Source organism: Lissotriton vulgaris, chromosome 3_1 (assembly GCF_964263255.1).
Source record: "Lissotriton vulgaris chromosome 3_1, aLisVul1.2, whole genome shotgun sequence".
NCBI classification, from domain to species: domain Eukaryota; kingdom Metazoa; phylum Chordata; class Amphibia; order Caudata; family Salamandridae; genus Lissotriton; species Lissotriton vulgaris.
Genome location: NC_141689.1, coordinates 1,556,295,027 through 1,556,439,205, shown reverse-complemented (window position 1 = coordinate 1,556,439,205; position 144,179 = coordinate 1,556,295,027).

The following is a 144,179-nucleotide window of genomic DNA, read 5'->3' as shown; positions in this document are numbered from 1 at the left end:
AAAAAACAGACAAGTATTGTCAGTGATAGATCATCCTTTGACAAAGCCCGTTTGTTCTTTAACAAACAATTGAGGGAGGTGAGATTCCAAATGAAGAGCTAACATTTTAGAGAAAATGTTGTCATCTTTATTAACTAAGAAAATGGGTCAGTACTTTTTACAATAATGGAGATCCTTGCCTTCCTTTGGGATAAGACAAATCAGGGGCTCCAGGAAAGTACCTGAGGAATTACCAGAAATATTAAATGAAGAGATTAAGGTATACAATTTAGGTAGAATTACTTGGGCAAAGTGCAGAAAAAATTCAACAGTAAAGCCATCTGAACCAGGGGCCTTACCTTTCTTGAGGGATTTAAGTCCATTGAGTAATTCAGTCTGAGACAGGTCAGAGTCAAGGAGATCCATATGTAAAGACGCGGTTGAGTGCTTTTGGATTGAGGAGAGGTAAAGAGAGATGTCCTCGTCTGTGGGAGTAATCTCAGAAGTATAAAGTTGCTCATAGATCCAAACAAATTCATGTAGAATATCGACGTCTTTGTATTTAGAAATATTAGTGTCCAATATTATCGATTCTATATGAAGTTTATTTTGTTTGGCCTTAAGATAGTTGGCTAACAATTTACCAGATGTATTCTGTCCTCCGTAGAATTTGGCACTAGTCTGTAATAGAAATAAGGAGGCACTGTCTGTTGTATCTTTATTGTATTGAATCTTAGCATTAATCAGATCCATTAGACACTCTTTAGATTTAGAGGTGTGATAGGTATGCTCTAAATTCTTAATTTTAGAAAGGAGTTCTGTGTTCAAAGACTGGGCTATTTGCTGTTTGCTAGAGGTGTACCTAATAATGAAGTCCCATGCAGAAGCCTTGAAGGCATCCCAAAATATATGAAAAGGCAAAGAGTCATTGCTATTCAAATGAAAGTATTCATTGGAAAAATAAATAAAGAACGTATTAAAGTGAGGGTCTAGGAGCAGGGAATTATTGAAGCGCCATCTCCTGGAATGGTCAGAGTGAGGTAAGATATCTAAATGGATGGAAACAGGGGCATGATCAGAAATAAGTATTGGACCTATATCAGCGGACAATAAAGATTGAGAAACATTGTGTGATGTAAAAATATAATCTATTCTTGACTGGGTCTGGTGAGGTCAAGAGTTGTTATGTTATGTTAAGTATGCTTATATAGGGCATGGCTACCCCAGCAATAGGGCGTCCCAGCGCTTGCAGACAGGCCAAACGACAGCACACAGCGGAGGACATAAAGTAACAGTGTGTCCGGCACCCGGAGTGCTGGGTATCCTTAAATGGAGGAAAACCGCCAGGTTTTAATTTGTTTCCGGAGGAGCTGATGGTCCTTTGTGGCGTGTACCTCTGGAGGGATGGAGTTCCAGAGTATCGGAGCCATGGACTTGAATGATCGTCCCCCTGCTCTACTCCTGCGAACCCTAATGGTGCGGGCGAGATGGAGGTCTGCGGAGCTAAGAGCACAAGTGGGGATGTAGAAGGCACAGAGTCCCTGCAGTATTTGAGGGTCATGGCCATGTAGAATTTTATGAGTCAGACAGAGGGTTTTAAATTGGATTCTTTGTTTTATGGGCATTCAGTGTAGACGTCGTAAAATGTGTGAGGTATGACACTGTTTCGGCAAGGCAAAGAGAGTGCGGGCAGCTGCGTTTTGAGCCCTTTGAAGTCTTTTAGTGACCGTCAGGTTTGTGCCAAGCATAAGGCCATTACAGTAGTCCAGATGGGATAGGACCAGGGACTGGACTACTACCTGGTGGGTAGGGGGCTCGAAGAAGCCCAGAATGGGTTTAAGGGAGCGAAGGCCGCTGTAGCAAGTGCCCACCACTTTTTTTGCGTGGGATTCAAAGGAGAGTGAGTTGTCCATGAGGACCCCCACATTTTTGACTTCCTTCTTCGGGATAGGGGATGAGCCCAACAGAGGGGGCCACCAATGGTCATCCCAATTCTGTAGGTCGCGGCCGACCAGTAGCACCTCTGTTTTAGAAGAGTTGAGTTGGAGACAGTACTCTGTCATCCAACCTGAGATGGCTAGGACATCTTCTTGAAATTTGGCTCGATCCACCTCGGCATTATTAGAGAAGATAAAGATAAGCTGCGTGTCGTCTGCGTACGAGATTCATTTTATCTTCCGTTCCCTGGCCAACAGGCCCCGGGGGCGGACGTACACATTAAACAGCATGGGGCTGAGAGCAGACCCCTGAGGGACACCGCAGCTAAGAGGTAACCTACTGGATGAGTAGGTGGGGCTTGGACCTGGAAGGAACGGTCAGATAGAAATGACACGAACCAATCCAGAGTTCCGCCACAGACCCCGATCTCCCCGAGTCGTTTGAGCGGGATCTTATAGGAGACCGTGTTGAAGGCTGCGCTCAAATCCAGTAGGATCAATACTGAGGTATTGCTCAGATCTTGTGAGGCACTCAGTTGTTCCGTGACTGCCAAGAGGGCAGACTCCGTGCTGTGTTTAGCCCGGAAGCCATTTTGAGATTCGTCCAGGATCCCATTGTTTTCCAGGTATCTAGTCAGGGTGAGGTTCACAAAAGCTTCCGTCACCTTGGCCAGATACGGCAGAAGGGAGATGAGACTGAATTTTTCTGGCAGAGAGGGATCTAGGGTGGGTATTTTCAACAGGAGGACGACCTTGGCGTGTTTCCAAGAGCTGGGGACTGTAGCTGACTGGAGCAATCTATTGATCGGCTCCCGTCCCTCAAGCAGGATGGAGTCCTGGAATAGTCTGAACGTTTCAGATTTTACCAGGTCATCTGGTGACCCAGACTTCACTTTTAAGGCCAGAAGTTCCAGATCAGTCTGGAAGAGGAGTGGAAGAGTTTGAAGAGAGCAGGGGAGGTTAGGTGGGCCTGTAACTTGGCTGAGGGTCATAGTTGGCCTACTGGTGTTTAACAAATTATAGATCCCTTCTACTTTGTTGATAAAAAAGCAGGCCAGATGTTCGCATTGCGAGTCGGAGACTATTGTGCTGTTCGTTCCCTCAGGTGCTTTGGTCATATCTTTTATCAGGGAGAAAATGGTTGTAGAGGGTTTGGGGCTAGAGTTAATCAAATTGGTGTAGTAGGCGGCTTTTGTTTTTTTATGAGTCTGTGGTAAGCTTTGGTGGCATATCTATAGCTGATCCTTGCAAGAGGGTCATAAGAACGTCTCAGGAACGCTCGAGAGTCATGCAGTGCTTTTTTTCTATTGCTAGTGTCTCGGAGTACCATAAATGCGACTGTTCGCGTTTTGGCCGGGACATTTTCTTAGGGATAAAATGATCTAATGACTTATTGATCCACCCCCTGTAGGCTTTATCTGCATCCTCAAGATTGCTAGGCCAGTCGGGGCGAGAGGTTTTAAGTCTGGACTCGAAACGGGGGCCGTCTAATTTATGCCATGGACACCTCCAAAGGGGGGTGGAGGGCTTCTTACGAGAAAGGGCAGATATACTAATGGAGATGTGAATAAGAAAGTGGTCTGTCCAGCTAAGGGGAGAGGGGGCATGAGCTATGATTCCCTCGATGTTGGAGAACACAGGGTCTACCAAATGGCCTGCTGAGTGAGAAGACCCTTTAACTAACTGAGTTAGCTGGCAGGCCTCCAGATCGCCCAAGGAAGTTCGATATGGCCGGGGAGTCAAGGCACTCCAGGTGAAGATTTAAGTCACCCAATTTGCTGAAGTTGGCTGACTGTAAGGCCAGGGCCGAGATGGTCAAGGCCAGAGATTCTTGAAAGGTGTTTGCTGGCCCAGGGGGGTGGTATAGCAGGAGCCCCGAGAGGGTGAAAGAGTCTGAAATCCTGATCTTAAACAAGGTACATTCACAGTCCGCCACAGTTGTGGGGAAAAGGGTGCAGGAGTAGATAGATTTAAAAATCACAGCCAATCCACCTCCCCTACCCTTTGGCCTATTCTGAGTACGTATTGAATAGCCTATTGGGAGGGCCAAGGCTGGGATTGCCGATGAACGGCTAACTAACCAAGTTTCAGTTAGAAATAGTAAGTCGGGGGACCGGTCCATAAGGAGCTCAAGAACATCTTCATGATGTTTAAATAGGGACCTGCAATTCAGACTTTGTACGTTAAGGTTCACAGGTTTTTTGGGCACAGGTGCTGTCACTAGTGGAGTCTGAGGGACCTCCGTAGCCCTGCAATGGTTACACCACAAACATTGGGCATCAGGGTGCCAGAGATGAGCCGCACAGGACGCCCGACTACGGAGAGCTAACAGCTCCTCTTGAGTGTAAGGGGCCATCCGCGGTGTCTGCCGACCAGGGGTCCTGGCGTCTGGCGTCGGACAAGCGCGGACGGGCGCAGATGGGCTCGCCCTTTGGCACGCCAGCGGCGCCCCCGCTGCGTGTGTCCGCTGCATGGGAGTGGGATTTGCTGGTTAGGAGGGCGCCGGTCCCGCCTCTGCCGGAAGTGTTACAACCTCGGGGGGCCGGGCAAAGGTCTAACAACGCCCTCAACGCAATCGGCACCAGCCGTGGTGGAATGAGGCGCAGACCAGGTGAGCGTAGGTAAGCAACAAAACACTTTTAAACAATACACATTTTCTCAAAACAATTCTGTCTTTAAAATCACACTGTTACCGCTGCTAGCGCCATGCACATCAAGCGCGTCTGCTGCTTGAGAGTGGGAGATGCTGGTTAAGAGGGCGCCCGTCCCGCCTCTGGCGGAAGTGTTACACCCTCGGGGGGCCGGGCACAGGTCTAACAACGCCCTCCACGCAACCGGCACCAGCCGTGGTGGAACGAGGCGCAGACCTGGGTGAGCGTAGGTAAGCAACAAAACACTTTTAAACAATACACGTTTTCTCAAAACAATTCTGTCTTTAAAATCACACTGTTACCGCCGCTAGCGCCATGCACATCAGGTGCGTCTGAGTAAAAAGTATACTCTTGCAGGGTCGTATTACACAGTCTCCAGGCGTCAGTTAGGTGAAGATGTTTTATAGTTTGTGTGAAAGATTTATGGGGTTTCGTTGGAATGAAAGAAACTTTGGAATTTCGGTCAAGAAATTGGTCAAATATTTGATTGCAATCCCCAGCAAGGATTACGTTATTAGCAATGTTGTGAGTAACTCGATGAACTTGGTTCTAAAAGGGGACATCACTAGAAGTAGGAGCATAAACATTAAAATTATCAATCATTATCAATCTCTTGTGGAAGGAGCGAGACGTGCAATGATTGGTGAATTAAAGTGATAACGCCAATTCTTTTGCCATCGCCAGGTGTAAAAAAGACTTCACCAACCCAGTTTTTCTTAAGCTTTAAGTATTCAGATTCTTTGAGATGGGTTTCTTGTAACTAAAAAATGTTAGCGGCCAGTTTAGATAGGTAAGATAATGCCCGTTTTTCTTAATAGGGGAATACAAGCGTTTAACATTCCATGTATTGATTTTTTAAGCCATACATTGAAAAAAGCATAGTGAATAATAAAATGAACCAACCACAGTGCATAGATCCTCTAGGTAAATATGACACAAATAGATATAGTATGACATTAAAACTTAAAAAAGTGAGAAAGGGGGAATGAAAAAGGAAGAAGAAGCATATCAAGTAAGATGCAAATAGAAAAAGAATGACGCTGAAAGACAAAAAAATGATAGGAAGGGGGAAGGAAAAGGAAAGAGGTAGCAATATGAATGAGTTTTGATGCAGTAGAAGGGAATATAAAAGTAGAAATGTAGAGGAGCAGAATAAGAAAGAGATAGAGTTGCAACGGAAAATGACACAAGGAAGAGGAAAAACATACCTACAAATATTTACGACAAATTAAGGTTGGGGGAGGATGAGGCCACATGGAACAATGACAGGTTCAGACTCCAAGGGGAAGGCGGGAATGGCCAAAGCAAAAACGACAAGGACAGCAGATAAAACTTATGAGAAAATGATGAAACCTGTAAGGAGAGAAAAAAGGTTAGTAATACATGGAGCATAACATCAAATCAGTTCAACCAGCAGTCAAACTAAGAGATTATCTTAAAGCAGGTCATAGGTGATAAAACAAAGTGCAACAAAACCAAACTATTTGCTTTGCGGTAATGAGATATCCAAAGTCTCTGCATAACAAGAATGAAGAAAACTTTTCAGTCTTATGGGATCTTCATAGGTCGTCGTCTTTTTGTTATCAGTCACCTTAAAAAGGCAAGGATGAAAAAGGCCAAAACGAGCGCCAATTAAATAAAGTTGCGATCTCAGTGCCAGGAATGCCTTACGTCTGTCAGAAGTAGTCTTTGAGAAATCTTGGGTAAAAAACAAAGAGTTTCCTGACCAAGAAATATGTTTAATGGCCCTGGCAGCCGCTAAAATCTTAAGCAGGTCAGTATATTCCAAGAAGTACATTATCATCCCTTTCGGTCTCCTACTGTTGGAGGAAGACACGGAAGAAGCAGGACCTAATCTGTGGGCACGCTGAATATTGAGGAGCGATCCTTCTGGAAAATTGAGATTTTCAGAAGAAAAGATTTGAAGAAGGCAATAGGAGACAAGCACTCTGAACCTTCTGGAAGACCATAAATTAGGAGGTTATTTTTTCTGTTCCTGTTTTCAAGGATTTCAACCTGTTTCTAAATTAATGTCACTTGAGACTGGAGTACGTCTACTTTGGTACTAAATGAGCTGAGAGATTGAATATTCTGTTCTGAGGTAGTGAGTCTTTTTTCATTCTTGACCAGTTATCCGCCAAAGTCTGCAGTTTGGAGTTTGTTTCCTCCACAAAAGAGCGAAGAGCTCTGATTTCCTCTAACAGAAGATCCATGGAAACTAATGAGGGTTGTTTAGGGGGAGAGGAAGGATCCTTTTTCAGTCTCTTCCTAGGCGCTTTATTAGGTCCAGAGGATGCATTAACAGCTGATGTCAAAGAACCCTTAGGCGGCGAATTCGTAGAGTCTTCCATATGAAGGCACACCAAGGTAATTTTGTGCACAAAAATATGCAAAGTACACCAGATGAGGACCAAAACCACTTATAAAAAGGTACTATATATCTCAGATGAGAACAATATATTGAATAAAGAAGTAAATATGTCCGCCAAAACTATATTGAAGTAATCATCCTCTACATAACCTCATGTAAGTCAAACCCAGGTGAGCGTAACCCCTGTCATATTAAGTACAAATTACAAAGTAGGACCCAAACATATTACCAATACCAATTGTTGAGTCTGCTGTGCGGAACCAATCGTGGTATAAGGCTGATAAATTAATATGAAGAGATTCCTGCGGTGCCTGAGGAGAAAATTCACATCACCACCAATGAAGAGATTCCTATGTTTGGCAATGACACAGCCTTGTTGGTTTGTGAAAAGTAAAAATCTTATTACCTCGGGTCACAAAGGGTTCATTTGTAATAACAGCAGCAGCGCAGAACAGACTTCTTTGAGACTGATTGAGGTTTGTATCATTCTAACAGAAAAGGATAGGCAAGCCTGTTATTTTAATGCATCCTTATTTAGAAAGAGCGTTTAATTTTTGTGCACAGTGCTGTTCCGGTATTAAATACTGTCTTTCTAATCAGCATGAGCCATAAGATACGCTAAACATAAAGGTATGAAACCCTTTCAATAAAGGTGGTCTGCCATGGAGTATTTAAAACATAGCCGGAATCAGTATTACCTTGTTTAGTGAAGTTAAAATTATGCCAGCAGCGTCAGAGCACTAAAATCCACATTTATTGCTTGTTTATGTCTCCATAGCGCCTGAGAAGAAATTTCACCGAATCCAAAATGGCAGGCGTTGTGCTAACGGAGCCGCTCAGGAGAATCCACACTGGAAGATGGAGTTAGCGGGAGACTGCTCATTCAAGTAATGTCACCATCAAGGTCACCACATGAAGCAGAACTGGTGCTGTCTTTTTTGGAGACTCACAGGCATCTGGTAAGCTGTTAGGTTTGCCGCCCAACGCGCCGTCCCGGGAGAATCAAGGGAGCGCCTCCATCTTCACCGGGTGCTAACCATGCCCCCATGCAATATCATTCTTTTAATTAACTTATAACAGTAATAGTTTAAACATAGCTTACAAAAGTAATAGCTCTTCTGATAAAAAAATCTTGCTACAGAGTGCATAAGTTTCTTTTATGTAGCTTTTGGAATGCCCCCTACACCCTAGAACTTTTAAGCAGAAATGCAAAAGCCATCTCTAATGAATTCCTTTATGTCGCTGGAATGACTTTAAGGTGCTATCGGTTAGAGCACATGGTTCGGTGATTAAAAGTAGCTTACCATACCAAGTATACAGTTAGTTCTAAATTTTAACATTGCTCATCCAGGAAGACACAGGCAAAAAAAATGTACTTTCTTTATTTTAATTTCTTAATTACTTACTTCCCTGTGGCATCGCTATTGGCCCCCAGCTGCTTGTCTAAATGACTATTCGGCCCCAAGGGGAAAGAACAATTGCATTGTAAATTCTTGTTTATATATCTTGGCGCTGTGGGTTCAAAACAGGAATGGTGAGTCAAGGCAACCCTGCCATCGGTTGAGTGTAAATCAGTTTGAATCATCCCACCTGGTAAAATGGAAATTAGATTAAATGTTTATTCATACAGTTAGTTCATGTACAACAATAAGGTAATTTACGTACCTATTATGAGTGCCTCCATTCACGCAAATATAAAATTCATGCATTTGTACGCTATGTGGAAATAGCAATACTTTTCAAGTAACAAGAAAATAATATGACATTGATCCATACCATTATACATTAATAATAAAAACACTAATCCACATGAAGGGCCTGATTCACAGAATTAACTTAAGACAAAATCCTAAACGTACTACTTTTGGTATTCACGGAATGCACTTACTACTTTTGGCATTCACAGAAGGGATTTACGGCTACTAACTTTAGGTGTGCACTCGGGCCGTAAATTCTGGCCTGGGGGCGGAGCTTCCGGCCCGGGGTGGAACTTCTGCCCCAGAGGCGGAGCTTTCAGCCCAGGGCGGAGCTTGTAGCCCGGGGCGGAGCTTGCGGCCCGGAGGCGGATCTTCTGGCTCGGAGGTGGGGATTTAGCCATGGTTGAAATCTCCACCTCTGGGCCAGAAGCTCCGCCTCCGGGCCGCAAGCTCCATCTCTGGCTCAGAAGCTCCGCCTCCGGGCCGGAAGCTCTGCCCCTGGGCCAGAAGCCCAGCCCCCTGGCCAGAAGCTCCGCCCCCTGGCCGGAATTCACGGCCCGAGTGCGGACGTAAAGTTAGTAGTCGTAAATCCATTCTTTGAATACCAAAAGTAGTAAGTGCATTCTGTGAATACCCAAAGTAGTACGTTTAGGATTTTGTCTTAAGTTAGTTCTGTGAATCAGGCCCGTAGAGTTTGAATAAACACATTTAATAAATATGTATGCCACTTTAATGAATACTGATTAAAACTATTAAGTAATACAATGTAATTTCTCAAATAAAAAATCTCAGTAAGCACAATATACATTATTCGAAGTTTGTAATGCCTAGCATAAATAAATAAATAAATATTTCAGTTCATAATAAATTATTTGAAGTTCAATTTCAGTTTTTCAATGAATATAATTGAAAAACAAGCCTTTCCCTGATGCATGCTTCTCTCAAGCCCTGCATGTTTACTTTGTGTACCTTTGGGAGCCCTGGTGAGGAGGGGCTCGATGATGAAGTATGCCACTTTGGTGGGTGAGGACCTTCATACCTTTAAGGAACACTCCCATTGATGTTCTGCTGGCTCAAGCAATCTTGAGATTAGCTTGAAGGCCCTGGGAGAATAATTCATTGGTACCAGTGAGAGAGAGGTGAGAGTTGCAGCTACTAGGAGCCGGGAAGATTCTGGATTTGCAAAAATACTGATAACTCCACGAGAACAACTGTCAGAGGGAAAGAAAATGATGTTGTGTAAACCAACTATAAGAATAGAAAAAAGAAGGGGTGCAGCTCATTCGAGGAAGCTCACAGATGGAGTCATGCAGATTTGCCATTGCCCACAGCCGATGTCCCTTTGCAGCGTTCGCATAGAGTGTCTGGAGCAGGCTTCCCTGTGCAAACTGCCAAAGACGAGTCATCCATGGGTGTAGGTAGGACATCTTCTCCTACTTTCTCTTGACTTGCAGACTTATTATTATGCTTTTGATTTATTATATTGTAATTGATTTGAAACTGTTTTGTTGTTGTTGAGCCAGCATTGCAATATACATATGTAGCTGTGTTGCAATGGTTTAGCCAGCATTGCCAATATGCATGATTGTTTTGCTATTGTTTTCATTATAGTTACACTGTATCAGCTATGTGTGTTGCTTCTTACTGAGTGTTCCTATTGATTTGTACCTGATAAATATAGCTTGTGGTGGTTGCAGGCACCCAGTCCAACACAGAAGGTATACCTATAAAGCTTTAAAAACATAATCTACTTCTCTCTCCTTTTTCATGGATTGATCTTATAATATGTGTGCCTTTAATTTGGACCATTAGGGCGATTTGCCTCTTTCTGGTCATTGCATGGCTGCCAACCTAGCAACCGTGAGGACACCGCCACAAGATAACCTCACCACTGGGGGATCCTCCAGCAATTCTGTTGAAATTGGGCTGATATATTTAGCTGAGAAGATGACTGAAATTCTGAATGCACCATATTTGTTAGGCGACATCAGTGTATAACACAAACTAAGCAACTTGATCACATGTACCTTGATTAATCTCAAAAGGAACCACATTAAGACAGCCTTATATGGGGCTGTGATGACGGAGTACCTAAGAGCAAAAGCTGCCTCTGCAGTCTTGTGACAAATTAACCACACTTCTTTTTTGACAAACCAAAATTCAGGCAATGCTGGTTCTTGACTGTGTGGAAATATATCAGAGATTGATTAGTCTTGATAAAAACATGGCCAATAAATAGTCTGACACTATGCTTATACAAACATGTGAAAATTACCAGTAAAGTGTACACTAAAAAACTGCCCAAAACTCTTTCCTTCTGTTTGAAACCCACCATGTGCTCTGGAGGAAAACCTAACTGTTGGACAGTTCATGCATATTCACAGGTACTTAGCAAACCTAAAGGCTTACTACAAGCAATTCGAGAACCTTACTAACAAACTACTAGCCAGAAACTACCTTTTAGAAATAGGGCAAAGATTCAGGAAAAGGGCTATTAACAATAGCAGCAATGCTGTTTGGAGACCCATGTTATAGAGAAAATGGTAGGAATTATTCTTGTAAACACTTACTGTAAAGCCATATTTCAAACCACTAGAAAATAATCATTGATCAGCACTGGAATATTTTTAGTGTGAGCTGCACAATGCAGTTCATTTCTTACCAAATGGATAACAGAATAAAGCATCATCTGATTTTTTCCAAGCGTAAACAAGTAAATAAAACTGCAATCCAACCAACCTTCTAGTCATTATATAGAATATATGGAGACCATCGGTGTGGTAACTATAGGGTATGTAGGTTCCCCTCAGCTGGCACTGAACTTGATCTTGGAATGAGCTACCCATGAAAACAGACTTCACACAAACATTGCAACACTTGGGGGCTGATTTAAAGTTTGGTACAGAGGGTACTGCTTTGCAACGGTGACAAAGTACCCTCACCATCAAACTCATGGCCCACCAACCCAGTTTAGAGATGGATAGACTGAAAGTATGCCGACGACGGACTCTACTCTGATTCCATCATTGACATACTCCTCTGATGGACCAATGGAACATGGGCCATCGAAATGTAGCTATTTCACTGTCCAACCAATATAGAAGGGCCATCGGATGGCGCTATTTTCTGTAAAACCTGGTAGTAAGGGACAGAAGATAATTTTTTGTATTGTTTTTTATTGCGGTGTCAACATTACATACAAACACAGTACATCTTGTACTACGTATCCCTGATGCCAGTTCCATTTCCCCATGAGTCTATCCAGCCGTTGAGCCCATATCCCGGAGGCCGGGCGGCATTAAACGATGGGACGACTTGGATCGTTTCTTCTTTGCAAAAACTGTGTTATCTGCTATCATTAACATATAAACCACCTTTATGCAAACCCAATGTTAGACTCCAACCAGCCCAAGCACTGCAGGAACGTAGCATGCACCAATCCCCTTTACTTGCCCCTTGGACCCTCACAGGTCAAACACTATGCGGGCACCAACGGACCTGAAAAGAGGGTGGTAATGTTTGAGGAGACACCAAGTCTTCCACCCTTGGCGACGAAAAAGAAACAGCTCCCTCCTGCTTTACGCTTCTGCACCACGCTGTATAAGGGGAGAAAAAACAATCCCTTCATATATCACTGTTGATAGTAACACCACCAACCCTCAATGATCATGCCTTGTAAAACATTCAACAACCCCTCTTACCGCTATAATGTGCAGGCTTTGCTTCGTAAAGATAAGGAGTTCAGTTAGTGACAATAGCACTCCAGTAACTGCAAAAAATGACACTGTAGCTTGCAGGAAAGGGAGGAAGCTTTCGTCGCAAAACCAAAAAAGTACAATAGCAACTAAGGGGAAAAAGGTCTTACAATGATAAAAGGTCACCGCCTAAAAAAAACCCTTCGATTCGTCTCCCAGGGACAGGGACAGAGAAAGGTTTTCCGAAACCCCAAACAAACCTAGCAAAGCCTACGCGGAGTGACCCGAAACGTCACTTCCGCTCAAAACGAAGCTAAGAGCAGTACCGGCAAAAGACGCGCTGGAACCGCCGAAGCTCCGTTCAACATCCGCGTTGCTTCTTTCCTCTAAACGTGAGGATGCATCTCAATACAACGCGAGTGTGAGCGGGGGCCCCCGAACACACTACAAAAAATATAAAGGCTGGAAAAAATAAAAATAAATAAAGCTAGAGGGAAGGGAAACCAGGATACCCCACGCACCTCACTAACTAAGCAGGGGACAAAAAGGAAGGGGAAAAGGGAAAACGACAAACTTTCTCACGAGCCCGTGAGAAAGGCAGATAATCAAAAAAAAAGGGGCTTCAAGGCAGCAGGGAAGTTCTCAATTCAGCAACAAAACGACAGCCAACAACCAGGGTAGGAATCCAAACACTGGCAGATATCAAGCATCGAGCTAAAGGTAGGACCACCTTTTATCTTACTTCCTTGTCATGTGATATCAAGGCATGATCATAAACGAGGGACTAACCCGATTCCTAACAGTACCCCCCCCCAATGATCCTCCCCACAGGTCTGGGTTTCGAGGGGTGCTGTCTGTGGAACAATCGAACCAATCGCGGAGCATGCACCCCCCCTGCTGGTTCCCATGTCCTGTCCTCTTTAGTGTACCCTTTCCAGTCCACTAAGTACAAAAGGCGCCCCCTGACCCGCTTCGAATCTAAGATAGCCCGCACTTTGAATTCCTCCTGCCCATCCACCATAACAGGAGGAGGTGGTGGCAACGCCTGTGCTGAGGGTATGTAGGGTTTAAGCAAAGATGTATGAAACACGGGGTGTACTCTATATTCTGATGGTAAACTGAGCTTCATAGCCACAGGGTTAACAATCTGTAGAATGGAAAAAGGGCCCACAAATCGGGGCTGCAGTTTACGAGATCCCTGCAACTTCAGGTTGCGTGAAGCCAGCCATACTAGATCCCCTATCTTATATGCCGGAGCATCAACACAATGCTTATCCGCCTGGACTTTCATCGCCTTTTTTGCTTCTAGGAGACTATCTGTGGCCAATTCCCATATGTCTCTCAAACGCTCGCACACGTCATCGATGGCTGGCACGCGACCCGTGGGCTGTATAGCTACTGCTCTAGGATGATACCCGAGGGAACAGTGTCATGCCCAAGGTGGAATGCACACTGTTGTTGTAAGCGAATTCCGCAATGGGCAGAGCTGTCACCCAATCACAGGACAAGGATGCAATCAGACACCGTAGATACTGCTCCATCGTCTGGTTAGTGCGCTCGGTCTGACCGTCGGACTGAGGGTGGTAAGCCGAAGACAAACGTATTTCGGTTTTAAGCACCTGACACAACTCAGTCCAAAAGTGTGAGACAAACTGCGCCCCCCGGTCCGATACGATCACCACTGGTAACCCATGTAACCGCACCACCGAAGACATAAACACCACCGCCATTTCCTTCGCAGAAGGGAGTTTAGGAAGCGGTATGAACTGGGCCATTTTGGTGAACAAATCCACCACTACCAATATGGCGGTGCAACCAGCAACTGAGGGAAGATCCGTTCCAAAATCCATACTCAAAGTATGCCATGGACTAGGTGGTACCTCCAAAGGCTGTAGGAGTCCCGAGGGTTTACAATGCGAGGGCTTGCTAATCGCACACACAGGGCAAGCACTCACATATCCCTGTACATCCTTTGTCATGGACTCCCACCAGAACCACCTCATACACATTTCCTTAGTCTTCCTTATTCCAGGATGGGCTGCTAAGGCAGAGGAATGACACCATTCCAGTACCTCAGCCCTCAGTACAGGGGGAATGAACAACCTGTTCTCATTATACAACAGTCCATCTGTCATAGAAATCTGAGGGATGGACAACCAAGGCGCCAGATCTATTTGGCTCAACCGTTCTTTCACGAGAGCAGGAAAGTCTTCCACAACCAAAGCCCCTATAATCCTATCCTCTGCTATCATCGCCCTGCTCTCCTTCACGGAGCCTTCTTCCTTTACCTCAACATGTATTCTGGAAAGAGCATCAGATTTCACCTGTTGGGCTGCAGGCCTGTATGTTATAATGAAGTCATATTCATTAAAGAATAAAACCCATCTCATCTGACGAGGAGTTAATGCCCTAGCAGAACGAAAGAATTCCAGGTTTTTATGGTCGGTGTAAATAGTAATGACATGCCTGGCACCCCATAAATAATGGCGCCATTCCTCAAACGCCAGTTTGACCGCCAACAGCTCGCGTTCAGCCACAGTATAATTGCGTTCAGCTGGCAATAAGGTTTTAGAAAAGACGCAATAGGATGCATATGGCCTGTGGCCTCATCTCGCTGTGATAATACCCCACCCACAGCACACAAAGATGCGTCCGTTTCTACAAAATACGGCAGGGCAGGATCAGGATGCACCAACACCGGTGCAGTCACGAACTGTCTCAGCAACGTACGAAAAGCATCCTGAGCCTCACTTGTCCAATCAAAAAGAACGCCCTTCCTCAAAAGGCGAGTCATTGGAGCCACAATATCAGAAAAATGCAGTATAAATCGCCGGTAGAAATTGGCGAAACCTAGAAGCACCTGTATTTGCTTCACATTTGTTGGTACTGGCCAGGTCTCTATAGCCTGAATCTTTTTCGGGTCCATTCGTATGCCTGCTGCTGATATCACAAACCCCAAAAACTCTACTTCGGGAGTACTAAACTGGCACTTCTCCAACTTAGCGTATAGGTGATGTTCCTTTAAAGACTGCAAGACCTGTATCACATGCTTGGTGTGATCGATCCCCTTCTCTGAATATATTAGTATATCATCCAAATATACTATGACGGTCTGATCCAGATACTGGCCTAGGACTTCGTTGATAAAAAACTGAAATGCCGCCGGCGCATTGCACAAACCAAACGGCATTACCGTATACTCAAACAGTCCGTACTTTGTTTTAAAAGCCGTCTTCCACTCATCTCCCGGTCGAACCCTTATGAGATGGTAAGCGCCCCGCAAGTCTAACTTGGTAAACACCGTCGCCTTGCGGAGCTGGTCCAGCAAGACGGAGATGAGTGGAAGAGGGTGCCGGTTCTTAACGGTGGCCGAGTTCAACGTTCTGTAGTCTACACATGCCCTCAAGGACCCCTCCTTCTTAGGGATGAAAAATATAGCCGATGACACTGGCGAGGAAGAAGGACGAATATAACCCAAGAGCAACATCTCGTCTATATAGGCTTTCAAATGGGCCTCCTCAGGCTCAGACAATGCGTAAACCCTACTGCACGGCAATGGTGCTCCTGGTAGTAAATCGATTTTGCAGTCATACGACCTATGCGGAGGAAGGGCTTGGGCACACACCTCATCAAAAACATCCTCATAAGCCAAGTACTGGGGGGGTATATCCAGCTCTTTTCAATCATAGCACAAGACAAGGGATTAATCTGTTCAGCTGCCACAACATAGCAATTCCTCAAACAATGTACTGAGTCCAGTGTTACCAATCTCTGTACCCAGTCAATCCTCGGGTTATGCTTTTGCAGGCAAGGGACCCCCAACACCAGTCCAAATGAAGGGGCGTCGATCAAATCAAAAACCACGCTTTCCACGTGTCCATTCTCACACAACAGCCCAAGTGGAGCAGTCTGTCTAGTAATACACCCCGATGTCAACTCTGTCCCATCTATAGCCCTTACTGGCTCAGGCTGTTCCTTCATGTGACAGGGAACCATCAACTTCTCAGCCATCGAGATGTCTATAAAGTTTCCCGTGGCCCCAGAATCTAATAATACTGACACCGGAATGCGTTCCTGCGCTGAAAGCAGCAAATGAGCGCTAATCACAAAATGTCTTGGAACTTGATCTACGGCCCCAACCACCTCATACTGCTCTATTCCATCTATACCTGAACCTTGATCTACGTGTATGCACGCCACCTTCTTACCAAACCCTGCCCCTGATGGTTTCACAGGGCAATCACGTGCAAAATGGCCCCCCTGTCCGCAATAAAGACACAGATTCAGCTCTCTCCTTCTTTTCTTTTCCTCCGAAGTCAGGGGTCCCCTTACTCCACCAATTTCCATCGGTTCCGGAGCTGATCGACTCTCCCCTGTTGACTTCGCTTCTGGTTTCACATAAATACTACGGGGAGACTGAAACCGGTTACGTTCTCCACGCCTTTCTGTCACCCGGTGGTTCAGTTTTACCACGAGATCGATAAATGCTGCACAATCCTCGGGCGGATCCACCACCTGTGACACTATGTCCTTCAATTCCTCACAAAGTCCCTGATAAAACAGAGACATCCTTTTCTCGGTTGGCCAATGCGTCTCGGCTACCAATCGATTGAAGTTGGCTATATAAGACAATAAGTCCTGCCTGCCCTGCCGTAGTTTCAACAGTTCAGCGTCACTGGCCTGCATAAACGCGTGCTTAGCAAACAGACTCCGCATTAAGTCCTTAAATGCCTGATAGTTATAAAGCACACGGTCATTGGTTTCTACCAAAGGAATCGCCCATTGCGCCGCGTTGCCAGCCAGGTATGACAATATAAAAGCGATCTTAGCAGAGTCATCGGGAAAGGCATTCGTCCTACACATAAAGTGCAGCTGGCACTGATTCATAAAGATGCCAAACTTCTCGCTATCTCCTGTAAATCTCTCTGGGGGGGCCAAAGGGACTGCCACGGGGGGTCGTCACTGTTACCGCTATGGGATTACTGCTACTCGTAGTACTTGCTCCTGCCCCTTCAGTATATTGAAATGTAGCAGGCTGTATAACAGGGCCCGTTCCCCTGCTAGATGCTTGTTCTCTAGCCCTAACAGCCACCAGTTCCTGTTTCAGTCCTACATTCTCCTGCTGCAGCTCCTGCACTTGTGCCTGGAGAGTATGTACGGCTCCCATAACATCCTGCATTGTAGGACCACCCGTTCCCCCACCTAAGGGATTACCATCCTCATCCATGCTAGTCCAGGCAGTGCTATTATATCGTGGGCTTGATATTCTGTTAGACTTCAACCAGCCCAAGCACTGCAGGAACGTAGCATGCACCAATCCCCTTTACTTGCCCCTTGGACCCCCACAGGTCAAACACTATGCGGGCACCAACGGACCCGAAAAGAGGGTGGTAATGTTTGAGGAGACACCAAGTCTTCCACCTTTGGTGACGAAAAAGAAACAGCTCCCTCCTGCTTTACGCTTCTGCACCATGCTGTATAAGGGGAGACAAAACAATCCCTTCATATATCACTGTTGATAGTAACACCACCAACCCTCAATGATCATGCCTTGTAAAACATTCAACAACCCCTCTTACCGCTATAATGTGCAGGCTTTGCTTCGTAAAGATAAGGAGTTCAGTTAGTGACAATAGCACTCCAGTAACTGCAAAAAATGACACTGTAGCTTGCAGGAAAGGGAGGAAGCTTTCGTCGCAAAACCAAAAAAGTACAATAGCAACTAAGGGGAAAAAGGTCTTACAATGATAAAAGGTCACCGCCTAAAAAAAACCCTTCGATTCGTCTCCCAGGGACAGAGAAAGGTTTTCCGAAACCCCAAACAAACCTAGCACAGCCTTCGCGGAGTGACCCGAAACGTCACTTCCGCTCAAAACGAAGCTAAGAGCAGTACCGGCAAAAGACGCGCTGGAACCGCCGAAGCTCCGTTCAACATCCGCGTTGCTTCTTTCCTCTAAACGTGAGGATGCATCTCAATACAACGCGAGTGTGAGCGGGGGCCCCCGAACACACTACAAAAAATGTAAAGGCTGGAAAAAATAAAAATAAATAAAGCTAGAGGGAAGGGAAACCAGGATACCCCACGCACCTCACTAACTAAGCAGGGGACAAAAAGGAAGGGGAAAAGGGAAAACGACAAACTTTCTCACGAGCCCGTGAGAAAGGCAGATAATCAAAAAAAAAGGGGGCTTCAAGGCAGCAGGGAAGTTCTCAATTCAGCAACAAAACGGCAGCCAACAACCAGGGTAGGAATCCAAACACTGGCAGATATCAAGCATCGAGCTAAAGGTAGGACCACCTTTTATCTTACTTCCTTGTCATGTGATATCAAGGCATGATCATAAACGAGGGACTAACCCGATTCCTAACACCCAACTCCAAACAAGAGGTAACTGCCTTTCATAGCTTCCCCAGTAAAACCTACGAGCCCTTACCAGTTGACACACCCTGTAAAGACCCGTTAACTTAGTGGTGATTTAAGGGACAGAAGATAATTACCCCCGCACCATAGGAGAAAACTGACATAGTGTGGGGGTCATTAGTTCTACATTTTTCAATAACTTACTCCTGATTTGGGCATTGGTTTTTCAAAAATTAAAAACTGTGTAAAAGTTTGACACAAGGTAATCCTGTTTGACTTAGCCATTCGTCAAACCTTTACAACATTGAGAGACATTGCTGTAAGTTAGGTTCCTGTCAATGTCAAGAGTTGTCAGTGAGTCTGGCGGACAGTTCTAGATTTGACGGGCAAAGGTCTCTTTGGATGGTGAGGGCAATGCCCTTCACCATCCCTACGGAGTACCCTCCTTCACCCACACTCTAAATCGGCCCCTGATTACGTTGTGCGTATGATTACATGCTCGTGTACGTTTTGGTCAATACCTTAATTAACAAACATTGGACTAACAGCCATCTTGGGAAATTTACAGTCAAGTTTGTAACTCAATGCAAAGACAAACAATTACAGTGGACACACCCAAACCATTTAACGATGTGAACAGTGATGGGTCTTTAGGGTAAAAACACACAAGTGGGGACTGAATGACAAGATTGAACAGATTCAGGTCTGACCCCATACTAAATGATCGATCCTTTGATGTAACTGTCATTTTAACCCTTGTACTGGATCTATAGGGCCTACAATGCAATTATAGGCACTGATGATGGCACAGGACAAAAATGTGTCTCCTGTTGTGGGATATGCCCTATGTAAGAAACAACCTTATTAATTCCTTTGTAAGATATTGTTTAAGAAAACCTAGGTAGCATTTTTATACGAAAAAAAATGGTTTAAGTAATCATTAACCACAGCATAGACCCGAAGTAAGAAGCTGTAAGACGAACCAGCCCGCGCAGTGAGAAGTTTCAGAAGCTGCTAAATGGTGGAAGCAGCATGCTACTTCAGTGTTACAACTATGATGATATCCAGTATTGAGAAATATTCTACATACATTTTTTGGTATTGGGTAATCTCACAGGGCCCTCTTTTACATGTTGCGATTACCTTTTGTGAGTGCCTTATTGACGTTTCTCGCTTTTATTAGTGAAAGAATGACTATGACCGTTCTTGACAACATGGCGAAAAATCCTCACAATTATTACTTTCAGTAATCTGTCATTCTCTCATTTGTCCACAACAGCATGGCCAAGTAACCAAAGTCATACACAACAGAGGCACATACCTGCACTGGCTCAATGAAGCTTGACACTGCAGCTGGTTCCTGACTTTAAAATACTGATAGTTGGAAGCAGGGCACTGTGCAGTAGACCAGTCTTGCTAATACTCAGTTCAAACGAGACTCAGGTAAGCGCATTATCTCATATACAATTTCAGTCCTGACTGCGGATGGCTTGATTAATCCAGCTTGTTTCTTTATTAGTGGTAGCTAACATCACCGATTTCAGCCAGGAGGTTGTAGTCTTATGCAGTGTTGGGCAATTACAGTATGACTGATGAGTACAGGCTCCATCACTTGGTGCTGGATTATGGAGTCTTGGTGGATGTTAGACATGACAGCCTTGGTGTGGCCTCCCCAGAACGCTTTGCCTTCTCCCCTCCTGTTTGCTGAAATGTGTTTTTTTTTGCTTTAACCAGGGCTAAATAGTTTGTGCTCACTCCCTAAAACATGCTAAAATTTGCCTTTACCCAATTGGCATCTTTAAATTACTTATATGTCCCTAGTAAAGTGATACTAAATGTACCTAGAGCATGTGCATTAAATGTTACTAAGGGGTTTGCAGAATGTTTTGTGCTATCTACTTAACAGCCATTTAAAACACTCATCAGTCCTAACAATGCAGGCTGTGTGATTTAAAAAAAAAATGCCAGTTCAAACTGGTTAAATAAACCTTTTGCTAGGCCCAAACCTCCCTTTTTATTAATACATGCAAGTCACCCCTAAGGTAGGCACTAAAATGCCTATAGTGTAGGATGCATTGTATTTAAAAGGTAGGACATGTGTTTTAAAGATGTACATGTCCTGGTAGTGAGAATCTCCTAAATCCCTGTTTCACTACTGTGAGGCCTACCTATCCCATAGTATAACATAGTGTTATCTTTTTACATTTAATAAGTGCCAACATTTGATTAGAATAGGAAGAAATGTCACGTTTGATCTCAAATGCTTTGTAATTTATAACCCTTTCAGTGTTAAAGATGGAGTTTAAGTCACAATTCTGAAAATATCAGTTTTAAATCATTGGTATCTTCTTGTCCTAATCATTTGGTGCCTGCAGCCTGTGTCCTCGGTCACATGACTGTGAATAGTTGGCAGTTGGCCTTTTTGTACTCCTCTGAGATAGTGGGACTGAGGCGTACTAGGTGTTGGCACTATGAGCCATCCTGTGAAGTTGGGTGATGCAGAGCTGTTCCCTGCCCCACTAACATTTAAAAGGGCAGCCTCCAGCACACTTTAAAAGAAACTTGACAGTAGCCTTTTCTCGCCCTATTCTACTTGCAGCCTGTGAGGGGACAAAAGGGCATTTCCAGAACCAGATGTGGGGATAGCCTTGAAGTTTCCCCCATTTTAAAGGCCGGCACCAGGTTTATAAATATTGGACCCTCAGACCAATTTTTCAGTATGATCCTGGACCTGTGGAGGACCCCTCAGAAGTATTGCCATGTACTCCAGAGGACTGTCCTGCTGTTAGACCTCTATTGTGTACCTCACAAGACTGTCCTGCGGCTACCAGAGGACTGCCCTGTGACTTAAAGCTTACCCTGTACCCTCAGAGGACTGCCCCGTTGCTTGAGGCCTGGTTTTTTGCTTGATCCCTGGACTACCAGAGTGACTCCAAGGGCTAGTTGACTGGTCTCCTATGTGATCTACAGGGATGTAACTCGGTCCAGAGACCTTGAATCCTGCACCTGCCCTCTGTCTAAAGTGAGTCTGACCCCTAAGAGGTGCCAAATCAGTCTTAGACCTTGGAAGAGATCCTAAAGTTAGCCCTCCAGCCAAAACCTGAAACTTGTAACTAAGAATTTCTTCATAAACAAATAGCCTGAGAACAAGAGGAGAACAGGACCTACTGATGCACCGGGATTACCAGCTTTGGTTACTTATAATTTATGATACTCACCTGGGCCCATAAACATTCACACATAAACCCTTAATCACCGTTGAAAATCATCAGGATTCTATATTTTCCTTCTTGATGAATTTACCTTTACACCAATTCTTACCCACCCTTAGCACCTTAGTTCTTGATTTCCTCTGGTTAATAGATCAGGTTGTTAGTAGAATAGGTAAAAATGACATTAACCTTTATATCTTTAAATGACCACAGACTCGAGAGATTTTTAAACTTTTATCTAGTAAATAATTTTGTGATTCAGATACCAATACATGTCATACACTGTTTTCTTAAAGAAAATGATCAAAGTAAAATACCAAGCCTTAGTTAAATTTCATGAAGTTGGTACCTAGATAGGGAGAAAACAGAGAGCGGTACAAGGACATACTACACGGAATTATATTTACCTAGAATGGTGTGAGGACCAACCCCTGGCCAAGGAGCTGGAAAGGGGACTCCCGAGTAGTCTGGAGCCCACAGTTCAGGACAGGTTCAGGACAGGATAGTGCACCTCTTCTAAGTGCAACGCCAGCATCACACCCCTCTCTGGTACTGCTCTCCTCTATTTTCCCCCTTCTAGATGGACAGGTTCGTCTTCTTCAGAAATTTCTCTGACTCTTCTCTCTCTCCATCTCTTCTCTCTCGATTCTTGTATCAGAGTGCCCGAACAACGTCTCTGACCACTGTGGCAATGCCTGCTTCAATGATGGGTGGGTGACAGGTCGGTGACAAGTTTGACATCTAACTGACTAAGCCTACCTTAGTTATACTATTCTATGTGTATGTACCCCCCCCAATGTTTCAATATTCATGAAAACCCCTAATTCTGATTGGACAATAGGATGGGGAGAGGTCATCACACCATACTAATGTAATGGTTTTCTTTTAGTTCTTTCTTGAATACTACTGCACCCTAATTTTACTCTCAAACTTTATTCCCACCCGTGTTTCACATTAGAAACATATACAATGTATGCAAATTTTGTCTTCTTTTCCTTCCCTTCTCCGGGTCGAGAGGTGAATTTCTCAAGCGCTTCTTTTGCTGGAGCGTCCTTGGCTGGGTTTCAATGATACATCATGCATCATGGAAGACTTTGATGTGCTTGCGCATAATCTTGCAGGATAGAGACTCCAGTCACCCTCCAGGACCAAAAACAAACTAATAATAAAGTTGAAGAAAAACATATTAGAACACCGAAATAAATGAATGCACTGTATACCACTTATTCCTACTCTAATCCCATTTAGTTATGTAATCTTATCGCATTAGCAATTTAATAGACACGCCAGGTTTCATTTAAGCATGGCATGCCCATTAACATGTGAGTTTCAAGCGGCCATCTTAATAGCTACTGCGCAGCTGCAAAGATTTCCCTCCAAAGCAAAGGACGTCATACTACGTAGATGCAGTAGACGCATGCGCAGAAGATTCACGCATTTTTGGCAGCCATTTTTAGACACTTGAGTTACTTATTAGTAAAACACATAGGCAAGCTTCTCACGGATATCAATGTAAAAGGTGTAATGCAAATTATTAGTATTTACAAACATGTTGGTTACATTATTACACGTTATTTGAGAGGATTGCATCCAAGCAAGGTTCTTTACGTACAAAACCTTGCTCCATCACTACCTCTTTGCTGAACCATCAGAGGTGTATCGCCGGTCTGTCTGACTCATGGTAGCTCCTTCTACATTCTTCTCTGCAGCAGCAAATCCTGTTCAGCTGGACCTCTTGGACAGGATTTCTGGCCCTGTGGCGCCCTCTTCGGCTACAGCCTGCAGCTTCATCCCACTGGAGATTTTCAACTTCCCAAAAAGTGACAAAGTATGTCCGTAGAAATCACTACCAGTTTGTCCAGCTGCTCCTTGACAAAGATGCCTCCACCTTGAAAACCACCGCCTGCCTTGCCCCACTGAACTTTACCTTCTCAGGAACTTTTCTGTGAAATGTCTTCCAAGTTCGAAGGTAAGACGAGACCAGGCCCAATCTTTTGACTTTGACGTGATTTTGCACAACTAGAGGCCCGCAGTTGGCGCTCTGAAATTTTAGGAGCTATGTTTCACTATTAAGATTCATAACTCCAGTTTAACAGATTGTATTTAATTAATTTGTGTATCATTTGATTTTTTAAATTTTACTCTATTTTTGTAAATTAGTGTGGGGCTTTTCTTCTGTTGAGTTTTCACTCTTCTACTGTCTCTTTCCTCCATAACCTCATAACACAGTTCCTCTAAATGACGCCTGATTGTCCCAAGCTCCCAGAGGGTTAAGCATAAGTTACTTGAGCGATTTCTGAGGTTCACCGTGGCAAGGATTGTGATTGCTGCTTGAGTAGGGTTTACACCCCCTCAAACAAAAACCTAATTTGTTACAGTGGAGCACTATAAGTTGAGTGCAATTTGCAGTGACTATGAATGATTTACACAATTTCACAAGCATGGCTTTCACATTGTGAAGTTGAATATTCATTGCAGAGTACTGGGGACACAAACATTAGTGCCCTTTTGTCATGTAGTTCCTATAAATCTATATAAGATCTGAGCGTTTGGACAACATAAAATAAGGGATTGGTGCCCAGGCTGATTCCAGACACCCCCAAAGGATATGGTAGCCTATAGACCAGCTAGCTCACAGTGCTACCACAAGCCCTCTAACTTTACCAAGGAGAAAATAGTTTCTGGCAACTATCGAACATGACATACCTTGATCCTTCAGGGATCGTGGAAATAGTGTGATACTTTTCGCTCAGTCAATCGTGCTCACTTGGTCTCAGAGAAATACACTGAATAAACAATGGGGACGTTTTCATTAAGGATTTCTTGAACCAGCATCATTCTAGTACAAAAAACCTGTGCTGTGACAAATATTAGACAGAAACATATATATACGATGGCATGCACCGAAAGAGAAAATACAAGGTGGAATTCTAGCATAGTGCTAAAACAGTGAATATATGCATGCAAATAGATACATAGCAATAATCAAGTGTACTCCTAGGATGTAAACCCTAGTTAGGTGTATCTAGCATGTATGTAGATATGAAGTCAAGAATCCCTCTAGGAGAGAGCCAAACCCCTTACCTCATGGGTAGGAACTAACGAGCCCATCTTCGTCCCGAGTTGGACACCCTGCAAGGGATGTCAGACCACTACGTGCTGGAGTTTCTGCGTGTAGGGACTCCAGCTTATTGTGTCAGCATGGAATCTTCTCCTCTGGTTTGCCCAGAGAAGGTGTGGTGCTTATATACCCAAAAGGTACCTTCAGGGTTTCTACCTAGATGTGTAATGATACAGTGGGCCTGTCGTTCAAGGATGACTATAGCGGTTACTTTTGTACAGAATTATTATACAGAAGATGGTAATCCTGCTATGTGATACTAAGAATCCTCATACATAATTCATGAGGCTAGTTTTCGAAGAAAGCCACACAACATTTATTCTGCACATAACTAGGGAAAAGGTCAGAGCCGTTATGCAGAGCAATGTAGGACACATTTAGGTAAAAGGTTGTGCAGCTACCTAGCCTTATATTGGGTTATGTTGGGGCCCGTACCACTTTGACAGAAGCGAAATGTTTTGACATTCCCTCTCAATGCCGCTAGTTAGATAACTAGCTCTTTTCACCGTTCCAACAAGGTGTAACACTGTATGTTTTGCTCCTTCTTCTTACATTCACAACTAGGCAAAACCTGATTGCTAACACCATGAGTCAGGTTTAAAAAAAGGAGGAATGGGGATCTAGTCCTCATGAATGCGTGACTGCTTAGGAACAAGAAATTTAGGAGCAGAAACATGTCAACACTAAATTGAGGATCCACATTGCACAGATTTTCAAGTACACTGTTTTTCTCCATGGTTCTGGAAATTACTAATACAATTACTTATACAATTTAACTTCCCTTATAGATTTTAACTAATTAGGTCCCACATACTTGACATATATAAATAGATACATATCAACTCATAAAAAGCTTCATGGGGAACTTACAGTGAGGACCCTCGGGAACCACACCGAAGGTTCGCCGGAGGAGGAATTATGCCAAGATGCCAGGCTGGTGGGCGAAGTCATTTTCCCTCTAAAGAGAACACTTTTTGGAGGGGCCAATTTTACATTCGGTACTAACTCTCTTTGGCAGACTATCCCTGTACTTTTTGCTATGATGTGACAGGTACTTGTATAATAAATGTATGTCTTTATTCCTTTGAATCGAGAATTAAATATAAAAGATTTTGCTATGCAATTAATCAATATCGGGTAAACATTCAAATCTAAGTTGGGAATTTAAAATTATTCTGTAGTGTTTGTACACACTTATTTAATAATGTCTAGACACAGAAATATTTGAGAGTGTTTTGTTCAATCAAATAAATCACCTCCTTTATAGAAATTCGAGAAAAAAGTATTTCTTAAATAAGGTTTTACTTTCTTTCTGACTTAGGGTTTCTTGATCAGCCTAAATGCTCTTCATCTATCAGCTTGTTTGTTAAAACAGCTCCAGCGCCAAACAAACAAATTCAATTTCAGCACTGGCAGTTGAGGATTGACATGGCACTGCTTTCCCACAGCCTGAGAAGGAAAACACTTTTCAATTAAAATAAACGTCAATGAACTATATATATATATATGCCTGTCATTGTCTTCTATCTGTCTCGCAATCTTTTCACTGAGAACAGAGTGTTCAACAGTTTTCTCGAGCGCTGTGCCTTTTCTCTGTTAGGGCCCAAACGGTGATTGCTTTGAACACTTGTCTTCTGATATCGATTTATTTGAAATGTCTATGTACATAACAAGTTTGGTCTTTCTCAAAGCCTAGATTGTAACGCTACTCCTTGAGGGTAATGGACACATGTCTAGCTAGAATGTCGATTGGTATTGTAAATACAAAATATTCAGAAAAGACTGAAATGCTTTAAATAAAAATCATCGTGTTTAGAATGAACTGAAGAGTCTTAAATATGTGTGAGAACCCTCCACAAATATAATATCCCAATCACATTTTAACATCTATACAATTGATGTACTAACTCAGAGGCACATACAAAACATGCGAAATTATCCTGATTAATTAAACCACATTTGAAATAAATGTGTACTTTATGAATGTATCAGAGTTAACACAATTCCTAATAGGAGCATAGAAAGTCAACAGAATATGGGAAATTTTTGTAATACCGATCCTGTGCCTCGGTACAACTATGAATCATGTGACAGAGTGTTCCTACAAGCTCCAGACTGATTAGAATCGCAAGGAATACTGACTATTACATGTGAACGCTCGCTGCTGACACATGCGGTCTCCTAGAAATCATGTGTTAACCTCCCATCAAAGCTGACTCAGCCCTGCACTCTTCCAAGTCTCAGGTTTGAACGCTTTAGCCTTCCAAATTTACTAAAGAAAGTACAGTTCTGTCGGGTTATTGTGCTACAGATCATGCTTACAGGACTAATAAATAGTAAATTCACAGTAGCAATCACTACATAAAAACAAGCATTGGCGGTGGCAACAGGCTTTGATATTTTGTGCCTTTTTGCCAATGTTGTTCAGAAACAGAAAACTCTAAAGGCCAGAAGGTGTCATGCTCTGGAGCCATCCCAAAATGATTGAGTTGGACTCTTTACTTCTATGTTTACTAAAAATACTTGCGTCGATATGACCATCTGTGTCAGTATTTCTAATAGAGTGGGAACAATCATGCCCTTTTCTGCTGGCAAATCACCACAGCATAACGGGTTAAAAAAACGCATTCCAGTGTATGTTCCTGCATCACCACATTGAAAGACAAGAAGAGATCTTCAGTGGCTGCTTTTATCATGCTGCTGTGATTAAAAAATATATATGTATATGTATATATATATATATATATATATATATGTATATATATATATATATATATATATATATATATCTATATATATATATATATATATATATATATATATGTGTGTGTGTGTGTGTGTGTGTGTGTATATTACCTACTGGCAGTCGCCAGTAGGTATATATAGTTAGGACCTAGTTACCATAGGAAATTCCGAACATTCTATTGAGAATAACTTTGGCGCCGATTGAGGGATCTGCCTGTAATTTTCCTTAGATTTGCCTCGCTGTGCTCCGTTCCTTCCCTGAAAGTTTCGGGGGGATTCGTCAAGTGGGGGCCGAGAAAAAAGGGGGGTCCCAAAACGTGTTTTCCCCATGTTAATTTCCATAGGGACATTCTGACAAGGCTACAGCTCGAACGGCTGAACGGAATTACACCAGATTTGGCAAAATAGTAGGGACTGGTATGCAGCAGTGCCTTTTGTATGTTTTGTGTATATCCCTCCAGTAGTTCTTGAGAAAATTGAATTTGAAATTTTTCAAATGGCATTTTCTATGGGACCTTTAGACACGGCTACAGCCCGAATGGCTGAACGGAATTACACCAAACTTGGCAAAATGGTAGGAACAGGTATGCAGTAGTGCCTTTTCTATATTTGGTGAAAATCCCTCCAGTAGTTGTTGAGAAAATGAATTTGAGCAAATGATAAATCTACATGCGCTCAACATTCTATTGGGAATAACTTTGGCGCCGATTGAGGAATCTGTGTGTAATTTTCCAGAATTTTGACCAGCTCCGCTCCGCTCCTTCCCTTAAAGTTTCGGGGGGATTAGTCAAGCAGGGGCTGAAAGGGGGGTCCCAAAACGTGTTTTCCCCATGTTAATTTCCATAGGGAGCTTTAGACACGGCTACAGCCCGAACGGCGGAATGGATTTACACCAAACTTGGCAAAATGGTAGGGCCTGCTATGCAGATGTGCCTTTGCTATGTTTGGTGAAAATCCCTGCAGTAGTTCTTGAGAAAATTGAATTTGAAAATTTTCAAATGGCATTTTTTATGGGACCTTTAGACAGGGCTACAGCCCGAACGGCTGAATGGAATTACACCAAACTTGGCAAAATGGTAGGGACAGGTATGCAGTAGTGCCTTTTCTATATTTGGTGAAAATCCCTCCAGTAGTTTTTGAGAAAATTGAATTTGATCAAATTATATATCTATAAGCGCTAACCATACGCGCACCGTACGCATACGGTATGCGCACCGTACGCGTACGTGCGCATACCCTTACGTGCGCGAGCGAGTTTCTGATTGGCTGGCAGTCGACTGTCAACATTCCAAACTGTCCAAACCAGGAAGTGTTGGCCACCATCTTGTTTTTCAGGAGAACTGAGGCACAAGAGAGCCCAAAACAAGAGTGGAAAACACGAAAAGGGGGCAGGGTAGAGACCCCCCAATCCTCTAGCCCTTCTGAGGGGGTCCCAAAAGGACCCCCAAGGGCAAAAAAAAATAAAAAATCGTGAGGTACCCGCACCGTATGCGTAGGGTACGCATACCGTGCGCGTACCATGCGATTTAAAAAAAAAAAAAATTTTGGTCCTTCTGGGACCCCCTGAGAAGGGCTATGGGGTCAGGGGGTTTCAACCCTACCCCCTTTTCACGTTTTCCACTCTTGTTTTGTGCTCTCTTGTGCCTCACTTCTCCTGAGAAACAAAATGGCTGCTCAGGTGGTCCCAGAAGGATAATAACATATATAAACGTTATCCGCTAATAGAATTAGCATTTACAAAACCTTTGACATTTATTGAAAAAAAATATAGGTTTCACGCTTGATATAGTTAGGAATTAGCATTTAAAAAACCTTGCAAATTCACTGAAAAAACCATAGTTTTCAAGCCTTATATAGTTAGGAATTAGAATTTAAAAAACCTTGCAAATTCACTTAAAAAACCATAGGTTTCAGGCCTTACATAGTTAGGAATTAGCATTTTAAAAACCATTGAAATTGCTCCTATATAGTTAGTTGTACTAACTATATTTCGCGCACCCCCCAATCCACTGCTGATGATGGCACATATTACATCATTCATGACATGGTCAGTAACATCACTGATGACATCTCAAATGACATCACTGATGACATCACTGATGACATCTCATTTGACATCACTGATCACATCACTGATGATATAATTCATGTGATAATACGATGCAACTCCTCACACTCTAATATAACCTTTGATACACCCAGTGTTAAATACAGACTACCATTCTTGAAACCATTGACACAACCATACCAGTTACTACATAGGCACTCACTGATTCCTGGGTCTACACACACATTCACTCATTCACCCATAGAATCACTCATACATACAGTCACTCATCAATACAACACTATCATATACACTCATACACCTATACAGACACTCACACACTGCCACTCATCCATGGAGTTACTCACACACCTAGTCAGTCATGCAAAGAATCAATTACACTTCCATTTCCTCAACTATACAGTTATACACACAACACCTTACTTATTCAAACATATACTAACACATACTTACTCTCTTATACAATCACTGATACAAGTACACAATGATCCATATAGCCACTTGCTCATTCACTGGCTCTCATATATAGTCATTTATATATGCCAACTCTCACATGCACTGTGTTTTACATATGTACTTACTTGCACATGTAGCACTGAGATATCCATTCACTCACCAACACACCCATGCACACAGTCAACCTCCCATTTAGCTGTTTCCACATGTACTCTTGAACTCATACACCTAGTGAATCAACTGCTCACACATCTATGCACAGAGTCACACACCTCCCAGCCACCCACACACACACTCAGTCTCCCATTCAAATACTTGGGCAACCAATCAATAACCCATATAGCCACTCATATAGCTACTGATCAACACATGCAGCAGCTTGCACAACAAAAGACATACTGATGCACACATTCAGACAGTTTAGTCACTAACCCATGCATTTAGTAAGACACATTTAATCACTCACTCATACAGTCAGTCACGCACTTACTAAATCCTTCATCCAGACACTTATACATCCACTCATTCTTCAATATGTAAAACATATTTAAACTTTACAGAAACACACAGTCACTGGAGGATGTCATCAGTGATGTCATCAGTGATGTCAAATGAGATGTCATCAGTGATGTCATCAGTGATGTCATTTGAGATGTCATCAGTGATGTCATCAGTGATGTCACTGACCATGTCATGAATGATGTAATATGTGACATCATCAGCAGTGGATTGCGGGTGCGCGAAATATAGTTAGTACAACTAACTATATAGGAGCAATTTCACTGGTTTTTTAAATGCTAATTCCTAACTATGTAAGGCCTGAAACCTATGTTTTTTTAAGCGAATTTGCAAGGTTTTAAAATACTAATTGCTAACTATATAAGGCCTGAAACCTATGGTTTTTTAAGTGTATAAATATATATATATATATATTTTTTTTTTTATAATCGCTGGAAGTTGTTGAGTCTTCCCTGTGTTGTAGTGAATCCAGTGAGCTGGGGATGTCATTGTGCTGAAGATAGATGTGAGCTGGGCTATGCTGCAGTAATGTGCTATAATGTATAGTATGATAATGTGCCTATTAGTGTCAAAGCCTCCATTTTAAAGAACAGTAGATATTTCAGCACCAAGGATAATGTGCTTCATGGCTAAATAATCATAAAGTCAAAAAGGTGAGATCGAATGCAATGCAAATGCTTGTTCTCATTCCTGTCCATAGGTCATGAACCTTTATTCACATGGATCATCCTTCAAAGGACCCTCCAACTCATGAACTAGGACTCTACGTGAACATTTTGTGGGCAAAATTATTCTTTCAATGGAAGTTTACAAATTGTAATATTAATTGACACCTTTGGCGGAAAATTTACCCACAGTGACATACCACTTGCTTCTGATGCAGGAGAAAATGCTGTTGGGTAATTTCATTAACATTTGGACCTTTGCACAAGAAATTCTGTTCATGCCTTTTGAGAAAAGTGCTTTATGTCTTGGGAGTCCTGAAAATCCTGAACCACAAAGTATTGAATACAGGTCTTTTTAGAGCAGCCCCAAAATGATACCCACCAAACTGAAACTTCCTCATCTCCCACAGGCAAGCTACCTCTCTCAACTCATTCAAATCTCAACCCAAACATTTCATGACAAAGAAATAGCTTAGCTAAGATATGCTCTTAATTGATTCTGTCATGCTAAAGTACAGTCTCATTTAGGCTTTGGTGGGTGATCTGCTGTCCGCAAGGGCTGGTGGGGTAATGACTTCTGCTGCCCAAGAAGGCAATCACCTGCCATATTTAGAGATCTCTGACTACTTACTGTAGAGCTCTATGCCTTCATTGGAGCAGCTTCCATGGCAACTCCTCTGAAGGCATTCAAAGTTTGCTGAGTGGCCGCCATGTTTCATGCAGCTGCTCAGCCAACCTTTTGTGTTTAAAAAAAAAAACAGACTCCCAGAGTGGGATATTGTTTCTGTAGAACAAAAAAGACCATGACACCCTGGGAGATTTCTCCCAACTTGTAGGGGTCAACTTTATTGTTTTTTTCCTTGGCCAACACCAGCTGCTTTCTGGTGGTCCTGAACAGAAAAAAGAACATCAGAACGTTTTCTTTAAATAGGGTGGTGGTCTAACGTACTAACAGTGATAGGGACAAATCTCTTGGGCCATTGGCATATGGTTTCTACTCGTGATTCCAGCAAGGGCACAACCAGTGGAAACATGATGATCTACTGATTCTACATTGAGCAGACACAGTGTCAGTTTGCAGGGTAGGGTACAAATCCACATATATGGCACATGCCCTGTCCAGAGTATGCTGTTCGCCAAACTATAAATTGGGCACATAGTCCTTGCATTTATGGTTTTTGATCCTTGTTCTTAACTCAATATACTCTGCAAATACCCACATGATATTTGAAATGTGTCTATTCTATGACTTTTGTATGCATAATTATGGCATATCTTCTATAGTAATAGCCTTAAGATCCTCTGTGCATATAACAAGCTGTTACTTACTTGTAGTTTTTTAAATCCACTGTCCAATGGGTGGGTCTCAGCTTATTCTATGTACAGTTGTTTCACTCAATCTCACTGTTTTCTGCTTCTTTTTATTTGACAGCAAACTTTAGAAAACAGAGTCTTACTCTTCCTCATTACCACCCTAGAGACCCTCCTTAGCTAGAAAACTCAAGAAATTTTGGGTGAAGACACCGGAAATATATATATTCTCCAGTGATGGCTTGTCAAGTTAAAAGGTAGTGAGGCTATCAAATGAAAGGTCATAAAACGGTAATTAGGACACTTACAAACTAACACACATACACATTGGTGTACACATGCAGACAGGCACATACATAACATAAGCATATTCTCACTCATACACACATCGTGGAAACTTACCTGGTGCAGTCCTCAGTGCACAGTTTCCTCTACACTTCGATTCTCCAACATTCAGACTGAACAAATAAGGTGCCAGAGCGAAGCTCAGAACCTTATGCCCAATCAGAAAGTCAGACAGGATGGAAGGCCGTCCTTTTTTTTTTATCAAGGCTTCTGATGGGGAATAAGGGTGCATGACTGACAGACCCCAATTGACCATAATCTGACATACTGCACTGCCCGATGCGAGTGCAGTATGCCAGATATGTATTGCATCTGTGAAAGGGCGGGCTGTAACAGCCCATGCCTCACTCATAACTAAAACAGCCTCAGGTAGCCCTCTTCTGGTGAAGGGTGATATTACAGCTGATACACGTAAGCAAAAAATCGTTTTGTTACATATAAAAACTGTAATCAGTGGCAGCTCCTCTATAGGGGCATTTGGGCGCCGTTCCCCTGCTTTCTCGCCGTGCGAGAAGGCAGAAACAAATGGTAGTTATTACCAGAAGTTCCTGGTTGGGGGTGGGCAGTCCTGCTCGAGGGAAGGGGGGAGTGGCTTGCCCACTGTTGTACATACTGACTGTTTGGGCAGCCTGAGGTCGCCCAAACAGTCAGTAGGAACAACAGTGGGCAAGCCACTCCCCCCTGCCCTCGAGAAACACCACCCACTCTCCCTGTTCTCTATGTATGCTGCAGCATACATAGAGAAAATGACCTGTGTGGGGCAGCGGCCTCACCAATCACAACGCTGCCTTTGCAGCGTTGTGATTGGTGGAGGGGAGGGAGGCTGCCTTCCTGTAGACGAGCGCTGCAGCCAGGAAGTCAACCCAGGACAGCGGGAGTCGGGAGTCTCGGGAATTCACAAGAAGTGGGACAGTAAGTTTTTTTTCCATTAAACCCCTCCCGCCTCCCCCCATGCCCTCCACGGCTCGATGACCCCATTTCCACCCCCACCCGTAATGCTTGCTGCGACTGAAGTTGCCTGGGAGGGAGGGACATTTTGCCAGTTACATGGCGGGACGTGGACAGTATCTGGGAAGGAGGGTCTGTGCGCCTGGTGGGGAGGAAGGGTGTTTGTCGGTTACAAGGAGGACCTGGACATTGTGTCTGTAATGGCGGGTGAAGTTAGGGGGGTGCGGGAATTTCTGCAGTGTTCCGCCCCACAACATTTACCATCTACCAGCCGTCACTGACTGTAATATTTTTAGAAATAAGAATAAAGTGCAAGGTGATTGTGGGGGAGGGGGGCCACCACCCTTTTGGCCTCTATAGAGAAGTCGCCCCTGATATTCTACCCTCTCAGATAATTTTTTATTTTCCTCTAAGGAAGGACTCTGTTTCATAAGGAGTTAGAGAGGGAAGAGTAGGGCTCAGTGATATGAATATCAAGAGTGAACATTTATAACAATAGTCAATAACTGTATAAATGAATATGCATTAGTCTTGGATCTGCTACATTATTTGTGTTTGCATTGCTGTTGAAAATGGAGCACAAATACCCACTTCTTTCCGAATCATTTTCAGTCTACTGAACTCGTAAACAAATACTCCAAGATCAATTGGTTGAAAATGTTCACAAATTAAATTGATTGATTTTTTTCATTTCATTTTGCAAAGTTATGATGAGTAAAAATAACCATAAAAACCCATCAACTGCAGGGTGCGGTGCTAAGAATCAGGAAGCATGATCATCTGTGACCTCTGTACACTGCATAATTATAGAGACACTTAACTACCTCTCCAACTATGAAACGCCAATTAACATTTAATCAGATTTTTGAAGAGGTGCTAAACACCGATTGAAAAGAACAAAAGGCATAGCACTTAGGTGACATTATCGTCTCCACAAGTGCTGAACTTAGAATCAGCTCGACACAAAAAGAAAGGCTCTAAAATATAATAAAAATCACTTTTTTTAATGATCCTTCATTGCAACCAGGGCAGGTTTCGGACATTTTTCAAGTGCTTAGAAATCAGTGCTCTTTCTTTCTTTGTAGCAAATAATGCAGGAACGCTGCCGGCTTTCCAACGGCTTTGTTCCCACTTTGGTGGATAGATTTAAAAACGTGTTTAGGTTAATAAGTTCAAAGAAACCCCATTGGTGTTATGTTCAGGACTATGTGCCGCTGATTCTGCCAACTCATGCACTGCTGTGGCTTAGGGAGTGGGACGTTGCTATGGGGCCATTGACACACAATAATGTTGGCCTCCCACCCCCTCCAAGTGACCCCAACACTGAGAGAATTGCTTTCGAAAAGAATGTATGTTTAAACATACTGAATTGGCCTTTGAATGCATATACATTACAGAAAAGAACACAAAAGACCTGCACTCAGATATTGCTTCTGTTATCTTTTTCTCAAGCAGCAGAGATCATTTTAAGCGCTCCACTAATGTCTGGTTAAGATTTCACCCATAACCAGGGAAAGAAAAGGATGAAGGGAAATATTGGCAGTGGCAGAAATTACGCAATTACACAAAAATTGGTCAGTCTTTTTTGTAATGATCAACTTGTTGTTGCAGTTGTCTTTTTAAAAAATCTCCATGCGGCAAAAATCAGTCTTGGTGGGGAACCCTTCCATAAGCCCCCACCCCCAATTGTTGGCATGGAACACGACTTATTCTTACCTTTAAAGTAACATTTCTCCAGTTCTTCCCATGAATTAATCTCTCACTGTTTGCAGAGTGGGAATACAATTGATAAAAACGTAAACAGTGAACATTTTTTCAGTTTAAAGCATTCCCGGGCATACCACCCTCACGTGCTCATTCCCTGCCCCGTCATATGATTAAATCACGAGCAGTATTATGACATTTTACAGTGATATGACATGGGTAAATAGACTTAAGTCTCTAACTTGCACAAATTGAGGACGCCATTTCACATGCAAGTTAATTTATTTGCACGACCAGCTTTGGGAGTGGGTCCCACCTAGCCAGGCTTGGATGAAGCGCTACATGTTAATTGAACATTTATATTATGTGTAAGTAGTGTCAAAGAGTCCAAGGATTATATGGTTAAGGCATCTCACCCTTGTTTCACACTCCTGAATATGAGTGATTATTACACTGAGGGCCAGAGGAGGAAGCTGACAGCATTTGTCGTTAAGGTTGCAGTACGTGAAATTACCAGTTCTTCCAAATTCGATTGTTATAACTGTGATTGCATCAGGAGTACTCTTTAAGTCTGACACCACTGTTTTGGTGTGTCTGCAAGGATAGTACCACCATTTATCAGCAATCCTCTTTCGGCGATGCAATGCCTTGAATAGCAATTATGAAAACCTGTTGTAGATGTAATGATACAGTACCAGTACTAGTAATAAATCACAGCTGAGAAGCAAAGAATTGAAAGGGCACATTCTGATTTCCCAGCTCTCCTATTAAATATGCATGACAAACAAAAGTTTACAATGAGAAAAGATTGCATAACTGTGTGTTACATCGAGTCGTGTTGTTCTTAAGGTAGCAGCTTTCATGACCTGTTACATGCCTGACACATGGCTAGGTGTCACAACTCGCATCCTTTCAGCCTTCCAGAAGCAATGTTCAGTCAGTGAATCTCCAGGTTCCATACATCACAGTCCTTTCATTAGCATATTTTGCTTGGGTATATTCTGTCATAAGTCAGGTACCACAGTTGAATATGTCACATTACAACGTGTGCTGTTACCACGCGGTAGGTAACAACGCGGCCGTTACAACGACTGCGTTGTTACCACACATGGGTTTACATTGCAAGTCGTTTCTACGACTTGCGCCAGATGGCACGCTGGATTTAGGAATAGTATAAATTACTATTCCTACTCCAGTTAACACAATAGCAGGGAATGTGTTGCATTTAAAATCCAACACATTCCCTGGTGTTGCACGCCACCTAGCGCAAGTTGTAAAAACAACTTGCGATGTAAAGCCACAAGTGGTAACAACGCAGTAGTTGTAATGACCACATTGTTACCCACCTGGGCGGTAACCACTGTTTCCCACCACAGTTGTACTATGGAATATCGGGGTACCAAAATATCGTGGACAGAAGATAGAGGGAAAAGATTTTGAAAGGTAAGTTCATATAGAGGAAGTATTGATTTGCTGTTCTTTACTCCACATCTCTAGTTACCCATCTTTGAAAATGTTGGCCTCAGTTTTTCATGCCATTAGTATTCCTATCTTGATATTCCAGGGGTACACTGGTACCACATACATCTGACTGACACTGCTCTAGCCTACAGGCTTTTAAAGGGCTCTGGCCTGTTTTGAAATACATCCTGTTGAGTTATTGTACCTGTCCAGAGATCTTTAATTTGTTTGCAGAAGCAGGTTCCAATCATGCTAATATAGGATGTAAAGTTCATGTGCCTGCTGCAGAGGTCTACAAATACCATAAATATCAGTGGATTTAATCTGAAGTGACCTGATATAACCTTCAGATTTGTGAACTACTGCTATGCAGTCTGTCTCTCTTTAATATATAGATACGTCTTTTAGAGTTACCATGCTGACAGTTCATCATTGAAGTCCTTTTCAGGGCATCGGAGCCTAAAAGTAAGAGAATTATAATTGACCTTTCAAGAAATATTTGTCCACCTCTTATAATTGTTTACACCAATCACTCCGAACTCTAGAGCCACAACTCTCTTTAGATACATGAAGGAAAAAGAGTGCATCGGCTACTTGTGGAGACATTTTGGTGGTGATGGGGACATGGGAAAAAAGGAGTTGGAAGGGAAGAGAAAAAGTGTGAAGTATGGAGAAGGTTGAAAGAAGATATTCTAGAAAAGAAGAGGGCTCAAGGGGGGGGAGAAGAAAATGAAGTAGGCAACACTGGGGAAATAGAAATAAAGAAGAGAATATTTACATAAAGGAAGTGCTACTGAGCAAGATGATAATGAGGGATTCTAAGGAATTAGAGAGAAAGAAGAGAGAGTAACTCTTGCACATGTGAGACAAAAGAGAGAAAATGAAGAGAGACAAACTGCAATGCAAAACAGAAGGGTAATGGACAAAGCATGAGTGAGGCAGACAGGATAGAGATTATGAGAGGAAGGTGAGATAAAATATAAATAAAGCGCAAAGAGGAGCAAAATAAGTGCTAGAACACTTGGAGAAAAGTTGATGAGAGATTCGAGTGGAATGTATATCTTATCATATTTGGGCAATGCCATTGGTCCAATGTGCTTTCAAATACCCAATATTTTTTTAACATACATTTTTATTGAAATCATTGCAGAGTCAAAATCAGTACAATCGACATGGTCAAGCAAAATCAAGGTACATTTACAACATAAGGAATCATTGCTCAAATACCCAATGTTGAGGTTATTGTTAAAAACTATCCTTAACCTAGTACTCAAAGATCACCCTTGATAGCGCTCTTTAAAGTCTTATTAAGGTCTTACCTATGTTACTTGCTCTACATTACTAGATACAGTATCACACGTTTGCACTGAAGATATCATATAACATTAATAAAATGTCCTAAGTATCACCCACAAAATAATGCCCCATTGGAAGGGGTATTAGAAAATCTACACCCAATTATAATTTTGATAACAATATTCAGGACACAATACTTATGCTAGATGATATTCTGATGTACAAAAATGCCTTGTCTAGATTTGCTGGTTTCATTTTTAGAAATGTACTGGATAATGTTGGAAAGTGCGGTTCTTTAATGGAATTGACTTGAATTTCTAGTGTGCATTTAAATCTGGCAGCCTCTTAACTGCTTCATACCATAACGTCTGAATTCTAGTTGTGTCTCTTGGAATGGCAAACAATCCCGCTGAACATAAATATTTTCCATTTCTAGTGCACAAGGCCAGTTCTCATGTTTTCTACATTCGCTGCTCAGAAAAGTGCATGCTTGTCTGATCAATGTTAGCCACCGAGAGGGTGACCTCATGAGGAATCTACTGCATGTAAAAAATAAGAGAATGTTTACAATTCAGGACAGTTGAGCCACCTCTTACGGGCAACCAGGAGAACCCTGCAAGCAGCACCAAAGAAAATGGTAATCAGAGAGCAGGATCCTATGATACAACAGTGAAATAACTCCCACTGGCAGAGCCTTAGGAGCAGGGCTGCTGACTGGCCAGGTACACATCTTGTGACTCAAAATGGAGCTGGCACTACAGGCTTCAAGCAGACCCATTACCCCCTCCCATGCCTGCCTGTCTTGCTCTTGGTTGGTTGTCTGAGGAATGTCTCCTTTTGTACAGGACCTCCAGCAAAACCTGCCTGTAACTGTGAGGGGCAGATGCCAATCGCTGTGCTAATTTAAAGACCATGCATTTTTTACTGATGATTTTAATCAAATGTAAATGAACTATCAACCAGTTGATGCACCTTCATTGTGAAATTGATTGGTGGAACTCCCACCACCGCTGCTGTAAAATTGCATAAAAATTCTATTTTGTTTCCACCTAGTTTCTCCAAAATGTAATTAATGGATGCACTCTAAGCTAATTGTACATGTGTTTTGAAATTGCAAGCAGTGAAGGTAAACCTCAGGCCACAAAGTTGGGTGGGATGGGAACCTTTACCCTTTGCAAGTACAGGTGAGGTTTCCAGACTTTGCCTGAGTTAAGGTTTCTTGTTTCAGGCCCTCAAGGTATAATGATTTCCTGACACAGAATGTTCTGGATAGAATATCCTCCAGCAGAACATTACTGATTGTACAGGCTTGGCATCCACCACCTTGAGTAAGTCGTTTGTGCAGAATAACTCCCAGGAAACGCAATGTTCTTTAAAAAAACGGAAAAAATAACTTTTAAATCTTTTCATTTCTGGAAGTCGAAAAGTTTAGAAAAAACGAAAACTGACTGAAATCTATGTTGCTACTCTCAATCCAATCTGACATATGAAGTATATGGTATTTAAAGTAGGGGTATAGAATAGGCATATTCTTTATAACAAATGTTCAACTACTCCTTTAAAGAAAATAACACCAGTTATGAAAAAAAGCTCAAAGGATTGTGTACTTTCAAGCTTTGCCTATTTTCCCCTACACATATTAAATAGAGCATGCAACCCCCCTCCGCTCCCTTCATGAATGTTGGCTATCTCTGGGGACCATAAACCCTGATCATATACTTCTGGCAATGGGTCAAGTGTGGCTGTGTCATAGTTTAACCAGTAATATAAAGTAGTGTGTAAAGGAGTGTGCAAAGGATGTCAGCATGCTTTTTCAGGAGCAGGCTGATGCCATAGATACTACTGAGTCCTGTGCATTTGGTTGTGTTGGTGACCGGCTATATATATGTCCTCCTGTGTGCCTCTCAAGATACCTAACTGGTGACAAATGATGGATGGACGAAGTCCAACAATGGCATCCACACCGTGACACTCAGCACATTTTCACGAGTCTAGATGTGCTGTCATGCCACTGTTGTCTACAGTCAATGAGGGTAGTGCTTACTGCCAGTTGCACTTCTGTTCTACCTGCCCATCTGCCTCAACCAATGGCCATGTCGCCTGCGATGCTTGGGACATGGGAGGGGTAGTGGGGTTTTGTCTTGCCCCGCCAGCCGCCCATGCCAACTGACGGTGTATTCCTTGACAGTATAGGCAGGATTTCTGTGCATACTCCTTGCTGATCACTCAGGTAGTTTTGGTGAGAAGAAAGCCTGCTCTGGCTGCTGAACTCTCACTGGTAGGTGCTAGACAAAACGAAATGCCAATAAATATTAACACTGTAAGTAATATGCCCTTCCACTGTGAGCATTCTTTACAGGGGAATGAGGAGAATAAGAAGGACATTATGACTGACAAGTACCTATATCACTCCTTCTGATACCTATCTGCCTCCATGTAGACATTATCCGAACACTCTACCTACTCAACGTCTTTGGTCCTGGCACTCGGTGTGAGAATTCTGGTTTCAACATTAAAATGTAGCCACTCCGTTATGCCTCCCTCTGACATGCACCAGGTTCATTTCACTGTGCTGTGAATGTCAAACTTGACCTCTTCCTTTTGTGATCACCAATAAAATATTAGTCATGGACTTTAATCATCGCAGTGAACACTTTCACACTTTGAGATAGTAGGTAGCCCCTCAGGTTGATACCGAGGTTTCAGAAATATTTTGATGTTGTACAGAAAACTGATATTGCATCAAAAATACCTACACTGCCGCACCTGGCAGGAGATGGTGTGCATACGCTTTTTGAGAAATGTCTGAAACCTATCCCCTTTTCAACATTTTATAACACACTGCTGATGGTACTACATATTCACTATGAGCCAGTGGTAAGGTCTGACTAAAGAGCACTTCCAACTCTGTCAAGTTAAACAGTAAGACTGTAAGTCCAGCAACACCTTCACTATGTACCTGAACACCTGGAAGATATGTGCACACTCAAATACATGGATGAGGTGGTGTGAGGTTCAATGTGTTCAGGCACCGTTTTCACAAATTTTATCTGACTCTTGTTTGCATTTCAAACTATTCTGATGAAACACCACTGCCACAAACGACCTGAGACACATGTAGGGCACAAATCTGTATTTGTCACATAACATTAGCCCTTTAATCCTCCTCCACTGTGAAATTAAACAACGCCCACATAAAGCTAGAGTAGTTGCACCTACCCACATGCAGCACAAATCCCTACTCAAGGTAAGCAGTGCTTGGTATTTAGGAATAATTGCATTTTTGCCAATGTGTCTAGACAGTCCATCTCAAGAATCCTGTTAGCGTCCCCTTAGACTTAAATTTAGACGAAGCTAAAGAAGCTGTCCAATTTGGTACAGGTTTGTTGACAGAGTGTTGCATCACAAGACCCAAAAAATGGTACCTTACTATTCTGTTGCACATGGTGATGGAATGAATACACACTGTTTCTTCTGTAAATTGTATGTTTCAAGACAATTCAGCTGCTTCAATCTGACATTTTCTTTGTGCTGTTTTTTCATTTGAATGTACACATATACTGATTCTGCTCTGAGGCATAGTCACAGGAGAAGCTGGACATAAAGTGCTGGCTTTCAAGATTAAACTATTTATGTGTCACAATGAAAAGCACCTGAAGAATCTAGCTCAGCTGTGACATTAATGAACAAATGTACACAAGGTAAGTGACCCTCTGAGCTTATTTAGTTGCTTGATGAGTTCCACAACATGTTCCAAGATGCTAGGTGCATGAAGGACAAACTAATTAGACCCCACATCAATGAAATGGTTGATTTAACCTGCAGCAACATTAGAGGCTGTAGTTTAACAGGAAAATAAAGTTTGGAGGAGGACTGATAAAAATACAATTAAGTAAATATGTTTATGGGGTCCAACTGTTGTTACTAACAACATATAAGCAGTTTAAGAAAATGAGACTGCAAACAATGTTATTCTCACAGAACAGCACCATACAACAATGTTGGATGATTTTGATGCTGAAGACAATAGTGCCCAATTTCCAAATACGGACAAATGCCTACTTATTTTTCCCCCATCAGAAGTGGTCTTTTTCCGAGCACATCCACTGAATGGAGTGCCTTCTCTATCAGAGGGTGGCTACAGGAAGGGATTGCCCATTCTTCGGGGTCAAGGATCAAGCCAATCTCAACACGACCCTTCATTGACAGATTGCGATGCCGGCAAGATTCAGCTTAATCTGCAATCATGGATCCAATTCCAGGTCTTCAAGAAACAATACAACCGCAAAATGCCCAATTAGAAGTACTATGTAACGAGAATTCAGCTTCGAGACAGTCGTTGACCACTCATTCCTCCTCCAATTCACCTGTGGTGTCTGTCAGTTTAATACCATTTGATGGATGTCGACAGAAAGTTCAAGGATTTATGGATGCAATGACATTTTACTTCACTTTTTGTCCCACACAGTTTATGCTAGACAAAACCAAGGTGGGTTACTTGATTCATTGCCTTTCTGGAGATGCTCTCTCTTGGGGAAAGATGTTTTGTAGATGTTATCAAGTATATTCAGCTGAAAAAGCTCAGTCTGATGTCTAGCAAGGGTTTCAAGAAGTAATGGCCTACATGACCCAATTCAGACGATAGGCCATAGAAACTCAATGGGCAGAATTAACTATTCTGACTCTGATTCGACGTAGATTAAAGGAAGAGAATAAATATGAGTGTATGCATTCTCCTTAATATAGCATATTAAATGAAGCTGCCCTACATATTGAGCTTCACTTAAAGGAACAAAAGAAGGAGAGACAAGTCAGACTGAGCAGTTTTCCAAGTACCACCTACAGGCCCCTGCCTGTTCCAAGATCTGGGAAGACCAAGATGGTGGGGCCCTCTGTGGGTCCTTTGGAGATAGGCATGATTGGAGTGCCTCTGTCAGAGAATGAGAAACAGAGGCGCCGTAGTAAGGGCCTATGTATGGTTTGTGGAGAAAAGGGTAATTTGATTAAGCATTGTCCAGTCTGTCCCTCCAAGCCAACAGGAAACACCTAAGTCCAACACTTGAGAGGAAGGAGAGATTGGATTACAAGTAGGCTTCCTCAAATATCTATGTTAAGATTTTCCCCAAAGTAGGAAATCATCTGTTCTTACTGCCTATCACCTTACATCTTGGGGCTGAGAGGCTGTGTTATTAATCTCAAACCAGGAGGCAAAATTCCTTACAGCCGGATGTATTCTTCTCATGAAGCAGAAAGGAAGGTCTTTGGAAAATATCTCGGTGAAAACTTACAGTCTGATATCACCCTCTTCCTTTCTTGCCCGAGTTCCTCTATTATTTGTTTCCAAAAAATAAAATTAATTGAGACTTTGGATCGAATTCCGAAGACAGAATTAAGTTACCATCAAGGATCACTATCTCCTTCCTTTGATTAAGGACATTCTAGATTCAATATGATGATTCTTAGTAATTACTAAACTTGATCTAAAGAGGGCGTATCATCTGTTACATATAGAGAAAGGGGGTGAATGAAAAATGGCCTTCGGTACCCATTCAGTCACAATGAATATAAGGTCATGCCCTTTAGGCTCTGCAATGCCCCATCAATCTTTCAAAGGTTTATGGATAGCATCTTTTCTAACATACTGAAACTGTTTGTTATCTACCTAGAAGACATCGTAATCTATTCAAAGATTCTGTCTGATTACCGCCATCATGTACTTGTGGGTCTAACATGTAAACCAGAAAATTGTGCCTTTAAAGCTCAGGAAGTGGAGTGTTAGGATTTATCCTAAATTCTGAGGGAATTGCTGTGGACCCTAAAAAGTTGACAGCTGTACTGGATTGACCAACTCCTACTACTATAAAGGACACCCAATGTGTTTGGTGAGTTCACAAGCTTTTACTGGCAATTCATGTTGTACTTATCCACAGATTCCTGCAAAATATTCTGAATCCTGCAGAAGGAACAATTGGTCAATGGGTGTTGCTGGGATTCTCGTGCTGAGTAAGTGTTAGAATCTTTGAAATCCGCTTTTACTAGTACCCCAATTCTGCGACATCTAGACCCTGGCAAGCCATTTATGATAGACACTGACACATCTGAAAATACCCTAGAGCAATTCTTTTGCAACAAACAGAAGACTATTTTTTAGAGCGCCCAGTCTGCCGAGGAGAACTACTCAGTTCTAGCACGTTCTCCCTATTCATTCCTACGGGCCTTTAGGCCCATAGGAATGAATGGGGAGTTATTCCTTATTTGCGATTAGCAATTTGCTAATCGCAAATAAGGAATGTGTAGGAATCGCAATTTATTTAGCGATTCCTACATGAATCCCGTTTTGCAAGTCCTTAATAGCGATTCCTTAATAATCGCTATTGAGGACTCGCAAATCGGGACATTGATGAATCTGGCCGTATGTATCTAAAAATAAGAAAGTCCTATCAAACACTATACCTCTTTTTTATCCTCTCATAAAGCCTTATAACAAACGAAAGCATTTCACATCAAAGTTGAATAACGATCGTCAAGATCTCCTTAATGCCAAGTTAAAATGTAATACTTTATCCACAAACGATGTATCTTCCATTTTGCTATGAAGAAATGCTCATTACTACGGTGGAACAAATAAAGTTGGAAAACTGTTAGCTAATTATTTGAAAGTGAATAAGCAAAGTGTCCAGATAGAATCAATATTAGGCTCACAGAAGCTTCATTGGTTAAACACAAAGATATACTAAATCAATGTATTATTTTATTAAAAAACCATATATACTCCCGAAATTATTGTTTAATATTCCCAGATTGAAATGTATTCAGTACAGACCCCGAAATCTGTTCCTTCTAATTCAGATTTAGCTTCTTTAGAATCGGGTTTAACCATTCAGTAGATTTACAAAGCCTTGAATCGCCCCAAAAAAAAGGAAAACACCTTGGGCCTCATTTATGAAAAGTGATGCATCGCTGCGTGAAAACAGCGATGCGTCACTTTTCACTGCTCCCTCCTTGCGACACCAATGATGCGTCATATTTACAGTATGACGCATCATGGCGCAAGGAGTTACAGATACGTCAGGATTTCTGACATATCTGTATGGCGCAAAAGTGAAGCATTGCTGGAGTGTGTCACAAAAGTGAGGCAACTCCAGCAATGTGTCCTTTCACATGGGGCAAGCCTCATGTGAAAGGGCCTGCGTCAGTCTTACGCCTGCTGTGATGCAGGCGTAAGAAATTGACGCATTTGAGTTCTAGAAGTGGCGCAGTGAAATCTTATAGATTTCATTGTGTCACTACCATGACCCTTTCTTACATCAAAACGCCCCCTTGCATACATTATACCTGGTGCAGGTATAATGTGGCGCAGGGGTTTACAAAGTGACGTATCTACTTAGATGCGTCACTTTGTAAATATGGCGCAACAATGCACATTTTTTACGCCACTGGTGATCATCAAAAAGTGACGCACAGCCTCATAAATGAGGCCCCTAGTCTGGATGTATTTGCTTTAGAATTTTACTTACATTTTTCCAACATTATACTTCCTTTGTTATCTAGTTTGTTCACTCACTTCATTAACTTTGAGTCCACTTCTGGCATCTTTCAAAAAGCCACAATTTGCTTGATACATATGGACAATAAGGATACAACTTAATGTAAAAATGATAGGCCCATTTCCTTGGTGAATGTGGATTACAATATTTTTGCAAAATTGTTAGCTTTTATTTAGAATCTTTTCTTCCACATCTTATAGGTAAGGAGGAATCTGGTTTCATAAAAGGCAGACTTGCATCAGACAATACTGGATTATTTCTTAATGTACTCAGTAGATCTCCTCTCCTAAAAGATCCTCTTGCAGCAATTACGATTTATGTGGAGAAAGCTTTTGATAGGATCAATTGGAATTATATGATAAGTGTCCCGGCGCGGAACCAAGAGGAGTCACTGAACCACACCTCCCTCATTTACGGAAAGAGGCGAGTTTTTAAAAGCTTCTTAAAGGCTAACGTGTCTTGGGTATTTTGCAATGAGATAGAAAGAGCATTTCAAGCCTGGGCAGCTTTGACAGCTAAGGAGCTACCGCCCAATTTTTTACGGAAAAAGCAGGGCACCCTAGCTAGAAGAAGAGCTTAAGAATGCAGTTGTCTCAGCTGGACATAAATTGAGAACCGCTTCTGTAGATAGGCAGGCCCACAACCATAGAGGGCTCAATAGGCAAGTACCAGGATTGAAATGTAACCCGATCCGCCACGGGCAGCCAGTGGAGTATGCAGAGATATTAGTGCACGCTACTCCTCTTAGCGATACCCAGGAGGAGCCTGGTGGCCGCATTCTGACTGACCTGAAGTCTATTCAGAGAGTATCCAGGGATGCCTATGTATAACCCAATAGCGTAGTCCAATTGGGAGAGGATCAGGGCCCGGATGACCATCTCTTTGGCCGGCCTAGGGAGGAGAGGTAAAAAACTCCTTAGGGTTTTGAGAAGGCCAAGGCAGCTACCTGAGAGCTTTTTCACCTGGGCAGAAAAGGAGAGATTATCCTCTAACCACATTTCTAGGTTTTTGGCGGCTTTGCCATTAGAGGTTGGTAGGGGGAAACCAGGATTGTGTCTCCGAACCCTAAAGGGAATTTCCCATAGAGTAGGATCTCTGACTTGTCTTCGTTGCATTTGAGTTGGGCTGCCGCAAGCCACTCAAAGACCGAAGACAAGCAGTGCTGAACAAAGGATACAGAGTCCTCATCCTTTTTTCAGGTAAAGAGAAGCTGGGTGTTGTCTGCGTAGGCTATCACCTTAGCCCCCAAGTCCTCAGCTAAATAGACCAGAGGAGGGATGTAAATATTTTTTAAAAAGGGGGCTAAGGGAAGACCCCTGTGGGACACTAGTGGTGACCGACTGCGGAGTTGAATCGGCCAGGGGCAGTCAAAACTCTTGAGCCCACCCTTCGAGGAAGGACCTCAGCCAGCCCCAGGCAGTGCCTGAGACACCAATCTCCTTGAGTCGGGCAGGCAGCAGGGAGTGTGGTACCGTGTCAAATGCCGCCAACAGGTCGAGCACTACCAGGGCTGCTCTTCCTCCGGCGTCTGAGCACTCGTGTAGGGCTTCGGAAATCTCCACCAGCGCTGACTCTGTGCTGTAGGAGGAGTGAAACCCAGACTGCGCTGGATTCAGAGCATCAGACCCTTCAACAAACTCCATAAGTTGTCTGGTCACCACCTTCTCGCAAACCTTCGCTATACTGGGCAGGAGGGAGATAGGACAATATTAATAATAACAATATTAAGCATGCATACATACAAACTGATTTCCAATGAGAACCATCTTCTGAAATTAAATATCTAGGTATTTGGTTTGCAAAGCCAGCACAGGAATCAATCTCAATTGATTTTAAAGAATCGTTTTTGAAAATTGATGGCATGCTTTCAGCCTTGGAATCTCTTATTTTTGTCTTGGTGGGGCCGCATAGATTCTATTAAAATTATGATTTCCTCTTTACTGTTCCATCTCATTTCTATGAAGCTGATTTCTACCCCTAAAACTAATTTTAAGACCTTAAACTCAAAACATTTCTGTGGAATAATAAAAAAGCAAGAGTCTCCTTATCTATTCTACAGAAATCAAAACTTGAAGGAGGAGTCAATCTTCCCAATTTTAATCATTATCATGATGCTTTTAGTCTGTGCCAGACCCCCTTTTGGATTACTGGCTCAATCGCACCTTTTTTTCCCTACTAGGTCGATGTGAAGAGTGCCCTTCTCCATCCCTTTATTCCAAAAGAAGTTCTTTCTTTCTCCTCTAAAACTTCTCCTATTAGAGCTCCTACCTTTTAAACATAACGTGTCCCTGATAAAATCCAAATATACGCTGGTTATGTTAAATCCTTCTATGTTTTTCAATTTATCCATATGGCATAACAAGCTTAATAAAATTAATAATAGACCGATGCACTGGTATACTTGGAGGTCTAGAGGTATTATGTAGGTTACACAATTATTTCAGAATGATGTACCCATTTATTTTACTAAATTTAAAAACACATTACAATGTCCCCAATCTCCACAACTGTTTTTCACTACTGATTAATTCTGTTCTAGATGCTCTTTTCTCCTTGTAAGAGACCCCCCTGTCTATATCACATCAATCACCTTCTTCTCAAGCCACGTCCAAAAATGAACTCCTTTGGGAAAAGGACTTTTGGGTGCCTGGCAAACTTCCATTTAGAACAGTATCTGGTTGCATATTTTTAAAATTTCTAGAACAGCTAGTATTACTACATCTTTATTTTTTCTTTATCACAGACTTTACTCCCATTCACTGTTCACAATTATCCCAAAATGCCTTGTCTCAATGCTCGTCTTATAAGTTTCCCAATTGTGATGTCATGCATATTTTATTTAGATGTCCCAATACACTGTCCTTCTGGCATATAGTGTGGGTACAAATCAAAATAAGCATCATTTTGACATTCTCCATCTTTTTTTAGGAATATTAACTACTGAGTTTTCTCCCATCTCCCCGAACTGTAAGCTCCCTGATATTAGCTTAGCAATTGATTTTCAACAAATTACTTTTAACTTAAAATGTTCTTCAAAACTATCATATAAGGCTTGGTGGAATTGTATTTGTTCACATCATAAATGAGATATTTTGTATATATCCCAATGCTCTACGTATCATAATGCTCACTTGTTATCGTTATTGTTATCTATTTGTCTCACCAATGCTGTGAATTATGAATAATCTACCTGTTCTACTTTATCTGAAAAAGTTCAACCGCCATGAATGTATTAACTCTCTGTCACTTCTGCTATTTTTCAAATGTATGCTTATTTAGTTGATGTTACCCAACTATTAGAATCTTTTTATTCGTTTGTTTTGGTTTTACAGTGTGTGAGGAAATATTTCTCCTTTATTGCAATGAATGAAAATTCCTTCTCTCATCTCTCTCCTTTCCCCTCCTACTTAAACTCTATATTTCTCCTTTCCCCTCCTACTTAAACTCATAAAGACTTTAGCTGTTTTTAGTATTCCCTAATGTGATGTAAATGTTATATTTCGTATTTATATTGTTAACTCTGTTTATCTTTGCTACTTAAATAAAGTCTTTTAAACTCTAAAAGGACCAATGGCAGAAGAAAGCATAGTGAGTCGTCTTCAGGAGAGGGAGAAGATGTTGCTACTGTAAGTACTGTCGACTCCTAGGGCTAGATGTATCAACATACCCTTTTGCGATTTCCAAATAGTGATTTTTGTAGGAATTGGTATTCGGGAATTGCAAAATGGCATGTATGTAGAAATTCACTATTTTTTAGCGATTACTTAAAATTCCGTATTTGCGATTAGCAAATTGCTAATCGCAAATAAGGAATAATTTCCCATTCATTTCTATGGGCCAGGAGGCCCATAGGAATGAATGTGAAATTATTCTCAATTTGCGATTATGTGTGTACCCACTCTACCAAACTGTCCACACAGCTGTATGAAATAAAATTATATATATGCTTTTTTAACCAAACTCTTGATAACAGCCTTTTTGTTGCATTGTAAAAATTGTGTTGGCCTTGCATAAACTCTTGTCCTTTAGTAATTTCATTATTACTTGCCTCTCCTGTAACTAGCATAATGATATTAGGTAGATATGCCTAAAATTCATGATACTTCTTCCTTAGAAGTATTGCGAGGCTGACCACATAGGATAGCTCATTTCTTGCACTGTGGGACATTCTCTGTTTTTCTTCTCATTTTCCCTGGTCCCAGACAAACCTAGAAAGGGGGCCTCTTTACCTTTTTTTCTATATCAGCAAGTCACCGTGCTGCACTGCCCTGCGTCACTGGGTAAGGACAGGAACGTGGTATATTTATCCAATACGGTGCATTACTCCCTTTTCCCTTGTGCTAGTGCCGTTTTGGCTGCTTAGCGACAATGCAGACACCTTGCATATTGGTGCAAGGTGCCTCCATTGTATGAAGGATTCTGTTTTGTGCAGGAAGGAGCACCTTCCTGCACAAAAACAACCATGAGAGGCTGGTTTCTCTTTTTACATGTGCTGCAGAATTCAGCATACGTAGAAAGACAAAAATCAAGGCGAAATAAAGATATTTCTCCTTGTAACACCTTATCTGGGTAGGCGAATGAATTTGGCATACTCCCAGATTTACAAGTCCTTGTGAATCTGGCAGTGCATCAAAAACCATCGGAGTTGATTGGGAACACCCACCGTTACGCCCATGGAACACCTCCCTTGCGCACAGTAAGGCAAATCAGATATTTGTGCTGCATTGCCTTACTCCAGATTTTTAAGCTATTCAAAGCCATGCAAAGTGGCTTTGTGTGGCTTAATAAATCTAACTCACAGCTGTATGATGGAACAACAAAATCCCTAACCCCATTCCTAAACAGCGCAGTCTAAGTAACAACTGGGTCTCAACCACGCATTTCTTTACCATGCATGCCTTAACCAAAGGCATGCATGGTAAAGGCGTATGTGTGGGTAAGGTCACAACCCCCTCCCCACTGCCCTAAGGCACAAACTCCCCCTCCCTAAACCGCCCAGAAGTGCAAATACCCCTAGCCCCTCCCAGTCCTGTGCTGTTGCGTCCCTCTGCCCTAATCCCTAAAACCCAAGTCTAACTCAGCCCTAACAACTGCCCTGCCATCCCCAACCCCTAAACACTACCCCAAATACCCATTCCCCTCCCCCTGCCTGAGGCCTAATACCCTAACCCCTAATTAAAAAAACTACCCCAACACTCCTCCAGCCTTAAAAACGTCTCCGAACCCCCAGCCCTGAAAACGACCCCTGGCCCCCAGCCCTGAAAACTTGCCCCAACTCCCAGCCTGGAAAACTAGCCCCAGCCCTGAAAACTAGCCCGAATGCCCCCAGCCCAGAAAAGTACCTGACCCCCAAGCCCAGAAAACTACCCCAACCCCCCACCCACAAGACTACCCGCGACCAGCATCAGCCCACAAAACAACCCTGACTCCGCAGCCCAAAAAAGTTCCCTGACCCACCCTCCCAGCCCCACTTACCTCACCGCTGATCTCTTCCTACTTCCCCGATCGTCTATTTGTTGGAACCTCCAGAAATGACAAATTGCAAACTGTATCTAACAATGAGTTCCAAGACACCAGATACCTTTTCTCAGAAAGCCTGTTGAAATGGATTTTCTGCTGTGGAGAAGCTCCAAGGGGGAGAACCCTGTTTCTTAGGACAATAGAGTCACACATTGGGCAGATTGGCTTGGATGGTTAGCCCCTGGTCTGGAACTTTAAACATTTTCTAAGTCTCAACTTTTCACAGTTGTTAGGAGAAGTCCAGTTAAACCAGGTCTAGAGAGTGTTCTGAAGAGGGTTCTTTGGGGTGCCAGATTTATGGTTCATACCAGCTAGTGCATGGGGGTGACTTCTGGCACCTCCATAACCAATGGTGTAAAAGTTCCCAGGGCAACTTTACCTAGTACTTTTGCAGCAGTTCCTGTTTGAGCTACTGTAAATAATCCTACAGTGCACCATACTACTCAAAATCCAAAATGGGGGAACACTACCTCTCTTGTGCTGAGCCCATGTGCCCACATGAAGATGTGGCCAGGTATGAGCAGTCCCCTTTTTTGTAGTCACTCAAACAAGGTTCTGGGATTAGCCCCCCTCCATCTGGGTTTGGCGCCAGGTTGGCTGAGGGAACAAAGGGTTGTCTTCCCCAGATCTGACCTTAGATTTACTTGTGAAAAGGCAGATCCCTTGACAAGTTAAAGACGTTTCTGGGTTCAATTGTAAATGGTCTCCCTGCAATGGGAAGAAAAGCACCTCCCCACACCCAGACCCATTGTTCCTGCTGCATGAGCAGTTCTCACACCTCATTAAGATCATGCACTGGCTGCGCAGCTGCTGGAGAGTAAATACAATTTAGCCACCAGCAGCTGCAGGCAGAGAAAATGTAACTTTCTAAAAGTTACTCCTAAATATGTATTTAAAAAGGGCCCTCATAATCTTTCGAATACTGACATAGACAGCGAATTTCCGTGTATCGTTGACAGTTATGACCCACAAATGGAAATCGATTGGTCAATCTACATCAGAAGCAAGTAAGAAAAAGGCATTACGAGCTTCAGAAACAGACGAGCAACGGGAAGCAAGATTAGAAGCTGTTCGAATACAAACTGCTCAACCCGTAATTCTCAAACGAACGAGCAACGAGAATGAAGATTGGAAGCCGATCGAGTACGCACTGCTCAAGCCCGCGTGAATGAAACAGGAGAGCAACGAGAATCAAGATTGGAAAACGATCAATTACGCACTGGTCAAGCCCGCTCGACTAAAATAGGAGAGCAACCAGAATCAAGATTGGAAGCCAATAGAGGACGCACTGCTCAAGCCACACTTAGAAATGTTTTCAAAAATAACATGAATAAGTTTCAATAACAATGGCACAATGTAAATTTAATGTTATCATAACGAGTTTCCTTGAATTTACTTTCTTCTGAGATCACAGCAACGCGCAACGGGTAAGCTAGTAAATAAATAAAATAAATAACATACTCCAGCGGCGTACCTGCAACTGCCCAGCTGACCTACTGCAACTGGTCCTGCCTAGACCTGTGATTGGACCTGTCTGAGCTCCACTGGCTTCTGATAGAGTGAATTCCTGAGCCCCAAGAGGTGCTTCCCAGGCCCTAGGCCCTTGGTGTGGCATCTCTTTAACCCGTACTTGAAAATAAGGAGAAATCCTGAGGTTTTGGGCACCTCATGACCACGAACAGGCCAGTTTATGGCAAAATCTTGCCACCTGCGCTGACCGCCAATGTGAACTCTGGTAAACCTAACTCTTTGAGCTACAGCAATGACCATCGGCAGTGCCTGCTCTTCGCTATACAGTGCCGACAATCTGTGAAGCTCTTCCTGCTCCCAGCAACCCCCTTCATCGCAAACGGAACTCTTTGTGCTGGATTTTAGAAATAGCTTTTTTCAGTAGGACTAACCTGGTCCCAGTATCCGGCCAGCACACAGCCTGTACTTATGACTTTCACCTGGTCTCTTACGACCGGATAACCGCGAGTGGCATTTGGTGCTTTTAGGTACTATACTTACCATAAGTCTTTGAAACTGCAAATCTCCGGTTTTACTGCTTAGAGTTTTGTCATTTTGGTGTGAAATCATTCATTTAAATATACTCTATTTTTCTAAGTTAGTGTGGGACTTTTCTTCTGTTGTGTTTTCACTTTATTGCTGTTTGTGTGCTGCATAAATACTTTATCCATTGTCTCTCAGTTAAGCCTGACTGCTTTTTTAGCCAAGCTATCAAATTGTAAAGCACGGGTTGATTTAGTGACTTTTTGTGGTTCACCTTGTCAAGAACTGTGCTTTTGCTTGAACAGGGTTTCATCCCCCCATCCTCGCCCCCCCTCTATGAGCAACCCAATTGTTCACGCCACTTTGTCTGTGATTGCTTCTAAATGAAGCAGTTTAATTTTTTGAAATACAGACAGTTTTCCTTAAATAATGCATAAAAAAAATGAAACATTTAACATTTATTTTTCAAGAGTGGTCAGTGGTTCGTGGGACGTCTGCCTGCTGTTCAAACATATTTTTATTACATTCTCAAAGGAGAAGGGGTTCCTTGGGGACTGCACCATGGTGCAGAGATTTCCATAAACTCCCATTTCTCAATGGGTGCTTGTGCTGCGGGTGGTGTCACCCAGCGCACAAGCTCCGATTGAGAAATAGGAGTTGGTGCGGTTGCATCATAATAGGGTTTGTGGAACCGCCGACCTATGGTGGGCCGGTTCACACAGAGAAACAGTGTTGTAATAGGGGCCATAATTGTGTAATGCAAAGTGAAATGAATAGTTTTATCAGGTTTCCAAATATACATATGTCCGTGTTCTGTTGTTATATTAATCATGCCATTATCATGGAACTTCAACTATGTCAATTATTGTAATGTTCTGACAGTTTAAGATCATGGGACATCTCTTCCCATGCAGATTCGAGGTCAAAAGTCCCATAATATCAGGTTCTGTGTTGTTATTAAAGTTAAACAATCTGTGATGTCATTTCTGCTCCTCCTGGTATATTGCTCTATCGACGTCCAAGGAGAAACCTATGAACTTTTCTTTTCAGCTACTGAATCAATTACTCAACGGAAAACATTATTATTAATTAATAAATATAGTATAAACTTACAACATTTAAACAAACATAATACAAGTTTTCTTTATTTGGAGTGTTCCTTGATTCCTTTGTAGCCATGATAATTAAATATATTAATTTTAACTAAGTAAATTGCCATTTTCAATCTAAAACGAAATGGAGACTTGCCAACATGAAACTATTCAATAGACGATTTAGTTGTTGTTCATCTGGGGAGGACCGTTTCTGTGACAGTGACAGCATCAACCCTCGAATGAATACTGAACGCTCTATTCATCAGCAGTAGCAAGGTCTGCTGAACAAAAAAATAAACGAAGACTTCTACGCAGAGCAAAGCATGTGTCTTCGTTGATCCTGGCAAGCTCCAGACATTAATTATTAGTGCTTGCGCCATTTTCACATTACCTTTCTCACATTACCTTTCTCGGCTTTCTTCTCTTGTACAAGCTAGCTTCAAAAACATGCTCCATTTTTTTTCTCATTTCACCCCAAAAAAAATCACTGTGATTGAATGCCAGATTTCATCAGTTTACCATGTCTGCCTTTTCCCAAAGGTAAGGGGGAGAGATCAGGCATCAAATCTAATTCCAGTTCCCATCACACAACACATGATCTTATGTTACAATGTTAAGAATAATGTGTGCACAAAAGGATGCGTTAATTCTCACCTGTACCTAATCTTTTAGCTACATTCAGTCGGTTAAAACGTTTCATTTCATAAATAATTTTCAGTTTCAGTGTGTTTAATTTGGTATAATTAATTATCACTTTAAAGAAGCAAGGCATTTTACATGTGTATGGTTATATAAATGAAATAGAATTCCCTGATAGGGTACATGTTGTTTGTCTGTCAGAACCCCTCTCAGAAGACCACAGGGGCACGCAGGGGCTACTGTCCCAACTGTGGTGGTCGGGCCCTTTTACTCCTGGTGTCCTCCAACCTGACCTACTATGGATCCTGAGCTACTGGGCCAAGTGCCCCTTCTTCCCTTGACTCTTAGTGGTAGCTGTGGACTAGCAGTCAGTGTCTCCCTTGTGGGCGGGGGTGGGGGGGATGTAGATACAGGTGAGTGAACATGACACATAACTCAAAGTGCACACAGTACTGTTAAGTATTGTATTTCTATCTCTACAAATTCAGAGGTATAATGACATTTGTATGCAATAACACAATCCCCTTGAGGCCAGGCAAATCCCTATCCCACCATCTTTCCTGCAATGTGGTCTGGCTTAGTCTCCATTTATCGATGGAAGTATCCAGAGAATGCAAACTAGTAGGCCGTTCTCAAGAATGACTCTTAATCAAATGTGTCTATGGTGCTACAGCACCTTCAGCAGCGAGCTACCCTGGTCCCAGAGACCCAATTCAAGCTTTACCTCCTTCAGCAGCACAGAAGCAGTGGGTGTTGCAGTGGGTGCCTGGAGCACATGCACCCGTGAGTTCTGATCCCGCCTAGAGAAGTCCAGCTGTTCGTGATACACGCAGCAGCACCCAGGAGGTGCAGGCTCACTCTCTCTAGCTCTGCTGCCAGCTCTCCCCAGTGACCAGAGCAGCTCCCAGCTCGGGAAGATGTGGTAAGTCAATCTCTACAAGTGGGGGTAGTGGGAGGGGGGATTCAGTCATCCAACTCCTGATTGGAGCCCAGTGCAGATTTCGTTGTGCATGCCTAACTCATTGGTCTCAACTTAACTCTAGTCCTGAAATCCTTGGTAATTTAGTCCAGCAGCCTTCAGTTTAATTGCCCACACCATGGTGGCCCTTCCTGGGAAACCGAGTATCCACTAAGGCGTACACAAGTACTGCCCACTGGCCACACAAATACTTCAAAGGTGGCTCCCTTTGGCATACGGGGTCCCAATAGCAAGGCAATATGGGCTTGGTGCTCCCCGCACAGCACGCAATTCATGTCTCAGTCCACGGCGGCCCTCTCCTGGCATTTGTGCTTTGTCGAACAAAATCCTACACATGGGAAACAACACAATCGATGCACAGCCGAATCCTCACACCTCACACAAAGAGTCTCCACTGAAGGTTTCCACAATAGACCTCGCTCCCTCCAAAGCTCTCTTCTTCCTCACTGGGTACAATGATCTTGGCAAGCAGGCAAGTGCCAGACACTCCAGGCTGGAGGGCAGGTGGTCTTGGTTTCACTGGGTGATGGGAGACTAGCAGGCCTTGGCCTTCAGTCCCAATTACAGGCAGACTGCCTGGCGGCTTTGCAGATGACAACGTTTGGAGTCTCAACCTCCCCCTTCTTATAGTCTTTTTCCAGATAGAAAACGTGGTTTACTGCCTGAGTCTTTGAATCCCACCCAGCTCACAGCAATGCAGCAATGCACACATCTGCGTGAGGGGATTCTTCAACTCCTCATGTCTTCATCATGCAAACCTGGGCTTCCCAAAATAGAACCCAGGGTCTTCAATGTAATGTAGCATTGAGGACACACTTCCTCTTAGTGAACTTTCATAGCACACGTGTCCTCCGGTACTGGCACCTCCATGCATTGTGCCACTACAGACACACGTACATTCAGCACATTCATTCAGTCTGAGGGCACTACTAAGTGATCTAGCTTTCTTGTCTTGTGCTAGGGTGTGCTATTTACAAACACACAAGCTGCCAGCACATACCCACACTCACTGTGTGGGAACAGCACAACCCTGCAACCTTCATGCATTGTACTTCCTCGAAGCGCATATATACCCAGCATATGTTTTTATTGTGTACTCTGCATAGCTTTATATCTCTCATGTGTTGTATTCCTCGAAAGCTTGTACATGCACTAACCACACATACTGCACATTACTGCTCTACGTTTTTACTGTACCCTCCCAGGCAGAATTACACCAAGCGTAGAGTCATTACACCTGATGTAGGCGAGGGGAGAGCTAAGCACACTCCAGTGACACTGGGTCAAAAGAGCCTATTCACTTGTACTGATCACTACACTCCTGTCGGCTTAACTCTTGATGAAGGAGGTAGCTTTCCACCACTATGAGGGTAGCGCTTTGGGTGCCCCTAGTGGTCCAATAAGACCACAATCCATGAGGCAGGCCTATGTCATGGCACCTGAGCATGAGACATGTTGGTCTATGACAAGAAAGTCAGCGTTAGGGACCCAGACATCAGTACAGTTGGGCACTCAGGGCAGGGGTATACATCTCTTACCATGCAGAGTACTTTCAGTCCCAACAACGTTGTTTTCAAATTACAAATGGATTCTAATGTCAGATAGGGTTGTAATAAGACAATGACATCACTGATTGCGTGCAATATTATATTAAGGGTCAGATGTAGGATGGATATTTGCATGTGCAAACAAGTCTTGGACCCATTTGCGCATGCAAAAATCCTTTTGACCATGTACAAACCCTATTTTGCGAGTTGCAAATTTTTGCGATTCGCAAAATAGTGCTTTGCGACTCGCTATTAGGAAGGGGCGTTCCCTTCCAAATAGCGACCTCAAATGTCATATATGACTGTTTTGCGACCGCAATTGCAGTCGCAAAACAGTCACAGTTTTTCACCCTTCACATAAGGGTAGTAAGCCACTCTCAAACCGGAAGGGGTCCCCAGTATTCATTAGATTCACTGTTTACACATTATGAAGCAGAGAGCAGCAATGCACACACGCAATACCGAGAGCAAAAATGTATATATCAGGCAAAGGTTTGGTACAAAAGTAAGTATGTTACAAAATGCAAATTCCCATACATTTCTATGTACGTATGTGCAAAGCCAGACTTTTTTAAAATGTCATCCTGAGAGGAGAAAAGGTTGCTGCCCTTGCTGATGCTAGTGAATCAAATTAATGATTCAGAAAAGGGGGTGGTGATGAACAGAGTGTCTGAATTAAGCAGACCACTCTTACCCAGTCCAAAGATCAGGGCTTGATCCATCACCGTTTTTTAGCTCACTGCACCATCCCAGCTCAGAACCTGGCTATATGCAAATTAGTCAGCTCCTGTCCCAGTGCATGATGGGAACAGGGCACCCCAAACTACCGAGCCAATTCTTATACTGGGAAGGAAACAAGCTACCGGGGACCGGTTTCTGGCATTTCAGCCGGTGTCGGCCCGGCTTGCTTGAATCCTGATGGTGCAATGAGCAAGGGACTCACATCTGAGTATACCCTTCCACGCTTATGGAGGAAGTTTGTCTCCTTTCTGGTGAAGAATTGGCTTGGTAGTTTGGTCTGCCCTGTTCCCATGATGCACTGGGCCAGGGACAGACTAATTTGCATATAGCCAGGTTCTGAGCTGGGATGGTGCAGTGAGCTAAATAACGGTGATGGATCAAGCCCTGATCTTTGGACTGGGTAAGAGTGGTCTGCTTAAATCAGACACTCTGTTCATCACCACCCCCTTTTCTGAATCGTTTTTGGCCACTATAGGTGTGGCAGGGTATACTCAGGCCTGAGTGCCTTGCTCACTGCACCATCAGGATTCAAGCAAGCCGGGCCGACGGTGGCTGAAATGCCAGAAACCGGTCCCCGGAAGCTTGTCTCCTTTCTGTGAAGAATTGGCTTGGTAGTTTGGTCTGCCCTGTTTCCATTATGCACTGAGCCAGGGACAGACTAATTTGCATATAGCCAGGTTCTGAGCTGGGATGGTGCAGTGAGCTAAATAACGGTGATGGATCAAGCCCTGATCTTTGGACTGGGTAAGAGTGGTCTGCTTAATTCAGACACTCTGTTCATCACCACCCCCTTTTCTGAATCGTTTTTGGCCACTATAGCTGTGGCTGGGTATACTTAGACATGAGTCCCTTGCTCACTGCACCATCAGGATTCAAGCAAGCCGGGCCGACGACGGCTGAAATGCCAGAAACCGGTCCCCGGAAGCTTGTCTCCTTTCTGGTGAAGAATTGGCTTGGTAGTTTGGTCTGCCCTGTTCCCATGATGCACTGGGCCAGGGACAGACTAATTTGCATATAGCCAGGTTCTGAGCTGGGATGGTGCTGTGAGCTAAATAACGGTGATGGATCAAGCCCTGATCTATGGACTGGGTAAGAGTGGTCTGCTTAATTCAGACACTCTGTTCATCACCACCCCCTTTTCTGAATCGTTTTTGGCCACTATAGGTGTGGCAGGGTATACTCAGACATGAGTCCCTTGCTCACTGCACCATCAGGATTCGAGCAAGCTTGGCCGACGCCGGTTGATATGCCAAAAACCGGTCCCCGGAAGCTTGTCTCCTTTCTGGTGAAGAATTGGCTTGGTAGTTTGGTCTGCCCTGTTCCCATGATGCACTGGGCCAGGGACAGACTAATTTGCATATAGCCAGGTTCTGAGCTGGGATGGATCAGTGAACTAAATAACGGTGATGGATCAAGCCCTGATCTTTGGACTGGGTAAGAGTGGTCTGCCTAATTCGGACACTCTGTTCATCACCACCCCCTTTTCTGAATATTGAATCAAATTAGGCAGCAGGGTGCCCTTGGACATAAACGTCTCCGGACCTCCCCCAGCACCCCTAAATCACTGATGGCTTAGCTGCCTCATGTTTATGAAGGTTTTGTTGGTGTGTCAGAAGGGGTGAGACGATGGAAGGACGGAAAAGAAACGGGCAATGGGGTGTTCTGAGCTGGGATGGTGCAGTGAGCTAAATAACGGTGATGGATCAAGCCCTGATCTTTGGACTGGGTAAGAGTGGTCTGCCTAATTCGGACACTCTGTTCATCACCACCCCCTTTTCTGAATATTGAATCAAATTAGGCAGCAGGGTGCCCTTGGACATAAACGTCTCCGGACCTCCCCCAGCACCCCTAAATCACTATTGGCTTAGCTGCCTCATGTTTATGAAGGTTTTGTTGGTGTGTCAGAAGGGGTGAGACGATGGAAGGACGGAAAAGAAACGGGCAATGGGGTGTTAAAAACATTGCCCACATTAAACTGGCAAATCAGACAGAAACAAGCATGCAGGGACCTGGACAAGGCATGAGCAAGATGTCGGGGTGCTTCTGTTGTCATAAACCTAATGCACACAGCTCTGTGCGCCCCTCAGAATATTGGCGCTCTGGGCCTGTGCCCAGCTCGCCCATGCCAAAGGCATGCGCATGGATAAAATGCAATGAGTATCATGAACAGGTGTGCCCATACAGGGCACAGCTGTGCAAGCACCTTCTTAAATGCATTTGCACTTAATAAAGCATGTCTAAAAACACCTACACAGACGATGTCTAAAAACACCTACACAGCTAGAAATAGAAGATCATCGTCCTGTTCCTTATCTGGCCTTAAACTCAGCTTTCCTGAACCTCGTGGACGCCCAGTGCACATTCACCCAAACAGTGTTGCTCCCCTCCCCACGGTACCTCCTGGCCCTGATGAAGGTGTGGCCCGACTTGGCCGCTGCACCGAAACGCGCGTAGGCGTCTAATGTTTTGAAGACCGTGATCACTAACCATCTGTTGGATCAGCCCTTTTTTCTATCTGGCTTTACAATGAATTTTACCTCTCTATAGCCAAAGTGCAATTCCATCTAACCTTCTATTCAGGCACTACGTACCATGATGTGGTTTTTAACTTGAGTCTTAAGTATGAATGAGATACTTTGATTGCGTTTTGAATGAGGATTGTCAAGGTCCGTGTGGTATTGTGTGGGACTACACAGTGAAGTATGAAATATTTATGAATTGTTATCCTGTTTGATCAAATTGTTTAATTTATACAACCAAGTTCATGTGAACTGCATCTTGTGTGAGCCAAAAATTATAAAAATTAAAAAATAAAGAGAAAAACAGACTCTATGTTGTAATTGTCTAAATTGACACTGCTTCTGGTCCTAAATAGGTATTAAATACACACGGGATCCTAATACTGGACCCTTGTATCAACGGCAGGGTCTTTTCTTTCTTTTTTTGTCTTTTTCCCCCCTACCTGCCCTGTATATTGTATCCCCTGGGGAACCCCCTTCTTTTCTGTAGTATCACAACAGAAAGCACATGCATACCATTGTTGTAAATGAATCTAGGACCCTAGTGTAATTTCCCTGATTCATGCCCTTATATAGGTATACTTTATCATATCCTTACATAGGCATAGAAATCACTACCATATTAGGCCTAAGCCATGCAGCCCAAATACGTCATGGCTACTTCCACTAAGTTCCGAGAATCAACAACAATTTCTTGGAAAAACCTGCCTTCAGCAGCTAGGGACTTCCCCCTGCTTGAATATTAAGTTCTCCAAGAACTTCTGCCATTTTCCAAGAATTTAGCCTTTGAGTGACGTTATTAAGTCCAAACATGCGTCAAACTCAGCACCTTCAAAGTATAAATATGCCTAGGTTTGCCCAGACAAACACACAGTGGTTTGGAGCAGATCGGCTATCTACTTGCCCGACGCCCTGCAGCAGCAAGTGCCGAAGGAAGCCGACCCTCCAACTGACTCACTGAGAGAGACGCTGTCTTTTCTCTTGCCGAGAAATCCAGCTCCAGTGTTTCCGGCTTACCCTTGCGGGTATCTGGGAAATCGGTTCCTGAGAGAGAGATAAAAGACCTCCTTCATTCTAAAGCCAAGGTACGGAGCTGATTAGACCTCTTAGAGAATTCTTGGAATAGATTCCTGGCAGAGAACTACTAAACTTAGGCTACATCTCACTTACTTCTTCCCTCGTACTAGACTTAGGTTAGGTACACTGGGGTAGGCGTATTTTAGAAGCACCGGTTGAGTACTTTTAGTCATTATTTTATTACTGTATATATTTTATACATTTTATGCACTTTATGGCTTAGAAACCATATCATGCTTTTACAGTACTACTTTATAATACTGTTCGTATTATATGCCTTATACTTTATAACCAGTATTACGATTGAAGCAGTTAATTTCCAATGCTTGAGAACGAAGACTGTTCAATAAAAACTTTTTATTGAAAACGCCTGACTCTCTATTTTCTCAGCACCTCTGGTGAAACTAAGCATGCACGATTGACTGAGTAAAATAGTTAGCTATTGTTTCCGCAACTCTAGAGATTTGATTTCTTGGTTGTCATAAACGAATCCCTTCTTGTGAATTAGAGAAAGTTTCTAGTGACGTCTGAGCGAGCTGGCACTCACTATTAAGTTTAATATATTCGGTAGAGACCTAGTCGACCTCAGTCCTACATCTAAACTAGTGTATATATTATTCCAATGCGCAGAGCATATTGGGAATATAGGAACTACATTACATGGCGCCCAACGTTTGGTAAGGCGATAATTTAACGCTAGATACTAGAGTAACTCAGTCGTGCTTTTCACACAGATCCCTTTTTCCCGTAAAATGCTCCAATAGACGTCTGGAGTGGGTAAAAGGTTAATATCCACCAGAACTGAGTAGAACGAAAATCCTATGTATTAGTTTTTGGTTTGTTCAACGTTGGAGGATACAGTGTTCCAAAACATTGTGCACCTAATCTTTGTTTCCATGAAAAGTGCTCTGCAAACTTTCGGTCAATAAAATGTCAGAGAGTGACGACGAAAGGGATAGAGCTGCAGCAGCAGCTCAGGCAGTCTTAGATGACACAAATCTCCAACAAAATGACCTGGATGCAATAATCATCCTGGTAAATGTAAGAAAAACTTATAGAAAATGGGGTATCATCAAGAGGTGGTAAAGTAGTCTTTGTTATAGAGGCACATGAATATCGGCAGACAGAGGTATTCTATTAATGGATTCTATTTCCTGCAGCAAATGCAGTAACACACGAGTTCCACTACTACAAATTAGAGGAACCTTCAGCGGAATACGTTCCTTTCGAGGACGTTGAAATTCTATTAACTTACCAGGAGCATCAGCTCTGGTTTAAAGGCGCACTAAAACATCAAAATCACATTACCAGGCTCGGTCCACTAGGTAGACCAGGAGCAACATAGCTGGTACTAGCCAGCTACACACCACATCCTGACATTAACGGAATGACAGGTCCAGAACTGTTAGCTCAGCTGAAACATTTAATTAAAATACACAGACAATTGGTTCAATATGTCATGCGGACTTTAACGGTCCAACCAGCTATAAAAATTCCTCAGCACACCCCTCACCAGGGGAACACAAATAAAATAACACCGCAGACTATACAATCAGTCATTGGTAAATTACCCGCAAAGAGGGAACAAATTCCATTCTGGTTAGCTCAAAAAATTACTCAAATAGAGGCAGTATTTCCTGATAGTACACCTCATGAGAAACACAGAATTCTGACAATCTGTTTACCAATTGGGACAGCATTACATGTGGAGGACTGTGACACTTGGGGTACAGTCTTTGCTTCAATCTACACAAAAACACTTGGTGTACCGTCCATGTCGGTGATACCAGATGTTATGAGGAAGATTCAAAATGAATACGGTCCAGAACCGGCCGTAAATCAAGGTATGAAATTACTAAAAGATTTCAAACAGGTCTCGGCTATACTATTAGCTAACATTATATGTGAAGCAGCATCCGTGGCAATCTGCCAAAAGTTAAAAGAAACAGATATAACAGACCAACCATATGAGCTTGCTAGAATTATTGAAAAATCTTATGAAGAATTAGGAAGAGATAGTTTGAGTGGGAAACCAGTAAAACCTGAATTAACAGAAAATCCTGAAAAGGTATTTATTAAAAAAAATCTCACTACTCCTAAAAAGAAGTGGGAAAAGACTAAACAGACTCTTCCTAGAGAGAAACGTTCTCAGTCCAGAGGAAGATCTCCCCAAAGGGGTGGTAGGTCTCCCCAACGGGAGCCCTCTGAAAAAAGGTATAACCTTAGGAATAGGGATTATTTAAAAAAAACTGACAGATATCAAGATAATGATACACGTCCCTCTCGATCTTTTCAGACTTCCTCACAGAAATCGGAAAGAAGAGGACGGTCAAAACACAAGGAAGAACGCTTCAAGTCCAAAGACAAAGAACCCGTTCACCAAAGTAAAAAAGCTAAATTTCCTAAAAAGAAGGTAGCAAGCATAAAAATCAGACATGCCGAGGATCTTGAGGACACAACTCAAGAACGGGGAGTGGGCTCAAACAATGCTAGACAGCGCAGCTGAAGTCACCATAGTTCGCAGGATCCTGAAGGATCATCTGGAGACAGTGGACTTGAATGAATCCATTCAAGTTGAAACTACAGACAGCAGGGTTAGTGTACCCCAAAAGTTATATGAGGTAACACTCCGGATGGAGGGGGACATAACTAGAAAAATAAGAGCACTCTTTTGGGAGAAGCTCTCTAAGGGCTATGACATTCTTCTAGCTGAACAAGACTGGCCGCCTGAATTTGTCAGGGAGTGCCCACATGGTGAAGATATAATTATGCCAGCATTACCAAATCATATTCCAATTCACAAAAATACACTTATGCCAGAAAATGGGAAGTTGCTCAAGCTCCAGCATTATATAAAAATCATGTAGGATGGGATGAGGATTCTCCTCAACATAAAATCCAGTTAAAAAATCTACCTGCTGCACAAAGGCAGTACCCAGTTAAGCAAAAAGCTAAAAAACAAGTCAGGAAGATTTTAAATCAACTTGAATACCAAGGGGTGATTGAAACATGCACCTCGTCAATGAGCAATCCTTTGTTTCCTTTGTCCAAACCAGACAATTCATATCGTCTGGTATTGGATTACAGACATTTGAACTCCTGTTACAAAACATTTGCAGTACAAAATGCACATAGTGCAGCACTGATGAATAACATTGTGCGCAAAAAATATAAAACCACATTAGATATTTCAAATGGGTATTGCTGTCAAAACATTGCACCTGAAAGCAGGCATCTGACCGCTTTCTCAATTATGGGGACACAGCGACAATTTTGCCATTTCCCCCAAGGATTCAAGAATAGTCCAGGGTTATTTTCAGCCAGGGTAACAGAGTTACTAGAAACGTACGATGATGAGGCATTGTCTTATGTCAATGACATCTATCTTACAGATGACGACTTGGACATACACTTGAAAAGAGTGAACACCATAATACTTGGGCTTGCATCTGAAGGGTATAAATTCAATTTCAAGAAATCACAAATTGCTTACCTCAACGTCCTATTTCTAGGATACGAGTTATCAAGTGAAGGTAAAAGCCTGGCACCAAACTTTCTAGAGAAATGTGGCTGCTCCAAGCTCCAAAAACGCTGAAAAACTTGCAGTCTATCCTAGGTTTCCTGAATTTTGGAAGAACGTACATTCTGAATTATGCAGAAAGGGCTAAACCTCTCTACGAACTAATCAAACCTGATTTCAAACCAAAAAATTTGACTCAAACACACACAGAAATTCTGCGTTCAGTCCAAACAGACATGTTAACAAAAAAACACAGTTACAGACACCAGAAAACGTGTGCAATCTTGTGATCCGAATCATCCCAGGGAGATGCGGATTTACCTGACCTTTAATGAAGGAGAAACAGTACCAATAGCATACAAATCACACTTGTACGCAAAAGCTGAAATGAAGTTCACTTCTACTGAAAAAATTCTGACAGCGGTTCAAACTGCAGTAGCAAAAGAGAGAGCTCTCGTGCAGGGTAAACACATAATGATCGTTACACCTGTACCTGCCTTAGAGGCAGTGACGAAAGCAAGCATCCTAAATGCTAAAGCTCTACATCTGAGATGGATACAATGGGTTAACTCTCTTGCTGCAACAGACGTTGAATACATTTTTGACCCCAGCTTGAAAACACAAGAATTTCTCCAATACGAACACGAATGTCCTCTGCTGACCGAAATTCTGCCTCTGGAACATTACGGCTGTGTAATATATACAGATGGATCAGCACAGCCCGCAATTGGTGGTAAACAAGCTTATAGTGCTGCGTGTGCGATTGTTAAAGGTCGCTGGTGCGAAGGCAAATTCAGACCTATGGTCACTAAAACTCAATCACTCAGAGACTGTATAGCTCAGCGGGCTGAACTACAGGCTTTCAAGATGGCGCTTGAAAATACCGATCGCGAATTCCCCACACTAATAGTGTGCGATTCGCATTTCTACGTTGAATCTTACAATGAAAATTTGCAGAATTGGGTTAAAAACGGGTTAAAAAATTCAAAAGGTGGCACGATTAGGCATAAAACGCTTTGGGAACAAGTACAAAAAGAACTACAAAAGACTCACGGGATTCACACACTGAGTCATCAGCGTGATGTTGTTCACATTGCAGGGAATTCATTGGCTGATGAATCCGCGAAGGCAGCTGTGCAAACGGCTTCCCGTGCTACAATCGCTCACTCAAAAAGAGTAATAGATGGTGAAACGCTATTAGCAGTAAAAGCTTCTATGGAAGGCAATCATGCAGCGTTACCTCTAAACTATCCACTCGGTAATACATACATAATTGATGCAAACTACGTTCCTTTTGCTCGATTCCCTGGAGTGGGGGACAGAATAATTCCAAACAGGAACCAGAGAGCTGCTTTGGTACACAAAGCACATATGGGAGAGGGTCTGAGACACCACGGGATCTTAGAATCTCTAATAGAATTAGAAGAGATGTACTGGTGGCCAGGAATGAGCGTCCAAGTTTACGAATTTGGAATAAATTGTGATACCTCTTACAGAGATCATAGCTTTGACAACCACCAGATACCTGACTACAGTGTAGCCAGCCCTGTACAGATACCTTTGTAAGACAGCATTTGGCTATCTACACGCAGACGTGCCTACAGACAAATGCGATCCCACAACTACTAGGACAAGATTTATTTGGTTATGGCCCCAGCGCTCGGCTGACGCCAGAACTGTTATAAAGGATTTGCAAGTCTTTATCGGCACATACGCAATCGGCACGCTACATTTTGACCAGGGTCCTGCGTTTAGCTCTCGAGCTTACAAGGAGGCTATGGTTAGTTTGGGTGTTGCATTGCGGTATTCAAGTCCCTTCCATCCTGAGGGTAATGCGGTAGTGGAAAGAAAAAAACGTGACATAAAGCAATTAAGTATGGGCGAATTTTGCGAATCTCGCGTTCGCGAATTTTGCGGATTTGCTAACTCGCAATTCGCAAAATCCGCGAATTCTCGCGAATTTGCGTTTTTTTTTGTGTGTGTTCGCGCGGGTTTCTGCCAGTTCTCGAGGGTTTTGTACAATTTCGCAAACGCGAACTTACCTGTCGGGTCGCAAGTTTCGCGAACTTGTTGTTTCTACGTGTCCAGCCTGTTTGGGACACTCTTCTTCATCACTGCCACTCTCTGTCACCACTGCCACTCTCTGACTACTCATGCCACCCTCTGGCCTACCCATGTCACCCTCTGTTTCATCACAGCACCCTCTGGTTGTCCAGTCAGTGTACATTATTGTGGCAAAGCAAGCACACCTTCCCTGCCTCAAGTGACCTGAATTAATTTGGGGCTGATTAATGTGTCACAGAATATTTTTTTAGCTGGCACCTGCTTCCTTAGTGCTTCCTGATTAGTGATCTTTTGCACTTGCTAAGTGCTTTCATTGTTGCAAAATTAGTTACAACACCTGCCCTGCCCCAACTGACAATAATGAATTAGGGGCTGATTAATGGATTTGAACTTCCAGCCTGGCTCCTGCTTGTCTCCCTTAGCTGTAATTCAGGACCTTTGTGGCATATGTGTAACTATTCTGAGGTTCAGAGCAGGGTCACATAATAGTTGCAACTAGCAACTGAACTCTGGAGGGGCCCCTCAGGAAGCACTACAGGAAATGGCTACTAATGATGAGCCTGAACTTTTGAACCTGGTAAGTAGTTTCAGTTTTGCTAAGATCGTATTTCTGCAATTTTGCGCTTATTCGCGGGGCGCGAAGTTGTACTGGGAAGCCGCGAACTCACGCAAACAGTGCGAGCAAGCCATAAAATCCGCTGCTCGCGGATTTGCAGATTTTGCGGGAGATTCGCGAATCTCGCGGATTGCGAATTTACCGAAAATCCGCAAAATCCGCGAGCGAAACGGATTTTCCGTCCATGCTTAAAAGCAATCCATAACAGCTAAGGTATTAGGTTCGGGTGATGGGTGGGTCAAACATTTAATAAGTGTCCAACATAGTCTTCACAATCTGCCAAGAAATTCTCTGGGGGGAATCACTCCTTATGAATTACTGTTTTGTACTAGAATGATAATCGAAGACCTCGATTGTCAAACTTCAGTGGTGTAATTGAAACAAGAAGTCTGAGTAACACAACACAAAATCCAACAGCCACTGAAGAAAAACCACATGTCCCAACAAGACCTGTCTGGATTCCAAAGATTGGGGATCTAGTCAGGGAAAATTTAGCGGTGAAGAAGGAATTTGGGCCTTCTTACAGAAAAGCAGTACCTATCTTAGCATTCCAAGGAACAAGATCAGTAGTATTACCGCCCCTTGCTGGTAAAAAGGAGAACCGAGTCGCGTCCATTGACCTGGTCAAACCACAACATGTGGCCAATACTAAGTAGGAGGCCCAGTGGACTCCCAAGATGTAGCAGAAGACCAAATCTTGCTACTATCCAAGAGGTTCAAACTGAAAGACTTATCACCTTTGATAAACCTGCAGTAATGAAAGAAGTACTATGCAACAAAGCCATGGAACTCGTGCCTCTTGAGACTCAAATAACAGTTCATCAAGAAACACCTGTCTACAATGATGTAGCCTCTGAATACACCAATATGACAAAGGAAGATGCAACTCCAAAGATTAATAACAATCCTGATGCAATTCCAACAATTGACAGAACTGCCTCTGGCTATTTTATCAACTTTGATACATTTACTGATGATCCCAGTGAACCAGAAGAAACGCCAGTATATAAAATTCTCCAAAATAAACAACAGAACTCTTTCATCAATTTGAGAAAATATATCTGGTTTTACCATGGATTGAATTTTGGATTGGTTTAGGTGTATTGTTTCTCCTGCTATGGCTGATTTTAGTTTTAAGCTTGGGACAAATGATAGATGGAAAGTACAGTACAATGGACACAGCAAGTCAGAAATTCAACTTGGTCCTAAAACCTCACAAATCATCCCATCGTAAAAAGAGAGACCTGTCATCAGTAAACATCACAGCCATTCCTCTACCTGGTGGTATAGCATGGGACAGAACTGATTATGACATCTATGGCCCGGTGGAGCTGCTGAAGATTCCACACCAGTTCGAGATTTCTTTAAGTGACTTTGTATCACCCAGCACATTTTCTGATGATTGGGACTTTGAGACTATTAATAACATGATGTCAGATTTAGAAATGTATGCAAAATTTACTGAACATGACTATTTAGAAGGGTAATCAGATTATGAACAAATGTATTGTTTTAATCATTATGGTCACCACTATTTACACAAATCTGCAAGTTCCTAGGAATGTTTTTACATATAATCAATGGGAACATTGTCCCATGCCACCAAAAGGCAGCTCAAAAACATTTCATGAAAAGTTTTCGTACTTCTCAGGGTTTAATGCTACAAATCAAGAAACGTTTTATTTCAAAAATGTAAATAAGACAGGAAGGAAAACAATGTTGACCAACACTAAACAAATGTATTCTGAAAACTTTTATGCTCAGCTGTCTACATTAGGTTACTAGTTTTGGAAAGACAACATTGAGACAAAAACTGTCTGGTGCACGTAAGACTGGCAGGTACAAGGTTTAGAAGCCTTGTTTAGAGCCTGTATTATAACAGAACAAATAATATTTTTAAATGACACTGTTCAACAGACTTCTTGTCTTGGCCTGGCTAAGATAAAAGATTTAAATAAACGTCTATACCCACTTCTGAGAGTAATGGTACTACAGAAAAGGAGGTAGACGTACCATATATTGTAACACAAAACAGAATTAATCCTGATTGGAAAAAATGGTTAAGCTAGCCCACAGACACCAATAACTGTCATGATAGATTCCTGAACAAAACACAGGGGTTCAAACGGAACAGACCAGATCCAAGATACTCCCAGAGACAACATCCAGGGATAGTAACAACATACAGTGTAGGAAAACTATGCCTTGAGTGGCTAAATACATCCACACTTCCGGAAATCAAACAACACTTATCTTTACTTAAAGAAAGCAATGAATTGCGAGATTTCTTAATGGGGCCTCGCAAACCATGGCAAAAATGTTTCATATACGCTGCGTACAACGAAGCTTGGAAAATTAATGCAAATGGAAACTGCAGAAAGAATACGAGAAATTGATCGTATTAATTTAGAGAAAACTCTCTCTGTAGTGGACAATGGGTTAACGACTCTGTCATCCAGAATATATTCATTGGACAGCATTGTATCCTCTGCAATTGATATAATGGAACAGGACTTGCTAATGTTACAACATGGCCAGTCTCAATTACGTTCTATAAGGCAGTTAGGCTGGCCTTTGCAAAATCTGCGTTCGGGCTACGTGCCATGGCGTCTAATCAACACAACATCATTGTCTGCTGTATTTAACCTTACAGATAAACAAATCTCTTTGGCACAAAGAGGAGCAGACTACAAGGTGCTGAGCATTGACAAACTGGAAAGATTACCATTGACAGTTTCTGAGAAGCCTGTCATTGAATGGATAATTCATGGCACCATCATGATACCAATTTCAGTATTGTCTACAACATATGCCAGCGGGCCTGTATGAAAGGTTGGGTAAAGAATACATTAAGTCAACATGGACTTTACCTTACACACACAAATGTTGGAACAAGGGAAAAGAGGTATTCCTTAGTGGAAAAAATTGTAAAAACTCACTAAGTGGTACACTTTTGTGCGAAGGTATTAATTTACACAGAGCCTGCGACGGTTCTGCAAATAACCTCTCTTGCCACCTGCACGGTACTCCCTCCACTGTGATAGAACCCATTTCAAGGCAGCTATCCAATGGCAGTTACGTTATGTTGAATGATCACAGCTGCTGTGGCATGATGCCAGGAAAACTTTATCTCGTAAGTGTGTCGTCCATGGTCACTTGTTGTATGCAAGTATTGTATCCAACGCACAAGACAGACAGTGGGACAGCATTATGGCCTTCTCTGAATATCTCTTCTATATGACTTGATACTTTAAGCAGAATAAAAGCCATTCTTTTGCAAAAATCCTTGCCCCTGACCTCGTCTAGAGAAACGTATGATCTGCAAGTTGCAAGGACATCTACAGAGATACATGCATTATTATCAACAAATTGCCCATTACATTTTGTAGAAATGTTAAGTCAAATCTTAAATATGTCTGATACCAGTGGCATCTCACATGTATTTAAGACGATTTTTTTGGGACTGTTAACACCATTTCAAGCAGTCCTCTGCATTTTTCCAAATTTCGTGCACTCTGTGTTCGGTGGCCTGCGTCTCATCTTGGGACTAGTAGCAGGAATTCTATTTTTATTACTTCTGCTCCGATATGGCAAGTCCGGTAACCGACGATACCCAGACCACTATGGAAGTGACCCTCCTTTCCATGAGGTATCGTGAGAGATTTACACAGATTCTTGGCTTGGCTCGTTTAAGAGATTTGAACACAACCTGGTTTCTTTGGTTCAGACCAATCTGGCAAGATTGCATCTTACCTGTTCTACGATGCCTGCTTTGCGGAGAGGAATGTGTGTTGGACATTTGTCTTACACTTCCATCAGTCCTGTCATCGGATGTCGACGCCTTGCTAGGTCCGGTAACGACTCATGCATTGTGTTGTCCCAACGGCTACCAATCCTAATGTGCAGGCAATAGTGGACCCCCCGGGACTCCTCAACAATGTCATGGCCAACTCCCCAGGCAGAGTGCATGATACTCCGATCTCCCGACAGTCCATCATGACCCAGCACTCCCAGGATGGCACACATGGAAATGCAGTGCCCCTTGGTAAGTTCAAAATAAACACCCCACACACCTCCAGCCCACAGTCATGTAACTCATGACACTGCCAATGGGTACGCAGCACATGCCAACGGACCAGACACGACAACACAACTCCATTGGGAATCCGGACTTGCCATGCCCACAACCCAGCCACGGCATGGCACCACAAACACACAATAGCAGGATGATAGGAGGGGTATGGAGCAGGCATGTGCGAGAGCGGCAAGTGACTAATGAATGTAAACCTATCCAATGTCCGATGTGGTTTGGAGGTGCCGGACAGACCACAGAATGCAAACCACGGATATGGCCATGTGGAGATAAATTGCTGGTGCATGGAGTGTAGTGGCCAGTGGACACTACCATGTCCCCACAGGCTGTGGGGCAGAACGCAGAACTGTCGCACGTTACGTTCCCCCTGCATGTGCGTGCGTAGTGGGTTGGACCTGCATACGTCAGGCCTGCATAGGGGTGTGAACAAAAAGCCCTCCCACTGGTCTTGGTTCTCATTCGGAATGGACAACGCATCTGCCAGGGTGGTGCTTCTCAGCCCGCCACAAGTCCTGCACCGAGCACGGCAGGGCCTGCATTGCTGTGTGCCTGCTGCACCCCTGGCTGCTGCCCCCCAGACTTGCCATGCCTGCCCCAGCACACCAACGACGCTCAGCTCACCTGCCTACACCAGCGTATGTCAAAGAGGACCCATCACATTCTGGTGCAAGCTCCAAACACCAGTCCTGCGACCTCAGTAGCCTCTGCAGACCATCGCTGGCCCCTCCACGCTGGCCCACATGACTCCTTTCTCATTTACATACTCCACTGGCGTCCTCTTCGGCCCAGTAGATCCCACATGTGGAACTGTGTCCTGAGTCCTGAATGGAAGTTACCCCAAGTCCGTGGCAGCGGCCACAGCACCAGACTCCCTTCGATCAGTGAGGCATAATTCCATATGGCAGGCCTGCAACACGTGGTGCTAATAACCCTGTTCAACGCCAGCCGGCCACACATAATGCTACTAACCCTGTTCAACATAAGCCAGCGACACGTGGTGCCACTAACCCTGTTTAACGCCAGCCAGCCACACATGGTGCCACTAACACTGTTCAACGCCAACCGGCCACATGTGGTGCAAATAACCCTGTTCAATGCCAGCCGGCCACACGTAGTGCCACTAACCCTGTTCACCACAAGTCCCTGTCCCGTGGTGCCACGGAACCTGAACTACGCAAGCCGGTGGGGCCATCCAACCTAAGCCGGCGACACTCGGTGAATGGCACGTGCTGACAGCTGCCTCAGGCCTACTCTGCGGTCCAGTAGGTCACACACATGGAACTGTGGCTTGGGTAAGATTTGGAGGAGTCCACACTATTGGACATGCCTCATCGAAGGCAGCACCCCCTAACAGCACTGGTGCCACTAACTCTGAGTCCATGGCTTGGTGGTTTCCTTCATCTTCATCTGGCTGGACCGGACTTGGTGTCCGACATGTGTCTGTTCCATTCATCTCCACCTGTTTCAGCGTGGTCCTGCCCTCTGCATCATGCCCTGGGGGTGCACCTTCCACTGTCCACCGAGATACTCCTCGACAAGCTCCTTTTACATCTACGGAAACCTGCTCTGCACTCGTGACCCTGCCCCAGTGCCCCGCAAGTCAGCGTCCCATGGCAGTAGGTCCATGCAGGACGCAGAGCATCCAGGGCCACTAACTCTGTGCAGCACAAGTCATGGGGCCTTTATAGTTGTGTCCTTTACAATGTACACTGTTGTTGATTTCTGACTGCACCAGGCAGCCTTGCCGGCTGGTGTGCACACACCCCACACACATCCAACACAGGTGTCACTCGGTATGTGTGCCTGCTAATAAATGTGGCAGTGCGCACATGCCCGTAGCCATTCACACTATCTAGACAAGTGTGTCAGTGTGGTCATTGTGTCAGCCTGATGGACACAGGCCCTGGAACATTACAGTGTGCTGCCTTCAGTGGACGTTCCCATATCACCTCAGCGTTGGCAGTGACCCTTTACATGTAGCTTCGCACACACCCCCCTGCATGCACAAGCAGTGCGTGCTGGTCCAGCGTACGTTGGGTCAGCTCAGGGGTGTGCTGATTAGGCAGAGGGAGCAGGGCGTGGCTCGGATCTGGCCTTGGGCAGGAAGTGCGGTAAGTGAGTCTCTGTGTTGGGGTGTAGTCGCCACAAGGGCCACAGTAGTCGATGTTGCAATGTAGCATGCACCAGGAGGGGGGGCCTGCACATACCTGGACATGCAAGAGTGCAAGACCGCTCAGGGTCTTGGCACATGCATGCCAAGTGTTAAGTGTATCAGCCCTGCGGATGCATGAGTCAGTTGCCTGACCTCATTTGCAGCACAATCACAACCGGCCATGGGCTGTATACCCGTGTCCGCCCTGTCCGGTCCATTGGCCTACACTCATATGGCTGCACACCTTCACAGGCCAGCATCACAGTGTTCTCAGGGTCGCAGACATCCCACCACACGAATGTCCGGCCTCTGTATAACTCCTGTATGGATGCAGATGGTGAAGTTACTGTAGGCATGAAAGGTCCTTTGTCTGAACTATCAGGCGGTAGCACATCGGCAGCTGCGAGCAGGAACTTGCATGTGGCCAGCACCCCCTGACAGATATGATAACATTTGCTTGTGACTCCCACACTACGCACTGCCCGACGTGAGACCAATGTGTACATATCCCACATGCAAAAGTCCTTGGTTGTAGTTGCCATGCGTGAAATGGCCTTCACACATGCTCCTACCCCACCCCAGGTCTACACCCATTGCACACAGACACTGCTCATTGCACCGAGCTGTGCCATTTCATCCACAGGACTGGAGCAGGGCAAGCCAGTGCCACTTCAAGCAGAGACACAGGACCTGTACCGTGCACGTCTTCTTCATGTACTGGGGGCACTGCCGTTGGCCGTCTTGTCGATCAGTTACCGGCTGAGCTTCCGCTTGCGGATGCCACCTGCGTTCAACCTGTGTTGCATTGTTGCTCGTGCATATTTGAGTGGTCCCTGGATGTCTGTTTCTCCAACGTAACAGTAGCTAACCTGGATTACAACGTGTGTGTGTGCCCCCTGTTGGCCCACAACCTGGAGTGTCTCCGTGATGCCCGTTTATGGCATGCATGGATGTTTGGCATGCAGGCTGGAAACTGGACCTTGGAGATTGCACTAGTCCTCGTGTGCAGTGAGCACATTGGGCCACTACCCGATTGGGCTTTGGTGCACATTGGGTCCAGTGGTTGGAGTCAGCACATCTGTCTGGGTCAGCTGACGGATTAAGTCGACGAATTGTCAGATGTGGTGGACGACAATCGCTAATTGGAGATGTTGGCCTACGCAGCTGCACTCACATTCATGGACGAGTGACAAAGTACGTGCAGCCACAACTGGATGTGACCCATTGCACGTGTCCGGACACCTTTTTGCATGTTGTGAATCTGGTCACATGTCCCAAGATGACAGTGGACATGGCTGCATTTGCCTGGACTCATGATCCATACGCGGACAACCGACGCAGGTTGGCACTGTTTTGTGTTGGTGATGGACTCCCCCGAGGTGGAAATGGGTGCTTTCCTACGTTCCTCATTCAGACATGCTGCTGCATTGGTCTACATATCGTGGCACTTCTCTTGGCCGTACTGACACGCACTTGTTGATAACGTTTCCGCACTTTCACTTGTCTCCAACTGTGTTGTGTCGTGATTTGTATGCCAATGTGTGTGTCACTGACTCTCTTGCTCCCTGACCTATGTGCATTGCTACCCCTTCAGAACTGTAGGTTTGTACTTGTGCATTGCCATGTCCCTATTACGTGCTTAGTCAGATGCGTATGTCCCTTTACGGGCAACAGATGGGTGCACTTGTGCCCTGTGATTGGTTGTGCAAATGTTGGTGTTTGTACCACATTGTGTTCGATGTTGGGGTGCTCTGCTTCCTATGTATGTGTGTTGCATTGTGTGTGAGATGTCCCTTTAGCTCTGAATTGCCTCACCCTTCTTCCTTTCAGGCAGTGTAGTTTTCACTTCTGTGCTTGTTCAGTGGTGTGATGTTGCTGGGTTGTGTGACTTGTGCTCTTGGTTGGTGTTGTTACTCTTGGGCATGGTTTGTCTGCAGTTGTGCTGTGGTTAATTGTGCATGTGTGCCATTGTGCCCATCTCCCCCGTCCCCCCAGTCCCTGCTGGTTCCTCTCCCTGTTGCTGTTGTGTCTGTTGTTTTGGGCATTTTCAGGTCCCTGAGTCCTGCCACCGTCTCCAGACTGATGTGGTGGACATCATTTCCTCCATGTCTTCCAGCTCCTGGTCTCCCACCTTCGGTGTGCATTGCTGCCTTCTTGTTATTTGCGTGTTTCTGACTGTTTGTGCGTTTCACATTATTCTGGATGTTTTGGGTTTCTTCCATTATCCTCCTCCGCTCTCAGGCTGCATTGACCTTGTCAAAGATGGCCTGACATGTACAATGTTTTGTTGCCAATGGGGCTTGTGGGGTTGTATACTGGCTTGGGTTGCCTCCATTGTGCTTGGCTGTTGTTTTCTTTTTGGTTTGTCTTTTTTACTCAAGCTATTGTTGTGCTTATTCCCACCTGCCGTGAGTTTCGCAGAACTGGCAGTTCTTATTCCTGCTTTCCTCATCGCAAATTGGCTCTTCGCATGTTTTTTTGCGTTGAGGATTGTGTTTTTATCTCAGTCAAGGTGGTTGTATCGCGGACATTGGCCGCGGTTTCTGCAGACTACCGCATGGTACCTCCTTGTTTTGAATTCCATGTTAAAATAGGGTTATTTTCCCATGATAGGCTGCGATGTGTAAAGGTGCGTTAGCATTTTTTGGTGATGTTTAGCACACGTACTTGTGAATATACCCCCAAGTGCATCACAAAACATTGTGTTGTCCGAAAATGTACAGCTCTGTGGGTGTAGCCAAATTTACATTACGCATCCTTAATCACATTTCTGACATGCTCCTGTGTATGCCTTCATTTCCAAGTCCATTCAGATGTTGCACGGTATTGAAAACCCAACATTTCTCTGCAAAATGTCTCAAGGAGACTCCCATACATCACCCAAATTAAAAGTAAATTAAAGGAAACCAGTATTTAAAATAATCAGTTAAGAATTATTCAAGGACATCAGGGCAAGACTCTCTGCAGAAGAGTTATCTCTACCAGGGTCTCCCTGAGAGGCTGGAGTCTTTGGCCAAGAACCACATTACTCATGCCTTAAATTCATGCTGTTGAGAAAAATCCATAATTTAAAACTGTGACCTTTCTCTCAAGAGTCTTTTGACCAGTTCAGGAAGCGAAATTTCTTTAAAACAATGTACATAAATACAGAAGCATGTCTACTACTGTGTGTCTCTTTCCTGGCATGCTGTATTCACAAAAAAACACGGGCAGATTTTCAGTCAAAAATTGGCATTCTCACCTACAATTATGCAAAGTAAAGAAGTGTGGACATATATCTGAATTTATGAAACTAATATTACAACACCTAACACCACATTTGTAGTTAATTTCTCGAACTGCATACATCATGTAGGCAGAAAGGTGCACAGAGTATACATAGGCTATATACCATCCCAAGTGGCAGAACAAGAAACACACCCTCACCCACACAAACACTGAGCTTGGAAATCGGGTGAAGGGAGCCTGTGTGGTTGTCTAGGCATTTAGGCCTAGAGTTAGCTCTCACTCATGAAATGATGGGTAAAGTTGGGAGCCGGTGAAGCGCCCATTATTAGGTGCAATCAGAAAATAGACAAGTTACATTTTTAAAGAGGCAGAAAAGGGCAAAGTCAGGCCTTTGCTCCATTAGGCTGCATCATGCCCGCTACAGCAAGAGGCATGATGGATGAAGTGGCTGGTCTGGCACTGGGGTTTTAAACACCCAGTCTCAGTCAATAGCAAGCAACCCCACAAACTCCCAGGTTCTGTATATAGGATGACTGCAGGTATTTTGGTACCCTGCTAAATGAGTGTGGTGTCCCCATTTGTGGCATTCGAGTAGTAAAAGCCTTACCCTAAGACAGGTTCTCAGCCTTAGAATTCTGTTGAAGACCATATGTTGGCAGCCAGATCATGGTGGGAACCTGCGACGTCTCAGATCAAAGTAAGCATGGGAGGACATTATTTCATAGTACAGCTATCTTCTCAATCTCACTATCATGCTGCAGCTGCCATGTAGCATTACCAGAGGGCAACAGTTTGATCAAAAAGGCAGAGAGAGGCTTTGAATCTGCTTGCTGACATACCTCTTGTTCATGTTAGCTTTTGCTAGGCCTATAGAGTGGAGGACTACTATAAGCTAGTGAATGAGTAATGAGGAATGATGAGCCTGTATTTGAGGTGAAGGGGAATATTTGGAAGAAAAACTGCAAGATGGACAAAGCTTCCAAGTGCAAAATGATGCTTTGCAGGTTGAAGGATTTGCCATGTCTGGTGCATAAATATGTACTGTTAGTGAGGCATTTTCCAGAATGTAAGTATTACTCCTTTAGTAAGTATTCTTAGGCCAAAATTGCCAACACATAATATGGAATATAAGGCCAAGTAAAGCTTAGGGAAGCTTGTGCTAAGCATTTGGAGGATAGAAAAACACTGGAGAGATAAACACAGTGGTAGCCAGGCTGCTTAAAAAATGGTCATGGTGGTACATTAAACCCTAGCAGGGATTCCTAATCCCCCACACCTCTGTCTCCGTGACATTTTTTGTGACCCCCTGATACCCCCATCTCATTGCCCCTCATATGTTCCCCTTAGTATTCCCCTTTTGGAAGTGTACCTACCCATTTTCAGGCCTTTGAATGACCATAAACACCCTTCTTTTTGGCCATCCATTTGCATTCTCCCGGTAGCCAGGTGCTTTTGACACTGCTCAGCCTCCATTGACCAGTTGAATGCACATTACTCAGCCCGCCATATCCCCTTAGCATTTTGTACTGACGATCTCAGCACACTCTGATTATACTTCAAAATCAGATATACATGATCTGCCTCCATAATAGCTTGACGTTCCCTCTGTGGATCATATACCCGATCTAAAGAGGACAAATCCCTTGTTGAGCACACCAAACTATCTGTAGACACTGCCAATCCATGCACTGCAATTTTACCCCATCCAACCATTCGCCACAAGGATCCTCTCCTTGCCTCATTTGTCACTCCCCTTATCTAGCAAATTGTAATGTTCTCTGATGTTATAGCAGGCATCTCCGCTTGCTGTTCACCCACTTTTCCCTCACTTTGAGAGGAGCCCAAAGATGATCAGATGGCCATTCCTTCAAGTGTGACTCCACGCTTGCCTTCCTTCAGTTTCTCTAACTTATATAGCCCCTTTCAGTACCAGAACATCAATTGTCACTTTTTGGGTGCCCCCCCTTGTGGTGTGTGAATGAAGAAGAGGGCACCACACAATAAATTGGCCCCATGTGACCAGTCTTTCTACACTGCTAGAGCCCCCTTTCAATACCATAACTGCAGTAGGTCTGTGTGGTGCCCCGTTGTGGTTGGTAATAGAAACTGTCACACGCCTGTTCCCAAAGTCCCCCCTACCCTTTTGGGGTACACCCATGGAGGAAGGAGAGCAATATAAAAACTATGGATAGCCCCCTAAAAACTCCAGAAGCCACAGATTTACATGACTCCTATCACCCCATTCATAGTGCACCCCAACACTCCTTTTAATGCTGCACCCCCAAATGTGGCTCCCCCCTAACACATACATGGGCGGGCAGTAAAAACAATGTTGGTGTTCCCTACCATAAGGACCACCCTATTTGATAACCCCATGTATCTGCTGAAGGGGGGGGGGCACTGCTTGTTTACCTGCACTTGGCATCACTCCACTATGCTCCTCCTCTGACCCCTTCTCTCCACCCATGCTTACTGAGTGCCTCAGATCCATCTACATCTATGAACACTTCTGCTTCCTTGGTACTGCCTTTCCACTGTGACCCCACCCACCAACTCCTCCTATATCCCCTTCCCCTCTATGTTCCTGGTCTCCCTTTGCCTCTGTGATACCATCCACCCATGCTCCTAGCCTCCTTCCACAGACTCCTCCCCTCCACAGCCACCCTCAGCTTGTCATTCTTGCTCCACCCTCACCACACTCAGCACCTGTACCTCCTTGTCACTTTTCCTGGACCCACCCTTGCACTCGCCACACAAATACAAACACACACCAGCAATGACAATCTAAAGAACAGAAATTAAAACAACACCCAATACTCAGCCCTCTTTCTCTATTTAAATGTATTTTACTAGAACAATGATGATCAAAAGAACAATACAACCCCCTAGAGCCCTGCCCTCTTTTCATTTGTTTTACTTGCATTTCAGTAGACTAATAACAATCTGAATAATATAATTTAATCAACACATATGACCTTACCCTCTTTCCCTAGTTTACACCAAGGCACTGCCCTCTTCCTCGTGCTTTGCATGTCTTTTATTAGACATACTAGACTGCCTTTACATCACTGAGGATGCATACCATCTCACCATAGATGAAGAGGATGATGCAGAAAAGGGAGCCACATTTGTAATTGGCATTTTTATTGAACATGGTATTCCTCCAGCTGACGAGCAAGTCATGTGGCAGGACATTACTGAAAAAGTAAATGCAGAGGTCGTGGAGGAACACAGGTTGATTAACTGGGTCCCACTAAAACAGTAATGGATTATTTATGGGTCTCTTCTGTCTGCAGAGTAAATGTTCACAAATAACACTGTGAGAGAGGGCTGTGGGGCATGGCTGCTATGTAAATATTAGGAAGTCGAAAAAGAAAAAGTATGAACTATGGAAAAATAACAGATTACAAATAGAAAAAAGTGAGCATGCAAGAGAAAAACGAGAAGAAAAAATAAGCATGAGAAATAAAGACGGAGAGGTAAAAGAGTATAGAACAGGAGGATCTGGGAAGGGGGGTACGAAGGAAGACAGAAAGGGTGTTAGGTAGGATGGAAGAGTGAAAGGATGGAATGCTGAAAGAAAGTTCATGTGTAGATGCAATGGTAACTTGAAGAATAGATACAAACATGAAAGAATTAATCAAAGAGTGAAAGGATCAATAGATGAAAGGGTTCATAGAAGGAAGCATAGAAAAAGAGACAGATGGGTGACAGGATGGAGGAAGAAGAGTGAATATGGATAGAAAAAGTAGATTTGTGGATAGAAAATGCATGTATGGAAAGTTGAAGTCATGGAGAGGGGGACATATGAATGAAAATGAAAAGATGAATGTACATATAGATGGAAGGAAGGTGAAAGGCTGAGGGCTACTGTTCTAAGGAAGGTTAGACTTCCTCATTTCACATGCTCGCATGGAGTGGAGTCACATGCTTGAGAAGAGGTATTTTTTCAAGTGATGGTTATTTTCATTTTCTGGCTACTCCTTTACACAGAACCAGGATTTAAGTAAATGTAGGTATGCAGCTGGAACTTAACATGAGACATCTATCTACCAGTATGGCAATTTATCTGCATTATTCAAATTTTGAATGGAACTGTGGAATATAAATGAGAAGCATCTCTACAAAATTCCGTAAGCACCTGTCAGTGTTGCCGATCAGACTTACTATGGGAGACAAGTGGATCAGGAGCAAGAGGTCCGGAACTGATGCGCCAAGCCTTGTCCAGTGCATGCTGATGGCAATCTCAGGATTGTGCTCTCAAAAGAGTGCCAGCTCTCTTGAGGATGGCGACCATGCTGGATGTGGCTGGTTTTCAAAGCTAAGTCCATCCCAAGTTTAAATGTCTATTATTTTTTACTTACCTGTGCTCCAAATTAGAGAAGTCTTCTGTCGGTACCAGTCTTTAGGAGGATTTGTCTGATCCACAACTGCTTCCTTGCTGTACATGGTCGATCCCACCCTTAGCTGACATGTTGTCGTTCCAGGGGCGGCTCCTCTGTTGGAGCAGAGGAGAGTTGCACCACTTAAATTCCCTCCCAAAGCCACTGAGATGAAAAATAAAATGGTAATTTATTACCATTTTATTTTTCATCCCTGTCCCAAACAGAGCGTCAGAATGAGGGTGGGTCCCCTGCTGAATGACGGCTTCAGGGAGGAGGGTAGGGTGGTTATTCACTTTTCAAAGTGCACATGTCCTTTGGCTGACCGTCTTGCAACCGCCAGTAAGGCATGCACAATTTGAAATCTATAACCCAGAGCAGTCTTAAGACAGCTAGGTTAGAGTTAGTGCAGGCCTTTAGGGCTCTGTGGAGCTTCGAGTGAAGCTGCTTCCACCAATCCTGGTGCTGCTCTCACATCATGAAAGCAGCACCAGGATTCGTTAAGGGAGTTCCAGCATCCACTTCCTTTGATCATCAGAGAAAGAAGAGCTCCGGAGCCGAGGACATCTTAAGGTAAGTCTTTTTTATTTATTTTTCTGAGCACGTCCGTCCGTCCGCCCGCCCCCTTGCATGGTAGTTGCCAGCCGCCGCTTGTTTTCCGACCACCTCTTAGCTATGTCACATCAGTCATGCCCTTCTGTGAGTTGTGCTCTCTTTGCAACTGCACGTGCTGCATCAAAACCTTGCTTCCAACAAAAACCTGTGAGAAAAGCAAAACTTGCCAACATACATCTGCATAGAAAAACAGTAACGCACTTATTTACTGTAATATACGTGTCTTTCTTACTTACTGTCCTTGGATCCCTTGACGCTTATCTGCACCCGGAGTTAGAAATCCCTGAAAAATAAAAAAAAAAGCTATTCAGTGAAGAAGCAACTTCACAAGCCACTGAAAAAATAGATACCTTAAGTTGTTAAAAAACAGTTTTCAAGATTATTTTTGTTACTTAGGGGGTCATTAGGATCGCGGACGGACTTGCGTCCGTCCGCGACCCCAGAGCAGGAGGGAACATCCGCATGGCATGCGGAGTTCCCTCCTGTGCAATTAGGATGTGACCGCAAGGGTTGCGGTCACATCCTCTATTTTTAACATTGCGGCGGGTGGAGCTTCAAGCTGCACCCGCAGCAATGTTAAAAATGCACGCATTGCATTTGCATGCAGTAAGAGGCAGGCACCGCGCGGTGCCTGCCGCTTTCTGCATGCAAATGCAGGGGGGTACCATAGGTACCCCCCATGTGCACCCCTCAGCCCCCCTTCACCTAGGGGGCCCGCAACGGGCCCCCGCAGTGAAGTTCCATATGCTTTTCCACGGCGGAAAACCCGCCGCGGAAAAGCATAATTTAGAGGCCATCCTAATATGGTGGACGGTGTCTGGAAGACACCGTCACCATATTAGAGCTTTTCCGCCGCGGTTGTAATCCGACTGCGGCGGAAAAGCTGCGGACGGAAACCAGGACTCACAAGCCATCCTAATGTGGCGGTGGGTCTTTGGTCAGTCCGCTGCGGTTTTTCCGCATCCTCTGGGCCGGCGGTGCCTTCCGCCGGCCCCGAGGATGCGGAAAAAACGCAATCATAATGACCCCCTATGTGGCCACCCGAACTGTTTTCCATATTTCATGTGTTTAACACCCTAATGAAGATAAACAGTCTGCAAAGGTTGTTTTAGGGAATTAATATAATTCCTGAATATAAAACCTAGTGCAGTTACTGTGTATTCGTAGTCAGATAACCAAAAGGGTAGTAGGATGGAAGTTTCATGGAAGGGGTTAGGATAAAAACAAGTTTTACTTTGGAACTCTAAAGAGAACCCCATTGCCTTTATTTTCCTTTTTAGAAAAAATGACCACTGGAAAAAAGAAACAATCCTGAAGTTAAAGACTTAAAATCCCAAACTGGGAAAGGGGAAAATAGTACAAACGATTAGGGTGACATGATATTCGGGAAGTTGGGGTTTTGTATTGTAGTTTAGTTCCAAGTAGTTGTAAGATACATTTTGCCTCTTATAGGAACACACAGAAACAATCCCTAAACACCTGCTGAGGACAACCAGATACTAGGAATAGGAGAGACACCTATTTGGAGGGTAGCCAGGCTTACTGTGGAAAAAGATTATTTCTCGTAGTTTATGTCCCATCATACACCCTCTCAGTCACGTCCCCGAGCACATCATGTCAGAAAACAAGCAAATGAGAACACGAGCAAACCTGATCACGCGCACACAAAAGTTGCACATGCACTCTCCTTCCTCTAAAATTCAAAGGTACATTCTTATGGCTAAGGCGATGTCGAGAAAACAGCTTCCTCACTCAAACTGTACATTCCTAGGTCAAGCCAATTCCGAGAACAAGACCCCCATTTGTAACCATTTCCCTATAATCGGGCTGATTCCGAGAAATAGGCCCCGTTTTGCTAAACCACGACAACCAATTCCGAGAAGAAGAGCCCCCCGTTTGCTGAAAGACACAACACCAGACATCCTGTCAACGACCAGTTCTCCTTTTCTCTCTCTCTCTCTCTCTCTCTCTTTCTCTCTCTCATCTAAGGAACCAGCCTAGGATTTTTTCTCAATGCTCTGCTTCTGCCGTGACTTCCTCATGATTAAAGACACAGTCACGCTTCTTCCTGTCATGACATTTGTATGATTTTGACACAGTAACGTTGCTATGATTTCTGTAAAATTGCGACACAGCTATCCGAGTTTTACTGACTTCTGTATTGTTGCAAACACAGCTATCTGAGTTTTGCTCAAGGGAAGCTCCTTCCTCTTTTCTGTGTATAAATACCATGTTATGTTATGTTATATGGATATTTATTACGCACACAACTACTCAAGAGTATCCTGGCGCGATGTCCTCTTTGTTGAAAGTTAGAGATTCTTCCGATCCTCCTTAGGTGACGGAGTCATTGAATAAAGACCCTTTATTCGAACCACCACGGACTCTGCTCTTTATACTTGACCTTATTGATATTATAGAAATTCCGATCAAGGTAAATTACTAAAATATTTACCACAGCAAATTGGCGCCCGAACAGGAACTTCCCTTTCTCCCCACACGCCGGTGATGCGGACCCAAACCGGTCTCTTCAAGACATCGACGGACTTCAAAAGAGTGCACGCTGCAGGGTGTTCCTGCATGAACTCCTTCATGTCCGAGAGAGGCTGTACCGAGGTCTGAGCATCCATACGAGGCGGTGAGGTTGACAGCGGAAGTCTCGACCCAGAGCCCGAAACCTGTGAAGATTGCCGAGTACGAGGTCTTCAGAATCCCGCCAAGTCCCTCGATCAAGAGCGCAGGCCAACTAGTCCAGTGTCCAGATCTTCAAGATCTTCAAGTTCTCTGCACCTCGGTAAGTACTGCTGGGGGTGTATCAAAACGGATTCTGATTTTTCAGAGCACGGTCAAGACAGGTTCTGATTTTTCAGAACACAGTCAAGACGGTTCTAGGTTTCTAGAAAATGGTATGTTTGTATTCTGATACTCAGAATATATCAAGTTATCAAGTGTAAGTTTTTGTTGTTTGGTGTTTGTTGTTTGTTGTCACAATGCCTTTGTTTTCAAAGTTGTGTAAACTGAGTACCCGGAGGGGGTTACTGGAACAAGATGTACCAGTCCCCCCAAAGGATACTCCTGGTTTCTTTATGTACACCAAGTATGGCATAGGTGCCGTTTTGTACTTGGATTTGTGGAAAGAGTACACTCAAGATTTAGAAATTGCGATTAGATGGCCAAAGAGTGTCACATGGAATTTGAATTGTATCATGGCAGTTGAAAAGAAATGTTAGGAAAAGAAAGCAAGACCCTCGATGTTAGAGAGTATTGAATTATGGCGAAAGGAAGCACATCAAAGGGAACAGAAAGAGCAAAGGAAAGTAGAGAAAGCAAATAGAATGTCAGAAGAAAGTAAGATGAAAAAGTTACGAGAACAGAATGCGGATATTCATTTTGAACAAATAAAGAGGGAGGTCTCGGCCTCCGTAACAGGAATGTATCCCGTCCTTTCACAATAGACAGAGTCCGATGATAACCCTAGTATTCCCACAGCACCCCATGTCCTAAAACTCCTTCTGCTCCCAAAAACTTCATTACCACCTACTTAATGGAACCTCCTCCTGCTTATACCAATCAAATAACAGCCAGACTAATAGTCACCCCGACTGAAACCATCTCTGACACCTCAAGCGGGAATCCACCCATGCTAGAATGTGATTACGACCCGACCCCAGGGAAAGATTCACAAGTAGATATCTCCCTTCGTCTACGAGAAGCTCTAGAAGGTATACGAGAGGTGCCGAATGTCACAAATTGTTTGAACAAAATCTATGAAACTCTCCGAACAGGAGAACATTTTGAAGTCCTACAGGAAGCTATTAAAAATAGACCCATAGCACATAGACAATGCCTCTCATGATTAATGATCACTTGTTTCATCAGAATGATAGCCAGTGCAGGAAAATGAATTCCTAATGATTTATTACAACTAGATCAAGCAGTGGTTGCAGGTAGTCATAATAAGATAAAAGATATAGATCTCTTTATTCCACTCTTTACAAGCAAGGTTTCTGACTTCCATCAAAAAGACACCCCTACTCAGGAAATAGAGAATGAGAGTACAGACAGGGAAGAAGAAAATCATTTTCAAGGAGCAGTACGCTCCCGTATCCCTCGTTCCCAGAATATTGGACAAATCAAGATCAAAACTAAGAAATTGTCAGCTCCTACAGATAGAGTGTTCCAACGAACACAAGAAGCTCTAGATGATTGGATGGAGGATGAACCTCCACTCACTACCCAAGAAAAAGAACTAGCCCGATCAAGCACCCATTGGGTATCTCAATACTCTATATATGGCCCTGATATAGTTGTTTAAATGTTTCTATCGATCCCTCTAACATCCCAAAGGCTAGCAAGCATCTATATGGTTCAACACCTCATTACTATGTACGAAGATACTGGTTGCCCGCCCAAAAAGTTCCATTCTCTCTTACAAGACTGCTTAGAAGGGAGGTGGGTGGCCAGGGGACAAGAATTCCTTAATATCTTCCTTGACCTACGACAGCGATATGTTCAATACTTTTCAGACAGTTATGACACAAATCCCCATCACTATGACCAAGGACAGTTCCCCCTCCGAGAAGTACATCCCGTCGTAGATTCTGGAGGAAAGCTACAACAAACGTTTGTCTACACACCCCTAACAAAAATAGAAATACTAGAAATGAAGAAAATGTTCCCTTCTCACGAAAAAGATCCTTCGGGTTTTCATAGGGAACTCAAGGATATTCTTCAAATGGGTTCCTTTACCTATAAAGATCTCAAGATTTTCCTCAAATTCCTACTACCTCAAGGGACATACGACAAACTAAAAGGAAAAGATTGGGAGGAGGAAAGGAAAAAGATAGTATGGACAGCTTTAGAGACAGAAGAAAGTACTCGTGCTGCTGTACAAGGCCTGGGACCTCTAGTTCTAGAACTCCCTCGCCTTCTCCCGAAAATACTCTCCCAGTTACTGACCACTAAGAAAGAAGATTGGGATGCTATCTCTGCATGCAAACAGAAACCAGATGAAGATATAGGGGACTATTATACAAAATTAGAGAAATGTTTCCTCATCAACAGTGGCCTCTCCTCAGGTTGAGACGCCTAAAGTCGATTATTTGGCTCCAAATTCGTAGAAAATGCCTTACCTTCGATCAGAAATAGAGTACTAAAGGTAGAAAGTACTTGGCAAGCAAGTTCCCCTTCACAAGCAGTTCAGATGCTCCAATATCACCAAAATAGGATTAGAGATGAACAAGAACAAGAAAAGAAAAGAACCAAGGATACTAAAATGAAGGTATTGGTAGCACAGACTAATACAATCCAACAGACCCCTAAACAAGCTCAAACGTCACAAGAAAAAGTTACTTGCAATTATTGCAAAAGGCTAGGTCACTTTGTGCGTGACTGTCCAGTATTACAACGTAATATTGCCATGGGGAAGACCCAACCCCGTAACTATCCCCCACGACCCTCTGTTCCCACAACAGCTCCTCCGACTGATGCTAAACCTGCCACCGAACTCTATCAGTACCCAGTGTCATCCTACCCTGAATTCCCCTCAATTTTATGAGACAGCTGGGAGGAACACGACAGTCGTCCACTGATCCCGGTCAGGTCGACCAAAAGGGTCCCTATGTAAACGCTAACCTCTTAGGTAAGGAAACAAAATTCATAATAGACACCGGGGCCAGTAGGACGACAGTACAGCACAATAAAGTTCCCAAGGTATCCCTCTCTGGCTCGAATAGTATTTCCTTGGGTTTTTCGGGTACACCAGTCATCAATAAGGTTTCTGAACCAGTATCACTTCAAGTTGGTCCTCTTACAAAATGCACTGATTTGGTACTTACTAAGTCATGTCCTGAAAACTTACTTGGCATCCAGACATTAAAGGAACTAGGTGCCGTGATATGCTGTTCCCCGGAAGGAATACGACTATTCCTCCGAGATTTCAAAGGTCATTTCACCACACGAGAATTAGACATCAGACTAAGAGACATCCCTGCTACACTATGGGCGACAGATCCGACTGACGTAGGGTTTATGGACATTACACCACACATGGTCACATTGAAAGAAGGTGTTGTCCTACCTCATGTCCGACAATACAAGTTACCTCCAGATGCAGAACAAGCCCTCATCCATATTATCGATGACTTAATACAGAAAGGTGTAGTCAGAGAAGTACCTTCCAACATATGTAATTCACCAGTCTTACCAGTAAGAAAGAAAACAGATGACGGTGCACCACCAGTTTACTGACTAGTGGTCGACCTACGTGAATTAAACATGTGTGTGGTACCACAATACCCTGTGGTCTCTGACCTCAGTACTCTGCTAACAGTTATAGATCCTGAAGCCACACATTTTACTGTAATAGACCTGAAGAACGCTTTCTTTAGTGTACCCATACACCAAGACAGTCAGTACCTATTCGGATTCTCACTACAAGGTCGTAGCTTCTGTTTCACAAGAGCTCCTCAAGGGTACACAGAAAGTCCCAGTATCTACAGTCAGGCACTTAAAAGACAGTTAGATGACATTGTTATGCTCTCAAATACAACATTGTTACAATATGTCGATGACCTACTGATCATCGTACGCTCTGAACCAGAATGTGAACAAGCATCACGGATTGTCCTAATGTTCCTTACACAACATGGCCACAAGGTGTCACCCTCGAAATTACAATTGTGTTTACAGCAGGTGGCCTACCTAGGACACCTACTGTCAAAGGAGGGTAGGGCACTCACACCTGAAAGAATTCAACTAATTTTTAACATTCCTGTCCCTAAGACGCAGAAAGAAGTCTGTGCCTTTATTGGCCTCACGTCCTACTGTAGACAGTGGATTCCTCAATTTGCATACTTGGCCAAACCCCTGATACAGTTAATGACCACGACCTCTTCTCCATTGCCATGGACACCTGATCATACTTTTGCTTTTGAAACTCTTAAACAAGCATTATGTTCTGCACCAGTCCTAGCTACACCCGATTATGCCAAACCGTTTGTCCTCTTTGTCACAGAGCGGGAAGGTACAGCCTTGTCAGTGCTCACACAAGCACAAGCCAACAAACATCGTCCCTGTGCTTATTTTTCTAGCACTCTTGACCCTGTTGCACAAGGTTTGCCTGCCTGTTTGAAATCTGTCGCAGCCACAGCTCTAGCAATACGACAAAGTGATTCCATAGTACTAGGACATTCTCTCAAAGTACAAGTTCCACATGCAGTAGAACTACTTTTGAATAGGACCCAGACACAACACTTGACCATAGCCCGCCTCACAGGTTACGAAGTCACTCTGTTCCAACCCCACATCATCATCAAAAGATGCAATATCCTCAACCCAGCTACATTACTGCTTATTATTCCAGTTGACAATCAAATTCACGGCTGCTTAGAGGTAGTCGAACTACTCACACAGCCCTGGTCTGATCTTACAGATGTCCCTCTAAGTACACCAGAACACACACTGTTTGTAGACGGTTCCTGTATGCGCCTCCGATCAGGCGAACTTTCAGCAGCCTACGCTGTCACTACAGAAAACACAGTCCTCTTAGCAGCTAGGATATCCGTACATTCAGCACAAGCAGCAGAGCTAATAGCTCCCACACAAGCATGTGAGTGGTCTAAAGGAAAACGAGTCAACATCTACACCAATTCACAGTACGCATTCGGGGTCATCCATAATTTTGGCATCCTGTGGAGAGAGAGAGGTTTCCTAACCTCTCATGGAACAAAGATCCAACATGGAGATCTTATCCTCCAGCTACTAGAAGCAGTACACAGACCCACAGAAGTAGCTATACTAAAATGCAAAGCACATACCAAAGTCATAGACTCTATCACTAGAGTCAATGCTCTGGCGGAGAGCTTTGAGCATATCCATTAATAACGTTTTAGGAAACTAGTCACAAACAGTGTGTTTTAAACATTTTAGGGTTGCAACAACGGTAAACACTAAATAGAATTTAAATGTAACTTTACAGGTGAGGTTGGGAAGGTCCCACCATGAATTTCACTATAATTTTGTGACAAACTATGACAGTTCCATTATATTTGATCAAAAGCATCAGTCAGGTTTCAGGTTTCAAGTCTTTATTTCGATTTTTAACAAATCATAAAAGACACATTAAAATACAAAGGAAATTGATTGATTCAATAAATTTAAACAAAAAAACTGTTCACGAATAGAAAAATAAACAACCATCGAAAGGCAGGCACAAAAGGACATTTAAAAACAAATAAATAAAAAAGAATTAAATGTCAATTAATGAAGAACCTGAATAATTTATGAAAGGATGAATTATGTTAAAAAGAGACATTACAGTTCATATTCATTATCAGTGAGCCCTTTCTTGGCAAGAATACAAGGAATGCAGATGGAAAAAGCTAATTCTAATCACAGATGGTTTAACTGGTACATGTTCTATCAGATTCTAACAAATTACGATCCATTTTGGTCGGCCAGGGAGCTATGGCATGTTTTTTAGCCTTAGGAGCCAAGCCCAGCCCAAATATTTTGCCAGACTTACAACAAAAAGTTCGGAGGTATTGGTCCTAAGCGCCCAAATGGCTTCCGTAGATGTTTTGAATGGTAATTTCTGAAACAGAGGTTTTAACCATTTCTTTCGGGGTGCAGCATATCTAGGACAAGCAAAAAGAAAATGTCCTTCAGATTCATTATGACCTGGACAACATTTACAGTTGGATGATGACCTGTAGACCATTTGTTTGAGAAAGAGTTCAGAGGCAAAGCATCAGTCAAAACTGCATGGACTTGAAGTATTCTTTGACTTTGGCATACACTCCTCATAGTTGAAAGCAGGTCATGCAAAAGGTGTTATACAAAAGGAGACCTTCATTAAACGTCCACGAGCAAAACAGGTAGACATGGTAAAAGGATAGGTGATTGTGTGAGCGTGAGGTGGGGCCATTTGAGGCCTGTGGCCTTGCTGAGGATACTAGTTTCATCTCCAATTAGAGGAGCCGGAGATCAGCAGACAGCAGCTAAATATTAGAGATTCTCATCTGGTTCAAATGCAGTAAGCTTCTTGCGTAGAATCGTCAAGTATGTGGCTTATATGGCTGGGACGAGCATGCACGTTTTTGAGTGGTGAATGTAGAAGACATGGAAGCAGCCATTTCTACTAGAAAAGAAAAATATTTCCTTGGAAAAGTATGGTTCGGCATTACTTTAGGTGCAGATAATAGTCAAACTTCATGTCATGAAAAAGACTGACATTTATAAGTGTACATTGGAAGCCAAATCACCTCCTTAAGAGACACCCAGCTTCTGAGCAAGTGGTTCATCTTTCCAGCAACTATAGCAGCAAATGTAGACATGGCTATATGCATTAAAATAGAAAGTGGCATCATTTCTCACCAAGAGCATATGGTAACAGATAACAAGGGGCTGCTATTGTTAATCAATTCACAAAAAGAGATGTATTAAATAACAATGGTTGGATGTATTAGTGTTTTAAAAACCAACAGGCAAGGTGATTTTTTGGATCTTACACTAAGATCCCTTCTAGAAAATATATTGCAGAAGCGTACTTTAAAATCACATTGGACCGAGTGAATTGGCCAAAACATGATAAGCTATGAATTCCACTTATGTCTGGGACACAATCAGGGACTTGGGCAAGGACTGTTTGCTGGGTAGAAAACGTAAGCAGAAAAAGGAGTACAGCGCTGCCCTGGATCACACAGGAAGTCAAAGGAGAAAAGGGATCCAATGGGGAAGCCTGCACAAGGGAATAAGATGGCTAAGACTCAGTTCAGTTCATAATCTTTATTCGGATAGACATAGTATCCATAAAAGTACAAAACAGTAAAAACAATGTAGATGACAAGAGAAGAGTAACAATAAATGTTAATAAAAATGTATAATTACATAGCATAATATTACAAACTCAGAGTTACAGGTAATATGAAAAATTATTTTATTTAACTCCCTCCTGGGCGACTCCCAAACGGGTTTTCGTCCCGGTCAGAGGACTGACACCGCCCTGCTGGCGGTCGTGGAGAATGCAAGGAGCATTTTGGATTCGGGGGGATCAGTGGCACTGATCCTCCTGGACCTCAGTGCTGCTTTCGACACCGTGGACCATCAGGTGCTTCTCCAACGGCTGTCGGGGGTGGGGGTCACTGGTTTGGCTCTCAAATGGTTTGCTTCCTTCTTGAAAGGTCGTACTTTTGAGGTGTGGGAAGGCCAGGAAAAATCATCTTTAATCCCTCTCCAGTGTGGTGTGCCTCAGGGCTCTTCATTGAGCCCTACCTTATTTAACATCTATATGGCCCCCCTGGAGAGTGTGGTACTGCCGCTGGGTATCAAAATCATCAGTTATGCTGATGATACTCAGCTGGTGGTTGGCCTTTCCCAGTCGGCACACCATCCCGACCGGCTGCACACGTGTCTTGAGAAGATCTACACGTGGATGTGCAGCTCAGCACTAAAGCTAAACGGCTCCAAGACGGAACTGATGCTGCTGGGGAACTCTTTTCCATCCTTGCCCCTCAGCAGCTGGCCTGACTGTCTGGGACCGGTACCCACCCCCAAGCAGGAGATCAAGAGCCTGGGGGTGTGGCTGGAGCAGGACCTGTCGTTTAAAACCCACACTAAAAAGACTGCTGGCGTCTGTTTTGGCCTGCTCCGTTCAGCCCGGAAGATCCTACCTTTGCTCCCAGTGGCCACGAGAAGGCTTCTCATCCAGGGACTTATCATCTCGCGGCTGGATTTCAGCAACGCGTTATTCTTGGGCGCACCCAAATCCACCCTGAACAAACTGCAGCAAGTGCAGAATGCGGCCGCCAGGCTCTTGACGGGTCTTCCCAGGCGTCAATCTGCTCGCCCGGCTCTGAAGGCTTTACATTGGCTCCCTGTTAGGGACAGGGTGAAATTCAAGTCACTCTGCATTGCCCATAAAGTCCTGCATGGGGTAGGTCCACCTATTCTAGGGGAGATGGTCCAGCCTTACAAGGCCTCACGCTCTCTTCGTTCTGACCATCAACATCTTCTTCAGGTTGGGAGGGTGAAGAAGGCCAGAACTGGTGGCAGAAGGTTCTCGATAAACGTGGCAACCCTGTGGAACTCACTGCCATTACAACTGCGTTCGGAAGCCAGTCTTCTTCGGTTCCGCAAACTTTTAAAAACTTTTCTGTTTTCTGCTTAATCCCTGTATTCTTTGGGTAGTGTTATTTTCTGGTAAGCGCTGGGATGCCTACAGGTAACCAGGCGCTATACAAAACTCATAATAATAATAATAATAATAACAGTTCAAGATTTGACCATTCATGACTTAAAAACTCAAGGGTTGAGCATTGTCTTGCGTGCCCTAGTAGTAGTTTTCAAAAATGTGCTTAGACGAAAAACCAGCTCTTCATCGGTCAGTGCAAACATACCTAAATAGGCAGATTCCAAGCTAATAGGCCTATTCCAGTTGAAGAAAGGGTAAAGAAGCACCTTGCTGTATTTCAAATATTATTTACAAAAGAGCAAAAAATGTAGAGTGGTTTGACTACTCACCCCGTCACATGGACAGGGTACTGAATCAAGTTTCAGATGGTAGCCAAGGGAAAAACACAGAGCGAATTTGACTGTCCCTGCTCTCAAGCGAAATAGAAGGCTCCTTTCCCAGTAACTCATGTGTAAAACAAGATAATTTGGTAGGGGGGGTAGTACCGCTCCAGAGACATGTAACTAGAAACAAAAGGTTTCTTCGATTCAAGCGCAGTACTTTCAGTGCTATATAGCAGATAAAGGGCACTTCTGAGCTATTTTTTGTGTAGAGTTTTAGCTTTGCCAGGATTAAAAAGATACAGCCTTTGTTGATGCTGCATAAACTCTGATATACTCCAGATAGCCAGGGGATATCCATCCCCTTGTCACACTTCAAACAATAAATAATAATATCTCTGGTGAGAGTCGCTGCCTCATTCTTCCAGACATATAGACAAAAAAGTGCTGGTCTAGCACGTATAAAATCAGTTATGTAATTTAAATGTAATTCTTTGTGGCAAACATATTGTGGGGTGGAGATTGGGATACCCAACAGCTTCCTACAGAATCTGTTTTCTTCCTGCTGAATGCAGGTACTGTTCGCAGTACCCCAAATCTCAGCATCGTAAGTGGCCACTGGAACACATTGTAGTTTAAAAAAATTTAAGATAGCTAAAATTGCTCCTGTGTTCTTTGGACAGGGAAGACTAAAAATGTAATTGATGGTCTTTGAAAACTTGCTCCTGGGATGGGTGAGATGCTCAGTCCAGGAGCCGTTCGAAGCAAAGACCACCCCAAGTGCTTATCAGTTTTTGACTACCAACAACAATAGAAATGAGCTGGCATCTCCGAGGGCCACAAGACATTAAAGATTATTTTTTTTAATTAACTCTTAGGTCCAGACTATCCATGTGTTTAACAAAAGAATGTACTAGAATGCACTGGGAATTAGGGGTGCGGCATATAAGGACCACATCGTAGGCATATAATAACATAGGAAGGGGTTTCCCATTAATCATGGGGACATCTTGGGACATGGATACTAATGAGTTGTTCAATCCATTGAATAAAAAGTAGGGCGGCCAATACACACTGCCTGACCCCCCCTTCCGACCTTACTTGGCCCTGAAACTCCACCACCTATGCCGATCCTCACTTGTGCCTTGAGGTCTTTATGAAGGTACGCCAGGAAATTAACCAAGGGCTCATCCAGACCATAGGCCAACAGGATAGCTCACAGCCTTGACCTATTTACAAAGTCAAAAGTTGAGGAGAAATCCATAAAGGCCAGATAGACTGGAGAGTTCCGTGCGATGGTGTATTTCCCGATTACAAGGATGAGGTTAAGTCATTGTTCGTTAGTGCCGACCTTGCTGCGGAAGCCTAGCTGGCAAGGCTATCAGATGCTACATTCTTCTGACCATTCCAGGATCTTATTATATATAACTCTGCCCAATATTTTTAGGGTATTGTCGATCAATGAAATAGGCCTATAATTACTGGGCTGCGACGATCCCCCTTTTTAAATATAGGGGCGATAATACTCATCACCCAGGTGTTAGGTAACGGGATATACATTAAGTTATTAAAAACATTCAGAAGAAGCGGTGCCCAAAAATCCGGTTTCCATTTAATAAAATCTATTGGTAGCCCATCGGGGCCAGGGGCCTTGTTCCCAATACTCTGTTGAATAGCTACTTCTACTTCCGAAAGAGATATCTGAAATCTAGTAAATGAACCATATTCATACAGGTCGGTCTCTAAAGGGGGATAGCATACTTTTTAGAAAAGTGGTATTCCCAGGATTGGCTAGAAATAGTACAACTAATGGGGGTTAATAACTGACCCATAGATCGAAGATCCCTTACAGCAGACCAAAATGATTTTCCCTTTTTATCAGTAGCCGCCGGTGAAAGGGTTTCCCAACAGTCCCTAAGGAGTACTCCCTTCCGGTTGGAAACTGCCAAATTATACTTCTGCCTAGCCAGTTTCACATCTGTGACACACCTAGGTTCCTCTGACAAAACCCTACGCAAGTTCCTATTAGCCTGTGAACATTCATTGTCAAACCATCTAAGGCCTTGCTTCCTCAAGGATACAGGTTTTGACAAAAGGGTTTTAATATCCAGACAGAGTTTAGAAAAATCATGGACTACCTCGGGATGCGAGGTTTGAAATGACAAACAGGAATTGATGAGGCGCAGATTGTCCTTAACTATGCTCAGAAAGGATAGGCAGTCAAGAGGTGATTTAGCATTCAGACTAACTATGCCCAGGACGGAAGTGCAAGACGTATATGTTTATACAACAACATTAACAATAAGGGAATATGAGGTAAAGCACTTGAGAGCTCCACACGAGAGGACTGAGGCTCAGTGAGTTCCTCACCCATAATTGCTGTTACAGATACTGACTGTGAATACCCATATATTGGATATACATGCAAATGCAGGGTCTGTGGGGCTGATACCTAGGGTGATGTCATAAAAGTAACTCAAGGACAATACTCACAGTAGACATCATGGATGATGAATGATCATCTAAAGTTAAATGCCACATAGACAGAGCTTATACTGTGCGGACAAAAATATCAGCCTACCACCATATGGCCTAAGCAACATGAGACCCTCCAACAATGTCAAGAAAAGTAAGAAACCTAGTGGTAACCATGGATTCAGACCTATATTTGATACCATATGTTAAAAACATAAAACAAAATGCCTTTACACAATGAAAACAATATGTTGCATCCTCCCATACCTTGGATAATAACAGAAACAGCAAGCCATCCTCAGTCTCATAATCTCCAAGTTTCACTATGCCAACAGCCTATAACTTGGCACATCTGCATTCACCATATGCAAAATACGTATCTAAAGAGCAACTGCAAGACTTCTTCTCTGCTTTCACCCAAGAGAACACATGACTCCAGTCTTGCAATCACTCCACTGGCTACCTATAGTAAGAAAGGCAATGTTCAAGACAGTTTGCTTTGCTCACAGAGCCTCCAGTGAAAGGGACAGCTATACCTAGAGCCTACATTCAAGCAATTTAAACAAATCAGGTATTGTGCTCCAGGCTTGCAGCACTTGGAAATCCGTAGGAGGCACTGCTTTCTCAGTACAAGTCGCCAAGTCTTGAACTCACTATCAGCCAGTATTAGAAGCATCCAGGAGCATATACACCTCAGAAGACAGTAACAACATGGCTATTCCCTAGACAACTACACCACATACCAACCACAGAATATGGAAATACAGTCACACCCTCAAGCTCAATCTTTAGCTTATAATTCACTGGCTGGAAACAACTCAACAAGCAAATTAATTTCGATAAGCAGAGAAATTTAAGAAGGGCTGACCTGTGCTTGGCCAGGGTATTATATAGTTAAGTACGTTCATTAATAACATTTCTCGCCGATTCTAAAATGAATGCCCTAAGATCCAGCCATCAGCAGCCAACTGAAACTCAAAACTCCTATATTCAATTGAGGCATATTTGCTATGAAGGATGTCTGTCACCGGTACTGTGCATCCAATAAAATAGCCAACACTAAATTAATAAGTGAAGAGATGTATCACATACCGCCGGTCAATTGGAGGACTTTAATCCAGTCCATGACTGCAGGTCCTAAATACCTATATACTATGGTCAATTCTTTCATCTCACAATGACTTTCAGATATGAGATGATAGTAAAAATGCACATCCAAGCAGATCTCTCCACTTCTGTCTCACTCCAACAATGCCAGCTCTGGCCAAGAACTATACACTGGGGGCAGATTTACTAATATTGTGTATCGGAGTTGTGTCACTTATGTAATGCAGCCCTGATGCAAAATCATTTTTGGTATTTATGAAGCTATGCAAAGCTGCTTTGCATGGCTTTGCGTGGTTTAGTCAATACAAAGTAACCCAAGGCAGCACATAGTACTGCCTAGAGTAATCTTGCATTGGGAAGCCATTCCAACGGATGGAGCATGTGTGTTTCCGTGCATCCACCCATGGATTTTGCAGTCTCAGATTTACTAAAGCTAGTCAGCCTACATTTGTCAAAGTGCCACACCTTCCCCATAAAGATGTAAAGAGGAGAAATAACTCTAATTCTCCTTGTTACTTCCTATAACTATGTGTGTTGCATTGCACAGCACATATAGAAAGAGGAACATGGCTCAAAGGATTGTTTTGTGCAGGAAGGTGCCCCTGCCTCTTTATTAAGCAAACATAAGTCAATGCAGACTGCCACTGGCCTTCTTGGCAACGACTGTGGGAGCCAACCACTCAGTCGCCTCAACAGGCTCAATAACTTGCATGTCAACCAAGCGTTCAATCTCTTTCTGGACCCCTGCTTGTCCATTCAAAGAACCTTTCCTAACCTTTGCAACAACAGGAACAGCACCTTCTCTCAATTTAATATGATGTTTGTACCCTTTCAAGCAACCTAGTTTGCCACTAAAAATATCAGCAAATCTTTCAGTTATGTCAGAGACTGAATCAATCATCAACTTGAACTTGAACTTGAGGCACAGAATTAGGATTCAGAAGATCCTCAAGCAAACGTTGATGAGGCCACCCTAAATGTGTGTCTCCTTGCTTTGCTACATACATTTTGCCAGCAGTCATACGTTGAACTTAATAGGCAATGTGTAAAGTATCTGAGCAAAACTTCATAGAGTAAGCCACCGAAAATCCCACTAAAGATGCTACACCAGGTTAGACAAATAAAGAATAATTTTATACATAAAACAAGACCAAAAATCCAACAAGTGAAGTTGAGAATTGTTAAAGAATAAATGTATTTAGCTCTTAGAAGCAATAAACACTTAAATGGGCTGTCTGGTTGCGCTGGACCAGGGCAAAGCCAAAAGTTCACTTGGGCCCACTGAACCAAAGTACCTTGATCTGGGATGCGCCATAGTTGAGGAAGATGGGAGGTGCAGCCGAAGTGATGCATTAGTGTTGAGCCACAAACTGGATGAGATCCATCTATTTTCTCCTCGTAACAACAGTGATGCTTTGGTTCAGAGTGTGAAGTGCTGGTTCCGAATGCGATGCGCGGCGGTGGCTCCCGCTGTAGGATATTCATGAACTCCGAAAGCGATGGGTTTATTTTGAAGGCACCGTCTTATTCCAAAGGCACCGGGTTCAAGCCATGTAACTACAAGGAGGCGCTAGATCTGACTTAATCAAAGGCGAAGATGCACCACTTAAGATGAGGATGCATGGTTTCTGGATTTAGAAGCAACTTAGGCCTCACTTCCAAGGGTGCAGAATTTGGTTTGCACCACTTGGCAGGGCAGACTCAGAGCTTGTAGAGTCCAAATGCAGGTAGTCGACGTCCTTGATATCCTGGAGACTTAGAAAAGGAATCAAGCCACCAAACCCTTAAAGTCACTCTGGGTTCAAGTGATGTAGGTCCAGTCCTTCTCCCCCAGGCAAGAGAACAGTAGGCAGCAGGGCAGCTCTGCAAGGCATGAGCACAGCAAGGCAGAAGTCCAGCAAACCAGCAGTCCAGCAGAGTGGCAGTCCTTTCAGCGAAGCCCGCCCTAAATTCGTTCCACTGGCTCCCCATACAGGAAAGAGTACATTTGAAAACCCTGTGCACCACTCACAAAATCCTCCATGGCAGAGGCCCCCCTATCTTAAAAAGACATCATTACACCCTACAAAACTAATAGAAACCTTCGCTCTGCCCATCTTCATTTAGCCTCCACGCCCAGAATAAAGAGGGCTCGCACTGGGGGGCCGCCTCTTTTCTTACAACGCCCCCAAGCCCTGGAATTCCTTACCCCATGCCATCCACTCTGAACCCAACCTGCTATCCTTCCATAAACCTCTGAAAACCTGGCTCTTCCCTTAAACTCCATCCTTCTCGCCAGCACACTCACTAGCGCTGGGACGCTCCCGGGCAACCATGCGCTTTATAAATCCTTTTCATTTCATTTCATTTCAACACAGCAGTTCTTCTTCCTGGCAGGGTGGTTACAGGCCCAGAGTGTACTGAAGTTATGATGTCAGAGGTCCAGTACTTATACCCAGTTGTGCTTTTTGAATGGGAGGGAGACTTCAAGAAAAGCTTTGAAGTACACAGATGTTCTCTGTTCCTGCCCTGGCTCCAGACTCACTATAAGGAAGTATATAGCCATTTGAGTGGACAAGACACAGCCTATACAGGCATGTGCATGAGGCTTAGCCCAGCTCCTCACTCCCATCTCACAGGAAGGCGCATCAATACACACCTCAGCTCCCCTTGTGTATGGCTGTCTAGAGGGAATACACAAATGTTAGACCTGGCATCTTTGGCGTGGTTTCCCTGACTATTTGCCTCCTGTATTTCTGACGCTGTGCTGGATTTCGTTTTTGCTGGTTTAGATGCTTTGGGCACTTTGCCACTGCTGATCAGTGTCAAAGTGCAAGTGCTCCCTGAGTAAATTGTAATTGTGATTGGTCATCCATGATTGGCATTTTTGTATTACCAAGAAGTTCCTAGTAAAGTGCACTGAGTGTGCCAGGGCTGGTGATTCAAATGCTACTAGTGGGCCTGCAGCACTGATTGTGCCACCCACATGAGAGGCCCTAAAATTGTGTCTCAGTCCTGCCACTACGGTGCCTGGGTGCAGTTGCTAACTGCCATGCTGCCCAGGCCAAGCCCTTCCCTTTCTGTACACATTGGACACGCCTATAGAAGGCCTTAGGTACCCCCCCCCCCTGGGCTGAGTGCAGTGTATATGAAAGGTAGAGCATGTACTGGTGTGTGTGACATGCTCCGATAGTGAATTACAGCCGTTTTTGTGTTTCACTATTGAGAGGGCTGTCTTGCCCATAGGCTATACTTGGAATGCTGTGTATAATGTTTACCTGCATATCTTCCCATAGGAGCAAGATAGAAAATTAAAGTCTGGTATCCCTGAACTCAGAATTTAATAACCTATCTTTTAGGAAGGATGATTTTTAAATCCTGTGATTGAGAACAGCACTTTTAGAAAGTGGCTGCTCTCTTGTCTGACCTTTCTGTGTGCCATGGCCTTCTTGTGAATTGACTGTCTGGTTTGTGAGTGACAGGGGCTGGGGAGCCCCCAGGAGGCTGGATGAGTCAGCCCTGGGCTGAATAGCTGCATCTGCATCTTGAGCGGTGGGAGGGGATAGCACCTGGGTCTGACTAGGGCTGTGCCTGACTTCCACAATGCTGGCTCCACCTCCTGCGGGGCGGCTGATGACCCTGCCCTTCTCTCTGAAAGGAAAGAAGAAGTCAGGAAAACAAAGTGCTCCAGGACTGACCAGAACTGGCCTCTCTGCATCCAGAGAATAAAGGAAAGACTGTATAAAAGTTGGATTTTTGTCGTTTTGGACTTGTATAGTTTAGATAAAGATACTTTATTTTTCTAAACTGGTGTGGAGTCTATTTGTGGTGTTTTAACTGTGTTAATGTGAATGTTGGTACAAATACTTTACACATTGCCTTTGATAAGCCTGTCTGCTCATGCGAAGCTACCAAGGGGGTGAGCAGAGGTTATCTAAAGAGTGTATCCCCCTTATCCTGACTAGAAGCAAGCATCCCTAACTGGACATTGGTACCTACCTCTGACAACTAGAGACCGCCAAATCTAACAACAAAGCTCAGATGTCACCCAACCCAGGCTGAATAGAAACAGGCAGCAGGCGCCAAATGTCTAAAGTAAGTGAATCCCAACTTTCTAAAAGTAACATTTGATAAACTGTCATTTAAAATCCAACTTCACCATGAGTTGTGATTTTAAAGTGAGTCCAGTGATACCAAACATGAAAAGTCCACCTCTTCACACTTAAAAATTACACTTAAAAGTTGTAATAAGGTCATCTCAATGTTATCCAATGGGAGAGATAGGCCTTGCCGTAGTAAAAAACTAAATTGGGTGTTTTTTACTACCAAGATATGTAAAACCTAAAAGGTACATGTCTTAAAATATATTGTGCAATGCCCTGTGGTTCATACAGGGCCTAGGGGTGACGTGTATGCATAAAAGGGAAGGATTAGGTCTGGCAAGACGTTAATCTTGCCAGGTTGATGTGACAGTGAAAAACTGCACATACAGGCCATGCACTGGCAGGCCTGAGCCATGGTTGAAGGGCTACTTAGGTGGGTGGCACAACGAGTGCTGCTGGCCCACTAGTGGAATTTAATTTACAGGCCCTGGGCACATGTAGTGCACTTTACTAGGGATTTATAAGTAAACTAAATATGCCAATTGGGGTTAAGCCAATGTTACCATGTTTAGGGGTGAGAGCACAAGCAATTTAGCTTTGATTAGCAGTGGTAAAGTACACAGAGTCCTAAAGACAGCTAAAAATGAGGTCAGAAAAATTAAGGGAAGCAGGCAAACATTTGGGGAAAGATCACCCTAAAACTGTCAGGTCTAACACATACCCTTCATAAGAACATACACTCGTACACCACAGAATGCACACACTAATCCACATATATTCATTCATAAACACATGCATGTGCCAAACATAAAAAAAGAAAAACTTACTGGGTTGCAGCAGTGATCTCAGGAAGTGGATCGGCCAATGAGATAAGGCAGTAGTCCCTTCTTTGTCCTAGACATAGAAGTAGGACTGACAGAAATACCCATGGCTTTAAGTGGGATGAAAAAACAGGGGAGTGTCTCTCAAGGGGTGTGGCCGATGTATTTAAGGACGTGGCTTAGAACACATAAGCTAAAAAAAATCTGTGCCCAATAAATGTGATGCTTTCTTTCATTGTATCCAGAAAAATAATATAACGAGTAACATCACACCTAGAACAAGCCTGGACTATTGGCTTTGTCAATAATATAACGCGTAACATCACACCTAGAACAAGCCTGGACTATAAGCTTTGTCAACGGTTATTAGCTTCATAAGAGAAATAGGCAACAACTTTAGCTTCACTGTACATAACATTGAAAATGCCTCAGTTCTGAAATGAAGAGACAGACAGTGAAAGAACTATAACGGGTCTCTTAAAAGCAGTAAAGGGTGGTACTGCTGCAGCTCTAAGCTTTTTTTTCTCCGTGAGGTGAAAAATGGAGAGCCCAATAGAGACCCGTCTCAGCACCTGTGAGAAGTAAAGCAGGCGCACAGAGCGAGACACTATTTAAAAAACGGGACATAAATCTTTTTAACCCGAACGCCACGCAAAAACGGGACATTTCTTTAATTTGCAGCAAAGTGTCGGGACACTGCTCAAAAAACCGGGACCGTCCAAGGAAAACCAGGATGTCTGGTCACACTACTTATTTGTCAAAGACATGAATGGGTTCAATGAGAGTTGCTAACCCTAACCCCACTTTGTGATGACACATTACTTTTGGACACTCAGCCTTGGACCCTTCAGGGCTCAAACTAAAGCACCAGGTCTCAAACTTATCAGTGACATTCCCCCTCGTCATGAGGGGGAGAATCTCAAAGTGCTTTGCCAGCCTGAGGAGCTCACACCCACAGGGATGCGAAATCCTCTTTACAGCAAAGTTCTGCTCAGGCAGTCAGGTGTTTAAGCATTTAGCAAATGTACAGCACCCTACTGTCTGACGTGAACATAAAGAGTCTGTCAGGGTGACCTTTGCTCAGCCTGACAGACACACTTCAAGTTTACAAAAAGGTGGGGAGCTTACCCCTGCTCTTAAGAACAGGACATGCCTGTTCACTGTATTGTTGATAAAGAATGCTGTGACATCATGCCTGGTTCCTTGTGGTATCTTGTTGTAGGTTCTAAATAGAATCTCTATGTGAGGAGGTTCTTAAGTTGTCAGTTATGTTTGAGCTGTTGATGGCTGAGATGAATAAACCGGACCTGTGATCTACAGTCTGTGTGGATTCTACCTATTTATGAGAAAGACACCACATTTATTTGGCGACAGAGGTGGTTCTCACCTCAACATTCAGCGGAGCTCTCCTCTCATTTTCTTCATCATCGGATGATTCTCTGGTGAATATACCTCCTTCAGCGGCAGTTTTAATTGCGGATGAGAAGGTTAATGAAATACTTCTCCAGCGGCGGATTGTGGCTTCCCTGGAACACTGTTTACAAATAAAAACTGGTGTGGAGTTTCGAGGAAGGGCCCTATGGTGACACGCATCTGCATTTCACCTGAAGATTATTCACAGGCCTTGGGAGGTGTTGGAAGGCATTTGGGTTCCAGATGAAGAGGGTTGCTTAAGTGTCAATGTGCGTTGTCACGCAAAGGGGCCATTTTGTATGTGAGCTGGCTCATGATTTTAGATTACGCGGCTACGTGCGTCGTCAAGCACAGCGGACATTTTTCAGCCTTGGTAGCAGACTATAGCTTATTTAAGCTCTACGGTCGGCACGCACGGAGGACATTTTGTCTTATGGGAAGGATTACATTGAACAGCATTGTATCCATTTTTAACTTATGATCTGAATTACATCTTTTCTTCCGCTTTGTGTAGCAGAGCAGTTTCTCAATAATCGGTTATTCACTTCATGGGTAACGGCCTCATCTTCGTGTTATTTTTTGGGGGGAAAGTTTGGAGAAGACTTTCAGCTCATCGAAGGTTGGCAATTCTTCAGTCACATTATTTTTGGAGTCACATTCATGTGCAGCAGTAATTGGCATATTATCTCCAGCATTTGGGAGTAGTAAGTTATATTGTTTTTGTTCCTTCAGAAGTCCTTGTACGAAGGAGGAGGAGTTTACAAGTGCACAATTTGAGATTAAATAAAAAAAATACTTTTGTTTAGCTGCATAAATTTAGGTATCATTCATTGGCACTGTCATACCACAGTTCGGTATTATTCTTCTTCAGTTGTGTTTTAAGTTAATTTTAGTATCAGGGTTTTATCTGATTTAGTATGCAGAATGTAACTCAACCACCTTTCTTTCTAACTAGTCCAGGAGAACCCACCAGTAAGTGGCAAAAGTGGAAGAAGATTTTTAATAACTATGCACGTGTTTGTGGGACTAACTTAAGTGCAGAGAGAAAACATTCTTTATTGTTACACTGTTTAGGGGGAGAATGTCAGGAAGTTCTTGAGCACTTGCTGGAGCTCAGTGCTTCCGACCAAAGAACTTTTATACTACAGTTGGATCAACATTATCTTCACCGACTGAGTACAATTATGGAGAGGTATCATTTTGGCCTACGAAAGCAGACGAAAGATGAATCTATTGAGGAGTTTGTCACAACTTTAAGGAAGCTTGCTTCTTCATGTAAATTTGGTGGTGATATTGAAGAAAGGATAAGAGATCAGTTTATCTTAAAATGTGCTCATGGCAAAATAAGAAAGGAATTATGGTTGAAGGAAGAGCCTCCCCTGGATGAGGTTCTAGCTATTGCCAAATGTGTGGAGCATATGATGAAATGTTTAGAAGAGCTGAGTACTGTAAAAAACAAATCTAATGCTGTGGGTGATAGTAATGTTGAAGAAGTGGTTTGTCTTGTAAAAAAACAAAACAGCTGTTGACAGTGATAGAGACAAGTCTTTGCTTGTTTCTGAGGGTGTCTCTTCACTGGACATTAGTTCCACCTGTTTCAGGTGTGGGCGAATAGGCCACAGAGCTAATGCTCCATTTTGTCCTGCTCCGAGTTTCAAATGCAGCACTCGTGGTAGAAAAGGGCACTTTGCAAAATGTTGCAAAAGTAAAGTGAAAAAGAGAGAACAACCTCAGATAAAAGATAAGCCACAAGTAAAATAAATAATTTATCAGGTGGGTGAGCAGGAAACCAAACATCCCTCTCATGTGGTCACTATTGATGGAGTTGAGCTTCACTTGAAATTTGATTCTTGCTCACATCTCACCATGATTAGTAAAGACATCTATGAACAGCATTTTAAAGATAGAGTTTCTCTCTTAAAAAGCGAAGTCTCACCTGTTGGTTATAGAGGTCTACCCATAAAAATGCTTGGTTATTTTGTAGCTTGCAGTGAACTGAGTGAATTCAATCTGACTGCTCTGTACCAAGATACAAGAGGGAGAGCACATTATAATTTAGGGTGTATTGTGATTTATTCTGACAATTCGGATGATATTTGTGTTTCTTTTATTAAGGTTAGACAGATCAGATCAATTAAAGAAATAATAAAAAATATTGGTTAGAACAGGCATAGAAAATAACTGTGTGTTTCATTCAGAATATAGGCCCTATTCTAATCTAAACAACTTATCCTTTGCTAACAACAACCAATAAAGAGTTCCTTTCAGCCACGGCCCGTGAAGGGAGTTTCGGTGGGGTGGAGAGGCGGGCGGGGGAGGGCCAGGGTGGGGACTTGCTAAAAACTGGAGTATGGATAATTCAAGATAAGTAAATAATTTAATAAATAAAACGAATTTCGTAGCGCACCCTGCAACACATTTTGCGATGCAGGGCGTGCTACGAAATTTGTTGTATTAATTAAATTGTTTACTTACCTTCAATTATCCATACTCCAGTTTTTAGCACCCCCCACCCTGCCCCTACCCCGCCCCGCCTCTCCGCCCCACCGAAACTCCATCCACGGGCCGTGGCTGGTTCCTTCTGGAAAAGAGAAAGTGGAATTTGAAGCAAATTCATATAACTAAGGAAAGGATCTAATGTCCTATTAAGGGTAGTCCTGGAGACTCAGCTGAGTACTCCAGACAGTTGCAGTACCACATTTTTGTGTAAATAAGCGAGAGGGTGAGAGAAATCACAGCAGCATCTATGATCAGCATAAAGACAGAAAGTCTCCTCAATCTACGTGAGGAGAAGTAAAAAAAAATCACTGTCAGCAATAGCTTATGGTAATTCAAGCTAGCGCATTGAAGTACTAATGCGCATGTAGGGTAGAAGTGCATAGAATGCATTGACTATCTAACTAGGAACATATACTATATAGAAAGGCCACTAAACATTGTGCAAAATCCGCATCCAATGGAGGTATATCTTCCAATGGTCTGTCATCTTTGTCTTCGATTCCCATCGTAAATGTTCATGTCAACATCGAGTTATTCAGAGATGGCTACAATTTAAAAAGTTACATCTACGAAGGATCTCATGAGGACCTTTTGCAAGCCTACTCGATTAGCTGTATGATGTCTCATTGTGTAACAACGAGCTGCTCCATGGAATTAAACATATGAATTCTGGTATGCCCTGGTTAAATTGCAGAATATAAGCTGCATCACACATTTACTTTTCATTAGTATGCTTGTTAATTATGAATATGTGGCAAAGAAAACAATCTAAATGCAACTAAGTCATATGGTGTGAGAAGAGGAGAAATACATTTTGCATGAAACAACACATTTCAGAAAAAGGTCAGGCTCTATAATTCAGTTATAACATTAAATCACTCTTTATGAAAGGCATTTTCTTTGCTTAAAGATAAAGAGAAGAATAAAAGAATAGTACGGCCTTGCAGTTGGAGAATGATAGTAATGAAAGCTTTCTGCAAATTTAAGCAGCATTTCCATTTTTGCATATTTCATAAAAGAACATTTCCTTGCATCTACTGTATTATGCATTTCTATGTTAAATTTTTTAACATGTTTCGATATCATAATGTGGTAAATGGTTCATTACATTTTCAGCTTCCTCATTGGTAATATCGGGTCACCGGTGTTCCCACACACGTGAAAACTAGGTGTTGTACTGATCCATTCACAATTGTGCAAAATCTCATTCCACACAGGACTTTGTGCTGCCTAATTTATAATCAGGGACCAAGTGTTGCAGTGCTTTCGAAATAAATGACTTGGTCCATATGTTTGCCATAATAGATGCTATCACATTCTTAATTGAGGGTAATGATAGGCAGCCGTTTGTCTTGTCACTTCTTACCTCAGGATTTCCATCAACTAACAACATTTCTCTGCCAAACAACCTGGTAAAACTCAAAAATAGAGATAAGGAGAAACGCCAGAGCATTAAAAAAGACAACTATGCCATCCAAAGACTGGGTCCAAAGACAAAACCTCAAGAAAGAATATAAAAAGAAAATGTGGGAATACAAAAGATCTCTGAATGATGACTTCTGGGTAAAATTACTCTGCACTGCCAAGAACACCAACTCAAACGCATTTTGGAGGATAATTAACAGCTTAAATCACCCCTCAAACCCAACATCATCCAATGTCCAAGAAGCGGACTGGGTCGCGTTATTAACTGAGAGGTTCGTGGAAGTAACACTAGACCAGCCCAACCCAGGAGCAACCCAACAAACTACCAACGAAGTGGCCAAAAAAAGAAAAGGGAGCATCACTCCCAGTGGTGGAATTAGAACCTCTTGCATGCAAACATCAAACCCAAAGGATGAACGCAGAGCAAATCCATCCCCAGAAGGGGATCTCCTGGTAACCAGGCTTCACCGTGACGTGGATAGCCCACAGGAGAAGAAGGACGCAATAAATAAGGTCAAACAAACACGGTATAGCGAAGAGGACATAAGAAGAATCATAAGGAACTCACGAGGTAACGGAGCTCCAATAGTCTACAAAACTGATCCGGACTTCTGGTGCAGAAAATAAAAAAAATTATATGAAGAGATCATAAGCGAAAACCAAATACCATCAAGTTGGCAGGGCTCCATAATCTCACCCATTTTTAAAGGAGGAGACAGAACATCCCCAGCTAATTATAGACTGATCGCCCTCATAGATGTGGAGGCGAAGTACTTTGCATCCCTCGTCCTGGAAGATCTAATAAATTGGTCCGACGACACAAAGAGAATACCGTTAAACCAAACAGGTTTCAGGAAAGGGACTGGGACACTGACAAATATTATGACTCTCTCAGTGCTAGCCGACAAATATCTCCGAAGAAAACAGTCCCTTCACCTGTGTTTCATTGACTTAAAGGCAGCATTCGATAGCGTAGATCGTAACATCTTATGGAGGAAATTACGCAGCTGGAAAATTCCGGATAAAATCCTGAGAGGGATCTTACTCCTTTATTCCAACACTTGGATGGAAGTTAAATTGGGGAAAGGAACACGGCTCTCAAGAAAAATCAATACCAGCAAAGGTCTTAAGCAGGGCTGTTTCCTAGCCCCCCATCTTTTTAACCTTTTTATGGCACACCTAACATCAAGTCTAAATAAGATCCCATCCCATCCACCTAAACTTGGCTCCTTTCCGCTAACTCATCTATCCTATCCTGACGACGTGGTACTGTTGAACCTAACGAAGATTGGCATCCAAAGGTCATCAGTAGGGCTGGCAGAATTCATACCAAACAACAACCTGGAGATAAATACAACAAAAACAAAAACAATGCTCATCACCAGGCAGCGTACAGCCAGTGCACACATCTACCTGGAGGGAACAAAGCTAGAGGCCTTGTCCAACTTCAAGTACTTGGGCTTCTACTTTGATAATCGACAAAGCCACCAGCAGCAAATGTCGTATATCACTCAGAGATCAAACTCACTTTCATTTGCTTTCAGATCTTTGGCCTAAAAGCTCACGGGCCATCATATAAACCTCTACTGGCAACAATAAAAGCAAAAGTTCAAGTACTGGTATACAATGAAACAGAATACGTCAGCCTCGGAATTGCAACAAGCACTATGGGAAGAAATAAGATCTGATGTTAAGTCCCCATACAATCAGTATCTTGAAAAGGCCATAACTGAGACTGAAACAAGGAAACTTTGGGAACTCAACCTGCCTTACACGGCGTTCAAACATGCTGTAAACAAGTCGACAAAATTCCACTCTCTCTTACTTGATAAAGCTACGTTTAGCACCAGAAAACACGCATGGATGGTCATATCAAACTACAAAACACTTGTGGCAGCCCCATACTTAACAATCACAATCCCAGCTCACAGAAAACAGAAATTAATGGGACTTTGTTTGGGGAAATTTCCATCGATTATGGACCAACCAAGCTGGGTGCACAACGGACCCAAAATCTGCAGACTATGCGGGAGGAGCAATGAGGACTTCATTCATCTTGTTTGTATCTGCCCGAATCTAGCTCAAGCTCGAATTTCTCTTTTAAAAAAGTCTATGAACGAGCGGGGCATAACAACGTGCAGATCTGCAATTATGGCAACCTTGAACCCAGCAGACATGCGATTGAACTGCCTACTATTAAAGTTCCTTGCAGCCCACTCCCAAGCGCTAAAACAAACCTTAGCACCATGTCCACAAAAGGATAACACAACAGTGGTAGCTAGGGGAGAGGGCTCTCCGGAACTTAACAGAGAAAAAAACCAAGAACTCCTGAACTAAGCTAGACAGATTGTATTCTAATTACACTGTATTCTATTTTAAATAACAAGCTCTACCTTAGACTGAGAATGTTTTAGAACCTATTAACAGATATTGCACCCAAAAATTAAGAAATTTTAAACACACTAGTCGATTCTTTTAAAATGTATTGTTGTGGTTTTAATTAACTGAAACAATAAAAACTTTTCATTTCATTTCATTTCCATCAGACAGGCTGCCATTAATTGTATTTTGTCAGCAACCCTGTAGGTTCTAGGGCAGCATCTAGCTAAATGTGGCTTTTGACAATCAACGCTCGGTTTTTGGCTATTACACTAAAGCAGATAGTTTTGTAATCAAATAGGGGGAGTTGCATTCAAAATGATGTAGTTTAAAAAGCAACTGTACAAGACATGAAACAAAGCAATGCTCCTCCCAAAGATTTCTAATTATAAAGTAAAGTACAATAATCCACAATCATAACTATAGCCTAAGGGGCAGATTTACAGGCCCAATGGACCACCAGTTCATCACTTTTTGTGACATACTGGTGGCGTATTTTACTGCTCCATATTTACAAGAACAGGAAAGCCATTTTTACATGCAACACTTTGTGTGAAGGGGCGTTGCATGGGTTTTGCTGTGGGTGTCGGCATCATACTCCACTCTTCACTCACCATGAACCGACAGGTCAACACCGTCACATAGAGCTGCTTCAACATCCTCTGCATCCTCCGCAAGGCCTTCAAATAGATCCCCCTGAGTCAAGGAAGACAGTCACCCACACACACACATCACCAGCAGACTGGACTATGAGAACGCACTCTACGATGGCATCAACAAGTCCCTACTCCGTAAACTCCAGACAATACAGAACACCGCCGCCAGACTCGCCAGACTCGTCCTCTGCATCCCCCGGCACAAACATATCAGCCACCACCAATGAAGTCTCCATTAGCTCCCCGTGGAGAAAAGAGTCACCTTCAAAATCCTCACTGAGGCCTACACATGCCTACACAACAACAAACCCAAATACCTCAATGACAGAATCAACTTCCACGTATCCAAAAGGAACCTCTGATTCTCCAACCTAACACTGGCCGAAACCCAACGCATCCACAGTACCAGAGCCGGCGGAAGATCCTTCTCTCACATTGCAGCCAAGACCTGGAACGAACTGCAGGCAGACATAAGACCCGCCCCCTCCCTGAAAACCTTCAGGAAGGCCCTCAAGGCCTGGCTCTTCCGCTAACAGATCTGCGTACCCCTCAGCGCCTTGAGACCCTCACGGGTTAGTAGCACGCTTACAATTCCCCTGATTGATTGATTGATTGATTGATTGATTGGTATTCCCACACAACACCCATGGAACAAGGCACATTTCCAGATTTATGAGAAATCATAAATCTAGAAATGCGTGTCAATGCTACGCCTCCCCAGGGGAGGTGCAACGAGGAGAAATGTTTTCATTTCTCCTAGTTTTTTCCTCTTTGAAAGAGGAAAATGCCTGTAGTGATTGTTTTTTTGCAGGAAAGTGGCCCTTCCTGCACAAAAACAATCTCCCCATGACGCAGGCATCCTTGCACCATGGTGCAAGGGTGAATGAGCTGTCGCATGGCAGCTGTTTGTGCACTAACGCCGTGCAGAGCACAGGAATGCAACATATCATTGTAAATATGTCGCATTCCTGTGCCATAGAGTGGCTCAGCCAAAGGGCTGCGGCACTTCCTCGTAAATCTGCCCCTAGGTTCGTAGTAATACTGCAACTAATCAAAAAGGTAATGTCATACCAAACTAACCTGGAGCATAAATCAGATGACATCGATGAGATTGTTAGAAATTATATTAATTTAAGACTAGGGATAAATGCAAGAACACAATAATCACATGGAATGTGTTAAAGCGTAATTGGTTAACATCATTTTTACAACAGTGCCCTTGAGTTATTGGATGGTTCCCAATTAGCGCATACTTTACATGGCAGCTGCTAAAACGTTATTTCTCAACATTAGTTAGGCTCTTTTTGGAATTCTGACAATATATGATATAAGGCGGAATGCATTAACAGAATGTCGCTATCATGCATACAAATAGGCAGCGTCAAATTACCTAGACATTCCATGGTCTCTCACCACATGCAATCAGACATAAAACACCTCTGACAAAGCTATTGCTATTCATGTTAGTGTTCTAGCAAGGCTTTCTCATTTGATTTCTGTTTATTGAAGTACACGCTCGCAATTCGTTTAAGGAAAAGCTCCTTATTAATTAACAAATCCATAACAACATAACATTTAAAGTAGAATTGACAGCTAAAGGATTGCATTTCTGTGTTTCAACACTATTTACTTTAGAGTGCTGTCTTATGCCCGATTTAATGTGTGCATATATTTTTACTTTAAGCATTAAAGGATTAGGATTCAAACATTTGCTAATTTGGTTCAATGGAATGCAGACTTCGAAGGATAAGTAATGTGTTTGTTAATTAAATTCATTTCCATGAACGAAAGAACAAAGTACCCTAGTTAAATGAAGAAAAGTGTTAGATGATCTAAGAAAGTTAAAGACTCAGAAAATATTTCCGTAAGAAACAGCTAGGGAAAAAACACTGCATAGTAGATCCTCAACAAAAATTCGGAAAGGTATTTGCAGTTATATAATACAACATATAGATCTAAAGGAGCCTGATTCATGAACTGCACTTTTGAGTAAGTTTACACTGTTGAGTACGTTAACTACTTTTCAGTAGTCACAAGGCCTGATTCAAACAGATAAACTTACGCTTTTGTGTAAGTTTACAATTGTTTGCGTTCAGAAACGTATTTTCCTTGGGTGGGCGGAACTTGTGCAGTTTCACTCACTGAATTCTATAAAAGCTCAGCGAGATTCCATGGAGTTCTGCGACCGGGCAGAATCAGCACCTTGCACAGACTTTTACCGCTGGGCACTTGCTCCACAATACAAAATCAACACCAACGACTGGAGTAGATTTTCTACTCGAGCAGCAACTTTCTCACTGCGAACCGTTGCAACTGTCTGTGACCTCCTGCATTGAGAAAATCTTGACAGATGCTGTTCTAGTGACCAAAAATCGCACTAGGGTATGCCAATTCTCTCTCACACTCAATTCCCTCTCACACTCGCCCACTAAACATTGGCAAACTACAGATGAGAAAAAAACTTCGACACATGGTGCTTGGCAGAGTTTTTCCGGAACTCGTGGGTAAAACTCTGCAAACTCTGCCAGCTGTCCACGGAATTTATCGTTCACCCCTATATTTTTCTAGTGGTATATTTATGACAGTCCTGTCTTTTTATCTGCAGAGACTCCCTAGTGGTATAGATACTACTAGTAGAATTCCTTTGTGAATAGTAAACAGTCATACAATTACACAAAAGTATAAGATTTCCTTCGTGAATCAGGCCCACAAGCTGCACTTTTGTGATAACATACACTTTTGTAGTAACTTAGGGCCAGATGTAGGCCGCCAAATACCGGTCGGTAACGGCCGATTTCGGCCGTTACCGACCGGTATTTGGGATTTGACATGTAGGGGGCATCATATTTACAGAATCGGTATATTTAACGATTCGGTAAATTTACAGAATCGGTAAAATACCGAATCGGTAAATATACCGATTCTGTAAATCCATATGTAGATGGCACTGTAATTGGTGCCACAGGCCCTTACCGAATCGTTATTTACCATGGAATACTATTCCATGGTAAATAACGAATTCCAGTGTACATGCACATCTGTGCATGTACACCTGTGCCATGTGGCACACAGACATGCCCAAAGGGCATGTATGTGTGTCACATGGCACACAAGCCAGTAACAGGGGTGCTACAGGGTGTCAAAGTGACACCCTGTCCCCCTTGTAAAATCAGTAATTTTACAGATTCGGTAATTACCGAATCTGTATTTGCTATGGAATCCTATGGGCCTTGAAGCCCATAGTAATCAATGGCAAATACTGATTCTGTACCGATTCTGTAATTACAGAATCGGTAATTACCGAATCTTACGGATTCGGTATTTTTACCGATTTTTTTACCTACATGGCAATTACCGAATAGTGAATACCGAATCGGTAAAATTCGGTATTTACCATTCGGTAATTTGCTATTACCTACATCTGGGCCTAGACTTTTGGGGTAAGTCAAGCACTACCCATGGCCAATCACTGGTACTGCAGCACCCTCCCTTAGAAAACAATGGCTGTAGAGACTTGAACTAAAGGCCCATTGGTAACAATGTTAAACTAAATTCAATTATTTAAAGTAGTTAAAAATATAAATTAATATAAATGAATGTTAAGACATATATGAGAATAGTACATTAATTCATTAATTGATTGATTTCTTAATTCAATTATACATATATAATCATTAAAAAAAGACATGATAATGAATAAAAATCCAATACAATTTTACGATTAAATAAAAACTTTTAAAATGAGAGGATAGAAGAAAGCAAAAGTTAAAAAGCATAGACTTTCCATATAACTTCCCCCAAATAAATCGGACTCTCTTCCATGCTGGATTGACAGTGCTAGAAATGCAAACAACAACAGAAAAATAGCTCAAGAAAATATTATGTATCCGATAGAGTAGTGCAATCTGCCTTTGCAAAGCTTTAAAAGTCTTTAGACTTTCGCCAGCACAGAGCACTTTTTAGGAAGGTGCCAAGTGAGTGACATATATCATAAGCCGGTAACAGACCAAAAAAGCAAAAGGTCAGCTCGTACTAACGGAAGCCCTGGTTTTTGCGAATTGGAGCTAAAATATTACATTTGGATGGTTTTATATAATTTGCAGAAAAGTAGGTTAGCATAGATACCATCTAAAGGTTCCCCAGTAGAATTTTGTCAGAAGTGTCCTTTCCCAAATGTTATTTATCTATTCAAGATATGGCTCAGCACCTACTGCAGCTTGGAGACAAACTAGCTCTCTCCTGTTTAGGTTTGTTAACTCCCTGCCCCCTCTGTTAGCCATGGCTCCATTTGAAGAGAGTTCCTTGATCTTCCCCAAATCCTGTTTTAGGATGGTTCGGACATGCTTAACAATTCAGGACTACCCAAAAATTCCACTGTTTGCTTGATGTAATAGAACCATGGGATCATGAGTCCAAAGTCACATGCCAGAACAATCTTCAATAATCCCTTTGTTGCTTCATGATGGCTCCAAATTAAGGCCCAGAGAAGACAATAGGGCAAGTCCCACCATGTCGGTCACGTAGGTAAGGCCAAATTCATCATGCGAAAGATGCTAGGACCTGACTGGGTCCAAACATAGCAAGCATCTACAAAAACAGTTCTCTTCCTTCTGTAAGCTGATACTGTCTAGAAAACCCCATATTCCAGCCCCATATATATGTACTGGTAGACACTTCTGTTTGTAAATTTCCTGCAGGAGGAGTATTATTTTGCTCCCAATGTTTGCAGGCCCACAATAGGGTGGTAAAAATGAAGACAATGGTTGGAGAGGCACTGCAGAAAACTATTATGTGCATCGAATATTACTCTTAAGTAAGAGAAAATCTGTGACCTGGGTAATATGGTTGTCCTAGATGCCGATGGATCTAACTTAGCTGCTCTGCGAGCCGCACACCATATAGTGAGTCTTAGTGATGTTGGTGTTTAAATCCAGGTTGTCCATGAATGATACAAAATTGGTAACCAGAGGTCATAAGCTGTTAGGTGTACAAGAGAGAAGGACTGCATCATAAGCACAGGGTAACTGTCACGATTCGCTCCCTGAGCTCTCCTGCCCCCTACCAGGGGGGCTCATAGTGGGACTTTCCACTGTTCTAATAGGCTTCCAGACACTTCCCTGCATGCATGTCCTGACTTGCAGCAATTTGGACACTATTTGGGAATTGATATCCATTACCAATCCATGCCGGGTTTTGTGGAAGCCAGTCAGGTCCTCAGTAATATGCCCGTGGTGCCGCTGTGGCACTGTCATGCATATTATGAGTTTCATGACGACCAGCTGTGTCATGGAGGTCTTTCTTCCATGAAAATGTTGGCGGGCCCCCTATTGCCCATTTGCATGGGTATGCATGCAGGGGGCTCAACATGTGCCCCTCTGTGTGCATGCAACCTAGGTACTGCAGGGCAGGGACTTTACAGTCCACCAACTAACATCCTTGGTTTGAATTCTGACCGCCATATAACGATTGTGGCGGTTGGGATTCAAACCTGGCCGGTCAATCTGGCTGGCTTCCGACTGGCTCAAGGAGGCGATCTGCCGTCGGAACCATGACATTATCCCTTACGGATGGCATTTCTGCTGTTGGGATTATGATGTTAGTTTTCAACAGGCTTTCCATGTTGGGCTTTCCAACATCGACAGCCTGTCAGAAAGCGACTTTGGGTGCCCCTAGCAGGGTCCCCTTCTTCTGCAATCTCCGGTAGGGGGCCCAAGGGGCACCTATGGTGCTCCCCTGTAAATCCCTGCACCGTGTGTCAGGCACCATGTGGTGCCTTCCACACTGTGCAGAGATTTACAGTGACTCCCATTTCACTATGGGAGCTTGTGCTGCTGCCGGTTTCCAACCGCCACACAAGCTCCCATAGGGAAATGAGATTGTGCGACTGCACCATGTGCAGTCGCATAGTAATTGTGATTTTGGACCACTGACCCGAGGTCGGTCTGTTCAGAAATCGCAGGGATGTCGGTCGGTGGTAAGGCCCTAGGAACAATAAGAGTATTGAATCCAGGGGTTCACGATATGAGGGGAACGCTTGTAGGGGTTTAGGCGTACTGGAAATTACGGGTGCTAGGGGAGCATCCTCACGAGGGAGCTGGGGAAGCATCAGTTATCAGGGTGCTGGGGAACACTAGGCATGAGGGATGCTTTGAGCATGTCAGTCATGGGGCTACTGGAGGAAAACTAGCCATGAGGGATGCTGGAGAGCCATCAGTCATGAGCGTGTAAGAGAAACATCAGTTAGGGAGTCATAGGGTAAAGCTACATGAGCCCTGCGTTCTAGACTACTCAAAGGACGCAAGAGGGGGTTGCGACATTAAGAGAGCAGGAGGGGTTGTGCCATGTTTGACACTAAAAGGGTAAAATTTACTATTCCCACTCCAATCTATACCACTTTGAAGATGTTGGACACTAAAGGAGTGAAAAATACTATTCTCACTTCAATCTAAACCAATTTTAGGACAGTGTTGGACACTAAATAGGTGAAATTTATTATTCCCACTTTAAATTAAACTAATTTAGGGAATTTGTTGTACATTAAAAGGGTGACATGTACTATTTCCTCTCCAATTTAGCTACATTTGGGGAAGGTGTTGGACACTACAGGGGTCATATTAACTATTCTCACTCCAATTTAACCATATTGGGGGAAGGTCTTAGACACTGAAGAGATGACAATTAGTATTCCCACTCATGTCTGACTATATTGGGGGAAGGTGTTGGACACTAAATGGGTGATATTTACTAATCGCTCTCCAATCTAAGCGTTGATGTTAGACGCTAAATAGGTGAAATTTACTCTTTCCACTGTGATCTTAAACATTTTATACAAGGTAATACAAATTAAACATGTTATGTACACTATCAACACTACATACTCATACACAATTGTAAAATAAACAAAAATTTAATCTAAAAACACACTAACCAAAACTATAAACCTTTATGTTCATACTTAAACCTTAACATAAAACAAAAAAGTGTTACTACATTTAATAGTTTATATATGTGTGTGTAAATATTTACTATCATTCCTAAACTTTAAGCCAATAAGTAAAAAACTAAAACCTAGATTCCAAAATTAACAATCGTACTAATTTTTAAATAAAACACATATTTTAATTATGACATTATAATTTCAAAACAAAAAATTACGTATTTCTTTTATTTAAATATATTTGTCAAAAAGTATAATAGTTACATTTCTAAATATTGCATAAACAAATTTAAAATGTAATAACAGTATATATTTTAATTATTCATAAATTGAAATGTATTAAAAATTTTAAAGAAAGAAAATAAAGTAAACCATTTTAAAACATACATTTGAATAGAGTTAGAATCATTAACAAACAATGTACTTTAAAATATACCCTTTTGAAAAATCTTCTAACCCATATCCCCTAAAAACCCAATATTACGCTACTAAAAAAAATATAAAACCATTAGACATTCACATATTTTAAAAAAACAATTTCTAAAATTTCATAACAAATAAAGTATCTTACTTGAGGTACAATAAAAAAATGAATAAACATACAGAATCAAATATACTACAATAAATTACAATTAATTGACACAAACAATATTACAATCAGCAATATTTTCTACATTAATATTTTTTACAACAAAATTAAAAACAACACTTAAAATGATATTTGTAACTTTGATATTCCTGTTGATGGTGTTTTTGGCATCCCTACATTTTTTATGCAATATTTTTGTATCACAATATTATTTTCTGTTATTTTGTCCAAGCACCAGCGAGAACACTTATCTATGCCTTTTAAAATGATAGCTATATCATAGAAGGCTGTGATAAATATAATTTAGCATGCAAAAATTTCTTGGGAGAAACACATATAATGCCCCTGTAAACTGGTTCTTCAATCACACCAATTTTTGACAAATGGTATTGATCTCTGGATCTAAAATTTACAACTAAAGATTACATATTTTTTTTGGTAGAAACCCCAAAATCTTTCTAGCATTTAAATCATCAAAAGCGGTGGGGCGACCGCACAGAGGTGTACCTCAAGTGCAACTACCAATTTCCCTTGACTTGACGGGGGCCCCAATAAACTCGACGCCACTTAAAGGTCGTCCGAGGACTCGTGTGAGGTATCTAGAAGGTAGCGTAGACCCCCTCCCAAACCCCACACAACTTAACACATCTGCCGTCGCAGATGTCCTGGCCCCGGGAAATTCCCCAGGAGGGGGCTGTAGCCCCTCCTACCTAGGAAGGGGCCTTGACCGCCTTTCCTTTCCTTCCGGCGGCCCATCCTTAGAAGGGACCGCCTCCCCGTTGAGGGGCCAATGGCCACCTCCCTCGAGCGCTCCCATCCGTAATGGGTGACGCCCACTCATAGGGATCTTCCAATTACTGCTCACCGATCATGACCTTACCGCCACAGGCCGGATAGTTGACCGGCTATCCGGACCCCCCACAACACTCCTACCTAAAGGTCATGTCTTAAAGTCTTTAGCCAAGCTATCAGGTCTCCTATGAGTAACTCGTTCCCCACCCGGGACAAATGAACACCATCCCCCAAATACATACTGTCTCCTTTAATACAATCATGCGAAATAGAATGCAGTGTACTTGAACGGAACAATCTACTCACTTTATTATTAATTTTTCTCACTGAATGATTCAGAGCAGAAACCGAAAGAGCCCCCCGCCACACTTTCCGTGGGATCATATGGGACCATGCAATTGTGCACCCTGGAACTCTTCTCGCTAACCAACTTACAGTGGAAAGCATTGCCTCAAGAAGAAGTCGTCTACCAGTGGTCACCAAATCGTTGCCCCCAAGATGTACTATGACTATAGACGGCGGTGACCTCGTCCGCCCTAACAAACCCTCGAAAAAAGATTGAAACTGGTCAATACAGAGCCCGCCCTTTCCGTAGAAGGACACACTGTACCCGTATTCCCCAGCCATGTGAATCATGTCACCTGATTTGAATACGTCCGCGGCACGCCTCACGTATGAGTGGCCCACGACCCACACCTCCTTTTTCACAGCCGGTGATGTCTGACCGCTGGCCCGGTGTTGGGTCGACTGCATAGTCCGCCCCGCCTCGTAGGCTTGCGCAACTGAAAACCAAACAAAACAAGAAGCGTGAGTACATCATTACAGCTTCACAACATGTGCAACCGCACATACCTTTTATAACAGTTGGAGGACCAACGCCCCACACGTTTAACTTGTTCAGCATTCAGACCCCTGGCTGTAGCCTCTGTAGCAGCCCCTATCCGAAAGGAATGGGTCCCAAACTCGCCGGGGTTCAAGCCCGCAGCGGAAATCGACATCGCAAGCACCCGCTGAAACTGAAACCTCGTCAGTGGGGTGGCGTCAGCGTGTCTCAACAAGGTCCCCCCCCATGATGCCACCCTCTGCGCTAAATATTCCTCTACGCAACTCACCGGGCACATGGAGGACCCGGGAATCCTTCGTATGATTATGCAGTCCCCCAGCGCATCCTGATCGGTCTTGGACCTGACAAACGAGACAGTCATTGTCTCCCCTCTGACCTGAACGTGCTCTCGTCACAGTCCCCCCATCACATCCTGCTTGTTCCTTGCCACTAGTTCGCTTACCCGCATAGCCCCATGGAATGCCAGCGTAAAAGCGGCTCGGAATAACACTGTTTCGTACTGGGATGAACAGGTTGCAGGGAGTACAGATAATAACAGGGCCAGCCTATCCAGACCTATCGGGCGCCTTTCATCTACTCTGCGACCCTCAAGGCGTTGCCACCCACGTAGCACTTTTTGCACAACGAAAGACGCTGTCGGGTCCTGGATCCCATAAGCCCTAGCCACAAAGGAAATGGCGGCCCGATGCCTCTGGGCCGTAGCCACTGATTTGCCTGCCTGACGTAAAGACAGCAGGAATTTTACAACCAACTCCTCCTGGCCCCAAAGCTCCCCTCTAGCAGCCCCCAAAAAGGCCCAATAGGAACGGAACGCCCCTTAATATGCCTTCCTCGTCCTGGGTGCTAAACTCTCTCCCACGAGGTTTCGTAGTTCGGGGCACCGAGAGACCAGAGAGCTTCGGGAAAGGGTGCCGCCACCGGGTCCGCTGTGGGCAGAAAACCCCAGAAGGCCTGCATACGAAAACGAGAAAGCGCGTCAGCCGCTTGATTCCTCACCCCCGGCACATGTCTTGCCCTAAATAGCACATTCAATTGCATACACAATAACACAATTTCTTTGAGCAGTCTCAGAATCCATTTGCATCGTGCCGCCTGGCTATTGATACATTCCACCACGGTCATGTTATCAGACCAAAACACCACAGAGTGATCTCTGAACCCCTCGGGCCAAGTTTTCAGGGCCACCAGAATGGGAAATAGTTCAAGAAAAGCAATGTTACATGTCAGCCCACCCTCATGCCACCATGACGGCCATCTTTGAGCCGACCATTGTGTGCCGAATATGGCACCAAAACCAATGCTCCCTGCCGAATCCGTCCACAGCCCCAGCTCATCAGAGGACACCGCCGGTTTGCTCCAGACAATTCGACCATTGAAATCCGCCAGAAATGCCAACCAAATGCGCATGTCCTGGCGAACCTCTGCCGAGAGCCTCGTGCGATGATGACCCTCCTTCAGGCCGACCATGGCTTGAGCGATCGAGCGGGAAAAGGGGCGGGCCATCGGTATTACTCTTAGAGCAAAATTCAACTGTCCCACCAATTGTTGTAATTGATGCAGCTTAACCTTAGACTCACTAATACATGTTTCCAGGCATGCCCTGAATCTTGACACTTTGTCTCCTGGTAAACGAAAACAACCTTCCTCAGAGTCGAGCTCGATCCCCAGAAACTCGAGGCAAGTCGAGGGACCCACAGTCTTACCTGGTGCCAATGGCACACCAAATTGATACATCAAGACACAAAATGCATTCAAAGCCTGACCACCTTCCGGATCCCCGGCTGCCCCCAGAAACAAAAAGTCATCGAGGTAATGCATAACATGTTGAAACCCCGTCTTCTTCGTGAAGACCCATTGCAGGAAACAACTGAACTTTTCAAAATAGGCACAAGATATAGAACATCCCATTGGCATACACCTATCCATGTAATAGTGACCCTGAAACATGAAACCAAGAAGACGCTGATCGTCTGGATGTACCGGGAGCAACCGGAACGCTGACTCGATATCAGATTTTGCCATCAGCGCACCGGGCCCTAGGCGATTCAATATGGCTACGGCCTCATCGAAGGATGCGTACCGCACCGAACACACTTCCGGGTCTATCGCATCGTTTACGGAAAGACCACGTGGGGCTCATAAATTATGTATCAGCCGGAACTCACCCGGGTCCTTCTTGGGGACCACCCCTAAAGGAGAACAAACAAAGTTAGCAACCGGTGGCACATTAAATGGACCGGCGACTCGACCTCGAGTAACCTCCTTCCCAATCTTCTCCTGTACCACGGTCGTATGTTGCAAGACCGATACTTGGTTTTTACAATTCGCTACACCCCGAAACTCCCCCACTGGGATGCGGAAGCCATATGAAAACCCGTTCCGCAACACCCCAGCGGAGGCGTGATCCGGGTATTCACTGAGCCAGGGAATCATTGCCAGGGTATCAATCGGAGTAGGTAAAGGCGCCCCTCGGACTATTTTAGACCTGTTTGGCGCCTCCTCTACCCCCGTTATCACCCGTTTTGGCTCTGCACATGGACTCAGGATGGGATGGTTGCCCGCACCCACCACATTCGTGCCTGAATTTGCATGACCCCTGGGGCCTCGTACATTTACCCCTGTTAAAGTTCCAACAAATCCCCCTTTTTCCTGTGGTGCCGTTCGGCCTTGCGTGGTAGTCATTACTCGTATCCGATCGAAAGGGCGCCCCAGCATATTGGCGGGAGGATTCACCCACGCTACTCCCTACCAATGGCAATTTCAACATACCAGTATCCTCCATTTTTGACCATGACACCGAATCGTAACAATCCCAAGTTAAGTTTTTATCATGTTCTTTCGCTTTTCTGAAAATGTTATCGTAACAGAACCATTGATTGCCCCCATATGATACAGAATACCCCATGATCCGTGACTGATAAATCGGCAATTCGGACAGCAACTCGGGCCTACGTTCGCCCATGATGGATGTAAAAATCCCCCACGCTCTGCCCCAAGTGCCAATGTTTTCATTTACCTTAAAGGCGGCCATCTTTGCGCGCCAAACACTCGGATGCATGAGCTCCTTTTGGCTCTTAACATGCTCCATCTCATAATGATCGGTAAGCAACGAGAAGATGTTTATATACTCATCTGCCCATATCTTTTCCTTAATAGCCAGAGGGACATGTTGACCCAACTTTTCCCTTCGTGAAGGTGCAGATTCATCCCTCGCAATCGGCAATGGCCGCTTACCTGAACCGGAAGCTGTATCTGCGACTGGCGGTGTTGTCTTCGCCGCCTCCCTCGTTTCACGCAGTTGCTTCATCAATACCCGTGCGTCGTCAGCCGTGGCGCCCTCGCTACCTTTACCCAACCACGCTGCCAATTGTGCTGCCAGTTCGGGCGGCATATCCTCCCCGGACACGGGGGTGACCACCACGGGAATCGGATTCCCCTCTGCCGGAACCGGAGTCGGCTCTTCGAGTGGGATACAGGGAACCGGGATGTCTCCCCCAGCTGCTCCCCTTCTGGGCCTCTTGCCTTTTCCTCCCAGAGCTGCTCCTGCCAAAGGACGTTTCGGTCCCCCTTCCCCGTCTTTATCCGCCATTCGCTTCTCTAGGTCGGTCACCTCTTTCATAAGAATACGCAGCATCTGGTCGGTAGTCATTCGCTTTCCAACTTTCTTAGGCATTCTCCAACAGAGTATCTGTAAGACAAACAAGAAAGATTACCACGCTCAAAATTGGCTCTTCGTTCCGTCTCGAGCTCACGTGCAGCGAGGAGGTGCAGCTTCAGAGCACAGGAACAAGAGGATGCGTTCTTGGCTTGCTGCTCCTTTTATCCGTCTTCAGGGCGGGCGTAAACCCACCCCTGCCTGCCCCTAGGGCGTGGCCGGCCGCGTCAGTGTCTAGGCCAGCCCACTCTAGGGCGGGAAAAAGCGCGCCCCGGCTACGCCGCTTCGGGCATACCAGCCGAGACTCGCCGCCCACCCAAAAATGGCTTCCCGGGGGGATCGTGGTACTCCGCCATACGTTCGGGGGGACCGAATGGTCGCCCCTTTCCATTTTGCTTTGTTTGCTTATAAATGCACTTTTCAGGGTATCATATTGGTACTGGGTACATGCGTTTCAAATTCCAACAATGGCAATTAAAAGCCCCCAGATTTCTTGTTGGGGCCCTTCTGAGGCCACGTATTACATAGTATTTAGATACTACCAAGCTGAGAGTATTGTTATTTATTTTATTTTATTGAAATGCATGATTTGCAACTAAATTGGCCAAAACATTCTTGAAGGAAATCCACAACTCTGCAGCCACTTTAAAGTGGTAAATTCTATCAGGTTTTACCTATTGTTGCTGGCTTCCTATGGTTACATTTGCACAATATTTCCCATGGCTTTCTTGGTGGAGAACCTCCAACCCCATCTATAAAGTAGCATTTAAATTATTCCAAAATTTGAAAGGTGCTACAATAGCTCGCTTCTTAACACTTGCTGAGCTACTAAACAGTCCTCGGAAGAGATGAAATGTGTTGATTTTCTACACAGTGATAAGAAACTGCCGTGTTTCATAGTAATGCTCCAGAAATATTTGATGTTTGTTTACTACTTTGTCTAACCAGTGAATAGTAACATCTACGATCACATAATTTGGAATTGCTACTTTTTGAACAGTAAAAAACAAGTACTAAACTGGTATACTAAATGATGTTCCAATATTGGAGTACCGCCTCTATATTAAATTATGTATCTTCATTGGATTGCCGCCCACAGGTTTATTTTAGCTGATTTGTATTATTAACATGTTTTTCACTTTCATCAGCAAAAACAGCCTAGTTTTAGATATCCAAAACCCTCTGATTGGTCCAGGCTGAAACCAACTAAAAACAAGTCAGGTAGACTATAACCAGTTACCTTCACGTCATACATGAGGATGGTGCTCACATGGTAATGGTCGTTCCAGTGAGACTACAGGATTATTTTATTATCAATAAGTTCCAGAACCTGTTGAACACACACAAAAAACACACACACTATATTTAAAAAATCTTACTCAATATTTAATTCTCTAGTCTAGTGCAGATTTCAAGGACAAATGTTACTGTAAAAATAATGGTTTTAATTAACATACAATAAAAATATACATGAAAAAGAATTTCTGCATTTTAGATGATGATTTGATAGCATTCATTAAATCAAAGCCGTGAAACATTGAACTATTTTTATGTGAAATACTAATGTAAATTAATTTTCTACTTTTTTTCAAAACGTGGAACACAAAATTTAAAAAGGCTACAGCACTATTACCTTATTTTTTGATAAAATCTTTAATCCTTCTAAATATGATAAAATATTTTTCCGAAGTTTAAATTAAAAAATAAATTCCTAAAGTAAAGTTACAACACTTTTATTATGTATTAACAATTATTAAAAGTGGTGTATAAAATGAATTACATGTTGTGTAATTATATTTTAATCAATGTTATTGTTACAATAATTTATAAATTCTAATTCAAAAAGGTTGTTGAAATAGTTTATAGATATATAATATGTTTTATTTTTAGATACATTTTCAATATTAAATTATATTTATTTATATTTGTAAGCCTTTAAAAAAATGAGTTTAGCATTATTTCCTTTGGGGTTTTATGTTAAGTGCCTATCTTTATTCTTATTCTTTTCTATTATAGGGCGATGTAGTTCCAGCGGAGGCCTTGTGTGGTAACTTACAGTTGTAAATTTGGCTCCACCCTCCGAATCGGGTGCGGAGAGGTGTAAGCCTACACTTCTAAGTACATTTACACTCAGATTTTGTGAATAGCCAAAAGTAGTAATGTTTCTCAAAAAGCAAAGAGTAAATTACACAAATAAATGACTCAGTAGTTAAACAATGGAGAAATGTACAGCTGTGATTTAATCAAATGAAAATTCTTAACATGTTGTTTAGTCCTACAATTGTTACATGCAAATGTAATAATCAGGCTTGTATAAATGTCTTTATGTCATTCAATAATTTCTGCTGAAGCCTAGCATTGTTATCAATTATAAACAAACAGAGGTTCTTGGAGGTTAGTGAGAGAGTGCTACATATTGTTTCTCTAAAAAGACCACTATTTAGAAAATTCAAATAGCTGACAGGGCATTGTGATACTTATTGTTGATTGTTCATTTTAACACCCTTCAACAGCCCTCTGCTACAGTATTATGAAAGTGACAATAAAAGGCTAGATGTTAAAGAGATCTCTGCAGTGCCAACACTATCAAGACAGACCAAGCATCCTGAAGCACACCTTTAATCTAAGGTTGTTGTATGGTGGTAGATCGCCTTCACTAGCTGCTCAAGTGGTTGTATTTTGTTCCTTCATAGATAGCTGCTTTATGACAGAAATAGCAGGATTGCTATTCAGGCAGAGCAATATGTTTTGTTGGTCTGAATCAGGTATGGAGTGAGCACTATTTTTTAAACTCAGTACAGGCTAATTATTTCCTAATAGGCTAGAGATATGATAGTGCTTGCAAGTAATATACAAGAGTGTTAATGCCAGAAATATAAAAATAATGTTGGAATATTACTTGCTGTTCACAGTATTGGTTATTTTTCCCATAACGTTAGTACGTTTATTCTGTGTGGCTGCAATTCATATCATATGCAATAGATTGGGATTTTAAAATAAATGTTTTTAAAATGCACATTGTGTTTTATAGTGCTAGTTGAGTGTGTGGTTCTTTTATGGAAAAGGATTTGGGTCTCCATTAAGTGTCTCAGGAATATCTCATGGGACAGATTATTACCAGAAACACCTATTAAGAAAACATTGCTCAGTAGTTTTTGTATTAGCTGCAGTCCAACTGATATTCATGTTTGGGTTAGCACTTTGACTGAATCCTTAGTTCCAGGGCCAGAATATCAAATCTTGTTCTCTAGAAGGCTCTAAAAATGGATCATCTTCTTAGGAAGTGGGTATCATTTGGAAACTTTCAATGTAGAAACCCCACTGTTAAACTTGGAAATCGCAATTTATTATTGCAGTCATAGAAAATGGTGCAGATTTTCAAAATTGGAAAGCAATAGTATGAAAATCGGATCTCAATGTATGTTGTGTTAAAAATAAAAATCTACAGGTTATATTGGACAAAGTTCCATATGGCTTTGGCTTAGTGTTAGGTGTACCACCAGAGTGCAGGAACATTGGCACATATGCTATTGAGCTATAATAGCTATGATAAAGTAATCAGGTTTTGAGTAAAAAGGTTTGCTAGAAAAGATTTAGGACCTCATTATGATCTTGGCAGTCTTACCACCGTACTACCACAGCTGCAGTCCCAAAAATAGTGTTGATTAGGCTGTGTGCCTGCCCACCATATTTAGATCCATGCAGGCTGGGTTGCTGTCCGTGTCAACGGAGTGTTAACTGCAGCTGTCGCGTCTCAGACGCTGGCGATGCAGTGGACTCCTCAGCTTGTGATTGGTACTTCATCTTCGTCAGGATGGAAGGATTGTGCTGAGCATATTTAGATCTCACAGTTGAACTGATGGTGTCTTGGTGGCTCTTTCTCGGTGGAGGGATGCAGTCACAGAACGCAGTCCAAATGTACGATTCCTGTGGCCATTGGTTGGTACACACACAGGGGGGCACATTAGGATGGCGGACGGACTTTTCTTCCCCCCACCCTGTCATACAAAGGGACCGCTTGCCATAAGGGCGGGGGTCCCATGGGTGCTATTGTGGCGGGCGCATCCTGTATTCCTGGCATTGTGGTGGGAACTCCCATGATGCCTTGTTTCTGTTTTGTGAAAATAAGATTGCAATGTCATATTTGTAGGTTCTCTCTTTACTTTCATTTATCCACATCCATTAAACTAACAAGTATTAGTCAAGTCCTATGTGATGCCCTCTCATGAAAGGTGTCTGGGAACAATTGATTATGTCGATCTGTACTTGTTACAGTAAAAAAATAATTGTATTTGTTTTTTATTTATTTATAAAGTTTTATATAGCTCAAACGTGACCCTAGAGGGGTTCACAGCCTTTACAAATGTTTTGGTAAGTAAAAAAACATAAGACAGTCAAGAAACATAAATGCTGACAATACCTGTTGCAAATCAGAAAGACAGTGAGTTAGAGATCAGAACATAGATGGCGAGTGCAAACCCTGGTTTGAGAACTGCATCAAATCAATATCCAGATAAATAAGTCAGTGGAATTAGGGTAGAGATGTGATCATTAAAAGCAGTTTGACTTATTTTTGAAGGATATGCTTGAAGGGTTCAGGCTGACTTTAGGGAGCAGAAAGTTCCAGATTCTAGGGGCCAATCCAGAGAAAGTTTGGCTGTTGGTTTTCCTTATCCAAATATTTGAGGTGCTTGTGCTTCTTGGCAATCTGCCACCGCCAGACAGTTCCAGCCTATCAGCTTGGTAGTTCGGTGTATTGAAGTGTATGGCTTTATTGATCATGCAAGCAATTTTCGACTGTATCCTTGCCTCAATGGGAAGCCATTTTAGTGCCTTCACATCTGCAGTGATGTGGTTAATCCTTTTGGATCCAGTGAGTGTTACAGCAGAGTTGAGGGAAGCCCTTAGTGGAGTAGACTTGGATATTGGCAGACCACGTTGGGTTGTATTCAGTAGTCTAATCTGGGGATCACTAGTGTTTGCACGGGATGATTTAAGGTCGTTGACGATGAGGAAGGGTTTTTCTTTTTCTTAGAATTTTCATTTGAAAGTCTGCTCTTCTGGTGACTGAGCTGATATGTCCCTGCATGCTGAGATTCTTGTCCCGTATTATTCCCAGTGATCTTATTGAATCTATATTGTGTGGAAGGCAGTTGGAGGCTGTTAAATGTTTCATCCAATCTTTGATGCCAAGGGATGGTTTTGGTGGGGCAATTAGGAGGAATCAGGATTTGAGAGAGTTGAATGTGGGGTGGTTTCTGGTCAGCCAGTTTTGGGATTTTAGCAAAGTTGTGTTGAGTAAGCGGATATCTGCAGGAGAGGTGATTGGTAGGTATAGTTGGGAGTCATCTGCATACATGTGGTAATGTACAATGGAACATTTCAGAATTTCAGTTAAAGGGTCCATGCACAGGTTAAAGAGAGCAGGTTTCATGCTGTGTCACTGACAGAAGCCAGATTGGAATTGGTCAATAAGGTGGAAGTAAGCTATGTGATTGCACAGTTGGGTTTGGACGCATTTCTCAAGGAGCTTTGCCAGGGAAGGAATGGTGGAGATTGGACGGAGGTTATCTGCCTTCCTATGATCTGCTGTGGGTTTTCTTTTTAGGAATAGTTGTTACCTGTCCTGATTTTTGGCAATCTGGTAAAGCCCCTTGAATTATTAAAGCATATAGTGAGTAAAGACATTTTAATCTCATTGAAAACACTAGCTGAAGGGTCACAGAAGTGGTTGATGGTATAACTGTTGTTAAGACAGTAAGAATGGCATTTTCATCAAAGGTTTTGAATGTGTTCCATGACACATTGTTTTTAAGGGTGAGTGCTTGTAGGACAGTGGGCTGCTCGATCAGAAGCGGGCTAGGGCTACTTGGAGGTATCATTAGGAGGTGCTCAATTGCTGTTTGGAGATCACTTTCAATGTTTTTTTACTTTTCAAGGAAGAAGGAGGCAAATATATTGCAGAAGGGCTGCAGGTCGGATCCTAATGTGGAGGGATTATGTTGTTGAGTAGATTGATGTTTGATAATTTCCAACAGTTTTCTTGGGTGATTTCTGGCTTTGTCTAGTTGAGCTCTGAAGAAATTCGCTTTTGAGTTTCTAATGCTCTTGTTGTAGTTGCTCTTCAGTGATCTCAAATGCTTAAAGGATTCTACGGACCGTGAGAATCTCCATGCTCTTTTGACTAGTCTCAGATTGCGTCTTTCTTTGTTTAGACTCCCATTGTACCAAGGTTTGGAGTCTTTAGTGGACAGTCTATTTAGATGTGATGGTCATGGAGGTGTTGTAGTGGTTTCTTAAGGTCTCACTAATCAAACTGTGTTGAGCTACAAACTGTAAGGTATGTCCTTTGGTATGCTGAATACAAGTGGTGGCCCCCAATTTTGTACTCTGCAGTGTTCATTTGATGACCAATGACAAACATCCTTCTAAGTTGTGTCTTTGCCAGATAGATTGCCTGCTGTGCCTTGGAATGTTTTTTACACTCTTCACCTCAACTGTGTTGTCTCCATTGTTTAGTATATCTAATGTATACTTTCTAACTACCATTTCTCAATTTCAGATCATCTTCTCACCTGTTGATGTAAAGTTGTTATGTGGAATTCAGACTTCGTATGTAAAAATGAATGCCCTTCCACTGAAAGGAATCATCATTACATGTTTTTCCTTTTAGGTAGCTTTAGGTATTGGCTACACACTTTCTTTATGTAAAATCCAGACTTTTGCAATTTTGTGTTTACACAATAGGTCCAACTGCAAGGCCACAAATGGACCCACCGCTGCCGCTGAAGCAGGTTTCACTCTAACCCAGGACCGACCAAGTCTCCAGGGAGGACTCTTCTAATAGTCTTGATGAGCAGGAGGATGCAGCCTCATCTGGTCAGCCTGGGTGGAAGGCTCCAGTGAGCCTACACTCAAACCACAGGTACACCTCCCACTCCAGCTGAAACAATACTACAACCAATTGTTGCCTCCACATCCTGTGTCCCAAATACAAGCACCACCACCTTCACCCCCAGTCCTGCCTGATGTTCACCACCAACTACATCCAGCCAGAATTAGTGGGCACACATGCTCAAGGGCACAGGGTAGGGGGTACTGTATGTGGACAGTGAGGCCACTGAGACTACTATCACATAGGCCACCATTAACAGCCTCTTGGGAGCCAGCCAATAGTCCTAGGCCAACAGAGCCAGCTCTTCACTGAACACCGGGCAATGAAGCAGCTGCAAAGGGAGCACAATCTCCAGATGGAGAAACACAACACCAATTTGTTCTCCCTGACTCGGGTGCTGCAGGACATCCTCACCCATGTGTGCAGGACTTTCCCTGCACCATATATCCATTTATGTGACCCAACACCATCTTCCCCCAGCCCAAGTACATCTGCAGAAGCCACAGAAAGGAAGGCCCTGCCGGAGATGGATCTACCTGCAACCATCCCAGTCACAGGAGCTGTGGATTCCCCTCCCTCTGCCCCCTGCCAGAGGGGATGTCCACCCAAATTATCTGCAGGAGAGGTCGGCAAGACCTCCAACATCAATAATAAACCCTGCATCTAAATTGTTCCAGTATGTGCCTACCATTCACTCTTTGGACTATTTATGAACACATTTACCTTTGCTGAGGATAGATGTATATTGGACGTCAAACAAATCTAGCTCAACATTGATAGTGTCATCTACCATGACAAACAATTCCATATTTTGATTGGTTATTTTGTTTTACCCTCTTTCAGTTGTTTTGGTTTTGTTTAATAAAATACCAAAATACCAACATCAAAGACTGCTGTTGTGTTCCTTTTCTCAATGTTTTGTTAGTTTACCTTCTATCACACATTTTGTAATGTGAACCAATAGAATGCTTGTCTATTCCAACACGATTTACATGTTAGTAATGTGCCACACATATGTCAGGAATGACATAAACAAACCACAAATCTCCCACTAGTATTTTATTGAACTGGAACAAATATTTGGATGTCATAGTGTTCCAAAAACATTACAACACATATGCCATAAGCACATCTACAGTTCCAGTCCGTGGCACCATGGAAGAAAGTGATAGATTCTCAAACAGTCAGATTTAAAAGGGAAACTGCCATTGATTGAAATCAACAGCTGGAGCCAGATTTACAGTCTCACAATATGAATCCCACATCTAATACACCAATAGATAAAAACATGGAAGTAGTTCAATTATTGGCCATAGGATAATTCAAATACAGTGTTCCAGTATTTAGTGGAGTGTCACAACCAAGTTGCAGTGGTGTGCCACATAAAGTATCTCACACAATGATGAGACAACCCAACAGCTACATACACTTTACACATAATGAGGATGTAGCCAATGTGAAAGACACCAATGGGTATTCAGCGAGTCTTGGATGGCTTTGTCTCTTTTTGCCAGGACCGGGGGGCTGGAAATAAACAAGTCCAAAACGAAATTTATGATTTTTTATCCGCCGAAGACATCCCGCACAAACCCTGCTATAGATGGTGTCCCCTTGGAAAGAGTGCAGACGTTTGAATATCTGGGTTTGACTCTCAATGAAAACATGACCTGGGCCCAGCATCAGACCAAATCCCAGTTAAAGCTATCTCAAAAGGCGGGGGGATTCTCAAACTATGGAATAAAGCCACGACTAAACCTATTGGGTCTCCTCTTGAAATATACAAAATGCAGGCTCGCGGGGCAATCATTTATGGGGGGGAATTGTGGGGCCACAGCTGTGCCTCTGCAATCACCACCACGGAAAATTAGTTTCTTAGGCAGTTGACATCTTTGCTGGCTAGTACACCCCTCCTCCCACTCAGGCTTGATCTGGGATTGAGAGCGTTAAAAGAGGAACTGTGCCTTAAGCCTTAACTTTTTGGAGGTCCTGTGGGTAACCCCTGAACTTGCTAGTTACAGGGAAGGATTCTCGGAATTGTTAAAACTCCCAAAAGTGTGGAAACTTTCCTGGCTAAAACATATAAGGCAGGAATTTGAGAGACTAGGTTGCCCTTCACTGTGGATTAACCCGGAAGAGGCTCTTGCAGAAACATAACACGTAAAGACTTGAGGAAGTGGATTATTCCTATATGCAGAAACTTGGGGATTAGGCAATGCTTCCACTCCTATCGAATACTAAAAACTGACCTATCCCCATTAATTGTCTTTGCTGTAAGTACATTTTTATTTACTATGTGGAACATTAGAAGAAATTATGTGGTAAAATGAGTTCCAGTGTATCGCTGTTTAGTCCAAGGCCCACTAAGGTTATAATGAGGAGTGGGACCCTCAGTTGATTTTAGGTATATTTGTAGAAAATGTTTTTATGAATAGCCATTTTATGGGAATGTGATTGGTTTTTAATATAGAATTTTGAATGGTTTCTGCTGCTATTGTATTGGGATCTCTTTCATGACATTTTATGTCGAAATAAAGATGAAAACGAAACGTTTCACTCTCTTTCAGTTGTTTTGGTTTTGTTTAATAAAATACCAAAATACCAACATCAAAGACTGCTGTTGTGTTCCTTTTCTCAATTTGTTGTCAGTTTACCTTCTATCACACATTTTGTAATGTGAACCAATAGAATGCTTGTCTATTCCAACATATTTACATGTTGGTAATGTGCCACACATATGTCAGGAATGACATAAACAAACCACAAATCTCCCACTAGTATTTTATTGAACTGTAACAAATATTTGGTTGTCATAGTGTTCCAAAAACATTACAACACATCTGCCATAAGCACATCTACAGTTCCAGTCCGTGGCACCATGGAAGAAAGCGATAGATTCACAAACAGTCAGATTTAAAAGGCAAACTGCCATTGATTGAAATCAACAGCTGGAGCCAGATTTACAGTCTCACAATATGAATCCCACATCTAATACACCAATAGATAAAAACATGGAAGTAGTTCAGTTATTGACCATAGGATAATTCAAATACAGTGTTCCAGTATCTAGTGGAGTAACACAACCAAGTTGCAGTGGTGTGCCACATAAAGTATCTCACACAATGATGAGACACACCAACAGCTACATACACTTTACAGATAATGAGTATTTAGCCAATGTGAAAGAAGATTAGCATGATTTGCCTCCACCACCATATTTGGTTGATGCTAATGAGTTCACACATCTTGCATTAGTGCCAACACACAACATAGAACAAGTCCCATAGAGTCCTCAAATCTTCCATTCAACAAATGTGCAAGTTGTCTTGATACACCATTTGCACACCCAAAGTTTGTTCCTGTCTGTCCCAGAATCAACCTATGTTCCCTTTGTATTTCAAAACAGCACCATATACCAGCAAATGTCACAATTCTGAAAAGCCCAAATGAAGATGACAATAATGACAAAACCAGAAACAGATCGAAACAAAAAGGTTGCCAACCAAACCGACTAGACACATTACAAAGTCAACTTTTGGAGGACACAGTTTCACAAAACATTCAGAGATAAACAAAGAAACTATACACAGTAGTCAATACGTCAAAACTTTGGTCAACAAACACCTTGGACCTGGATTCCCCTGTGCTTGCCCTTCCTAACAAATTAACACAACATACTTCACTCATCATCACATCAATGGTAAAGGTGAAAGTGAGCAAATGTACAGATATACTTACAGTCATGAGAAGAAGTTATCAATGACACCTTGACATAAGTCAACTCCTTCCTCATCACCACTATCATCTTCATTTGGCATTTCATGATCCACACCCGGTGGCTATTCATGGTCTGCATCCCCTGGGATATAAGGGATGTTACGTCAAAGGGCGATGTTGTGGAACTTGCAGCAGACCAGGGTGATTTGGCACAGCTAAGTGGGTGAGTAGGAGAGCGCTCTACCAGTTTTGCCTAAACAACAAATTCTGCCCTTCAGGAGCTAGAAAGTCCACTCCCTGGCCTCTGTGTTCTTCAATGGGCCACATTGAAGCGGACTCCCAACATGGTCGGTTGGGCTAGGTAAGAGCAAAAAGATGTAACATATGTTGGATTATACAACATTAAGTTGTCCAAACAATATTATGACAGATTGTACTTACCAACAAACCAGGCCCTCTCATTTCCTTTTTTTTTATTTATTTTTTTTATTAATTTCATTTTATATTTTTTCCCAGTACATGTTACAGCACAAGTAAGCAAAACACAAAACACAAAATACTTTCAAGCAGTACAAAAATAAAGAGAAGCAAACTCCATTTTCCAATAAAACATGCAGCTTTCGCCCCGCATCCTAATCTCCTTCCCCATTCTGCCCAGCTTTCCAATGAGCTATGGGTTGCCATATCTTCCCTCCCCGTATTTTTGCCCTTCTGCCCGTCCTGTCGTATATCGCTTTCTCCAAGTTGTACGTGGACAATAATCTTGCTACCCAGATTTGAAATGTTGGTGGTATCCTGTCCAGCCATGCCCTCGCAATACCGATCTGAAAGACAGCAGCTGTCATGAACAGAAATTCTGTATGGGATTCCTCTGCCCCTGCCATCACCCCCAGCATTATTAGTTCATCAGACATTTTGATCTTAATCCCCAATGAGCCCTCCAGAAATTCCTCAATTGCTCCCTTCAGAGTATGTAATTGTGGGCATTGCGCAAACATATGTACTATGTTAGCGTTACTTGCATCACAACGTGGACATGTTATTCCTGACATCCCTCCCCACTGTGCAATTCTAGCCGGGGTATGGTAGAGAGAATACAATGTTTTGTAATGCTGTGATTGCAACGTCGCTGAACACAGGACCTATCTTCCTAAATCCAAAGACATCTGAAATCCATCCAAGCTAGACCCCACTTTCTCAACCCACTTACTAGCATGTTTTTCCCTGTCGTCACTTTTAAGGGTACACAGTTCTACATACAGCTGTCGGATTGTACAGTGCTTACTCCGTTCTAAATAATCCAATATTCTACAATGGTAAAACCCTGTAAGACCTCCCTTTTTATTTGCCAAATAACTTCTCACCTGTAGATACTTAAAGAAACTATTAGTAGGTAATTCAAATGTATTTTCTAACTCCTGGAATAGTAATATCTCCCCCTCTATGTCCAATAGGTCTCCGATCTTCTTAATACCCTTAATGTCCCAAACCCTCATGGTTACATCCCTAAAGATGTCCCCCGGGAGTGATTGGTTATTTAACAGTCGAGTATATCTACTGTATCTCCCCATTCCCAACTTTTTAGTTACTGCCTTCCAAATGTTATAAGCCGCTCTTAGCTTCTTAAACCTAGTGTGTTTATAATAACTATATTCAATCGTATTTAAAAAAACATTCTCAGCTTCCTCCCCTATCAGTACTCTATATACATTTGTGAAGGAAGATCTGCCGTCCCTTTGTGTCTCTTCCCTACCACCTATCAACCCTTGAAAATATTGCATGGCCGTGGCCCAATAATAGAGTTTAAAGTCTGGGGCCCCCATCCCCCTTTTTCCATAGAGAGTGTCATGAACCTATAGGCTCTCCTGGTCTTCCCTTGTGCCCAGATCAGTCTATTAAGAATTACTTCCAGCCTACTAAACCAGCTCTGATCAAGAAAAAGAGGAATGGCTCTAAAAATATAAAGAAATTTCGGAAATGTGACCATCTTGATCACATTTATGCGTCCCATTAATGTCAAATGTAAATTCAGTATTCTTTTTGACTTTAGCTAATAATGGTTCCATATTCACCCCCACTAGGGTATCTAAGTCCGATGTCACCCTGATCTCAAGATATAACGCCTCAGGGACTACTCTAGCATCTTGATGTATTGTGTATTTGTTCTGAACTATTTGAGTCTTCCCTTTGTTAATCAGATACCCTGATACTGCCCCAAAATTCATAGCCTCCTGTTCTACCTCAGTTATAGCCCTCCCTGGTTCCTGAGTTATGAGCGCCACATCATCTGCATAGGCGAATAATTTATAATCCGTGCCATGCAACCTGACCGGGGGGATATTATTATTACAGACTAATCTTCTTAACATGGGATCCAAATATAAAGCGAACAGCAAGGGTGATACTGGACTAGGCATGAGCGGGAAATCCGTTACGCCCGCGGATTTTGCTGATTTTTGGGAAATGCGCAATCCGCGAATTTTGTGGATTTCCCGCAAAATCCGCAAAAAAAAATCTGCGGACGTAACGGGTTCAAAAGTTGAACCCCCACTCATGTAACTATTTTACAATGGCGCCAGCAAGCTGCCAGCGCCGTTGTAAAATAGTTACAAAGTTAGCTTGCACAGGAACCACTAGATAAAACGAAGCAGGTGCTGCTTTATTTTATCTAAGTGCTTCCTGTGCAAGCTAACTTTGTAACTATTTTACAACGGCGCTGGCAGCTTGCTGGCGCCATTGTAAAATAGTTACAGCTCACTCAAGGGACCCCTGCGCCCTTCGGGGCGATTGCATAGTAACACACACATGGTCGCTCGAACTAGTTGATGCTCAAATTCAGTAACTCATTCATTCATTAGCCCAAAAACAATCGTGAGCGTCGTCGAGGCTGGACAGGTGTGCCTTCTTCCCAAATCTACCGTGGAAAATCAGCTGTGATGCTGGATAGACTTTGCATCCGTGACTTTCACGAGCGCAATACCCGTGCTGTTCCTGTGACCAGGAGCTTCTTTCTCTTCATCTGCTGAACTGATCTTTCTCTGACCTTTTATACACACAAAAGGCACATACATGAGTAGGCACATTGTGTTCGCACGGGTTTCTGCAAGTTCGCGAGTGTTTTGTACAATTTCGCAATTTGCGAAATTGTACAAAATCCTCGCGAACTTGCAGAAACCCGTGCGAACACAAAAAAAAAATAATCCGCGAGGATTCGCGGATTTTGCGGATTTTCGCAATCCGCAAATTTGCTAATCCGCAAATTTGCGGATTGCCAATCCGCAAAATCCGCCCATGCCTATACTGGACAACCCTGCCTAGTCCCACGTCTTATCTGTATTACCCTTGTATAACTCTTATTAATTCTCACCCTCGCTGTCGGCTGCTCATAAAGGACCTGACTTGCCCTGATGTAACCCTCGCCTAACCCAAACCACTCCATAGTCTTCCACAAAAAGTCCCAGGAGACCCTGTCAAATGCCTTCTCTTCGTCGAGAAATATGGCTGCGACAGGGACCCTGACAATCTCCGCAGCATCCAAAATGGTGATCAGTTGTCTAGTATGCTGAGTGGTCCCCTTTCCAGGAATAAATCCATGCTGTGTTTTTTTGACTAACCCCTCTATGACCCTACTTAATCTCCCCCACTGTGTCCCAAAATGTTTTATAAAACTCTGCCGGTATTTGATCCGGCCCTGTGGCTTTCCCAGCGGGGAGAATAGTCACTGCTACTCTTAAGTCCTGTAGAGTTAGAGGGAGATCTAAATTCTCTTTCTCCTCCTCATCTAGCCTGTCGTGTGGTATTCCTGCTAGATACTGCATAATCCCCGGTCCTGTATTGTTTATACTCTGTGCGTATAAATTCCCGTAAATTCCGTAAATACCTCCTGTACCTCTCCCACCTTATCTACAATATTGCCTGTGCTATCTCTAATTTCCTTGATTTCTCCTGCTGCTAGTTTTTGTCTAGTTCGAATTGCCAGTAGGTGGCCTACTCTCTCACTGTATTCATAGCACTTTTCTTTTTAAGCCAGGAAGTTCCCCGCCGCCTTCTGTGCCAAACTTTCCCTTGCTTCTGCTTTATTTAATTCTATTTCCAACAATACCCCTCTATTGCTTCCTGATTTGACAGTGCCAGGGTTAGACGTTCTTCTAGCCTCTCCAATTCCTTCAACCACATATCCGTCTTGATTTTCTCCTTCTTATTCCTCTCTAATGTGTAGCTCAAGGTTTCCCCCCTAATTTCGGCCTTGAACGCATCCCAGACCATATTAGCTGGGGTAGACCCCCTATTAATCTCTCAAAACTGTACAATCCATTCCTTCATCCGATTAACATATACTTCTTCTTTTAAGAGCCTTCTCTCAAACAACCAGGTATACTGTTTTACCCTATCTCTGCTAGCCAGCGGGAGGCTTAACACCAACGGATTATGATCTGATATAATCCTTGGCAGCCGTTCTATCTGGGCGCCATTTATCTTAGAACTTGACAAAAGAAAAAAATCCAGCCTGGCGACCATCCTATGTGGCACTGAATAATAAGTACTCCCTGTCCCTAGCGGATTGTTATTGGCCCACACATATACCAGTGCATTATGTTGCACTAAGTTATTTATCGCATTACAAGTTTTCTTTTTCCGCCCAACATACCCTCCCCCGCCCGTTACTCCCAGCCCATGCAGACCATTGATATTAAAATCCCCACAAAATATTACAGGCTCTGGCCACAGTGCGAGTTCCGAGTCCAAATATTCAAAAACTTCCGGTTCATCATCTGTAGAGTCATAAACAGTAACAAATGTGAAGTGCCCAGCAGATGTTTCCACTTCCACTATTACCCATCTCCCCTCCTGATCTTCCATTTTTCTTTTAATTTTGACAGACCCTTTCTTAGCTAAGATAGCTACTCCTCTTACCCTACTATCCTGATTTGTATGAGCAAGAACATCATACCCCATCTGCTCCAGCATGAATTTGTCCTTCCCCACAAGATGAGTCTTTTGGAGGCATATCACGTCCAACCTTAACATCCTTAGCATAGCTGCAGCCTTCTGCCTTTTCCCTCCGTTATTCAATCCACATATGTTCAAAGAGGCCACCCTTAACGCCATGTATATTTACAAGGACTTTCCATACTGCCTGCCAACTTAAAACTCTCTTCTCTCATTATATATACCCAAGCTTCCTCTTCTTTATGTGTTTTGTCATTTTGTGCTGTTTTCTCCACCCAACCATCACCAAGCCTCCCCCCCCTACTTCCATCCCTCCCCCCCTGCCCTCCCCTCCAACAGTCTTCCCTCCCCCTCCCCCCTTTCACAGGCAAATAAGTCATGCATGACCTATGTGTGAACTGTTGCGTTGACGTACCGCCCTCCCTTTCCTCCCCGTAGCTTTCCTGATACTATCAGAACATCTTAAAGCCAATACATCACTCTTTTACTGTATTATTTTTCCCCCCCTACGCTGTTTAGTCAATTCTTCTAGATATTCCCCCGCCTTTACTTCTGAAAAAAACATTCTAGTATACCCTCCAGTGATAACCTTCAATTTCGCAGAGAACATTAAGTATGCCTCTGCACCTTGCGTCTGAAAAGGAGCAATTAATTACCTAAGGCACCCCCGCCTCTCCACAGTCACATGACAAAAGTCAGGTCTTGCAAATAACGTGACCCCCTCGAATGTTTTCTTAGAGTCTGGTCTGGCTTTTTCCATGATTTCTTGTCTTGCCAAGAAATTGCCAAAAAAGATCAACATGGCTCTAGGCAGAGTATCCTGATTCCCACCTCGTTTCTTTTTTATTGTTAGTTGAAACCTGTGTGCCCTTTGGACCTCTACCTCCCATTGCCACTGTGCTTCCGGAAATGCTCCTTTTAATAACTTAATGACATATCCTCTTGCATCCTGCCCCTCTACCCCTTTCTCCAGTCCAAGGAGTCTCACGTTGTTACGCCTCAGGCGATTTTCAAAGTCCTCGATTTTCCACTGCAGATCCTCCACGACTTTTGTCTGCTCCATTTTAAACGTCTGCCAGTCCGTTACCTTATCCTCGAGCCTTCCTGTTCTTTCCTCCACCAACACTACTCTCTCCTCGACCTCTTTGTATTTTTTATTCATTTTTCTTATAGAGGCCTGTATTTTTTTAGTGTCATGCCTTGCTCTACGACTCTCCGCCCTGGCTTCCCCCTGCATTTGTTTTAACATATCGACCAGCAGATCTAATGTAGCATGCTGTGCGGCTCCACTCTCCTCCACTCCTGTTGTGCCTTTTCCATGAATGCCCTCTTGATACATGCCTGATGTTGCAGAATAATCCCATACAAGTTTTTTGTTAATGTTGGCTAAAGAGCCTCGTTTTGCAGCAGATTTCCTCCTTCTCTGAGTGTTTATATCCTTATGCTTTCCTCGGCATCCAAACTTATGTCAGTAGTCTCTATACCTTACTTCTCCTCACTAGAGGAATCCGACCTCTCATTAACTGAGAGCAACTTATCCCCTTCACGTTCTCTCTGCGAGGCCAGACTTGCCAGACTCCCCCATTTTGCACACTGCTTCTGCCTTACATCGTTATTTAATTCTGCCTCTACCTGTAACAATGCATCCATCATCTGGGCATTATTCATACCTTCAGCCCCTGCGATGGCATCGCTACCTACTTCCGATAGCCTCCCGATCGCCAGCTGCTTGAAACTGTCTTGCAACCTTTCCTCCGTCTCTGCAAGCTCCGTCTCGGCAGGCTCAGCTGAATTCACAGGGGGCGTACCAATCACTTTTTGCTTCGAGCTCCCGTTCTGTATTTTCCCGGTCACCAACTGGTTTGTGCCCTTGCCTTGCAAGTTCTCCTCCGTCTCCCCCATCACCGCTAACTCCGTGGTAATCATACTAATAGCCGACTGCTTCAGATTCCGGCTCTGCGACTTCTCTGCCGCTCCGTCTGATCCCGCGGGAAGCGTACCATTCACGGCGGTTCTTCCTGGTTGCTTAGCAATCCCAACGCCGACGTCCTCGAGGATGGCATTCTGTCCCCCTGCATCGAACTCAGCGTCACCCATGGAAGAGTGACTCACAGGTGGTCTGACTGTAGACTCAGTCAATATTTTCATATTAAATGCCTCTGTCAAGGTAGGCTGTCTGAGGTTTGCATCTCTGGTTGCGGTCCCGCCAATATTCCGTACGCTCCTGGCACTGTCTTTATTTAAACTCTGCGTTACTTGCGGTGTTTCATTGTGTACTGCTGCAGGCTGTGTTGTTTTTAAGCTTATTTTCTTTTCCTTCTCTGCTTTCCGCTGCTGTGCTTTCTGAGTCGCACTCAAAGCGGGTGTCAATCTTTTGTTCGGTGGTGGCATTTTCGGTATAGCCCCGGTCCAGGAGCAATCACTCAGTGCTTGACTCGCACCATTAACTGTTGGCAGGAGCTTCTCGTGTCTCGTACGCTGAGACATTATCTTCACGCCGCTATATACACACTTCCAGTACTCCTTCAAAGTCGTACACGCAGTACACACTCGCTGTTGAAGATGAGAATCTTTGTAACCGCTATTCTTCAAGAGTTTCTGTATTATCCTTGAGCCAGCCACACCTCCGCTTCAGATAATAATCCCTCTTCATTCTCCCGGTCGGGAGAGGGAGTAAATGCGACTTACTCTACAACGCACTAGCGGCCATCTTGCCTCTAATGAGCCCATTTTTCCTCAGGCCCTCTCATTTCCAATGTGTGCAGGGGTACAGTGCAGTTCTGTAGTACAAAGATACATGGGCTGAACCAGGGAACCGGGCAAAGATGCTTGAGATGTATAAATCATGTATGCAAACAACTTGTACATTGATTGAATGGATGTTCTTCTTATTCTGGTAGACTTGTTACCAAGTGTGTGGTGGCACTAAGGCAATATGGGGGCCATCAATTACTACAACCACATGTGGTAGGCATGCAAAAACGTAGAAATTGCCCTTCACATTGGGCAAATCCTGACGTCCTGGGAACAGGATGTAGCTGTTGATGTGTCTCATCATTGCTGAAAGTACTTGTTGTAGCACACCACTGACAAATGGTTTTGACATACCACCTCATACTGCCACAGTGTATTGGAAGAAACCTGTGTCCACAAAATGGAGTACTGCATGATCAGGATACAGCTGTTGCCATCAATCCAGTATAGTTTGCCTATTCAATCTGCACTTCTTGATGATACCCTTTTCTTCCACGTTGGCAAGGTTGGGGAAAGGCTGTACACTGGAGCATGTAATTCCCTCACCTCCCAGAATTCAAATGTCTGCATTGGGGAATAATTTGAACCTATTAAACATTTTCAACATTTTCGCATATGATAAAGAACACATATGTCATATTGTCCTAATATAATGTATAGTTTGACATCACATTTTAAAGACCTCTTTGGCTTTGTCCTTCATTCTTCACAAACAAAAAATTGTAACCTTGAATATTCATAAAAGAAAAAATTGTGTAAATAACACATTTCACATGTATTATGTACCCAATATTTTAGGTGGAGCCTAGACAGCGCAGCTGTCAGGTGAACAGTTGTATGTGCTTTGTGGGGTCGGACCCATGCCACCAGTTCGGATTGACTTATATCTGTGTCAATCAAAAATCATAGCCTGCAATTGGCTAATGGTTGGTGCATGCCCCACCTTTTCTTGTAAATTAACTCCCTTGGAGTATTGTCTCGGGCACGAGCCGTGCCACACACGCTGCTTGTGTGCCTGTATCTTCTTGTTTGCTTCCGCCTGAATGCACTTTCAGACACACAGTGCCTACCCCTGCACCATAGAGTATTAACACAGGAACAAGCAGTGATGCACAGGCTGCTTGTGCCCTTATCTTGTTTTGTAATTGTTCTCAGCACATTGAATGTATTTACACGCCTCATCTGTGAAATAATGGTGCTAATTAAATAGTGGGTCTCTCCGCCTTGTTATGGAGCGCACTTTTGTGATTCTGCTTCGCTCACTGACAGTCACTTTGGTCTCTGAGCCTGGCTGCCTCTGCCAATTAAGTGTCGGGCTCCCACACACAGACTCACGCAAGCCTTGTTACAACTAATAAGCTGGCAAGACGAATCGGACGATGATCTGGTCAACACCATTTTGTCTTAATGCCATTAAACCACTGGCCCATAACCCCCCTGCCAAGCTCATTAAATACAAACCTCTAAGCCTTCTCCTGTCTCCGTATGAGGCCGTAGTTGGGGAGATAGTAGAAAGGGGACGGACCAAGTAGAAGAAACAATCTCGGCCGTTAACTTTTTTTGTGCATCTATTTGGGCGATGCTTCAGCAGCGCTACGTGACACAAAGTGCTCAACTTCACTTTCCCATGCCTGTTTGCTTGTGCTGAACAGTTGACATGAGCATTCCAAAAATGTGCTTTGCATCGCATAGTGCCAAACTCTTGATAGTGTATGCAAATAGGTGGTAACAGGTTAAAACGTGCACAACCCTATGAATAATTCCACCAAAAACAGTAAGTACATCTTGCCTGTACGTTAAATCCTAACTCCAAA